Here is a 130,473-nt window from a genome sequence, read left to right as displayed (position 1 = left end):
CCGAGGATTCCACAAGGTCACTACGTGGGTCTAATGATTAAATTATCCAAGGGTCTTATGGGAGTGTCTTCTTCAGTGGTGGTAAATAAGCCGAAGTAGACAATCAGTTTATCAGTTAAAACTTCCTGGTCAGATGGCTAACTTTTAACAATTCTGATGAGCCAATTCTGGTGTGTGTGTATGTGTGTGTGTAGGCTACTTTTGGTATGAGGTGTGTTTAAATTACAAATCTAAAACAACTTTGATGTGTAAAAACATTAAGTGTGAATGCACACCTGACAGGTTCCATTGATGTTAGCCAACAATAGTAAAGGTTTTTAGGCCTCTCTTACTTTGTGAATGATCTTGGCCCAAATCATTTATAACCATAGACTGATGTATTTATGGAGACAATCACAAAGACAGGTGAAACAGATCAGGGTGTGACAGTACCCCCCTAGGGCGCATACCTGGTTGCATACCTGGTTGACCGGGGTGTCGGCGTTGGAAATCCAAGATGAGGCCTGGGTCCTGGATGTCCCTGGTGGGGACAGGAGACAAAGGGCTGTGAGCCATGGGTTTAACTCTGGACACATGAAAGGTGGGCTGTATGGAAACGGTACAGGGCAACAGAAGACGAACAGCAGAGGGGCTAATAATTTTGGAGATGGGAAACGGGCCGATAAACCGGCGTGAGAGTTTGCAGGATTCCACCCGGAGGGGCAGATCCCGGTTGGATAGCCATACCTTCTGCCCGAGATGATACCAGGGAGMCGGGGTCCAATGGCGATCCGCTTGTCATCGATACCTGCAGGTGGTCTTGAGGAGGGCTGACCGGGCTCTCTTCCAGGTACGACGACAGYGGCGGACAAACATCTGGGCAGAAGGTATGCCGACCTCTTCTTCCTACTCGGGGAAGAGCGGGGGCTGATACCCCAGGGARYACTCCAATGGYGATAGGCCCGTGGCAGAGCAGAGAAGGGTGTTGCGGGSGTATTCCACCCAGACAAGCTGCTKGCTCCAGGTGGTGGGGTTGGWGRTGACCAGGCAGCACAGAGTAGTCTCGAGGTCCTGGTTGGCTCACTYCGACTGGCCGTTGGACTGGGGGTGGAACCCAGWGRACAGGCTGGCCGATGACCCAATGARGGTGCAGAAYGCCTTCCAGAACTGAGGACCCCGGTCGGAGACCATGTCCACGTGGGCAGTCCAGGGATCCGGAAGACGTCCTGCACCATGAGCTGGGCCGTCTTCTTGGCCAAGGGTAGTTTGGGGAGAAGAATGAAGTGGGCGGCTTTGGAAAACCAGTCGAACACAGTCGGGATGGCAGTGTTGCCCTCAGATGGGGGGAGACCCGTGAAGAAATCCAGGGATATGTGGGACCAGGGACCTGTCTCTTATACACATCTAGATGTGTATAAGAGACAGGCCGTCTTCTTGGCCAAGGGTAGTTTGGGGAGAAGAATTAAGTGGGCGGCTTTGGAAAACCAGTCGAGTGTTGCCCTCAGATGGGGGGAGACCCGTGAAGAAATCCAGGGATATGTGGGACCAGGGACGGTGAGGGACAGGCAGTGGTTAAATAAGACCAGCCGGAGCTTGCCGAGGAGTCTTGTTCTGAGCACAGACCGTGCAAGCGGCGACAAACGCGGCAACATCCAGAACCATGGTAGGGACCAAAAGCGTTGTCGCACGAAGGCCAGAGTCCGACTGGAGCCCGGTTGGCAGGCAAGCCTGGAGGAATGGGCCCACTCCAGGTCCGTGGAGCGGACAGCGTTGTTGTGGAAAATATTGAATGAAATACTTGCATGCATGCAGTTATTGAATTCAAAAGCTCCCAGTATCACTTGGTTCGTTTAGAAATTTGKAGAGACCGACGTGGTGCTCCTATCACCGAGACAGGACTCCCRAAGCAAATCACACAAACATTCAACTATAGTAAGAACAAGCTTACCTGTAATAGTTGGGTGGCCATCCGTTTKTTAGACTGYCCGGAAGGACCGTTGTCAGCTACAAAAGCGTCATYGTCCACTGGTCCCTGTAGCCACTCCTGGCAAGCTCGCCATTTATGTTGTGGAAAATATTGAATCAAATACTTCTCAGATACCGGAGCTTGTGAATTCAAATAGACTTTATTACAGAGAGTAACAAAGCCGAGCAAATCCATGGAATGAACCAACTCTTCATTCTTAGTACTTGGCTTTTATACAGTCTTATCCTTACATAACATCATCACTCCACTTTACGAATCTTGTTGTCTTACATAGTTTCCATTCTCTTATTGGCTCAGACATTGGGGCATAGATTCTATTGGTGGCGTGACATGCATACTTCTACTGTTGTCTATCACTGATTAGATAATGTTCCTGTCCAAAGGTCTTCACAAGTTCAGGCCGATGTTGTCTATGTATGATTTACCCATGTGCGTGTCAGTAGCCTTCACACAAGATCAGACATGGCCCAACCAGACTCGTCTTGTTGGTTTACCTTGCCTAWTCCACACAGATTCTGCTTACGTTCTGTTTTTTACATGTCCAATGGTCAATTCGATGTTGATCCAGCTTTGTACACTCACATGGGCTTCAGCCTTCATTCTGCTTACACATGTCTAATATTTAAACTTATATCGATTATTCTTTCTACTTCAAAGAGAACAGTATAGTTACTGAGAATCAACAGATGACTGGAAAATCCACCCACAGCGTCAGGCACAAACATCCTGCCATCTGGGCCTCCCCCCCAGGGTTCGGCTGGGATGGCTGCATCCCGGACCTGTTTCCCTATACCCCAGCTAAATTCTGTCTCCAGGCACAAGGTGGGAAGGATGGTCTCKGGCTCCAGGGTGGTAACCATGGGGCTATAGCGGCGAGACAGGGCATCCGGTTTGACGTTCTTGGACCCCGGCCGGTAAGAGAGGGAAAAGTTGAACCGGGTAAACAGCAGGACCCATCTCACTTGCCTGGAGTTGAGGCACTTGATGGTGCGGAGATACTCCGCGTTTTTGTGGTCGGTCCACACAACGAATGTGTGTCCAGCCAGTGCCTCCATTCCTCCAACGCCATCTTCACTGTGAGAAGCTCCCGATTCCCCACATCGCCTCCGTGGCGTTGAGGCAGTGGGAGAAGAAGGCACAGGGATGCAGCTTAAGGTCCAGAGCAGAATGTTGGGACAGGACAGCCCCCACTCCGACATTCGAAGCATCAGCTTCCACCACGAACTGACGGGAAGGGTCGGGATGAACCAAGATAGGAGCAGTGGTGAAGCGGTGTTTGATGTCCAGGAATGCCTGGTCAGTGGCAGAAGACCACGTGAACAGAACCTTGGTAGAGGTGAGTGCAGACGGGGGAAGCCAGAGTGCTGTAACCCCGGATAAAGCACCGATAAAAGGCAAACCCCAGGAAACGTTGCAGCTGCACTCTGGACGTAGGCTGGAACACAGCAGGGGCGTTGGTGAGGCCAAAGGGAATTACCAGATACTCATAGTGGCCGCTGGCCATGTTGTAGGCGGCCTTCCACTCATCCCCCTCTCGTATCCGCACCAGGTGGTAGGCGTTCTGTAGATCCAGCTTGGAAAACACAGTGGCCCCATGGAGCGGCTCGAAGGCTGAGGAAATGAGTGGTAGCGGGTAACGGATCTTAACAGTAATGTCATTGAGTCCCCGGTAGTCAGTGCACGGTCTTGTCCTTTTTCTCCACGAAGAAGAACCCTGCGCAGGCGAATAAATCCTGTAGCCAGGGAGTCCCCAATGTAGGTCTCCATAGCCTTGGTCACGACAGAGTACAGATGTCCCCGGGGCAGCGTGGTGCTAGGGAGAAGGTCAATCCCGCAGTCATAGGGTTGTGCGGCGCAAGCAAAGTGGCCGGGCCTTGCTGAACACCTCCCGGAGGTCCTGGTACTCTGCGGGGATGGCGGAGAGGTAAATGACGTAAACCAGTTGATGAGGGGATTGTGGTCGCTGGAGCCAGGAGAATCCCAAAACCACTGGAATCTGAGGAGACTTGATGAGCAGAAATGGAATAGTCTCGCTGTGATTCCCTGACACCCATAGGTTGAGGGGAGTGGTATTATGAGTGACCCACCCTATAGAAGCGCCACCGCCCAGCGCTCTAACATCCATGGGAATGGAGAGGGGCTGAGTGGGGATGTTCAGCTCGGAAGTGACTCGGCTGTTGTCGAGATAATGGAAGATGGGCGACACCTGGAGGGGGTGGAGACATCCACAAAGACCGGTGACAGATCAGGGTGAGGGTGATCGTGTCATCATTGCTGAGACATGTTCAAGTCTTACCATAGATTTTCACGCCGATTTAAATCATAACTGTTACTAGGCCACTCAGGAACATGTAATGTTTAGTGGTAGATTTGGCCTTGTGTTTTAGGTTTTTTGTATGCTGAATGGTGAATTAGTCCCCCCAGTGTCTGTTGGAAAGCAGACTGAACCAGGTTTTCCTCCAGGATTTTGCATGTGCTTAGCTGTATTCCATTTTTTTCAACAACAAAAAAACTCCCTAGTCCTTGCCAATGACAATGACATGATGCACCACCACCATGCTTGAAAATATGAAGAGTGTTACTCAGTGATGTGTTGTGTTGGATTGTTGTGTTGGATTTTCCCTAAACATAACATAACGCTTGTATACAGGACAAAAAGTTAATTTTTTTGACTATTTTTGCAGTATTACTTAAGTGCAAACCTCTTGCAAACAGGATGCATGTTTTGTGAGCCCTTCAGAACAGCCAGAAACAACCATCAAAAAAAGTACTTCATATATTTAATTCCTATCTTGTCACTTAAGATAGGTAATGTCACAACAATCTTGGCCAGCCATCAGTGTTTCTGAGTCATGTTGCAGAGTGGAGATTTAAGATTTTCTACACTTGTAAGAATAGATTGTTACAGCGCAAGCTGATGAGAATTATAGCAATCTGTCACTCTCCTTGATGGAGGGGGATAAACCATGGGAGCTGTTTGCAATGGAGGTGTTAAGGAATTTACCTGCAAAAACACAGCTCCGTTCAGCTAAACCTGCTACTAGTTTTTTACAGGTTACGTAACGAGGTTTCAGACTGGGTTTTTAGTGGTAAAAATGTACTTTTCTTTTTACTTCCTACCCCTTTCAAATATACAAAAAAAGGTGGACCTTGATCCAACACCTGCCGCTTATTCAAACCAACCTTGTAACTGCATGTGCCTTACGCACATTGGCGAGTCAGTGCCACATTCATTTTTGCACCCCAAATAAGTTATCCTGCAAATCTATGCCATCGTGGCATGTTAGAAATGCCSTCTTTCTTTTATTGTGCTCATCATTAATGCAATGTTTGGTGACCTTATCAATGAATGAGCAGGCTGATTTCTTCCACTCCTGTCGATAAAGAAAATGTTATTAATAGGCATACCAATGTCTGAGCTACTTAATAAATGAGGGATGTGTCAAAACACTTGGGTCAAATTGACAGAAAAGTGGTTGTAATGGTTGATGCAGCATGATCATGTTGATGTGAAGTAACATTAGTACAATGTTGACTCAACAAATGTTTGCAAGCAAGATGGAAAGTCCAGAATACATAAATAGCTTTTATATATCCTTGATAAACAGATATGTATGAAAAACCGTTAAAAAAAAGGTGACATTCTGTACTGTCGCCTCGTATTCACAATTTGATCTCAAATCCAAAATGCTGGAGTACAGAGCTTAATGTACAATTTTAGCTTCAGTGTAAGGTAAGGGTTAAGGTGATAAGGTTAAAACAAAACAAATATTACAAAAATTGTCTTACCACTGGGATTGAACCTGCAATCCTCTGACCTGTAGATCCCTGTTTAAGTCCATCATCAACCCCATCCCAATGTCCTAGCTATCGTGAACCTACTAATATAGGCTCTCGCGTTGCCCCTAGTAGATGGTAGGAAATGGCCATGGGAAATAAAATTCCACCACATGCCATAATTTCACATTTCAAATATGCCTAAATTCGCCATAATCCACTAGAGTTTGGCCTGGATACATTATGTTACGAATGGAATAGTCATCATACAATATCATACGAATTGGAGGACTTATAGTATCATATGTCTTGCTCTGAGGCCAGGCTGCTTGCTGTGTTGTGTTAGCATTTGTGGCTAACTATAAGCCTTGCAGGTTATGTGTAGTAACGTAGCAGGTTAGGTGAACTAATGTAGCAGGTTAGATTAACTAGCATAGCAGGTTAGGCTACTATGGTTAAGGTTAGGGTTGGGGAAGGGTTAGCTAACATGCTAAGTATTTGCAAAACACTTGTGGTTAGCTAAAATTGTAACTTGCTAAAATGCTAAAGTTGTCCTCGAAACAATTCAAACATGCATGTTGAAACTGCTGATTGCCCCTTTAAGTAACCAGACATTCGTACATATCATATTTTTGGAGGTCCACAAAAAAACGTAATATCCTTGTATGGCTCTGAGGCCAGCCAGTAATATTTTTTTTACTGACACTAATGACAAAGAAAATAAATATGCCACTTACAAACATAAATGAATCACACCCTTTTGTTTGCAAGGACCAGCTCCTTTGAAGTATAGATACAAATAGGGCAGGTTCCCGGAAACAGATTAGGCATAATCCTGTACACAAAAGCAATTTAAATGGACATGCTTCTTAATCCAGGATAAGCGTAATTGTGTCCTGGAAACCCGCCCATAGGCTTTCAGATAGAACACATCAATTAAACATTTCGTAGGTAGATTAAATTTTTTTATTGTTTATGTTGGTCATACCCAGTGAAAATGTGAGTAAGGAGAAACTTCAGCTTTTTTCTACTTCCTATGCATCATCTCAGCCACCACCCCAACATCAACATATATGAAATGGTGCATTTCTATGTTTTGTTGTTAAAAAGATAAAGTAATGAAGGTTTCCAATGAATCATCGATGTGCACTCGTGTCATTTTGACCAAGTTGTGAGTATGCATTGCCTACTAATTGGCTACTAATTGGCTGATGATGTCATTGGAAACACTTATCTTTCTCAATATTTTCTACTACAAAACATAGAAATGTGCCGTTTTGACATATGTTGACGTTGGGGTGGTGCTGTGTGTAAAAAAGTGTAAAAACAGATCAGAACTTTGATTACATCAGTACATTTGACATACCCTCACCTCCATATGCACAGTATTTGGACAGTGAAGCATTTTTTTTTWAAATGGCTCTATACTCCAGCATTTTGGATTTGAGATCAGTACAGAACATCACATTTTATTTTTATACATATCTGTTGTACCGTTTAGAAATGAAGACACTTTATGTTAGTCTAGGTACCAGTATTTTTAGCTAACACTCCACCGCACATTTGGCAAATCACAGGAGTAGCAAGGAGTGGAATGTATGGCTGAACAGATACGGCAACTGGGCTAACTTTACATATCTAGTCCTCCCATTTGAGGAAGTCATAAATATTTGGACAAATTAACTTAAAGTGTATTAAAGTAGTCAAAAGTTTAGTATTTGGTCCCATATTCCTTTCATTCAATGACTACATCAATCTTTTGACTCTACACACTTGTTGAATGCATTTGCAATTTGTTTTGGGTTATATTTTTCCCAATAGGAACTGAATGATGAATAATGTATTGTGTCATTTTGGAGTCACTTTTACTGTAAGTAGGAATAGAAGATGTTTCGGGAACACTTTTACATGAATGTGGATTTTACCATGATTAYGGATAATCRTAAATTAAYTGTGAATAATGATGTGTGAAAGTTACAGMGGCACAAAGATCATACCCCCAAAATAAATGATATTATTGGTAATGGTGAAAGGTTTTATTGTAGCCTCTGTAATCTTATCACTCATCATTATTCATGATTCATTCATGATTTTTCTTAATCATTACATTATCAGGATTCATTTTGAAGTGTTCAGGAACATCTTATCTACTTACCATTCACCATTCAGTTCCTATTGGGTTAAACATAATCCAAAACACACAAAAATGCATCCAACGAGTTTGTAGTCACAAGCRGGATGTAGTTATTACATGCTAAGAATATGGGACCAAAWACTACACTTTTGAGGGGAGGACAGCTCATGTTTTTCCAAGTGTTTGATACCATTCCATTGACTCCATTCCAGCCATTATTATGAGCCATCCTCCATTCAGTAGCCTCCACTRGTAGGCACTAGCTACASTGCCTTCAGAAAGTTCACACCCCTTGAATTTTTCTACATTTTTTTGTGTTACAGCCCACATTTAAAATGTATTGAATTTAGACTTATCACTGGCCTACACACAATACCCCATAATGTCAAATCAAATCTTATTGGTCACATACACATGGCTAGCAGATGTTAATGGGAGTGTAGCAAAATGCTTGTGCTTCTAGTTCCGGCAGTGCAGTAATATCTAACAAATTCACAACGACTACCTTATACATCGTTCTGCCCCTGAACAAGGCAGTTAACCCACTGTTCCTAGGCCGTCATTGAAAATAAGAATTTGTTCTTAACTGACTTGTCTAGTTAAATAAAGGTTAAAAAAAAATATGTAAACGGATGAATAGAATATGTACATATAAATATATGGATGAGCAATGGCCGTGCAGCATAGGCAGTAGACGGTATAGAATACAATATATACATATGAGATGAGTAAGTATGATATGTCGACATTTTTAAAGTGACTAGTGATACCTTTATTAAAACCATTATTAAATGTATTAAAGTGTCAGGAGATGTGTCTTGTATGTTGGCAGCAGCCACTCTGTCAGTGATGGCGATTTCTGGGCTAACAATGTAAGAAAATTAATACAACAAAAATGACGCAGTTTCCTAAGGACCTGAAGCGAGGCGACCATCTCTGTCGCGCCATCTTACTGTTGATGTCGAAGTGGAATTATGTTTTTACAAATTAATTTAACATTTAAAGCTGAAATGTCTTGAGTCAAGTATTCAATACTTTGTGTTATTGCAAGCCTAAATAAGTTCAGGAGTAAAAATGTGCTTAACAAGTCACATATGACTTACTTCTGTGTGCAATAATAAGTCTGATATTTTAAAAAATCCATCACACCCTTTTAAAGTGAAATAAAAATCTGGAAATGTATTAACAAATTGTATGACTGTATTGAGATAAGACTGTATAGACATCAGTTATTCTGGATCAGTAATCATTACTTATGGACTGTATGAGTTGACTAAGACAGCTAATAGAGCATAGACATCAGTTATATTCTGGATCAGTAATCTATAGTATACCTGTATTGGCATAAAAGACTGGATAGACATCAGTTATTCTGGGATCATAATCAATGCGTTGCATCTGTTTGTAAAAAAATGTTTATTGTATTTTCATTTCTCAAAATAACAAAAATGGCATTACATGCATGTTCAACAAATATAAACTTACAAATCAAGCAAGACTTGAGACATGAGATCCGCATAAAATGATCCGTTAACCGGTGAGTCATGATCCGTTAACCGGTGAGTCTTCATCCATATCATCATCCTCAGACTCATCTTCCTCAGACTCTTGTTCTTTACCCTCCTCCCTCTCTTCTTCCTCCTCCACTTCTTCCTTTTCTACCTCCTCCACCTCCTTGACAGCTACCTCCTCCACCTTTCCCTGTACCGCCTCCACCTTTCCCTGTGCCTCCTCCACCTTTCCCTGTACCTCCACTACATCCTCTTCCATCTCCTCCACTCCATTTCCTTCCTCTGTCTGTATCTCTCGTTGCATATGCACAACCCCGTTCTCCTCCTCTTCCTCTTCCACCTCCACCATTTCCGGGGGGACTGCAACAAGAGAAATAAAGACCGGAAACAGTCAAAGAACCATATATGCAAACCCCTCTGCCCCATAATGCTGTTTACTTTGTCCATCGATGACGCTCATTTAAATACTCAGACAACGCAGGACATGACAGACACACAGTACATGCCTTGGACATGTCGTATGAGAAGATGTATTCGCCTGTACACACCTTGTCTGACCTCCCGTCCGGGGATCTGACCAGCCTGCAGCATCCCCTTCAACCTCTCCACCTCGGCCAAAGACGAGGCGTTAGCTATTGCATTCTGGGTAGGGCACAGAACAAATGTATTAGTTCATACATACAGAACCATTACATTAGATAGGCATTTGGGTTTTGATGAAGAGACTCTTTTTGAAAGGACCATTAGAGTAGATTGCCAGTCCCGTTACATTCATTTGTTTAGCAGACCATAAATTGACCATTAAAATTGTGAAAATTACATTAGGTCAGTGGAATAGTGGTATAGAAACTGAGCTGTCCACGCCATAGTGTGTCACTGTCTGAAAACAATGACGTAGGTCTAATCCATGTGTTGCAATGAGTTTGAACACACAATCTGTGGAATGACAGCTAGCCAAAAGGAACAAACTACACAGCGAGTGTACATTTTCTGGCGCTAAATAAAATGTATAAATAAATTATGAAGTGCCTTGATCGCTTCCACGTCAGCGGGAGATGGTCCCATCTTCTTCTTCTCAGGCTGCTGCACAGCAGCTCCGGGGGTGAACCTGAGAACACACACCAGCAGAGTTAGAGAGAACATGGAGGGGATGGGTGCTTCTCTAGCCTCTCAACCAGTGTAGTATCTCAGGTGTAGTATCTTTTCTTATTGAGTCAAATAAACTGATACGACAGGAAATGCCATTGAGACGGTGCTCCTAAGAAACACTGTTGCATGGGGGTGTTTCAGTAGTTGTGTCAACACATATTTAGATACTCCAGTTGCTACGCAACACCCCATCTACAAGAGTGATCGGTGTGCAGAATGTCCAATTCTAGAGTGTTCCGGTGATTGTCCGACACCCCCACAGCCAGTGTCCAGTGATTCTAAGGAGCTGCCGCCCGACGGGGACTTTCATCTTACGTTTTGGTCCGCTTGGCAATATCCTTTGCAAGCTGAGCACCTCGTTTGCCCTTGAACATTTTCTCCGCCTCCTGACGCTCCTATGGTAATACATCACAGTTAAGTGAGAGCTTTTTCAATCAGACAACGACACCTTCACGAGAAGGACGGACAGCCGTTTGGGAGAAACATACAAATACAGCACTCTCTTAGCATGCCTAGGAAGAGAGCTCTCCTAACATTTCCTTCTATTCTGCAAGCACTGCAAGATTAAAAACTAGGGCCTTCGTAGGCCAAGTCCAACGGTATGTGATTGTTTGCCCTGACTAAAGGCCTACATCATTACAACGTTGTTTCATACAACCTGACCTGTGTTATAGACGACCACCCGTTGGACCTGGTAATGACAACGCTTTTCTATAAAGCTACAACTCTTAGTTCTGAACGATGGCATGCACTTACCTTTAACTTGACCTTCTGGAAGTCAAGCACGTGAATCTGGGGAATTTTGTTGATGACATAGAGCCTGTAGTGCTTTCTTGTTGGTCACTGGATTCCTTAGGAGACTGAGATGTCACAAAATCAGAGATTACGATATTGACTCACAAAACACAGGATTTAGTTGCACAAATATAGCAACTCATCTTGTCCTGCAATTTACAGTGAAATTGATAGCACACTAATGCATGAATCTGACTTTACTAGGTGTTGTAGTAGATGCAAGTATTGATCAAGAGATACCTGAGAAGGGTCAATGTCTTCACTGAGGCTAGCGGATCCAAATCACCCTGGAGGTAAAAGCACATTTAAAAACATGCCAACACATTAAAAACAAATCGATGGTTCAACCGCTGTGACTGAACACAGGAGCACACTCATGTCACAAATATTGTTAAATACAGCACAGGTTCAATATTTTTCAAATCAACAACATGCATAAGTAAAATGCTCCCAATCAGTAATTATTTAAAAAGATCTGATAAGGCCTTGACCCATTCACTGATGGGATGTGTGATAACTCACCAAYTCCTGGATGTTGTTGCTTGTGAGGATCAGCTCCCTCATACTCGGCAATGCCTGTTCAAGGTTTTCACCAACACGACTGTGGGGAGCACACAAAACACAGTGATAGCTAGCTAGCTAGGAAGATAAYCTTAAAACGAATTCTAGCAATCCTAGACAAAACAATTGCTGCGAAAGTTACCATATTCTGTTGTTGTTCATGAGCAACGTTTTGAGCCTCTTGAGCAAAGGGAAGCCGTCCAGTTTTCTGATTTCATTGTCAGAGAAATCGATGGTATCAAACTGGTCAAGTGTAGCCCCAAGGTTTTCAAGTACAGGAATTTTGTAACCTAAATGAGAGCAGAGCATACCAGCATWAGGTTAGCCGGATAGTTTGTGATGTAGCTAGCAGTTAGCAATCACTATCCATCAGTTATTACAGTGCGAAGGCCTAGCCAACCAGAATTAGCTTCTCAAGCTAGCTAGCATGAAAYGCGCAGGTTTATTTACCTCGCAGATCCAGCTCCCTGTCGCGCACGGGGTTTGTGTACTGAGCAGCCTGCTCAATTAGCTCTGCCGATAATTTGACCATATCGACGGCTAACTGTGAAATAAATAACAAATGTTTATAAGCGGGTTTCTTGATTTAAAAAAAATCCAGTCCTTACAATGCTTTTTCAACACGCTGCCGCCCGGAAGTAAGACCACTCCCACAATGCAACTCGGTGTAAAATAATAACTGGTCAAATTYCATCGAGCGCGCTCTAGCGCTGAGATCTTAATAGGTTCAATAAGTGCRTCTGATGATGAMTTGATTATCATTCAAAGATAACTGTCAGGAACTCACGGGGGTGACTATGTATTTGTCTAGAAGCTGCCCAGAACCGTATTCACTTGATAAGGGTTTCACCAGACCGAGATATCTGCACACTTGCCCCTTCTTCTTCAGTCAGTGAGATCTGGAATCCTTGGAACGTCCCTATCCTAAACCCTAACCTTAACCTTAACCCCTACTCAAACATGTAAAATGTCATCATTAATGGGTAGGGATGTCCCAAGGATCCCGGACCCTTCTTCTTGTAACTTTCTGGCGGACTAGATGCTTTCCGGCTTATTGCTGCCACCCACAGGTCAGTTTAGGTATTATCCAATTGGTATTATCAGAGAGGAAGAGGCGATAATTGAGATTGCACGGTCAAACTACATCTCTTCATTTGTTGAATTTTAGTAATTTAGCAGATGCTCTTATCCAGAGCAACTTACAGTAATGAGTAACTACATTTTCATATTGCTTCCCACTGGCCCCCCATGGGAATCAAACCCACAACCCAGGTGTTGCAAGTGCCATGCTCTACCAACTGAGCCACACAAAATATCAATAAGTGAGTGCAGTGATCTTTTTGTTTCTCAGTTAAGGCAACTTCTGAAAGTCACCTAGGCATAAACATGTTTCTGAATTACAATTAGATATCCTTGTTCATGTATAATGATAATCCATTTAGCGTGTTATTTACCCACAGGTAGGTTACTAATAGATCTTTCTCAGCTTCACCTCGCCCAAAACTTCAAAGGACGGAAGCAGGGCAACTCATCCTCATCTTGCTATAATTGTGACGCGTCTCCATTCCTTCCTTCTCTAATCCTCTGATGGTGTGCTCATCCTTTTATGTTATAAACGGACTGGTGCCTTAGCTCTGCAATTGTGTGCTTATTGTCTTTTAAAGGAGTAGTTAAATAATATAACATGGGTTCTGAGGGGAAATCCAGCGACCTGCTAGGTCAGCATCAAAGTGAAATAAATAATTTAATCTTGAAGGGTGGGACCCACATTTAAGGGATTTTGATACTTTTTAAAAAACTGTGTGGAGTGAATTAATTAAGTGTGTGGGACACTGATAGTGTAATATGTTGTGATGCGAAACAGTCATTAAAGATGAACATTAACATGCACATTGCCATAGTCTGTCTCTCTTTTTGTGATGCTGGGAATAACAGCCCCATAACAGTTCAGTTCATCCTAAAAGATTACTCATGCACACAGGATCTACAGTATATGTACATTCAAATAAAATGAAATTGTATTTGTCACATGTGCCGAATACAACAGGTGCAATAGACTTACCGTGAAATCATTGCTGATGATTGTTGTCAACATTTCTGTCTGTCTTGTCTTGCTGGTTACTGACCGAAATGCCGGCAATAAATGTGCAGAGGTAATTGTGCGAATGGATGTAATCTTTTACAAAGATAATGAACATACTAAACTGTATTAGTTTTACTAAACTACCTGCCTTTATTCTCTCTGGGATCTCTCTCTCTCTGTCCCTCAGGTATGAACTCACTCGACCTGGGCTGAAGACAACCATCTAAAACAGGGGTGTCAAACTCATTCCATAGAGGGCCTAGTGTCTGCTGGTTTTTCCTTTCAATTAAGACTTAGACAACCAGGTGAATTCTTAATAATCAGTTACTTTAATTCATCAATCAAGTACAAAGGAAAAATGAAAACCCACAGACACTCTGCCCTCTGTGGAATGAGTTTGACGCGTGATTTAGAGGAAAGACCTTTACTCCCCACCCAACAACAGTAATGACGGCATGACTGTGTGAGACATCCTCATTAAAATAACTGCAGTGGATACAGACACTATGAAGCTTTTCAACCAGACTGGAGGGACAAAGAATCAGTCTCCTCTACAGTATCTATTTCTATGCTCATTCCTCTCAGGGTCTGAAATGTTGACGTGATTCACACCTAAGTTCAAAGGCGCATTACATTCGCCATTGTTGGTTGTAATTTTCCTGAACCAAATATATTCAACTTTTACAAGTGTTGAAATTATTCACTCCCCTTGCCCAGTTTACATTTTCGCCTTAAATCAAATAATTTAAATAATACCAAATCTAAGATGTCTTGATTGCATTAGTATTGCTGTGCCACACCAAAATTATTTCAGGTGCAAACATTTCTTTAAGTTGAATGGAGTCCATCTCTGTACAATAGCAGTAGTTCACATCAGTCCACACTAAATAATCCCTGTATTTCCAGGTCCCTCAACACATTTAAAAAGGGGGGAAAACAGCATGTTAATGCAATATATTTATTTTCACTTTATTTTCACATTTATTGTAGACCAACAGATAGCAAGAAGCATTATCACAAGATTTAGCAGAACAGCCATATTCACTATTCATTAACCGAAAGGCTTTATAATCCAAATATATGCATGTAACAAGGCAAAGACGATGGTTTATGACCCACKTTGCAAGAATTGTGTTCTCTTTCACAAAACCTGATGACTTACTGTTCAAGTGAAAACACTAAGGGCTGGTTTCCCGGATAGAGATTAAGCCTAGTCCTGGACTAAAAAAGCATGCTCAATGGAGAATCTCCATTTAAATAGCCTTTTTGTCACAATCGTCGTAACGATGAGACCAAGGCGCAGAATGATTGGAATACATTCTTTATTAAACGAAGAACACTTAAACAAACTAACAAAATAACAAAACGAATGTGAAGCTATAAACAAATAGTGCTGACATGCAACGACACAGACAACTACCCACAAATACAGGTGGGAAAAGGCAACCTAACTATGGTTCTCAATCAGAGACAACGATAGACAGCTGCCTCTGATTGAGAACCACACCCGGCCAAACACACAGAAATACAAATCATAGAAAAAGGAACATAGAATGCCCACCCAAATCACACACTGACCAAACCAAAATAGAGACATAAAAAGCTCTCTACGGTCAGGGCGTGACACTTTTAGTCCAGGATTTTACTTAATCTGTGCTGTCTGGGAATGTGATTCAATATTTTKGTGAAGTTAGATGTTCTGGTGATGTTTTAGACATTCAAACAAAGTGGACATGGAATCAGTAAAAATCACAAAACCTTCTAGGCTGAAATTGTTACTATCTAAAGATTTTGAGTTTGACTTGACTAAATATTCCAATATAGAGCATGTCACAAGTAAAAAAACAAATTGCATTTGAATTATAAAGCAGATCCCACTGGGCACAGACGTTAGTTCAACTTCTAGTTTTGATTATATTTGGTTGAGTTGCTAACTAACCTTGAAATCAACAACAAATGTCACCATGTCATTGGATTTAGGTGAAAAGTAGGGTGAAAAAAAGGCAAAATGCCCTTACGTTGATCTCTTTTTACAAATTCAATCAGTTTTCCTCATTGGTTCAGACATCTTCACAGATTTTTTTGGTTGAAATGACGTGGAAACAACATTTATTCAACCAGATTTTGCCCAGTGTGATTTTGGTTTTGGATATTACACTTCAGATAAACCTCATGAATTACAGATAACTAATTACATATTGAGATGTCATTTATTATGTATCAGTATGATCAAAAAGTTGTAAAAGATCGATACAATTTATTGGCCACATCGCCCACACCTACTTGAAAGTGATCAAGTACTCAGGATATGCCTGACTGTCATGGAAGATTATGAACATGGATGGTGGAGATACACTATCTGTCACACTGTCATTTCATAAAGCTGAATAGTTGAGTTGATTTTAGGTGGAGTACTATCATCCCCAGTTTTCCTGTTGTGAAATCTCCAGTCAGAACTCGACATAGGTACATGTACTTCTGGCCTTGGGGTTCGGTTTGAGTATGTGTCATTGCAGAGTAATTTGCATTTACAGCAAAGTAGGTGCCGTCTCCATACAATGCAGCTGCAAAAAATATTTTGGAATAGTTATGAAATTCTCTAAACTTTTAAATCATTGCAGACTGTAGAGTAAATGCAGGAGAAAGCTTATTGCATTTGAATAGAAAATGTGCAAAAACATCATGCCAATATATACTAGATCAGAATCATAAAGTTGGATAGAGGGTGCACTTGAACCAAGGCCTGTTTTAGCATAGTCACACCCAGAAGTAGCCAATCAATTACACTCCTGAGAAAATATTTGATAAGTGCAGGTTCCAGACAGTGAATCACCAAACTTGGCTTTTAAGACTTTACTGTCCAGCACAGTGTGTTTATGCACCTTTTTTCAATTTATGTATGAACAGACAATACTTTAAAATGGAATTAGCCCTCAATGGTGCTGCCCATACTGTCACTGAAGAAGCCATTGCCAATATAGGAGATGAGCTCTCTAGTAGATCTCTTTGATCGGAATGCAATAATTCAAACAAAAGAAAGTGTGAGAATTCAAACATTAAAACAGAAAGAAACCTCAAATTGTTGGCTTTTCTCTTTTGGTGTTAGCCATTACTTACCATTTTTCCCAGCGTAGCTCCGATTGAAGCCAAGCTCGTTAATCTTATCTATGGTTGTGTGGCAGGCTCCATGAAGAGCTTCCTCTCATTGTTCTGGTGACCGTTCCTGACCTCCATGTCTTTCTTCTTGATCTGAAAGCCCCCCATAGGCCTGGGTTCTGGATCCTCTCAATCTGAGTGAAGAACAACCTTGCATTACACATTCATTGGCTAACTACACAGTGACAAAGATCTTTCACTACCATTAAGAGGTTCCAGAAGCCCTAATATAATGTTACTAAGCTGTGATGTTTGCACCTATCTAGATCAATTAAATTGAAAAGGCTATTGTACTTTTTCAACCCATTTCTGAGTATGTACAAATCATTCCATTCACCAGATCCAGCCATTATCTCAAGAGACTTGTACAAGATAGTTGTACAATAATAAATATACATGTAACTACTATGGAAAATAGGAGAAGAGAGACCTTTAAACATTCTTCTTGCAAGTATCTTCAAATTGTTTTAGGACGTCAATATGCTCTTGGGTTTCAGGTTGAATGGGGAATGACAGACATGGGGTGTTGGCTGGCATGTCATCCCAGTGCTGGGGACATCTTTAAAAGTCTCTTCGGGCCGGACCTTTTTCAGCATCTCATGGATCTCATTGGAAGCCTTGAGCACGTCTTTGCTGAGACCCTCTATGGTGAGTTTAGCCTCCTCTTGGGAAGATGTGTGAAAACTTATGCTCACGTCCATGGCGGTCTGCATGTCATAGATGTTCTGCAGGTCCAATTCTGATAGCTGAAGAGGGCTTTGCATTGATGAGGTTGAAGTCTTGCTCTTTCACGATCAGGTCCTTGATCACTTGCTTGGCATGATCAACGTGGGCCTGCGACACACCACAGATGTGGAAGCAAGCAGGATCCATGTCCTGGCTCTCAATTTCAATGACTTCATTCTGTTGTGCGTTATCAACTTTCCTTCTGGTAAAGAATGCTGTAAGAATATGAAGATAATTTAGTTACAGATTATTGAGTCCAATAGTCTTACAGGTTTAAATAACAGGAAATATTACTATTAAGTACAATGGTAAACCTGACTTTATTTTCCATAAATTATGTACTGTAGATCAAAGTTTAGAAAATGAAGTATGTCATACATAAAACATTTTGGAAGAAGCCCTCCGTTTCCTGAGCGTCAGTGCCTTCCTTTTTAAGCATACTTGTGTGGAAATCATTAAGCATGGTAGGCTGAAAGATGACCATTCGGACAAGCTTCAGGGAGTTCTGGGACTTCTTGCCCACCACTTCCACAACAGCATCCAACATGACGTCTGCCACTTCACTCGGCTGTATGTTGCCTTGGCCTTGAATGACAGGACACTTTAGTTGGCACACATTGCAAACATGGATTTGAGATTGAACAAGTGTGAACACATCTTAACAGCCTGATGTCTGCTGTTAAGTTAATCATTAACTAATGCATACAGACTAAAATCTCCTTTCAGTACCTCACATTCTCTTTCCCTCCTCTGTTTTTGTAACTTACCCGTGCCAATAGCAGGTAAAGATATGGATGTGAAGTTATTCTTTGTGCACATTTTGAGTGCACCTTCGACAGACTGCTGGATCTTCTTAGTGTCTGTCTGGATTACCAGGTGGATGATCTTCTTACACTGCAGGTTGCCTGGCTTTGTCATTATCATGCCTTCGTGTGGCTGGGCTCCTGAAAATATACATTGTAGATTTCATTGTAAAGAACTGAGCAAATCGATAATTTCTTGCTTATTTCATAATTGTTGAATAGGACAGTGAAAGACTGACAAGAAAACTAGGTACTCGTCCTCATCTAATGACGAGTATGAAAGATCGGACCAATGTGCAGCGTGGTAAGTGTCCATTTTAATGAAAACAACTGAACACCGAATGACAAAACAAAAAGAGAATGACTGAGACTGAAACCGTTCTGTATGGACAGACACAGAAAACAACTACCCACAACCCATAGTGGGAAAACAGGCTACCTAAGTATGATTCTCAATCAGAGACAACGATCGACAGCTGCCTCTGATTGAGAACCATACCAGGCCAAACACAGAAATACAAACATAGAAAAACAACATAGAATGCCCACCCCAACTCACGCCCTGACCAAACCAAAATAAAGACATAAAAAAGGAACTAAGGTCAGAACGTGACACATGATGTAGGTCATGTAACTGTTTGTTARATGCAATATGTTTTGTGGACAAACATTAGACCCAATGACATGTTTCTGCGCATGAGCTTTGCTAGGTTACGTCACCAACATCGCCTACAAGTGTGATTGGGGGATTTCAATTGGAGTGACAGTTCCTGGAACTGTTCATGTTCACTGTCTTTGGTTGTAATGTACAAGTTATCAATCTAGCTAGATTAGCTGTTTATGCCAGTTAGCCATTTTAGTGGTTAATGTTAGCAAGCTTCTCACGATAAACGCCACTGACACTGTATGTAGCATAGTTAAGGTTTCATARTACAAACCATGGTTTTGGTTTGTAGCTGTTGCTAGTCGTTTGTTTGAACGAGAAAGTCCCGCGCACCACCAAAACCACTCTGCCCATGATTCCCTCAAAATGTATCACTGAACTGGGAGAGGGCAGAGGTAAACATTGTGTTTGATTGCCTGATTGTGTAAAGATGGAGCACTAGACAGCTAGCTAGGCCACTCCAGGACATGTGATTCTGCTTTCTAAGTTGATGCATGTTTGTTTACCACTGGTAAACCAGGAGGAGGAAAATACCAGAATGAAAGCGAAGTATAGTGTATAAGTGATTGTCATATCTTGTGTTATGATGTCAGGGGTAGAGGCTCTTACCGAGTCGTTGGCATTCAGTCTCCACAGTCGGACACAGCTGCGTCCAGAATGGCTTTAGACACCCCTGGAGTGGTGTACAGAAGGGATATTTCATTTTGATTTAAAATACCCGCTGAAGCTAGCTCAATGGTTAATACATATTCAGTTGTGCAGACATGTCAGGTTTGATACTCTATCAGTTATATGGCAATAATATTTTTTAATCCAAAACTAAACCATATCTACTTTGTGTTTGCTATTATTTGCTATGTTTCCAAGTGTATGATCTTAAATAGAGGTAAGAGTACCTGACTTGAGGCTGAAGGAGGAGTTGGAAGAGTTGACTATGACATCCGTAGTCTCTTTGGTAATGTCCCTGTGACGGCCTGTACAACCACTCCTGACATCTTTATCTCATACATTGCTGAACTTGAGGAAGAACCTAGCAGTTGAGAATAAAGTCAAGCTATGGAAATCAAAATGATGGAGTGACCTGGCAGTAATAGGAAGTTGCAAAGACAGCATGAAGCACGGAGTATGTAGCAATAACATAAGAAATGATGTTGGCTGAATAACTATCAACTAGATACATTTTTCCTGGTTAGGTCACAAGGTCAAGAAACACTCTGGCCCTAATGTATTATAATTCAGGTCACCATAACTATGAAACACAATAACATTAAAGGATATCTTCACTTTTTTAAACTTACCTCTGTGTGCATTTTACCCTGAAGATAGTCCGTCATCCACAGAGAAACTTCATACACGGTTCGGATTTGTTTAAATAGCCACTGCTAACTTGGGCTAACACTGCTATGCAAAAAGGGGCAAGCTCAAAGTTGATGACCAAATTCAGATTACTATAAATAAATTAATTAATTTGTTGGACACGGTTGTTTTTTGGTTAGCAGTGGCTAATGTTAGCAGTGGCTATTGAAACAAATCCAAAATGCTAATGTCTCTCCTGGACCATGAACTACCCACTGGGCACACTATGCATTTCAATATGACAATTGGGTGATATTTGGTTGAGACGTTGATAAATGAGATTACAACCTAAAATATATTCACCCATTAAAAAGACGGCTAATGTTTGTGGATTCCCAAATGTGCTATTACTGTGCTTTAACCATTTACAAGCACAAAAAGTTAAAAATGGAAAAGAAATGTCAGATGTTTTGTTTATTTATACAACAACTGAATGTGTTATCACTGATAGCCAAATGAACTGAATTGCAGTTGAGGTACATGATGGTCAATGCTGTTTAAGATTCTGCACAGATTATTATAGTAATTGTGAAGATCTCCACAGACCTGCCAGCTTTGCCATGTTGTCCTGAACATACACACTCTCTAAGAACTTTGTAAAGCTATGTGTGAGGGCCTCCGAGTGGCATAGTGGTCTCTAAGGCACTGCAATGCAGTGCTAGAGGCATCACTACAGACCTTATTCGTTTCCAAGGCTATGTCACAACCAGCCGTGATTGGGAGTGCCATAGGGCACGCAGAATTGGCTCAGCATTGTCCGGGTTAGGGGAGGGCTTGCCCGGGGGCGTAGGCCTCATTGTAAATAAGAATTTGTTTAACTTGACTAGTTAAATAGAGGTAAATAAAAAATATAAATAAAAAGATAAAGTAACCCAAAATGAGGCCATGGATATTTTACTCATTTTAAGGTTGATAATATTCAGTCGATACTCATGCATAATAGTCACTATTGAATTGCCTTTGGCTGTCAGGAGCCCAGGTGCCGAGAAACAGTCACTAAGTAATCGTCAGAAACCCAGAAGGGAGGCAAACACAGCAGACTAGAGATGGTGTTTAATTAAAGGAACAAATCTTCAGGCAAAGAACTAAATCACACAATGTTCCCAAAAATAAGTCCAGAGGGACAAAATGGAAATCCTCCAAACATACAATAAGAAACTCCACAGTGGTAAAAATACAGCAGGGAAAAACAAACCTCAAAAAAGACTTACTCAAAGAATACACAAGAACTGTTATAACAGAAGAACCTCTGGAAAATCCAGAACTAGACGAAATATCTATATACAACAAGGCTTGGGCTGGGGCTGGGGCTGGGCTGGGTGGCTTAACTTACAAACACTGAGCAAGGAACTGAGAACACAACAGGGTTTACATACTAACAAGGGAATGACCTAAGGTGCAAACAATAAATTAGAGCAAGAAAAAAACAGAGAGATAGGTACAAAAAAGGTGCAATGGGGACATCTAGTGACCAAAACCCTAAACAGGTCCTTGGGCCAAAACCTGACACAAGGTTGTTACACAAAGAAATATCAACATTTGAAGGAAATGTATCTACTTCTTGGATAGTTTCATCTGGCTTAGTCCTATTCTTTAACTTAGATCTTGTTGAGTTGGAAACGTGAATCCCATATATAATTTGTTAACTGTCAACGAGTTAATAGGCTAGTTACTGTATTACAAAAGTGATATGAATTGTGTACCTACCGCTTGGAGATGTACCTACCGCTTGGATAGTTCCATCTGTGCCACTGGCTTAGTCCTATTCTTTAACTTAGATTTTTGGTTAAGATGGTGACGGGAATCCGAACATATATAAATGATTACCTTTCAGAGAAACTGTATTTAAATGTAAAGTGTCCCAGAGTGGAAAATGAGTAGAGATATTTTCCCTACTCTTATGGTAGATATGAAAGCTATGCATGAAACCTCTTTAGACACAAACCTTTAATTAGACCTCCAGAGCTGTCCTGACCTGTTGACAGTTACCAACAAGTGTCTTCATAATAGACAAAGGAAGGAGTCAGAGGCTCCTCGCCATACTCAGAAAATTGCTTTGAGTGTGAAATCAATTTTTATATTTCTATATGATCAACCATAAATAATTCTAGCCTCCACGCAACAGTATCTCTTGCGCTTTTGAGAATGATTTCACATGAGGCCTAATTCACAAGATATGCCAAAATACTTATAACCACTAGGCTAATACTGTATATAATCACATATTTTATTTCAATTATTTCATTAATGTACATCATGTTATTTGAAGTTATCCCTCTGGAGGGCACTTATTATTATTTTAAATGCCTAAATTGTCTCTATAAGTTGGGCAATTGAAAGCATAGAGCCTATGTTCAATTTATTGTGTTCAGTGAAAATGATAAACCTTTCAAATGTTTTATGCAACATTATCAGCAAGCTACTTGATGCTTAGCCTCTGGGCAAAGCGATTTAGAGTTGTTCAACGGGATTGACGAGTGTGTTGATATAAAGGTAATATTATAAAAATTAACTTTTAACTTTTATCACAATGTATGATTCAATGCAATATACTTGTCACATTATTCAACATTTTAGAATTGGTAAAAAATATATATATGCATGCCAACATATTAGGCAAGAATTAAGAATAGCCAAAGTGATATGTCAGGCAAAAAATTATATAACCGTTTTACAATTCCAAATCAAAGTTATTTGTCACGTGTGCCGAAAACAACATTACGGTGATGCTTACTTACAGGCTCTAACCAATAGTGCAAAAACGGTATTAGGTGAACAATAGGTAGGTAAAGAAATAAAACAACAGTAAAAAGACAGCGCTATATACAGTAGCGAGGCTATACAGACACTGGTTAGTCAGGCTGATTGAGGTAGTATGTACATGTAGATATGGTTAAAGTGACTATGCATATATGATGAACAGAGAGAGCAGAAGCGTAAAGGAGGGGTTGGCGGTTGCGGGTGGTGGGTGGGAACAAATGCAGATAGCCCGTTAGCCAATGTGCGATAGCACTGGTTCGTCGGCCCAATTGAGGTAGTATGTACATGAATGTATAGTTAAAGTGACTATGCATATAGATAAACAGAGAGTAACAGCAGCGTAAAAAGAGGGGTTGGGGGGCACAATAAGTCCGGGTAGCATTTGATTACCTGTTCAGGAGTTTATGGCTTGGGGTAAAAACTGTTGAGAAGCCTTTGTAGCTAGACTTGGCACTCCGGTTCCGATTGCCATGCGGTAGTAGAGAGAACAGTCTATGACTGGGGTGGCTGGGGTCTTTGACAATTTTTAGGGCCTTCCTCTGCACCGCCTGGTGTAGAGGTCCTGGATGTCAGGCAGCTTAGCCCCAGTATGTACTGGGCCGTACGCACTACCCTCTGTAGTGCCTTGCGGTCAGAGGCCGAGCACTTCCGTACCAGGCAGTGATGCAACCAGTCAGGACGCTCTCGATGTTGCAGCTGTGAACCTTTTGAGGATCTCAGGACCATGCCAAATCTTTTAGTTTCCTGAGGGGAATAGGCTTTGTCTGCCCTCTTCACGACTGTCTTGGTTGTTTGAACCATTCTAGTTGTTATTGATGTGACACCAAGGAACTTGAAGCTCTCAACCTGCTCCACTACAGCCCCGTCGATGTGAATGAGGGGGCTCGGTCCTCCTTTTCCTGTGTCACAATCACTCCTTAGTCTTGGTTACGTTGAGAGATAGGTTGTTATTCTGGCACCACCGCCAGGTCTCTGACCTCTCCTATAGGCTGTCTCGTCGTTGTGGTGATCAGGCCTACCACTGTTGTGTCGTCTGCAAATAATGATGGTGTTGGAGTCGTGCTGCCATGCAGTCTGGGTGAACAGGGAGTACAGGAGGGGACTGAGCACACACCCCTGGGGAGCTCCAGTGTTGAGGATCAGCGTGGCAGATGTGTTGCTACCTACCCTCACCACCTGGGGGCGGCCCGTCAGGAAGTCAGGATCCAGTTGCAGAGGGAGGTGTTTAGTCCCAGGATCCTTAGCTTAGTGATGAGCTTTGATGGTACTGTGGTGTGTGAACGCTGAGCTGTAGTCAATGAACAGCATTCTCACATAGTGTTCCTTTTGTCCAGGTGGGGGGGCAGTGTGGAGTGCAATAGAGATTGCATCATCTGTGGATCTGTTTGGGCGGTATGCAAATTGGAGTGGGTCTAGGTTTCTGGGATAATGGTGTTGATGTGAGCCATTACCAACCTTTCTAAGCACTTCATGGCTACGGACGTGAGTGCTACGGGTCTGTAGTCATTTAGGCAGGTTCTTTGTGTTTTGGGTACAGGACTATGGTGGTCTGCTTGAAACATGTTGGTATTACAGACTCAATCAGGGCCATGTTGAAAATGTCAGTGAAGACACCTGCCAGTTGGTCAGCACAGTGCCGGGAGCACACATCCTGGTAATCCGTCTGCCCCGCAGCCTTGTGTATGTGACCTGTTAAAGGTCTTACTCAGGTCGGCTACGGAGAGCGTGATCACACAGTCGTCGGAACAGCTGATGCTCTCATGCATGCCTCAGTGTTGCTTGTCTCGAGCGAGCATAGAAGTGATTTAGCTCGTCTGGTAGGCTCGTGTCACTGGGCAGCTCGCGGCTGTGCTTCCCTTTGTAGTCTGTAATAGTTTGCAAACCCGCCACATAAGATGAGCATCGGAGCGGTGTAGTATGATTCAATCTTAGCCCTGTTTGACGCTTTTCCTGTTTGATGGTCGCGCAGATAGAAGTTGAGCTTGGGTAGCCTTAACGCCTCTACCCTTTAGCTCAGTGCGATGTTGCCTGTAATCCATGCTGTTCTGGTTGGGGTATGTACGTACAGTCACTGTGGGGACGACGTCCTCAATGTGCTTTTTGATAAAACCAGTGACTGATGTGGTGACTCCACAATGCCATCGGAAGAATCCCGGAACATGTTTCCAGTCTGTGATAGCAAACAGTCCTGTAGTTAGCATCTGCTTCATCTTACCACTTTTTTATAGACCGAGTCACTGGTGCTTCCTGCTTTAATTTTTGCTTGTAAGCAGGAATCAGGAGGATAGAGTTGTGGTCGGATTTACCAAATGGAGGGCGAGGGAGAGCTTTGTAGCGTCTCTGTGTGTGGAGTACAGGTGATCTAGAATTTTTTCCCTCTGTTGCACATTTAACATGTTGTGTGGTAGACTGATATAAGTTTCCCTGCATTAAAGTCTCCGGCACTAGGAGCGCCGCCTCTGGGTGAGTGGTTTCCTGTTTGCTTATTTCCTTATACAATTGCAACATTGTGTGACAGTCACATTCCGTGGTTGTCTGAAGCGTGCTAAAGAGTTCAAGCTGGCATGACTCATTGCGATTGGTTGATGAGCGTCATCACTCTCTTTCCTTTCTGGCACCTCAAATTGTTGTGATTACAAGCTGAGAACTTTTATGAGTTGATTTTACTCCTGGAACAGACTTGTCTGAGCAGTATCTTAACATTATCCAAAAAACCTACTCTGAGGTTTGTTTTGTCTTAAACAGATTTTAATAGGATTTTTGGACCTTTTCTGAGATGCTTTGCGGATACAGCCCTGGAGTAATCCCGAAAACCGTCCTTCTCACGAAAACGTCCGTAAAGACCAAATGGTTTGAGCTACAAACTAATATGACCCTACTATGGAAAGTGGACTCTCACGAACACTGACATGCAAATATTGGCACAATGACTTGAATGGGATTTGTGACACAAATGCAAAATTTGAAGGTTTATAGCACAGTGAACCTATTTAGTTTTAATGTGGTGATCCCTCAATTACAATGCATTCAGAAGGTATCAGACCCCTTGACTTTTTCCACATTTTTTACGTTACAGGATTCAGCTTTTTCAGCCAAACCCGTTGCTGACAGGTGTATAAAATCAGGCACACAGCCATGCAATCTCCATAGACAAACATTGCAGTAGAATGGCCTTACTGAAGAGCTCAGTGACTTTCAACATGGCACCGTCATACAGTATATTGGGGGAAACCATCATTTGTTAACAATACCTTTAATCTTCTGAGTAGACACCGCTGCTGAGCCACCTGAAGTTGCAGACTTGGTTGTGAACCTCTTGTTAAATTCATCAGAGAAAGCCTGWAAATAAAATCTAAAGCCTTTAAAAATACTAAACAGAAAATCYTAAATCAATCTGCTAGAACCAARRCGACTCTCCTCCCTAGACAACYTTTACCAGMATATCCTGGCTATCAAWGTTATTCAGTCCTGGTCCTGAGTGAGGKCCCACAGGGGTTTGTTCTTACCCAGCACTAACACACCTGATGCAATTACTCTTTGTGTGTCAGGTGTGTTAATGCTTGGCTAGGACTTCCTAATCAGTTATAATCAGTGATTAATGRCCACCCCCCGRASAAAGCGAATTAGCATAATATSTCTAGCTGTTAAAGCTAGAGATAATGTATATCCGCATCTGAGGTGGAAGGTTGCAGAGCTACAGCGGTGTTTGTCAGACCAGGAGACATCCCGAAAACGAGTCTTCCAACAAAAACATGTCTATGGAAAAATGAGACTCTCATGAACATGATGGTGTTATCAGTTCTGCTGTACGACCCCCACACGTGTCACAGGACCCGTCTGAAGGTAACCCGGTACCGGGCCGGAAAATGAATGGTAGTTAATAGGGCATTTCCACTGTAAAAAAAATATATAATAATTTTCCTGAGCTTTCTTATTTCTATCAGATATGACAGACACTTCAAAACATAATTCCTTCTGATTTACACTGAACAAAACTATAAACGCAACATGTAAAGTGTTGGTCCCATGTTTCAAATCCCCCAAATTTTCCATACGTACAAAAAGCTTATTTCTCTCAAATGTTGTGCACAAATTTGTTTACATCCCTGTTAGTGAGCATTTCTCCTTTGCCAATATAATCAATCTACCTGACAGGTGTGCAGGGTTGGGGAGTAACGGATTACATGTAAAAAGGTAACTGTAGTCCATTACGTTACCAGCAAAAAATAGCATTGAAAAAAGGTGCAAGTTTAAGTTTGTTCCACCTGAGGGAGTCTGACCACAAGTCAGAACCACTATGATGACACACTGTAATAGATGGCTGGGAAAAAGCAGGAATAGGCTTTTGTAGGCTACAGTCCAAGCTATGTCTTCCAATGGTGTGACTGCTGTCGGCATCCAAAGATGAACCAACTATAATAAACGCTTGGAGGATGACAGCAGGATGACAGTGGTGTAGTCTACGATATGGATATCACTTATTATTGATATCTACAGTTGAAGTCGGAAGTTTACATACACTAGGTTGGAGTCATTAAAACTCGTTTTTCAACCACTCCCACAATTTCTTGTTAACAAACTATAGTTTCGGCAAGTCGGTGTGAGACATCTACTTTGTGCTAGACACAAGTAATTTTTACAACAATTTTACAGACAGATTATTCACTTATAATTCACTGTATCACAATTCCAGTGGGTCAGAAGTTTACATACACTAAGTTGACTGTGCCTTTAAACAGCTTGGAAAAATTCCAGAAAATGAGTCAATTGGAGGTGTACTTGTGATTGTATTTCAAGGCCTACCTTCAAACTCAGTGCTTCTTTGCTTGACATCATGAAAATCAAAAGAAATCAGCCAAGACTCAGAAAACAAAATGTCGCCTCCACAAGTCTGGTTCATCCTTGGGAGCAATTTCAAACACCTGAAGGTACCACGTTCATCTGTACGAACAATAGTACACAAGTATAAACACCATGGGACCATGCAGCCGTCATACCGCTCAGGAACGAGACGCCTTCTGTCTCCTAGAGATGAACGTACTTTGGTGCGAAAAGTGAAAATCAATCCCAGAACAACAGCAAAGGACCTTGTGAAGATGCTGGAGGAAACAGGTACAGAAGTATCTATATCCACAGTAAAACGAGTCCTATATCGACATAACCTGAAAAGCCGCTAGCAAGGAAGAAGCAACTGCTCCAAACCGCCAGAAAAAAAGCAGAATACGATTTGCAACTGCACATGGGGACAAAGATTGTACTATTTTTTGTGACAAAAATAGAAGAGTTTGGCTATAATGACCATCATTATGTTTGGAGGAAAAAGAGGGCTTTCAAGCGAAGAACACCATCCAACGTGAAGCACGGGTGGCAGCATCATGCTTGTGCTTTTGCAGGAGGGGCTCATGCACTTCACAAAATAGATGGCATCATGAGGGAGGAAAATTATGTGGATATATTGAAGCAACATCTCAAGACATCAGTCAGGAGTTAAAGCTTGGTCACAAATGGGTCTCCAAATGGACAATGACCCCAAGCATACTTCCAAAGTTGATAAAATATCTTAAGGACAACAAAGTCAAGGTATTGGAGTGGCCATCACAAAGCCCTGACCTCAATCCTATAGAAAATTTGTGGGCAGAACTGAAAAAGCGTGTGCGAGCAAGGAGGCCTACAAACCGGACTCAGTTACACCAGCTCTGTCAGGAGGAATGGGCCAAAATTCACCCAATTATTGTGGGAAGCTTGTGGAAGGCTACCTGAAACATTTGACCCAAGTTAAACAATTTAAAGGCAATGCTATCAAATAGTAGTTGAGTGTATGTAAACTTCTGACCCACTGGGAATGTGATGAAAGAAATAAAAGCTGAAATAAATCCTTCTCTCTACTATTACTCTGACATTTCACATTCTTAAAATAAAGTGGTGATCCTAACTGACCTAAGACAGGGAATTTTTACTAGGATTAAATGTCAGGAATTGTGAAAAACTGAGTTTAAATGTATTGGCTAAGTGTATGTAAACTTCCGACTTCAAGTACATGCACATTATTTGAATACACTGCTGCTCTCTCATTAGCTATTTGATAGTACGGATGTGGTGTTGTGAATGCTGTTCACAAATCTAATGAGTATTTGAACCAATAATGGTTGAATTAGAAGTTTAAGCTGCTTATCAATCATTGTTTTTGAAACCAGTGGACAGACAGTGAAAATGCGCTCTGCAACAGCTGCGTAGTGCGAATCCAAGCCTATGGAATAAAAGTGGGGCTTTAATTGCTCATTTTAATTCATAGGCCTAATGGACACATGCTCAAACCTGTACACTTTTGATAGACTTAAAAGTCAATCTGTAGTTGCTACATCAATTTTTTTAACTTATAAATTATATATACAGTACCAGTCAAAAGTTTGGACACACCTACTCATTCAAGGGTTTTTCTTTATATTTACTATTTCTACATTGTAGAATAATAGTGAAGACATCACACTATGAAATACTACATAATGAATCATGTAGTAACCAAAAAAGTTTTAAACAAATCAAAATATATTTTAGATTTAGATTCTTCAAAGAACCACCCTTTGCCTTGATGAAAGCTTTGCACACTCTTGGCAAAGCATGCCATTCCATGAGTGCAGCATTTATTTTTGAACTGGAATCAATGAGCCCAATCAGTCCTCCATGACAACAAAATCATAATCAACAGAGGACAGCTGGCTAATAAGTCCTTAGTTTTGGGGTCATGCTCAGGTTAAACAATTTGGCTAAACTATACCTCCATATTTCCAAGTCCTATTCTTGAAGATCAAGGGTATAACATTTATTAGAATGACTGGAATTCTGATGGACTTTGGTTTTTAATGAAAATATATAATTGAATCGTATTATTATATGTAGTAAAACGTATGGTTAAAAGAAACCTACATATCAACTCATAAAGTAAAATGTAACATCCATATATGGCCAGCTATGTAAACTTTAACATTGATTTATCCTGCAATGGAGTTTGTTCAATTGGTAACATAGATTTTTGTCTTCTTCTAATGCTTCTTACGTGGAAAGTAATCTAAAAGTAACAGAATGTAATCAGAATACGTTACTGAGTTTGTGTAATCCAAAACTACATTACTGATTACAATTTCGGACTGGTAACTTGTAACTGTAACGGATTACATTTAGAAAGTAACTAACCAACCCTGCAAGTGTGGCATATCAAGAAGCTATTAAACAGCATGATCATTACACAGGTGCACCTTATGCTGGGGACAATAAAAGGCCACTTTAAAATGTGCAGTTTTGTCACACAGCACAAAGCCACATGTCTCACATTTTGAGGGAGCGTACAATTGGCATGCTGACTGCAGTAATGTCCACCAAAGCTGTTGCCAGAGAATGCAATGTTAATTTCTCTACCACAAACTACCTCCAATGTCGTTTTAGAGAATTTGGCAGGACCACTACATGTAAGGTGGTCTGGGATGTTGAGGAGTGTTTCTGTCTGTAATAAAGCCCTTWTGTGGGGAAAAACTCATTCTGATTGGCTGAGCCTGACTCCCCAGTGGATGGGCCTGGCTGCCAAGTGGGTGGGCCTATGCCCTCCTAAGCCCAAATCCATCGACTAGGGCATGATGAATTTATTTAAAATGACTGACTTCATTATATGAACTGTAACTCAGTAAAATCGTTGAAATTGTTGCGTGTTGCGTTTATATTTTCGTTCAGTATATTTTTCCATTTATTAATCTGTTATTTCTATGGGCTAATAGCAGCAAGGCCAAATTCAATGTTTCATAAAATTATTGTTTTATATWTTTTTATACCTACAGGGGTCCTAAAATTCCAAATCAAATAGCTAAATGATCCTTGGTATGACGGTGTCCATTTTAAAACAATTCCACATTAGCTTAGAAACACAGCTCTGGGCGCTTAGACTCTAGGCGGATATTTAGTCTAAGGCATTAAAAGCTTATTTTGACAGTATTGCATGTTTTTCTGCTTTCCATACCTGGATAGTATCTGGATCACCTGGGTGGAGGATAAACACAACCTCCTTCAAGTGTTTGTGCTTCTTCTTACTGCTGAACTTGAGCACTTGATCCAGCATAAGTGAAGCCACCWGATCCTTGGGGAATCCTAGGTTTCCTGTGCCGATGGCAGGGAAGGTCATCGAGACTAGTCTCTGCTGCTCTGCCTCCCCCAGGCATTCCTCCACAATTCCACTCAACAACTGTGGGATGTCAGGCACAAGATGTWTGGTTTATGTTACCTTTATAAAGAAATTGTAGCAAATGTGTTCTAATTGGTAATTATTGGACCAGGCACTGTAGGTTTTTACGATTTTGTCCACCACTAAGCCTTTTAGGACTTCCACGTTTGACCATACTGTGCTGGAAACAGACTGGGTTCCTTTAAAAAATATTGAATTGTACAAATTAAACAATGTACGATACAAATTGATTGAGACAAGAATAGGCTGTTCAAAATGACCCGCTTAACWTGGAAAGGTTATAGCAGCATTTGACAGTATGTTTTATTTGATCTAAGAAGTCAGTGAGATACGTGGACAGCTTTCTACCTTCTGTGCTGCACCTTTCCCTTGATCCCACTTAGGYGCAATGGTGTGAAACACCAGCTTGCTCTTAAGGTTGCAGCCATCAGTGATGATGASTGCTCCTTCAGCAGCACTGCCAGTGGGCCCATGTTCGTTTATCAGGTCTTGAAGTCGGGGTCCGGCAGCTTTTAGGATGGCATTCGAGACCGCTCCGCTATGAAGTAGCAGGTCTAGACCCACTGTGTTCACAACCACCTGAGTCTGTAACAGACAAATACAAATATTCTATAGATCTTTTAGTTGCACTGCTGCACGCATGGTTAATGGCTGGTTTTTAAATGAGTTGTGAATTTAATTCAATGACAATTATTAGTGTGTGTCATTTAAGTGCCCAAGGGTAATCTCTGATACAGTATATCCGGTTTTTATTGAATCTAAATTGAATGAAGAATGAACTAAGACAACTGAGACAAAAGCCAGGAAGAGGGTGCAATAGTGATAGTTTACCGTAGCATCCTGGATGTTCCCTTTCATCAGGATGATTGTCAACCCCTCTTTGGTCTGCACTCTGTCAGAACCATCCCTGCTCTGAATCAGTCTATGCTGGTTCTGTGTCGAGAAAGTTGGATGATTATGCTGCTGAGGATTTTTCCATGGCTCCCAAACCCCTTCTGATCTGTGTCCTCCATAGCCTGGACGGTCTGGTCATCCTTTTCAACCAGATGGACCACACAGCCTGTCTTTCTCAAGACTTCTTCAACACACATGGCCTCCTTTTCCTGGAAGAACTTCTTTCCGCCAGGCTTGGAGACTCTCAAGATATCAAAGGATGTTGAGGATATTAAGTTTTGAAAAAGTCCATGCAGTCCTTGACATAAACCCTGATGCCCTAAGGCAAATGGCCTTATCTTTGAAAGACACTTTTACTGTGTCTTTACCTTATCGGACCAAGCATTTTTGTTGTGTTCCTCGATGAATTTGACAATGGCCTTAGACTTGACCTCAAGAGTTTCATCAACTGGAGTATTCTGACATAAGTAGTCATCAACTTTTTTCCGGACTGAATCAACAGTTTGCTTATAGCCAGATATTCCACTTGTAGACTTGGATATACACCAGGTGTCCTGATGATGCATTTCTTTGATGGAGTGTTGAAAGCTTTCTCAAATCAGTGACAAGGTCTTGCCACTCTGCATCTTCAGGACATTAGAGTCTTCAACATCGATGTATTGTGAAATCAAAAGGGTATCTAGTTGGTTTTCTGCTTCACTCAGAACCTCCTCTGAGACAGCCAGGAGCTGTACTCCCTTTCTTTCTAGTTCTAGTCCTGCATTAATCCCTTGTGAGGTGAAAAGGGAACTGGTGAACTGTTCTCGTCTCCCTCATTGTTCTTCTGCAGAAACTCAAAGACATAGTTGTCTAATTGCACCATCCTCCGTTTCACTGCCATTCCTCTTCCATAAACTTCCTGTTAGCACCCAAAACCTCTTGTGTCAAGCCAAATAAGATTACACTCTGATTCTGATGATTGTACGTCATTTTCAGCTCTGGAAATTCACCTGCAATTTTGTCCTGTAGGCCGTCTTTGCAAAGTATATGGTAGGTAGAGGCGGCAGTGGGAACTCCTCTGTTATGCCCGTCTTCTCCCTCTCAATGCTGTTGGCAATCCTGTCCATGATCCATTTAATGTTTGTTTGAGCCTATCACATCTTCTTCCAATCCCACCACTTTCACAATACCTCTAGGCTTATCAGGAACTACAACCACTGCTTCCCTGACATCTCCTTGTGTATTGCACCTTCATGTGCTTCCCATGCGTTGGCCTGGATCTGGAGCTCCAAGGACTTGAATTTAGACAAGGCTTGAATGAAGACAGCCTTGGCAGTGGCTTTCCACTTGTGATGTGCTTGGCTTCGACATCCTTCTGCTGGAGTAGAGAAGGCAGAGGGCTTAACTGGACGGTAGGTTGTTGAAAGTCTACTTTGCAGAAGTGATCAGCCATATTCTTGTGGATGGTCTCTGCAACTCCTTGCTTGTCAGAAGGTTATCTCCAAATGGCCTGGTCAATGTTCTCAGTGAGGCAGCAGGGATTTCAATGTGGGTCTATCTTTGCCATACAGGGCCATTCCCAGAGATTCATAAATGGGAAAACTTTCATCTCTTTATGTTGCTGTTTTAGGATTCTGTCAACAGCTAAAAGACAATAATATTTGTTAATACATCATTTTCAAATATGCATTTTCCAAGGCATACTGTATTACCAATAATTTACCTTTCGGTCTTGAAAGGTGATGATTGCAGATTGATCCTCTTCAGTCATTACAACGTTTCCACAACCTCATATTTGTCAAAGTGTAAGCTGAGGTGTTCTGAACTAAACTTCGGCGGTATGTTTTCAACTTTCACTTTTGCTGTAACCTCCAGGGGTTTGACTCGTATTGTTTCTGCATGAACTTTCTGTTCCCGGGGCAGCTTGACATGAAGTGCTCAGTCGCTGAAAAAAAAAGTATACTAGTTGAGATCTTTTCTTCATTTCAATCAAGTACTCAAATTCATGTTAATTATGTTCTGGAGATTTTCTCTTTAAAGTTTGACATTACTGTAAATGAAACATTACTGAAACTCAATTAAAAACTGGAACATTTCATGTTAGATAACAGTAAACATAACTTTCCAAATATGTATACTGTTTAAACGGGTTGCTGTGAATTTGACAGTTATTTAAAGGCAGCTCGTGGTAATCTAAATACAGTATCAAAGCAATACTGTGTAATGACCACAGTACAATACCGTAAAATTGACTGTATTATACTGTAAAAGTTATGCTACTGTAATTGTATGAATTATTAAATTCAGAATTCATGAATGCAATTCATGGAGGGGAGAAGGGTTTGTAATTCACGTAGGTTGATGTTAGGTAAGTTTTTTACACGTTACAGCATGTCAATGAATATGTGTTTTTATATCACTTGCACTTCTAGAGGCCTTAACAAAGGCTTCCAAACTGGCAGCGCGACTACAGGAAAACAGACCAAAAGGACATGGCAAAATGCTCAACCATTAAAGCACATATGAGTTAAATTGGAACAACACTCTCACTAACGGGTGTAACAAATATAACCTCTTATAAGGCACTTCTCAAAATAATGAGACGGAAACAACAATACCATGCAATCACTTGTTGGTCAAAAGGTTTTTGCGCTCCAAAAATATGGATTCGTAATTTGAAATACAGAAATTTTTTCGCACCCACAACATCTTCCACAGTGCACCATAATTTACAGTAAGCTGGAGTATGGTGCGTTTTACAGTAATTTACTGTTGATCATACAGGTGAAATACTGTAAAAACACAAACAAAGAATAAAACAACATTTGGAGTTCTGATAGGATTTGAAAGTTTTACTAAGCTCATGAGGCCTTACAGTGCATTCAGAAAGTATTCAGACACCTTCACTCTTTCCACATTTTGTTACGTTACAGCTTATTCTAAAATTGATTATATAGCTTTTTTTCCCCTCATCAATCTACCCAATTTAAACCCATAAGACAAAACAAGAACAGGTTTTTAGATTTTTTTAAAAATAACTGAAATATCAAATGTACATAAGTATTCAGACCTTTGGGCAGCTATTTCAGCCTCTGAGTGTCTTTAGGTATGACGGTACAGCTTGGTACATCTGTATTTGGGGAGTTTCTCATTCTTGTCTGAGATCCTCTCAGCTCTGTCAGGTTGGGGACCTCCACATGTTACAGAAAATGTTTTGGTACGTTCCTCAGATCTGTGGCCTGGACAAATCCTGTTGGATACTGACTCAACTTCCAGCACTTTAATAATGGGAATTGATGAAATTATGTAAAAATGGTCACTAGCCACTTTTCAAACAATGCCACATTAATATATGTTATCATACCTACATTACTCATCTCATTACTGTTATACTTGTACTCATACATCTACTGCATGTTGCATCGGTATGTAATACATGTTCATCTAGCCACTTTAACTTTGCCACTTTATGTTTAAATACACTACCATTACTCCATTCATTGTATATATGACGTCTATTACCCATCTCTGCATTGCCTATGCCGTTCGTACTCACATCATTCATATTATATGCTTATGTCATATTTTTATCCTTTACACTTGTGTGTATAAGGTAGTTAGTGTTGGAATTGTTGGGAGGTTAGGATTGACTGTTGGTATGTATTCTGCAGTTGTCCGGACTAGAAAGCACAAGCATTTGCTACACTCGATTAACATCTGCTAACCATGTGTATGTGACAAATAACTTTGATTTTGATTTTGAGTATGTCTGGAGCTTACGGAACTTATTTTACATCATGGTGGTTTTTTGCTCTTGAAATGCACTGTCAACTGCACTGTGATTCTTATATAGACTGGTGTTGCCTCTCCAAATTCATGTCCAATCAAAATGATTTACCACTGTGGATCCATAAGTTGTAGAAAATTCAGGGATGATCATGGAAAGGATGCACCTGATAGCATAACAAAGGGCTGAATACTTATGTAATAAGGTGATTTCTATTTATTTGTAATAATTTGCAAAAAATCTAAAACTTTGTTTATTTTTTTGGTCATTATTGGGGTATTGTGTGAGATTGATGAGGGGAAAATATTTATATCATTTTAGAATAAGGCTGTAACGTAACATAATGTGGAAGGTGAAGGGGCTCTGACAGTACTATCTGAAGCACTGTGCTGTTGAAGGTGTTTCCCTTTTCTATTCGTTTACCTTTTGCATTTTTGAAAGTGCACAGAACCAAACAGCCAAGGCAAGTGAGCTCCCGCAGGAATTCTCCAGGCTGAAGTTCTCTGGATGCAGAAGTGAGATTGTGCGTTTGGAAAACATAATTGCAGTGCAAGCCAAATCTTGACGACAGAAGNCTCCCACTTCCTCATGGGCCTGCCCTGGATCTGGGGATTCATCCTAGGGTAAACTCTCTCTGTCTGTCGGTCGGTCGTCTAAATTCCACTTATTATTCTGCAGCCTCCCGACGCATTTGTAAAACTAAAGGTCTACCTAACACCACTTGCATTCCATTTAGACCGGTGTAGAATATTTGGCAGCTACTGTAACTCACCATGAACACTTGAAGTATACTTTATACCAGGGCTCTCCAACCCTGTTCCTGGAGAGCTACTGTCCTGTAGGTTTTCACTCCAACCTTAATCTAGCGCACCTGATTCTAATAATGAGCTGGTTGATAAGGTGAACCAGGTTAGTTCCAACTGGGGTTGGAGCGAAAACCTCCAGGAGGGTAGCTCTCCAGGAGTAGGATTGGATACCCAGCCTTTATACATTTTCATTTCATCCTCTGATTCTTAGCCCCTTGCTCTCTCTTTCTCGCTCTCTCCCTCTTTTGCTTTCCATCTCTTGTCTTCTCTATTTCTATCATCCTCTCTCCTCTTGCTCTCTCTCTTGTCCTCTCCACTCTTACTGTCTCTCACTCTGATCTATCCATTGTTCTATTCATCCATCCCTCTAAATACACTACCCTACCCTCCTACATTACCAAAAGTAATTTTGGAACATCTCATTCCAAAATCATGGGCATCAATATGGAGTTTGTCCCCCCTTTGCTGCTATAACAGCCTCCACTCTTCTGGGGAGGCTTTCAACTAGATATTGGAACATTGCTGCCGGGACATGCTTCCATTCAGGCACGAGCATTAGTGAGGTTGGGCACTGATGTTGGGCGATTAGGCCTGGCTCGCAGTCAGTGTTCCAATACGTACCAAAGGTGTTTGAATGTGTTGAGGTCAGGGCTCTGCAGGTCAGTCAAGTTCTTCCACACCGATCTCGACAAACCATTTCTGTATGGACATCGCTTTGTGCACGGGGCATTGTCATGCTGAAACAGGGAAGCACAGAATCATCTAGAATATCATTGTATGCTATAGTGTTAAGATTTCCCTACTGAAACTAAGGGGCCTAGCCCGAACCATGAAAAACAACCCCAGACATTATTCCTCCTCCACCAAACTTTACAGTTGGCACTATTCATTGGGGCAGGTAGCATTCTCCTGGCTTCCGCCAAACCCAGATTTGTCCTTTGGACTGCCAGATGGTGAAGTGTTATTCATCGCTCCAGAGAACGAGTTTCCACTGCTACAGAGTCCAATGGCGGCGAGCTTTACACCACTCCAGCCGACGCTTGGTATTGCTTTAAGGTAATCTTAGGCTTGTGTGCAGCTGCTCGGCCATGGAAACCCTTTTCATGAAGCTGCCGACGAACAGTTCTTGTGCTGATGTTGCTTCCAGAGGCAGTTTGGAACTCGGTAGTGAGGGTTGCAACCGAGGACAGATGATTTTTCCGCACTAAGCGCTTCAGCGGTCCTGTTCTGTGAGCTTGTGTGGTCTACCACTTCACGGCTGAGCCGTTGTTGCTCCTAGACATTTCCACTTCACAATAACAGCACTTACAGTTACCCGGGGCAGCTCTAGCAGTGCAGAAATTTGACGAACTGCCACTTTGAAAGGTTCACTGAGCTCTTCAGTAAGGCCATCTTGCTGCCAATGTTATCTCTATGGGGATTGCATGGCTCTGTTCACTTTTATACAGCATTGATTGTGGCTGAAGTAGACAAATCCACTAATTTGAAGGGATGTCAACATACTTTTGTATGTATAGTGTATATCTCAAACAGATTCCTATTAGTAAAGCTGCATCATTAAACACTTTGTCTATACTAATTGTATTATCCCCCATAACCCCTCCCCTGTCTCTTCATGGTTTGCGATGTCTTCAAATTAATCAATCAAATGCACTATTTTTATTTAACATCAGCAGTTGCTCACAAAGTGCTTTTATAGGCCTTTGAAAGCATCTTCTACAGGGACATATTATATGATGAACTCTCATCGTGTGTCTCCTCTCCTGTAGGTTTGGTTTGTACGGCTATCTGCTAAATGGTCATATGACAATATTATTATCAGTATATTTTGCAGGTTGTTTCTTTCGGGGGTCGCTCTTCAGCCGGGCACACCAAACTGATGAATATGATATTATGATGATTAACCCTCACTTTGGCTCTCCCGTCTCTTGTAGATTTTGTGCTGAGCCGTGTCCCCGGCGTGGTGGTTCCCTCCATGCTGCTGCTGCAGAAGGATGGCTACGGCTTGGAGCAGGGCATCCCTACCTCCTCATGGCTGCCGGCAGCTTCGACGACATCCTGGCCATCACCGGCTTCACCACCTGCATGGGCATGGCCTTCGCCACCGGTAGGAATCCAATCAGTCGGGAGCATGTTGATCTGTTCTTCTGTTTCTTCTGCTTTAAGCCAATCAGGAGAGAGGTTTTGATCTGTGCCTCTGCTCTGAGCGAATGATGAGAGGAGACCACTAGAAAAAAAGAATAGAACGTATCTGTTTTTGTTGCAGCATTAATAGAAATCTTCGTGCAATCTGTCCTGGATCCAATAGATGACACCCTCACACTCGGGAATCGAACCTACGAACCCTGTTGTTGCAAGCGCCATGCTCTACCAACTGAGCCACAGGACCATTAGTAGAGCAAACTGCATGTGTCCTGCTGTTCCTGTGTCTCCCTTGTGTATTGCATGCTTTTTATTATTGACTCCTGCTTGCTTCTGTGTCCTAAATGGTATCCTCTTCCTATATAGTGAACTACTTTTGACCAGGAACCACATAGGACTCTGGTCAAAAGTAACAGGGTGCGATTTGGGACGATCCAGTCTGTTTTGATATTAATTTCATATGTTGTGCTGTGTCTCCCTCTGCAGCTCATGTGGTAACAACCTGCTGAGAGGTATACTGGAGGTGGGAGGGGGAATGTAGCTGGGGTACCTGGGACTTCTGTTGAGCTACTTTCCAGCAAAGACCAGGTACGAATCACCATTGAAAGGACTTAGCTTTCAAATGTCAAATGTTTATTAGTCACATGTGCCAAATACAACAGGTGTAGTAGACCTTACAGTGAAATGCTTACTTATAAGCCTTTAACCAACAATGCAGTTTAAAGAAATACCCTCCAAAATAAAATAAATGAACAAATAATTAAAGAGCAGCAAAAATAACAATAGCAAGGCTATATACAGGGGGTACCGTACAGATTCAATGTGCGGGGTAATATGTAGGTAGAGTCATTAAAGTGACTATGCATAGATAATAAGAGAGTAGCAGCAGTGTAAATGGGGGGGAGGGGCAATGCAAATAGTCTGGGTAGCCTATTTGACTATATGTTCAGGAGTCTTATGGTTTGGGGGTAGAAGCTGTTTAGAAGCCTCTTTGACCTAGACATGGCGCTCCGGTACCGCTTGCCACGTGGTAGCAGAGAGAACAGTCTATGACTAGGGTGACACCGCATGGTATAGAGGTTCTGGATGGCAGAAAGCTTGGACCAAGTGATGTAACTGGGCCGTACGCACTACCTCTGTAGTGCCTTGCGTTCGGAGGCCGAGCAGTTGCCATACCAGCAGTGATGCAACACGTCAGGATGCGCTCGATGGTGCAGCTGAATAACCTTTGAAGATCTGAGGACCCATGCCAAGTCTTTTCAGTCTCCTGAGGGGGAATAGGCTTTGTCATGCCCCTTCATGACGTGTTGGTGTGCTTGGACATGTTTTGTTGTGGTGATGTGGACACCAAGGAACTTGAAACTACAACCTGCTCCACTTCAGTCCCGCCGATGAGAATGGGGGCGTGCTCGGTCCTCCTTTTTCCTGTAGTCCACAATCATCTCCTTTGTCTTGATCACGTTGAGGGAGAGGTTGTTGTCCTGGCACCACATGGCCAGGTCTCTGACCTCCCTATAGGCTGTCTCGTCGTTGTCGGTGATCAGGCCTACCACTGTTGTGTCATCAGCAAATAATGATGGTGTTGCTGGCCGTGCAGTCATGAGTGAACAAGGGAGTACAGGAGGGGACTGAGCACGCACCCCTGAGGGGCACCCTGTTGAGGATCAGCGTGGAGGATGTGTTGTTCCCTACCCTTACCACCTGGGGGTGGCCCGTCAGGAAGTCCAGGATCCAGTTGCAGGGGAGATGTTTAGTCCAGGGTCCTTAGCTTACTGATGAGCTTTGAGTGCACTATGGTGTGAACGCTGAGCTGTAGTCAATGAATAGCATTCTCACATAGCTGTTCCTTTTGTCCAGGTGTGGAAGGGCAATAGAGAGCTTTTAGTCTAGGAGTAGGCGTAGTCCAGGTCTAGAAACTGGCCTGTGGAGTTGACCTATAACGGAGCTCAGTTTTCTCAGTAGCGTTTCCCTTTCTCAGTAATGTTACTCCAGGGACATAGTTATTGTTTGGAAAACGTTTCGTAATACTTCCTTCTCTCTCTCACTATTTCTCCTGTAGGACAACGTAGTGATGAAGCGCTCATTCTGCTGCTGGGCATGTCGGTGTTTGCCGTGTTCGGCAGCAACGTGGCCGGATTCCCCGGCTCGGGGGGCCTCTGCACCCTGGTCCTCGCCTTCCTGCCAGCCTGGGCTGGAGAAGGTCAAAGGTCAGTCACCACACACACACACACACACACACAACGACCCCATCCCGTCCGACCACTCACTCAACCCCCCGTATCGTGCATCTTCTAGCTAGGCACTTACTCTCTCACCCAAATGCCCCCGAGCCTTTACCTCCATCACACTGGGCTAAACTAAAACATTGGATAGCAGCTGGACAACTTTAACGTTCCAGTGCGCAAAACTGCTGTCTTAACACACATTAGGACTTTTCCAGTCAGGATAGAGGCCCCAAATGTACAGTCACAGAGTCACATCTCGTATTGTCTCTATGGGAGGCAGATTCTCCAGTAGAGTAACAGAGTTGTGAAGTCTTGGTGTTTGCTGAACTCTTCTCTGTCGTCTGCTTTGTGTCGTAGGTGGTTTTTAATGTTTCTATCGCTTGTCTTGATGGCGCCGCTCAAACCCCTCCATTTGCTCTACTTTCACAAATTGTATTTGAAAGCGTCAGTAATTTGAGAAACCGTAACGTGTGTGTGTGTGTGTGTGTGTGTGTGTGTGTGTGTGTGTGTCTGTCTCGGTGTGTGTGCAGGTCCCTGTGGAGGACATAGTGGATATTGCCTGGGAGGTGTTCCAGCCACTGCTCTTCGGCTTGATCGGGGCCGAGATCCAAATTTCAGAGCTGGACAAAAACACTGTCGGTGAGAACACAAACACACACACAAACACACAGTCAGTAAGAACACACACTACATATACATTTATACCCCGCTCTTTGGAGATAATCTATTAGGGTCGTTTTTCCATATGTTTTCCTACTTTAACTTGAATAAAGTGTTTATCATTCAACCCCCTTCTCTGTCCCACCAGGCCTGGGCATAGGCTCTCTGGCCATTGGTCTGCTGGTGCGTATTCTCTTCACCTTCGTTTGTGTGCTGTGTGCCGGCTTCAACTTCAAAGAGAAGCTCTTCATCGCTCTGGCCTGGCTACCCAAAGCCACTGTACAGGTACTTAATGTTAAATAGAAACTAAGGTGGCCTGGAGTGGTCTAAACCCCTGCCTCTGGAGCACATGTACCTCTGCCAGCTTACTGCTCTTTCAACATTCTCTCTCCTCTCCATTTTGCCGTATCCAATAAGCATACAAAACAGGATCCAAGGGGTGAAATTTGCTTCACACAAAAAAAGGCTTAACAAGCAAAATAATCATAACATTTGAATATTCTAACTAGTGATTGCGTGACATGCAACACGTATTATTACCTATGTCTGCGTTATTTTAACTTTATGACAGAGTTCCAGCTCTCACAATGTTGAGGGTGACGTGGCCAATGTGTCGATCTCCTCCCCACCTCTTCTCTCCCCAGGCGGCCATCGGCTCCACAGCGCTGGACATGGCCCGCACCAAGGAGGATAAGGAGCTGGAGAAGTACGGCATGGACGTGCTGACAGTGGCTGTGCTCTCCATCCTGCTCACCGCCCCCGTAGGGGCCCTGGTCATAGGACTCACAGGACCTCGCCTGCTGCAGAAACCAAAGAACGCTGCCTGGGGTGAGGACGCACACACAGAATGTGCAAACACACTGTCTGCATAAATGCACAGACAGAAGCACACAGCAACAGGAAGGACTGCCTCTCCATCGCTTTTGAAATAGAAACACCCAAAAAAAAACACACCTACTACTAACCTAGCTTGAGTGACAGCTGTTATCCCCACATGATGTACAGTGGCTTGCGAAAGTATTCACCCCACTTGGCATTTTTCCTATTTTGTTGCCTTACAACCTGGAATTAAAATAGATTTTTAGGGGGTTTGTATCATTTGATTTACACGACATGCCTACCACTTTGAATTTGCTAAATATTTTTTATTGTGAAACAAACAAGAAATAAGACAAAAAAACTGAACTTGAGTGTGCATAACTATTCACCCCCCCCAAAGTCAATACTTTATAGAGCCACCTTTTGCAGCAATTACAGCTGCAAGTCTCTTGGGGGTACGTCTCTATAAGCTTGGCACATCTAGCTACTGGGATTTTTGCCCATTCTTCAAGGCAAAACTGATCCAGCTCCTTCAAGTTGGATGGGTTCTGCTGATGTACAGCAATCTTTAAGTCATACCACAGATTCTCAATTGGATTGAGGTCTGAGCTTTGACCTAGGCCATTTCAAGACATTTAATTGTTTCCCCTAAACCACTTTAGCAGTATGCTTAGGGTCATTGTCCTGCTGGAAGGTGAACCTCTGTCCCAGTCTCAAATCTCTGGAAGACTGAAAYAGGTTTCCCTCAAGAATTTCCCTGTATTTAGCGCCATCCATCATTCCTTCAATTCTGACCAGTTTCCCAGTCCCTGCCAATGAAAAACATCCCCATAGCATGATGCTGCCGCCACCACCATGCTTCACTGTGGGGATGGTGTTCTCAGGGTGATGAGAGGTTTTGGGTTTGCGCTAGACATAGCGTTTTCCATGATGGCCAAAAAGCTCAATTTTAGTCTCGTCTGACTAGAGTACCTTCTTCCATATGTTTGGGGAGTCTCCCCATGCCTTTGGTGAGCACCAAACATGTTTGCTTGGACACTCTTCCGTAAAGCCCAGCTCTGTGGAGTGTATTGCTTAAAGTGGTCCTATGGACAGATACTCCAATCTCTGCTGTGGAGCTTTGCAGCTCCTTCAGGGTTATCTTTGGTCTCTTTTTTACCTCTCTGGTGAATGCCTCCTTGCCTGGTCCGTGAGTTTTGGTGAGCGGCCCTCTCTTGGCAGGTTTGTTGTGGTGCCATATTCTTTCAATTTTTTAAATAATGGATTTAATGGTGCTTCGTGGGATGTTCAAAGTTTCGGATATTTTTTTATAACCCAACACTGATCTGTACTTTTCCACAACTTTGTCCCTGACCTGTTTGGAGAGGTCCTTGGTCTTCATGGTGCTGCTTGCTTAGTGGTATTGCAGACTCTGGGGCTTTTCAGAACAGGTGTGTTGTGTGTGTTATATGTATGTATATATATATATATATATATGATACTTAGATCGCACACATGGACTTTATTTAACTAATTATGTGACATCTGAAGGTAATTGGTTGCACCAGATCTTATTTAGGAGCCTCATAGCAAAGGGGTGAATACATATCCACGTGGCATTTTTCCATACATTTTTTTAGTTTAACTTTTAGATATTTTTTTTCTTAATTTCACTTCACCAATTTGGACTATTTTGTGTGTGTCCATTATATGACGTCCAAATAAAAATCTATTTAAATTACAGGTTGTAATGCAACAAATAGGAAAAACGCGAAGGGGGGTGTGAATACTTTTGCAAGGCACTGTAAACGGTGACCTTATACACCCCATTATGGTTTTAACCTCCACTCCTATTATACTCAATTGTGCTTTTTTAAAACCAGCTTGTCATAGCTTTGTCCACACAGCATAGGGAAGGAAGCGTGTTCATGAAAAGCAGTGTCCCTTTATGACTGAGATGATCTTTATTCAAAAAAGCCTGGATCCAAACTGATATGCTTTGTTTTAACATTGTTGACAGTGGCGAAACAGAGCGTGTCAGTCAGGATCTCAGGCTAATAAAGAGAAGCTGTGGATTGGAGAATGATTTGCATCGTGGCTTCAGGTAGTCTTTGTTTCCTGCCTCGTGTTTCGTCTCAGCCCTGTCACCGCACAATGGTGGTTGCTCTTCAGGTTTGGAGGGAGATCTTTGTCTTTGACTACACTGTGTTCCTGGTACAACGTGTTACCTGCCCATCACTGTGTCTCAGACTGACACTCGCTGAGACATTTTCCTTATTGACCATTTGCCAATCGTCTTATTTAGTTTATACTCACATGGAGGCACTTCAGTTTCTTCGCACACACATGCAAGCATGCACGCACACACACACTGCAAAGGCGATTTTTAAAAAAATCATTATTTTCTACCCTTTTTCCTTGGATATGCAGAGCGGGAGCAAAGCGGAACTATAATCGAGACCCCAATCACCTACGAGAGTACCCTCTGATGGCGGGAACCAGGAAGTACACTTCACCAAGGAGGATATGACATGGATGGATCGTAGGGAAATGGGGGCACTTCAAGCGTGCATCAAAAATGGCACCCTATTCTCTTTAAAGTACTGTTTAGAGAATATGGTTCCTATTTCAGACTGGTGACACCCAGGATATTGCCTTTCGGACAGTGGGGTCTCTCATCTGTGTATCTGTCCTTGGTGTGTTTGACATCCTGCAGTGTTTATTTATATCTCCCCCCCCCGAGGGTAGTTTCCAGGCCTCGAACTACAGCTGCCACTCAACCAACAAGCCACTATATCCAAGCATTATGCACTATACTGTAACGTTAATTTCGCTATACTGAAAATTCAGTAATGCTACTACTAAAATGATACCCTATCATTAAAAGTGGTTCGATGAGCTGAGCCACTAGAAGTAAATGTTTTTGACATGGCATATTGTGTGTTCATTATCATACAGTCATACACTGTATGTACGCCTTCACAGCATTTATTTTTTGTCCTTAGGCCTTACGCATCAATTATTTACCAGCTGCTGATGTTGTATTCTGTGTGAATGTAATGTATTATTAGCGGTGGATGGTTGTTGCTAGCTAGACTCAGGGCGAAGGCAAGACAATTTTATTTATTGTACGTTTCCATTTGAGCAATATTCAAATCATGTTGTGCACTAAATGTGACCGAATGATGTCAAARAACATGAGCAATATGGGCCCCTAGCTAAGATATATTTATGACAGGGGTCTTTCATGCAAAATCAGTCTGGCTCAGATAATAGCATCACACTGTAAAATCTGTTTATAAGAAAAGACTGCCAAACAGTCTGTTTTTTTGTTCTATTCATTTTATGGTGTTTTTTTATTATTCTTATTCAGTATTTATGATTTTGATTCCATAAAGAGTTAATTGTGCAGTTGATTTAGAGATACTTTTGTTACGTTTGTATGGACTCTTGAACGGATCCCTTTAGGTTTTTCAGTAGTAATTTATCATACCATTTAAGAGTCCTGTTTTAACTTTTGAAACTTGAACTGTTAAATTGTAAAAAATGTATTTTCTGAGATCAATGCACATTTTCTGTTAAACTAATTCCATTATAATTTGCTCCAGATTGCGTATATACTGGAGGTCTAGCTCAACTGGAATATTATACCCAGAAATGATTTGATATTGATAGAAACGTCAGCACTGGCCCTTTAACAAAAGTTGTAGTATTTTGACACTAAGAAAACATTAAGGACACCTTCCTAATATTGAGTTGCAGCCCTTTTGCCCTCGGAACAGCCGCAATTTGTCTGGGCATGGACTCTACAGGGTGTCAAAGTGTTCTACAGGGATGCTGGCCCATGTTGACTCCAATACTTCCTACAGTTGTCAAGTTGGCTCGATGTCCTTTGGGTGGTGGACCATTCTTGATACACACGGAGAAACTCTTCAGCATGAAAAACCCAACAGTGTTGCAGTTCTTGACACAAACCGGTGCCATACAATTTTCAAAGGCAATTAAATATTTTGCCTTGCCCATTCACCCTCTGAAGGGCACATACAGTGTATTTGCAAAGTATTCAGACCCTTTGCTATGAGGCTTGAAATTGAGCTAAGGTGCATCCTGTTTCCATTGATCATCCTTGAGGTGTTCTACAACAAGATTGGAGTCCACCTGTGGTAAATACAATTGATTTTACATGATTTGTAAAGGCACTCACTTGTCTATATAAGGTCCCACAGTTGACAGTGCATGTCAGAGCAAAAACCAAGCCATGAGGTTGAAGCGCCAAAACAGGATTGTGTCGAGGCACAGATCTGGGGAACGGTACCAAAAAATGTCTGCAGCATTGAGGGTCCCCAAGAACACAGTGGCCTCCATCATTTTTAAATGGAAGAAGTTTGGATCCACCAAGACTTCCTAAAGCTAGCCGCCTGGCCAAACTGAGCAGTCGGGGGAGAAGGGCCTTGGTCAGGGAAGCGACCAAGAACCTGATGGTGACTCTGACAGAGCTCTGTGGAGATGGGAGAACCTTCCAGAAGGACAACCATCTCTGCAGCACTCCACCAATCAGGCCTTTATGGTGGAGTGGCCAGATGGAAGCCACACCTCAGTAAAAGGCACATGACAGCCCGCTTGGAGTTTGCCAAAAGACACCTAAAGAACTCTCAAACCATGAGAAACAAGATTGTCTGGTCTGATGAAACCAACCTTTTACTATTTGGCCTGAATAACAAGCGTCACATCTGGAGGGAGCCCGGCACCATCCTTACGGTGAAGCATGGTGGTGGCAGCATGTTGTGGGTATGTTTTTCAGCGGCAGGGACTGGGAGACTAGTCAGAATCGAGGGAAAAATGAACAGAGCAAAGTACAGAGATCCTTGATGAAAACCTGCTCCAAGAGCGCTCAGGACCACATTCTGGGGCGACGGTTCACCTTCCAACAGGACAATGACCCCAAGCACACTGCCAAGACAACGCAGGAGTGGCTTCAGGACAAGTCTCTGAATGTTCTTGAGTGGCCCAGCCAGAGCTGTGACTTGAACCCGATCGAACATCTCTGGAGAGACCTGAAAATAGCTGTGAAGGGACGCTCCCCATCCAACCTGACAAGACTTGAGAGGATCTGCAAAGAAGCATGGGAGAAACTCCCCAAATACAGGTGTGCCAAGCTTGTAGCATCATACCCAAGAAGACTTGAGGATGTAATCACTGCCAAAGGTGCTTCAACAAAGTACTGAGTAAAGGATCTGAATACTTATGTAAATGTGAGAATCTAAAAATCTGTTTTTGCTTTGTCACTGTGGGGTATTGTGTGTAGATTGAGGGGGGGTGAACAATTGTATAAATTTAAGGCTGTAACGTAACAAAATGTTACAGGATCTGAATACCTTCTGAATGCACTGTATACACAATCCATGTCAAGGCTTAAAAATCATTTAACTTGTCTTCCCTTTATCTACAGTACACTAATTGAAGTGGATTTAACAAGTGATGTCAATAAGGGATCATAGCTTTCACCTGGTCAGTCTTATGGAAGGGGCAGGTGTCCTTAATGTTTAACACTCAGCGTAGATGCTACTTGTATTGTAATGATGCTTTTGTTTTGTGTTAAGAGGTGAGCAAAGTTCTTATCTTTAACGTGGTGATATTATAATGGGTCAGATGTTTCGATCACCATCAAAAAGCACAGGTCGGGTCCTAGCGTCAAGGTTTTGGAATGGAAAGCAAACAGTAACTGGTCCTGCTGGTGTCCTTAGGTTATGTTGGAATATGAACACCACCCAATAGTTGGCAACATTTTTGTGCAAACAAACTCATGGAAAATGTGTGTCAAATGATTGTAAATCAGTTCCCAAAACTTCAAGGCCTGTTTCTTTCTTTCTTGCCATTTGACAAAAACAAAGTAACTCAGGTCAACTTTTATTTTTTACAAAAGTCCACAGGCGGGCACAGTTTGCCTAAATCCCAGGAAAACTGGATTGGTATTTAACATAAGGATCAGATACCTTCAAATCTCATGTTGATGAATGAATTAAGAAATATTTGCAATACATTCAGTTTTAATGCAAAGTCAGACAGACAACGGACATGTTTGATACTGTAAAGGCAAAAGAATTGAATTGCTTAAATATTTGTAGAAAAACAAGGGTTCATTGTTGAGTGGAGGAGTTTTGTGAAATTGAGATGTCTTAAGATCGTCAGATTGAATACACAACAGTATGAACACAGAATTAAGGCTATGAACAAAGAGAAAACAAATACGTTTGTTTGTATGCAAGTGAACGACTTCAAGCTTACAGTAGTTCGGAGACTGAAAAGGCTAAGTATATATATTTTTTCAACTGAACAAAATATACTACTACCCTAAATAGCAAGTTGCTACCCTGATTGCAATTATGACTTAAGTTCAAATTACCCTCAATGTGATCCCAATAGTTTGAAACCGAGCGGTGCTACCAAGGAGACCAAGGTTAACTGTTTCTAACAAGAGCTACTAGCCAGACTGGAAAATGGCCACTGTACAAAAGGTTCTCAGAAAGAGACAAGAGGGAGTGGTGATAGTTTGAAAGGTTTTATGCTACTCTGTGGTATAACCTCTAATGCCCATTATTGGCAAGTTGAAATAAATAAGATTTACAAAAGTGTTGATGGTAAAATCTTTGAGTTAACGTGCCACCAACATTTCTACAGCATATCACTGCCAAAAGCAAAGTATGCGCCATCTTTTTTTTACCAAAACAAAAGACAATTTGGGAGAGTGCAAAAGGCCATGCCCTAAAATACATTTTCTTTAAAGAACTAAAGACAGGAGGGAGTGAAGATGGCGGCTCCCTCAGTGTTAAAGATGGATTATAATATCTTCTTCTTGAGTATGAGAGGCCCCACGTTGTCTCCAGTCAACTCATTGTGCTTTATGTGTGATTTGTCACAAACAGGAAACTGCAACAGGAAACAACTTAATATTAGATGATACGTACAGTATGAGGCATTGCTTATAGATAGGCTAACTTGAGCCCCCCCATAGTTGACCATTTATTAACAGTCATATGCTTCCCTTTGGCCTCAAGACAGTGAGAATGGAAAAAGAAACTGTTGATATCTGCATAAATTGCTACGGTTAGAAGACCACTAGCTATTGCTATAAGTCTTTGCATCTAAAACCAATCTCAAGCCAACTACCCCCCCATTCCCTTGGCACTGACGCATGAAGGCTGATCAGGGCCTTTATTCAAAAAGCGTCTCAGAGTAGTACTGCGATCTAAGATTAGGTTCCCCCTGTCCAGATAATCTTCTTCATTATGATCTATCAGGCAGTATTGATCCTCAGCACTCCTGAGAGACTTTGAATATGGGCCCTGAAATTACTAAGAAGGTATAGTGTTAGCAATAACCATCCAACTCTCCCTCTAGTCTAATTTACCGTTTTGGAGCGCCAGCAGCGGCAGTAGCAGACATTTGTGCTCTTCAAGTCCTCAATATCTATCTCGTTAACCACTTTGGGGTTCTCCTTCTGGATCTTCAGGTTGATCAGGCTGTCCTTCTGCTTCTTCTTCTTGGGCAGGAAGGGCCGGATGGTGAGGTAGCCCAGCAGGGCCAAGATTCCCAGGAGAGGCAGCAACCGGAGCCAATCAAGGACTGGGAAGAAAACACAATCAGGCACACACACAGGCAGGCACAGGTAAAACACAGAGTGATATTGGATCTCCTCAATTGTTCCACCCCTGCGGTTCCCATAACATGGGGTTATAGCAGAGTCATACAATTACACAACATGTATAGAGTACCACAGTATGAATCATAAAACCTAGCGGTCAAACAAGGAAATGGTTACAATCGTTTTAACACCATTCATTTTTAAAATAAGGGCTGACCATGGCATGAAGTTTTTGGTAACCATGTAAATCTCTTAGACAAGGTGACTTATCAATATTTTTGCCTGTATTTACCCCACAAAAATGAAACGCTAATGTGGCTATCATAAAGAACTACAATTGCCATGATGATCTGGACGAGACTGCTGAATTCAGGCAAAGGTAAAAAAATCTCTGGATTAACTGTCTAATGTTAGCTAAATTGAGTAATTAATAAATTGCCTAAATTTCTTTCAATTCTGTCAACTGTCTTGTGCAATTTATTATTTTACACAATACCTGTTAGCAAAGGTGTAGGCTTGAAATTATGTGCAGGAGCTTGCAGGGATTTGTAGTCTTGCGTGATGTCTACTTTGATGCTAAKTAGCATTTTCAAATCAGTAAATACAGCCGAATATATTGATCAAAGTCGCCTTGTCCGAATKATTTTTTTAGATGGTTATCAAAACGTCACGCCARGGTAAGCCTACACAAAACACAGCACTTATTTTAAGTGTTTTAAATAATTATTTGAMCGCTAGGTTTTATGGGTATTAAGACACCTCCACTGTGGGGCTCTTTAGGCTGTCTCCATTTAGCAGAATACAACTGGCTGGAATGCGGATCACTGTGCACCCCAATGACCCATGATCAGGGCCCATATTAAAAAGTGCTGATCGAGGATAAGGTCCATCCTGTCAATTATCTTATTCATTAAGATCTTAAGGCAAAACTGATTCTATATCAGCTCTCATACTCTCAGATCATCTTAGTATCTGATAGGCTGGCCTACCCATTGATAGTTCAAGAGGCCAATATAACAGTGGATAATGTCCCATGGAGTATTCCATTGACTATGACAACTTTGAGGGCTGTGTATTTAAATCTCATGGCAATTAAATTAAATGGCTTTTGATTAAAAAGAAGGGTGCCTAAAGGGAGAATGTTCATCTCATTATAAGATTTCTCGACTTCAAAAAGGCAAATGTAAAAACACCATCAAATCCGGACAAAATAATTTAATGAGGTGCTCATCCTTGAAGCTGCTAGACTGAATTTGGCTGCGGACGCATCGTTTACACAGGCATCCAATTCTGATCTTTTTTCCACTTATTGGTATTTTGACCAATCACATCAAATCTTTTAACATCAGATTTTTTTCAGAGCTGATCTGATTGCTCAACAATTAGTGAAACAAATACCAGAATTGGTCTGCCTGTGTAAACACAGCCTTGTATTTTTTCCCACTAATTGGTCTTTTGACTAACTAAACACAATCTTTTGATTCCTGCAGGGACTTTTTACTTGACTCCCATCTTTTCCTGAGAGTGAAAACATTAACATGACAAATGTAATATAGGGGTGGAAAAACCTCAGTAGTTATGCTACTGACTGCAGGCTTATAACTTCAAAACTACACCGAACGGCAATGAAATTAACAATTGAGCTTCCAGTGCCATGTCAATAATTCCAGTCGTTTCATGTTTATGCATCTCCTATAGATTTGCTACTGAAGACTTATTAAATCAATGTTTACAATGTCAATGATCCTCAGTATGGAGCATCTCAGGGCAATGGGAGAAACCATAATTTACCACCACTACTTTCCAGACCTGGATTCAAATCCTATTTGAATTAATTTAAAATATTTTACTCTATCTGTGCTTGATTGAGCTTGCCTGGCTTAATGGACAAATAGAATAGTCCCAAAACTGCAAACCCCTCCCATCTGGCAATTCAGACAGAATAGGGGAAAACACTCAAAGTATTTGAAAGATTTTGAAATAGTACCCATGTCTGCTGCTTTCCTTAGAAAAACAGCACGCTTTTATTTAACTAGGCAAGTCAGTTAAGAACAAATTCTTATTTACAATGACGGCCTACCCATGTCATCTGCACACTCAAGGATATCTGCCAGCCACTAGTTTAGGGCTATTTTTAAGTCCCAAATCTGACACTTTCCATAGGGGTGCATTCAGCGTTTCTTCAAGTTGTCAAAGCTTGAAACAACTAAGTGGTCGCCTGAGGTCTCATAGCTCATTTACAGTGGGATTGTCATTGTACTTMAATTCAAGGCATAACTTATCCAATGTTGTACACTGACAGTTACTGTCGTCAGACCTTTTCCCTCTCACAACTACTCATAAAGGCTAGTGTGTGAGCCTGGTTCAGGTGTAAGGAATTTGTTCTCCATTGAGTAAGTGTACCGTCCTAGATTTACRCTGCCCTATGGGAATACTATGAGTGTTTTTCATGTTTTGCAGCTAAGGCAAAGGAAAGGTTTGTAGATGCAATGTTTAATGACATCAACTTATATCAGCAGCTGTTTCAAAAGGAACTTTTAGAAAGTCCTGTCCAGTGAGTCTTATTAGCCTACATGTGACTGGTTGGTAACAATTCACTTGAAGCAGCTTAAAGTGTTATTATAGGCCAATAGTTGGTTCTCTGTTTTTAGGTGAATTTCAGAAGCTCCATACTTTTGCTTCATTGACTGATTGGTCTCAATGTGCCTGCCTGCCATGAGAGCAAGAATCATCACTGCTAATAGCATATACTTTGTTCATGTCAAGTAATGAACTCCATCAATTGAAGCTTGGAGATTGTTGTTCATACACACAGGAGTATGTAAAACACGCATCACTGTAGCCTGTATATCAAAGTATAAGCAGCATCAACTTGGATTGTAATTTGTACATCTATTTTGTTGTAGCCTAATGTTTCATATGCTTGGAATAACATGGTTTAGTTCCCTTCCATAGCCAAGAGAGGAAATGTGCTACATACAAACGAAACACTTGTTTGGCTGTACACTTAATACGTTTCCACTCTGAGTCTGATACATTGTAACAGTAAATGTATCTCAAAGTAGTGCACTGTTAAGTTACCCTTCAATGTTTAATCAACTTGACCTGAGCCAAGTATGGAACTTTATTCAATATTTAGTGGATTAGCACTTTTACAGCCCCACAGAACCCCCTGACAATCTATAAGAAACTTTGAAAAACCGCACTAAAACTGGCGAACTATTGTGGCTAATCTTGTAGGCGTGCATGCATGCATGGGGACAAGATATTTTGTCTTTCCTGTTTTCAACATCGCAAACATTTACCTGTTAACCTCGCAAATCCTCCGATCGTCTCGGGAAGGGGGRACTTCTTGAGGTAGGCTGGAAGCTGGGTTTTTATGATCTTTGAAATAGTTTCTAAAACCATCTTGAATGAAACTATAGACAGGTTTTAGTTTGAGCTGGATATTTCCTGAGGTCCGTTTGCGTCATTACGCTATTTTAGAAGCTCGAGTCTTGACTGTTGCGTACAAATTGTCCGTGCAATAGAAATAAATAGAGAAGACGCGTAGATGTGTTGGTGAATAGAAGCATTTGCGGAAGATGATGCTAAAACATGTAACAATGAACGTTGGTAGAGTTGGTGTCATCTGATTGGACAGTTTCTAATGGCGCAGATAAAGAGAAAGTAGCCAATTTCTTTACTTTGTTTGATACATAGGCCGATGTGATGTTTGTATGGCAAAGTATCTTACCGATGTTTTCAGCGAAAAATTACATTGTATTCCATTCTATTGTATGCTATTGTATTCTATTATATTTGTTATTTATTTGTGCATTGGCTTCAATCATTCATTGATTCATTGATTCATTCAGCCTTCCTAAGCAAACGTGTAAATGTTTGTTGACTCATAATTTCACCCATATAATAATACTTTAAAGTTTGATTAGAACTTCAAGAGGAAATTAAATAGGCTGGGATGTATATATATATATATATATATATATATTACCTTTATTTAACTAGGCAAGCCAGTTAAGAACAAATTCTTATTTTCAATGACGGTCTACCCCGGCCAAACCCGGACGACGCTGGGCCAATTGTGTGGCGCCCTATGGGACTCCCAATCACGGCCGGATGTGATGCAGCCTGGATTCGAACCAGGTACTGCAGTGACGCCTCTTGCACTGAGATGCAGTGTCTTTTGCAAGTCATCGTGTGTGTGTGTGTGTGTGTGTGTGTTGTGTGTGTGTGTGTGTGTGTGTGTGTGTGTGTGTGTGTTGTGTGTGTGTGTGTTGTGGGTGTGTGTGTGTGTGTGTGTGTGTGTGTGGTGTGTGTGTGCGTGTGTGTGTGCAATGTGGGTAGTTGGCTACAAATGGGATCCACCTAAAAGTTTAGGGGCTACATAAATCATATATCTATGTCTCAGACATAGTTCATAATCTGAAACTATTTCACGGTAAAATATTTGTTTCTCTCTCCATGGTACATAATGGCTTGTCCTTGTGTCCTCTGTTCTGCAGTCTGAGCTGATCTGAAAACACAAGGAGAGGTGAAGTCAATGTGGATGATGATTTGCTTACCCCTGTCAAATTATTTCACCTCACTCCTGATGAATGGAAGGACTATTGAAATACACATAGGAAAAGCATGCATCACGTTGTACTTTCCATTTCCAGTTTATATTTACTTCCTTATGAATCCAAATATAGTGAACAAAAATATTAACATAACATGTAAAGACTTGGTCCCAATATCTCAGAAATATTCCAAAACTACAAAAAGCTTATTTCTCCCAAATGTTACATCCCTGTTAGTGAGCATTTATCCTTTGCCAAGCTGATTAAAGAGCATGATCATTGTGCTGGGGATAATAAAAGGCCACTCTAAAATGTGCAGTTTTGTCACACAACACAATGTCACAGATGTCTCAAGTTTTAAGGGAGTGTGCTATTGGCATGTTGACTGCAGGAATGTCCACCAACCACCCAGACAGCTGATGAAACTGTGGGTTTGCACAACCCACAATTTCTGCACAAACAGTCAGAAACTGTCTCAGGGAAGCTCATCTGCGTGCTTGTCGCCCTCACCAGCGTTGTGATCTGACTGCAGTTTGGCGTCGTAACCGACTTCAGTGGGCAAATGCTCACCTTTGATGGCCACTGGCACGCTGGAGAAGTGTGCTCTTAACACAGTTTCAACTGCACCGGGCAGATGGCAGACAGCGTGTATGGCGTCGTGTGGGCGAGCGGTTTGCTGATGTCAACTTTGTGAACAGAGTGCCCCATGGTGGCAGTGGGGTTATGGTATGGGCAGGCTTAACCTACAGACAATGAACACATTTGCATTTTATTGATGGTAATTTGAATGCACGGAGATTCCTTGACGAGATTCTAAGGCCCATTGTTGTGCCATTCATCCACCGCCATCATCTCATGTTTCAGCATGATAATGCACAGCCCCATGTCTCAAGGATCTGTACACAGTTACTGGAAGCTGAAAAAAAATCATATTTCTTCCATGTCCTGTATACTCACCAGACATGTCACCCATTGAGCATGTTGGGGATAGTCTGGATCAACGTGTACGACAGGGTGTTCCAGTTCCCGCCAATTTCCAGCGACTTCGTGCAGCCATTGAAGAGGAGTGGGACACGATTCCACAGACCACAATTAACAGCCTGATCAACTCTTATGCGAAGGAGATGTTTTGCGCTGCATGAGGCAAATGGTGGTAACACCCGATACTGACTGGTTTTCTGATCCACGCCCCTACCTTTTAAAAAAATATATCTGTGACCAACAGATGCTTCTCTGTATTTCCAGTCATGTTGTCCTCTGTAGCTCAGTTGGTAGAGCATGGTGCTTGCTATGCCAGGAGTGTGGGTTTGATTCCCACCCATACTTAAAATGTATGCATACATGACTGTAAGTCGCATTGGATAAAAGTGTCTGCTAAATGGCTTATATTATGTGAAATCCATAGATTAGGGCCTACTGAATTCATTTCAATTGATTTATATGAACTGTAACTCAGTAAAAAATGTAGAAATTGTTTCATGTTTCTTTAATATTTTTGTTCAGTGTAAGAATCACATTTCCATAGCAGGTTTTACCCTTCGGGTTTTCTATGATGGGCATAACACGCACTTTAGTGTTTGAGGCATGCAAGCCTCATCCGAGTTGTTGAGGAAAGTGTGAACTACACTTTCCAGAATTCTTTGCTGTTTAAAGCCAACCTTGAATCTTTGCCAGAAATKTCCATCTCACTGGTTGTACTATTTTTGTCAGTGACTTAAATAATAGGTATAATAACAATATATCGAATTAGTATCTCGGTTGAACAAGTTAAAAAACGTTTGGAGGACGTTTTATTAGTTGGGCATATTTATAGTCAGCCCTTTGCCTTTCACGTGTAGGTCCGTAGCCTCCCGTGTCATTGGTGAATGACCGAAGATGTCGAATTGTAGGTTGTTTGCCCGGCTGCTCTGTAAGTATAACAACACATGTGTTCTCCTCAAAACTCTTTAAACTGTTTAGGTTCTGCTAAATTAAGTGCTTCACGGAGCACGTTTTGCACGGAATTTGGGGTTTCTTGCTCACAGGGTAGCCATGGCAAGCAACGCAAGGGCCTCTATTACTGGCTAACTGTTTTAGCATGTTGATAGATAGCGCATCAATTTCCAGGCCACACAGTCCGAACTACTGAACTTTGACCGTGCTTGTCCTTTAAGCTTTATATTTAGCGTGTCAATTCTATAAATGAGATTAGGACATGTAGTTAGCTTTACTATAACGTAACTGTCATGTAGCTGGCACTTGGTAAGCTAATGCTACCTAACGTTACTCCCCCATTGTATTGTACGTTGCAAACAGCTACCGTTAGTAAAGCTTTCAATTTGTGATTTTATAACGTTATGTCTTTATATGGAAGTAGCTACAGGGTGTTGGTTGCAGTGTTGGGTAAACTATAGTACTAACGTTAGTACTCTGAAAAGAGTTAACCAAGCTACCAATTACTTCACTGAAAGAAGCATAGCTTTAGTGTACCTTCATTTAAGAAATTGTTCACTTAACTAAAGTTACTTGGTATAGAGGTCCTGGACAGCAGGAAGCTTGGCCCCAGTGATGTACTGGGCCGTAGGTACTACCCTCTGTACCGTCTTGCGGTCGGAGGCCGAGCACTTGACATACCAGGCAGTGATGCAACCCGTCAGGATGCTCTCAATGGTGCAGCTGTTGAGGATCTGAGGACCCATGCCAAATCTGTTCAGTCTCCTGAGTGGGAATAGGTTTTGTCATGCCCTCTTCACGACTGTGTTGGTGTGCTTGGACCATGTTAGTTAGTTGGTGATGTGGACACCAAGGAACTTGAAGCTCTCAACCTGCTCCACTATAGCCCCGCGATGTTAATGGGGGCCTGTTTGGCCCGCCTTTTCCTGTAGTCCACGCCCAGCTCCTTTGTCTTGCTCACATTGAGGGAGAGGTTGTTGAYCTGGCACCACAGCCAGGTCTCTGACCTCCTCCCYATAGGCTGTCTCATCATTGTCAGTGATCAGGCCTACCACTGTTGTGTCGTCAGCAAACGTAATGATGGTGTTGGAGTCGTGTTTGGCCATGCAGTCGTGGGTGAACAGGGAGTACAGGAGTGGATTAAGCACACACCCCTGAGTGGCGCCAGTGTTGAGGATCAGCGTAGAAGATGTGTTGTTGCCTACCCTTGATCACTGACAATGATGAGACAGCCTATAGGGAGGAGGTCAGAGACCTGGCTGTGGTGTTGTTGCCTACCCTTACCACCTGGGGGCGGCCCTTCATGAAGCCCAGGATCCAGTTGCAGAGCGAGGTGTTTAGTCCCAGGGTCCTTAGCTTAGTGATGAGCTTCGTGGGCACTATGGTGTTGAACGCTGAGCTGTAGTCAATGAATAGCATTCTCAMATAGGTGTTCCTTTTGTCCAGGTGTGGAAGGGAAGTGTKGAGTGYAWTAGAGATTGCGTCATCTGTGGATCTGTTGGGGCGGTATGCAATTTGGAGTGGGTCTAGGGTATCCGGGAGGATGCTGTTGATGTGAGCCATGACCAGCCTTTCAAAGCACTTCATGGCTACAGACGTGAGTGTTACAGGGCGGTAATCATTTAGGCAGGTTACCTTTGCTTCCTTGGGCACAGGGACTATGGTGGTCTGGTTGAAACTTGTAGGTATTACAGACTCGGTCAAGGAGAGGTTGAAAATGTCAGTGAAGACACTTGAAAGTTGGTCCATGCATGCTTTGAGTACACGTCCTGGTAATCTGTCTGGCCCTGCGGCTTTGTGAATGTTGACCTGTTAAAGGTCTTGCTCACATCGGCTACCGAGAGTGTTTCAACAGAGTCGTCCATCACAGCTGGTGCTCTCATGCATGCTTCAGTGTTGTTTGCCTCGAAGCAAGAATAAAAGGCATGTAGCTCGTCTGGTAGGCGAGGGGCCACTCACTGGGCCACTCGCAGCTGGGTTTCCCTTTGTAGTCTGTAACAGTTTTCAAGCCCTGCCACATCCGATGAGCATCAGAGCCGGTGTAGTAGGATTCAATCTTAATCCTGTATTGACACTTTGTTGCGCTCTGTTCTAGCAAACCTACATGGCCAAATAGCAGAATTTCCATTTGGATTTTTCCCCCCAGTTTTTTTTCAGAATCTCACATGTCTGTAGATTACACATTCATGGTCATTTGTTTCTTCCCCCTTATTTATAACCGGCCTTTTGTGAAATAATAATCTCACCATGACTGCCATATAGAACTGCACATACTAATGCCATTCATAGGCTTATCTTGGCGGGTTGGAGCGTTGGGCCAGTAACCGAAAGGTTGCTGGATCGAGTCCCCGAGCTGACAAGATCAAAAACATCTGTCTTTCTGCCCCAGAGCAAGGCTGTTAACCCAGGCGCCGATGACGTGGATGTCGATTAAGGCAGTCCCCCGCACCTCTCTGATTGAGGGTTAAATGCGGAGGACACGTTTCAGCTGAATGCATTCCGTTGTACTACTGACTAGGTGTCCCCCTTTCCCTTCCTTTCAATTTCAATCATGAGGGAATAGGCACAATGGGTAGCAAAAACTCGTTATCCAAGCGTAGTGGTCTACATAGTGTATGTGTGTTTTACTTCTGACAGTTTCTACCGTGTGCTGTAGGTTTTGGAACATAGCCTCTGGGCCTACCTTCAGGTCCGTTTTAATTGGATTTAAACTAATTAGAGGAACATCATGTGACAACAGCTCAGGCAACAACGCTGGACTATGTCTCCTAGATGGCAATCCTTTCCATCATGATGTGACATTGACAATAGTGTTTTTTTGGAAATGTCACCTGTGTGTGGTCTCACTTTCCTCTCCTTCTGCCTCCATTTGCAGTGCAGCAAAATGGGGTAAGGAACTGTTATACTGCTTCAAGGAAGCACCTCTACATTGACAAAGACACCAAGGTCATTTGCCAAGGCTTCACAGGGAAGCAGGTGTGTATGCTACACAACACCCGGCGGACACTGGCTGCTTTCTGCATTCAACTGGGTTGTATTCATTACGGCACTCAAAGGAAATCTTAACTTTTGCAACTGAAATTATCGAAAATGTGCGTTTCCTATTGGACAAATCCAGGTAGTCCCTCCCTGTCTCAGTCCACGTTCATCCGTTTGGTGCCGAATGAACACAACCCTGATTGGGTTATTGTTTCACTGTCAACAGACATTGTTGACGATCTGCCTGTGCAGAGTCAAAACAGCTCAATAATCTTCCCAAAACATGAATTGACAGTTGCCAGAGGAGCATGTAGGCCTAGAGATGTAAAAATAACCAGCTGTATCCACTAGCTAAGGATTTTAATTTGCGATGTGTTTACATTGAGTTAAAACATTTTTTAAGTAAAATAAAATTAAGCAGCAAACAGTAGCTAGCTATCTGCAACTGAGCACCTTATCCACAGACAACGAGTGGTCATTAAATGACCGCATAATCTTGATCCACAATATTGCTTTGGATGAGGATGGAAGGTCTCTGTAATTGTCTGTCAAAGTCGAAAGAAGAGTATCGGCGTCATTGTCCAACAAGCGAACATCTCTCTCTTCTTTCACCTTGTAGGTTAATACCCGTCCCCCCTCCTTTCCAACAACTCTTCGACTTAATATAGTGTTATTAAATGTAGTTCTTCTAATGAAACACTCATGCTAATTCGAAAGGGCTGAGCAATGACTCAAGTGTCGCTGCTGCTGCACACCGACTTTCCTCTATGGTTTGCTTATCAAGCCATATACTTAGGACTGCCACCACCGGGGGAAAGAGCAGACAGTGCACGTTGCGTTATAAATGAACAGAGGAAGAAAAAGATGAGTCTGGTGAATGGAAGAAATATTGAAATGAAAAGATATCTGCGTTGCGTGGGGGGAAAAATAGCTGGCTCAGTCTTTTCTTTCTCTTTACTGCTGGTAATTATAGTTTTAACATTAGGGTCATTGATTTGGACGTGTCGTAGTTGGCCCTCGTAGCCACTTATCTATAGCGTTTCTTAACAGCCTTTGTAATTATTAACTGAGAAGGCTGATGGAACTTGGCAGGTTGAATATTCATAATATTACAACACATTATTGGACTCAATGCCCCTTGAAAAAGTAAAGGTGGGACTGTGAGTGATTTTATTTTTTTATTGACGACCTTAAGAAATAGAGACATGATGCCATTTGATTATGGTCATTTAGTGTGCCTGGGTTGGATTTATACTGATTGAATGTGATGCCAACCTAAGCCCCTTTCACTTAAGTTGAATTTTCACTTAGTCATGCATTTAGGTCAATGGGAAACTAAGTGACAGACACCGTAAAATACCTGAATATCATATACCAAATCTCCTCTCTGAGACCCCCATTCACATAGTCATTGATTTACCTGCTGATGTACCTAGTCTAAATATGTTGGTGGTGTCTGTGTGTCCTTCCATGTCAGCTTGATTCCCATTCCCCCTCCCTCTGCGGACACCGGACACCATTCTGCCCAGTTGATTAATGGTGGATGGCAGGCCTGTTCTCCTCATTCCACACTACCTGGCTTTAATGATATCTCAATGTTGGCGGTTGGCGCCGCCAGTGACTGGGACAATTCCCCTCTCCATCCATCACACACTGTCAGCTGCTCCCTCCTTCCCCTTTCCCCTTGGCCCTAACCCTTTGAACTGAAGGAACTTCACAATATTGCTTCCATCTTACTGATCTGCAATCAAACATTGAAGCGGGCTAAGGTCAAGAGAAACGACTGGGTGAATTGGTATTGGGACTAGCGGATTCTCTCTGACTCTTCCTCCTTCTCTCCCCCTCTAGGGGACGTTTCACAGTCAGCAGGCAATCGACTATGGCTCCCGGCTAGTCGGTGGCGTGTCCCCCGGCAAGGGGGGGAGGACACACCTCGGCGTGCCCGTCTTCAACTCTGTCAAGGAGGTTAAATGTGTTCCACTATTTCTTGTGTCTCTGGTCAGCCCTTATTCAGCCATAAATGTGAACTGGTTCTGAACTGGTTAAGAAATGGTTAAATACATACATTGATGAATAGCAAGCCCTAAATTCTCCATGTCCCACACCTCCAGGCGAGAGAGGGCACCGGGGCCGAGGCCACAGTGATCTACGTGCCCCCTCCGTTCGCGGGTGCCGCCATCATCGAGGCCATCGACGCTGGCATGCCCCTGGTGGTGTGCATCACAGAGGGCATCCCCCAGCAGGACATGGTCAAGGTCAAACACAAGCTGTTGCGCCAGAGCACCACGCGCCTCATCGGCCCCAACTGCCCCGGCGTTATTAATGTAAGAATACACATACACACTGGTATGCAGTACACACACAAGCTGCTGCGCCAGGGCGCTACCTGCCTCATTGGCCGCAACTGCTTTAGAGTGGTCAACGTAAGAGGCTAGAACACACACACACACACTCTCTTGGTGCTAACTCTGTGTTTTCCTATTTTGCAGCCGGGAGAATGCAAGATCGGGATCATGCCGGGCCACATTCACAAGAAAGGGAGGATTGGTGAGATATTTTTGAATCATTGAATAAAATCTGCTTTTACTTGGCAGCTGTGTCATAATGCTGACAGACCGACATCTTGTTCTGTGTGATGGAAAGTTAACAGTAGGTTAGAGATCCTACAATACTTGCTTCAGTCTCCAAAATTACGTGCGTGCAGTTGAATCGTGAGAGGGAGAAAGGACCTCTGCCTATGTGGCTATCAACCCTAGTCGCTCAGCGAGCGACCAAGCAGTTTCTTTTCTTCACTGTCTCGCACCAGACAATTTGATAAGATGTCAGTGCTACAGCCCTGTAGGCAGCAGAAACGGCCATAGCAAATGTTCCTCCAGGTGCATTGGAGGCTGATGGGAGGAGCTATAGGAGGACGGGCTCATTGTAATGTCTGTCTGGAATGGAATAAATGGAACGGTGTCAACATTCCAGTCATTACAATGAGCCTGTCCTCCTATAGCTCCTCCCACCAACCTCCACTGGTGTAGTGACTGCTGGGGAGCTGCATCGCTGCACAGACATCCTAAACCTCTTGCTTCTCATTGCGAAGGCATACAGTGTATGCGTCCCCAATGGTACCCTATTCACTATAGTCCCTGGGGCTCCAGTCAAAAGTAGGAAATATGGTGCAATTTGGGCTGCACCCATACAGTGTAAATACAGGTCCTTTCCAATACTTAAAAATGCATCCTTCCTTCTTACCTCTCTAGAAGAAGGAAGGATGCATGTTAAGAGAATTGGAACTTGTCCTCAGTCTCTCCTTATCTACTGACAGGAAAGGGAACTGTGTTGCTTAAGGTTGTGAAATATCGTTTTTTCTTCTTTTTTTTCCCTTCAGGCATTGTCTCTAGGTCGGGAACTCTCACATATGAAGCTGTTCACCAGACTTCACAAGTTGGCCTGGGACAGTCTCTCTGCATCGGTACATGGGAATGAACGTTATGATATACACATACTGCAAATGTATAGACCAGGGATGAGCAACTTTGATGGGGGGTGATGGCCACTAAAACCTCTGAACTGATCATGAGAGGCCTCTGATTATGAGGGGCCTCAGTGGCTTTGTGTACCCACCCATGCAGTCAAAGCCAGCCCTAGCCTTTTTGAGAGCCCTAAGGAAAATTTCAAAAAACACAATTTCACTAACTGAAATGGTTTTCTCCCCTCTTGACGGCAGAGAGAAAAATCTGAAGTTTTAGGGTAATTTCATGCAATTCTACACTTTGCCATGGGGCAGAGAGATTTTTCTGTGGGCCTACAAAAAGGGCCGCCAGTTGCCCATCCTTGGTATAGACAAAATACAGTGCCTTCGGAAAGAATTCAGACCCCTTGACTTTTTCCACATTTTGTTACATTACAGCCTAATTCTAAAATGGATTAAATAGTTTTTTTCCCCTTTATCAATCTACACACAATACACCATAATTACACATTTACAAAGAATTCAGACCCTTTACTCAGTACATTGTTACAGAACCTTTGGCAACGATTACAGCATCAACCATAACACTTTCTTAGTCACATATAGAAAACCAATTCAACCTAAAAAATAAGTACATTGTACTCTATGCCKTCGGTCACATCTGACATCCATCTTATGGATATAAGCAGCGTAACAGTGTTTTCTAATGGTTTTTGTTCAGGCATTGGCGGGGACCCCTTCAACGGGACAGACTTCATTGACTGCCTGGAGGTGTTCCTACAGGACCCTAAGACGGAGGGCATCATCTTGATCGGCGAGATCGGAGGCAACGCCGAGGAGAACGCTGCCGATTACCTCAAACAGCACAACTCTGTAAGAGGAGACACACACACGTTTAACATGCTACCAGACTGTTAACACTTTGTCAATGGTCCACCAGTACTTTTGTGACTCATCCAGACCCTTTTTGAAAGATGAGTGTAGTTCTGGCAGGTACTCCCTTTCATCTCTTTGATTCCGACGACCCCCCCGGGAAGTCCCACTCCGAGCCCCCAGGTCCAAAACGTGTGCGTGGGTGGGTGGACACGTTTCACTATACTTGTGAGTACCAGAAGTGCTCACAAGAATGGTAAACTAACTAAAAGACAGAGAAGTGAGGACATTTTGCCGGTCCTTTACTTGTAAAAAGGCAATTTCAAGATTAGAATTAGGGTTGGGGGTTAGGGAAAATAGGATTTTGAATGGGTCATTTGTTGGTCCCCAAAAGTCCTCAAGTATAGTAAGACATACTGTGTGTGTTCTCACCTGCTAATGGATCTTGGGATTCTGGACAGGCTGAGGGTGTGAGCTAGAGTGCATGTACTTCCAGTTAGGGTTCATGGTGCAGAATACAGCACACACCTTTGATTGACACACTCGTTCCAGGCAGGTGTGGGAGAGACTGATCTTTGGAGCATGGATGGTGAATTATGCAAGGCTTGAAAAGTGGTTAAGTGCCTTTCAGCAACAGTTAAAATGACACCATATTTCCTAATAGCGTACATCTTTTGACCAGAGCCCTTTGGGCCCTCTCTCTCTCCCTTCCTCATGTACAAACCGGCTCAACCAATCATCCAAAGTGTCGACAACCAGAAACCAATGGCTCGTGACACCAACATGCATGAAAAGCCAATTTGAAAGCGACGGGTAGTTCTCTGAAAGTCGAGTGTGTGTGTGTCGAGCATTGAACACCAGAGGCAGCAGTTTAACCAAAGCCTGAAATTGTTTTATCTGAGCTGCTGTTCTGTCAACGTTGAGAAACAGAAACACTGAATGCAAAGCCAGACCCAAAATGATGTTCCTCTCTTTAGTTCGACTCAGAATAATTCCATGCTTCAGACATGTTATTTTCTAGGGTTGCAAAATGTCAGTAGCTTTCCCGAAATGTACAGGTTTTTCAGAAAACTATAATGTTATAACTAACTATAAGTTAACTTTATTTTTGCCTAATACATTATCTCTAGCTCAGGGCTACATCTATGCATTTGGTTTGCTAGCTAAGTGGCTAGATGGCAAGAGGACGATTCTTGGTTAGAGACAGTCAATCCCCTTATGGATCAAGATCCATGTTGCCTAAAAAAAATGCATACATTTATTTATTTAGAAATGGCACCCCCTGTGTGTACTTCCAGTAATACCGTATGACGGTATGGAAATATGGATACCGCACAACCCTAACACAAATACTAACTGTATTGAATTTCTGAATCTACAACAGGCACACAAATACATTTATTTTACACTAATTCGTCATAAGATCAGCTAGGCATATTTTCAGACACATAAGGGAATCGTACATGAATAGTACAATACAATGACACTGTAGGGAATAGGGTGCCATTTGGGACACTTGCCGAAAAGTAGAATACAATATCACATTGGTATGCCCTTACCAGTATAGCTAGATATTTCAAAATTATCTCTTTCTCCACAGACTTACAGATCAGTTGGTGTAGCACTTGTGAGGCACAGCTGAGCATACATTTAAATAATGATTTTTTTTTATTTTACTGTTCTGTCACGGTTCTTTTTAAGACAACTGGGGGGGGCGGGGGTCAAATCATGACATCCGTGATCTTCAGATCGGAAAGTCAGAATTCGGGTATCTTTCTAGAGCTCTGGGTTGGGTGACTGTTCAAACCAATTTTGAAAGCACGGAAGTCTGAGATTTCCAAGTTCCCAGTTTTGAACACGGTATTAGTCTCAGCTGGAGGGAGGGAGAAATCAGCAAAGGGTCCTCCTCTCACAGTCCCTGCTCTCTCCTTCCTTTCCTCCGGTGAGACTAATCATCTTCCACCCGATGGTGAAACTCAAGTCGCAATGCATCTGCCTCATGCACAAATTCATGTTGTTCCTATGAACAGAGAAAGTGAAATATTCCTCAATTAAAACAGATGAGATGAGCTGCTAATAATAATACAAATTTAGGGCTATTGATAGACTTGGTTACTCATTCATTGCAGCGTGAGTGGAAGTAGGGAGAAGTGCGTTTTATGTTTTGTAATGGTGTTGAATAGTGTGTTGACAGTGCTGAATAACTTAACTAAAATTCACTCATAATAACAGCAAGCTCTTTGCTGTATTCTTTGACAGTCTCCCTCTGGTCATTGTTTTAAAATTTATGAAATCTCACGTAGGCTAGAATCAAACTTTGCTGTGGCCTAGGTTGTGGAAGCTGTAGGCATGATGATTTGAGACAAGTTAAATGGTTAAAAATGGGAACACTTTGCCTACCCGATGCACAAGGCTTCTGAATGAATGAACGCAAGAAATAAAAGCAAGCCTTTATCATTGGCCTTTCTACAGAAATGTTTGGTGATCGACTAGAAATACCTTGAAGATTGCGATCGACCGGTTGGTGACCACTTGTACACGATTTACGATTAGGGGATGAAGATCAAATTGTCGCGTTTGAGTCAAATCGGTCTTTATTAAAAGTGTTACACTTGACATAAAATATGCCCAACAAAACATGGATGTATAAAAATAGACACTCAACTGATTTACAAAAGAGGGGCCTTGAAAGGGAGATCTTTGCACCAAAAAGTTGCTCTGATGTTTTTAATTTTGCCGGGCTAGAATTAGTACACACTTTAGAGGTCATTGCATAGCCTACATAGTAAAACTATTCCTCTAACTCTGTGGCCTGCTTGCCAACCTGGTCTGTTTTAGTATACTGAACAAAAATATAAAGTCAACATTTGTTTACATCCCTGTTGGTGACTGCTTATCCTTTTCCAGGATAATCCATCCACCTGACAGGGGTGGCATATCAAGACTCTGATTAAATAGCATGATCATTACACAGGTGCACCTTGTGCTAGGGACAATAAAAGGCCACTCTAAAATGTGTGGTAAAAGTTTTTTTTACCCCTTTTTCTCTCCAATTTAGTGATATCCAATTGGTCGTTAGTCTTGTTCCATCGCTGCAACTCCCGTACGGACTTGGGAGAGGCGACGGTCAAGAGCCATGTGTCCTCCAAAATATGACCCTGCCAAGCCGCACTGCTTCTTGACACACTGCTCGCTAAACACGGAAGCCAGCCTCACCAATGTGTCGGAGGAAATAACGTATACCTGGTGACCGTGTCAGCATGCACTGCCCCCTGCCCGCCACAGGAGTCACTAGTCACGCGATTGGACAAGGGCATCCCTGCCGTCCAAACCCTCCCCTAACCCGGACGACGCTGGGCCAATTGTGCGCCGTCTCCCAGTCTCGGCCGGCTGCGACACAGCCCGGGAGGCAGATGTCTCAATTTTTGAGGGATTGTGCTGTTGGCATGCTGACTGTACGAATGTCCACCAGAGCTGTTGCCAGAGAATTGAATGTACATTTTTCTACCATAAGCTGCCTCCAATGTTGTTTTAGAGAATTTGGCAGTACGTCCAACCGGCCACACAACCGCAGACCACGTGGAACCATGCCAGACCTCCACATCTGGCTTCTTCACCTGCAGGATTGTCTGAGACCAGCCACCCGGACAGCTTTTGAGTTTGATGGGTTTGAACAACCGAATAATTTCTGCACAAACTGCTGGAGAAGTGTGCTCTTCACAGATGAATCCCGTTTTCAACTGTACTGGGAAAATGGTGTCGTGTGGGCAAGCGGTTTACTGATGTCAACGTTGTGAACAGAGTGCACCATGGTGGGGTTATGGTATGGGCAGGCATAAACTACAGGTAACGAACACAATTGCATTTTGATGGTAAGTTGAATGCACAGAGATACGGTGATGAGATCCTGAGGCCCATTGTTGTGCCATTCATCTGCCGCCATCACCTCATGTTTCAGCATAATGCACAGCCCCATGTCGCAAAGATCTGTACACAATTTCTGGAAGCTGAAAAATGTCCCATTTCTTCAATGGCCTGCATACTCACTAGACATGTTACCCATTGAGCATGTTTGGGATGCTCTGGATCGACATGTACGACAGTGTGTTCCAGTTCCCGCCAACATCCAGCAACTTCGCTCAGCCATTGAAGAGCAGTGGGACAACATTCCACAGGCCACAATTAACAGCCTGATCAACTCTATGCAAAGGAAATGTGTCGCACTGCATGAGGCATCTGTGACCAACCAATGCAGATCTGTTTTCCCAGTCATGTGAAATCCATAGATTATGGCCTAATTTATTTCAATTGACTGATTTCCTTTATATGAACTGTAACTGTAAAATCTTTTGGAATTGTTGCATTTATATTTTTGTTCAGTGTTAGTCACCTTTTCAGAAGGTCTTAAGTTCTTTTCTTTTTGAGACATCTACTTCTAAATCCCACCTAGTATTCTTCAGCCTCTCCATGCATTTGTAAAACTAAATCGCTACCTAAGACGTAACACCTTTGGGCCCATGCTTTCCAACGAGACAGAGTATTTGGCAGCTAACCCACGTGAACACAATGTATCCTTTTTCCTGTTATCCTCGACTCTTAGCCACTGCTCTCACGCTCTCTCTCCTAGGTGCTTTACGCACAATGCAAAGCCCAAGCACAATGCATTCACTAACACACACCAATTGGGGGCAGGTGAGTGATTTTAGAAAGCGGTGGGGCGTGTGTCGCGCACTCCATTCACATCTGGTGTGCGAATAGGGGGCCTCATCAATTTGTAATTGTCTGTTTGTCGTCTTAATTTGACAAGATTGAGGCTCTACCCCCAAGCATACAGCAAGGCTTCCCCCTTTCGAAACAACCCCTGCCTCCTTCACCCCTCCTCCCGTGGGGGAACAAACTGAAGAAGAAGTAGGGAAACTACCTTCTCCTTCTCTTTAGTTCCATTATTAAAGTAATACATCTCTACGGTTAACAATATAGGACAAAGGCGGTGGGAACTTTCTGAAGGAAGATGAAGAATATTTGACTAATTACAGCCTGACGTGTTTGGGTAGATTTTAAGAGTTGATTCCCACGGGGGTGGTTCGTTTGTCAGAGCTGTGAATTCATTAGGACGGGACAAGCGAGAGCCGGAACTGTAGTGTCTAGGGCCTAGCTAGAAGAACGGCATTGGGCCTGCATTCATAAAGTGTCTGAGTAAGTAGGAGGGCTGATCCAGGATCAGTTTTGCCTTGTGGATCATAATGAATAAGATTGTATGGACAGGGGATGCTTTGTGAATAGAGATTCTAAAACAGACGTGGCCATCCCTCCTCCTGGAGAGCTACTGGGTGTTCAGGCTTTTGCTCCAGCCTTACTTCAGCTAGTCAAGGTCTTGAAAAGCAGCTAAGTAGTAGAATCGGGTGTGGAACCAAAGCCTGCAGGAAGGTCAGTCTTTAGGAAAAGGCATGGCCACCCTCGTTCTGACCCATTTAGAGGAAAAAATGTTGGGCCACCTTACAAGAGAACATTCACCTCGACTAATTAGTATCCTCCCGGTACCTTTTTTTCCCTTGATTGCAGTCATATTCCCCCGTTTAGTGAACATTTTTGTTTCAGAGCCATCTCTTGTTAATACTGTACATTGTTAGTCAGGTAAAAAAAAAAAAAAATTAAATTCATTTTCTTGGCCGAGAGACGAGCGGATTGGCTGCTCCGCTTAAACAATTATCCAGTGTCTTCAAGCATGTTGAAATTAATAGCGGTCGTCGGGCAGTCGTCTTGCTGTACATACCTGCCAGTTTCAGTTGGGTTCCATTTAGAACGCATGTGCTGAAATGGTAGAAGGGAAGTAAAGACTTAAGCAGGAGGACCACCTTTCCTGGCTTGTCGGCCAGTTTGTTCTACACGCCGTGTAAACCCTCAACTGAAGGAGAGGGTATGAGGGAGAGAAAGATGGAGGGAGAGCTTTATCACAAGGCAAGTACCTGAGAAGGAGTGTCTGAAGAGAGGCCTGGATTTTGTTCATTTGGCCAAAAAATTACTGAAGTGGGTTGCTACTACAGTACCTGGGTCTAATAGGAAACTGTTAAGGGAATTAAATGATTCCTCTATGTACTCACTAATTAAAATCAATCTGTCTATTTATAAGAATTTAAGATACTTATTAACATAAAATAGACAGGATACAGTCTTATTAAAATGAGATAATAGTATTTATTTTCGGAGCACGCTCCCATTTAACCATAAACAACAGTTTATGAACAAGATATGACATCATTGGTTACAGAATAAATCTCCTCCTCTTGACCAATATAAAACAGGTTCAAAAGTTCATTCCAACTCCCCAGCGCACACACATGACACAATATCATTTATTCTCCTGAAGGCTCACTATAATTTATTACCACTTTAGCAGACAACTCAAGATAATGGAAGACCTAAGAAGTTACTCACTGCCTTATCTAAACATCTCAGGGCTAAGTTGGGTCAGTTCAACCATAGTTTAATGACCCTTTTTGCTTACTTTTTAACCCACAGCACAAATCTCTCTGACTAAGTTTGAATGGTGTTTATTTTGTTTTAATTTCTCCTTGTACATACTTCATAATCCCTTCCTTATGAATTAACATTATTAATCAGATATACTAATAATACAGGGCAAAGTTTAAATTAGTTATATGTTTTATCTAAATCTAGAAACTGTTTAGTTATTATTCATAAAATTCCTAACAGAAACACACATTTTCGCTACCCAATTCAAAAAGTTTTTCTAAGCATGCCCTAATGAACAAGCCCATCTTTCATCTCCAATACAATGTTATTCCTGAGTGTGAAATATTAGCTCTCTCTCCCCTCCCGCCAGCGTTGGAAGACGATCTCAATTTAGCCATCCATCAGGACGAGCTGAGTGGACAGGGCCAGAGCTAATCAGTGTCCGCGTGACTAATTACCTGCTTCTGCGAGAATGAGATCATATGAAATGGCAGGGAGGGGAGGGGTGGTGGAGGGTGTGTATCTGCCCATGCAATTAAATGGTCTCATTGACTCTTTCACACACATCTGGACAGAGCATGTAATATAGTATTGGCATGAATGTGAATATAACATTTACTATACACTACCATCCTTTATTTTTTTTATAAGATGGTTCTAAGAATACCTATTTAAGAGGGACTGTTAATAGGAAGACGCTGTCTTTGTTTTGGAACGTCTGTTCTGTTATTTGTCTGAGAATACAAGTATGACTGAGGCTGTCTCCTTAATCTCCCCCTCCATCCTTTCCCCCTCAATCCACCCCCCCAGGGAGCGAATGCCAAGCCCGTGGTGTCTTTCATCGCTGGGCTCACTGCCCCGCCGGGCCGAAGGATGGGTCACGCCGGTGCCATCATCGCAGGGGGCAAGGGTGGAGCCAAAGAGAAGATTGCTGCCCTACAGCAGGCGGGCGTTGTGGTCAGCATGTCCCCGGCCCAACTGGGCAGCACCATGTTCAAGGTGAGACTAGAGAGATGTATTAAAGAGCTAAACTATCTTTACCATGGCTCAAGCCCTCTAGCCAACTATGGGTCAGACCCGTAGCGATAGAACATTTGTCTGTCATTCAGTGGCGCGACGGACTATACCATGGCGAAAGGGTTACTTTAGTCGCTTTAGTCCCACATCCCAACTTTGCTTCTTCCCTCAAATATACCAAAAACAATCTCGACCAGGGTTGCAAAGGGTCGGAAACCTTCCCGTAAATTTCTGGAATTCTTCATGACATTTTCCATGGGAAGTTAAGCCTGGGAATTTGGGGGATTTTGCTTAAATTCATCAAAAAAGTTAGCTTATAACAGTGAACCTTTTTAATTGTGTGATACACAAGGCAATTCTAGGTCTTGTGGCATATTTTGGTTAAACTATCCCCAATTCAATGGAATTGCAACCCTCTGCATGCACAGTGCACTCTTCCATCACATGCACAGCTGATTCTTGATCTGATCTTGCACACTGAGATGCTATTGAGCCCACACTACGACACTGTCTGAGCCAAGGACTACATGCTTTCTGGTAACTTTTGATTACAATACTGCGTGGGGTGAATATATTTGATATGACATTTTTTTTGTTGTTAACTAGTAAATAGTAGCCTACACCAAAGTGTTTAAATAATTTCTAACTTGTTAACAATTTCTGCTAGTTTGGTTTTGCTACCATGTGGGTTTTGGCTTGCTTGAGCCTGCTAACTGAGGAGTGTTAATTCACCTGTTTCCATACATGTTTCATTTTTAAACAACTCCTTTGTAAGATAAATAGTTAAGCAGTTAGATAAAACAGTTAGATAAAACGTTTATCTGTACATGAAATTGTATTTGTTTTCATTTTTACAAATGTTTTCCTAATCTTTAATGAAAAATGCCACAGGCACTATCTGATGTGTGGAGACATTTCACTGCAGCTAATGTAGAAGGAAAAGCTGTGTACATTTGCAAATACTGTACCAAATCCGATGTGAAGAATGCAACAAAGATGCAGAATCATCAGGCCAAGTGCATAAAGTTCCCTCAGCGTTCACAACAAGCAACCTCTGACAAAAGTCCCTCTACTTCTATTTGAGGTGAAAATGATGAATCAGACACCTTATCAATAGCAACAACTCATGGTCCTGCTGGAATCAGAAGTTTTTATTTGACTCAATGGAGGAACATAGTCAGAGAAATGCTTATGAATGTCTTACTCGAGCTGTGTATGCAGCTGGTTCACCTCTGATGCTCACAGGCAATGTGTATTGGAAGAGATTTCTGAATGTTCTTTGCCCAGCATACACCCCTCCAACCAGACATGCTTTATCTACTAATTTGCTGGAGTTCAAGTGAAGGTCAAGCAAGTCATAGAGAAAGCAGTCTGTATTTCAATCATCTCTGATGGGTGGTCGAATGTTCGTGGGCATGGAATAATTAACTACATAATCTCCACCCCTCAACCAGTATTCTACAAGAGCACAGACACGAGGGACAACGGTCTCTACATTGCAGATGAGCTGAAGGCAGTCATCAATGACCTTGGACCACAGAAGGTATTTGCACTGGTGACAGACAATGCTGCGAACATGAAGGCTGCTTGTTCTAAAGTGGAGGAGGCCTACCCTCACATCATACACATTGGCTGTGCTGCTCATGCTTTGAATATGCTCCTCAAGGACATCATGGCACTGAAAACAATGGATACACTCTACAAGAGAGCCAAGGAAATGGTTAGGTATGTGAAGGTATATTGCAGCAATCTACCTCACCAAGCAAAGTGAGAAGAATAAGAGCACCACATTGAAGCTGCCCAGCAACACCCGTTGAGGTGGTGTTGTCATCATGTTTGATAGTCTCCTGGAGGGGAAGGAGTCTCTCCAAGAAATGGCCATATCACAGTCTGCCAATATGGAGGATCTGGATGATGTATTTTGGGAGAGAGTGATAAGCAGCCTGAAACTCCTGAAACCTATTGCAGTAGCCATTGCACAGATTGAGGGAGACAATGCCATCCTGTCTGATGTTCAGACTCTGCTTGCAGATGGAAGAGAAGAAATCCATACTGCCCACTTCACTGTTGCTCCAAACAGAGGAAACTGCAGTTCTAAAATACATCAAAAAGCGTGAAGACTTCTGCCTGAAGCCCATACACTTCGCAGCGTACATATTGGACCCCAAGTATGCTGGCAAGAGCATCCTGTCTGGTGCAGAGATCAACGAGGCCTATGGTGTCATCACTACCGTGTCTCGCCACCTTGGCCTGGATGAGGGCAAGTTTCTTGGCAGTCTGGCGAAGTACACTTCCAAGCAAGGGCTTTGGGATGGAGATGCAATATGGTAGTCGTGCCAACATATCTCATCAGCCACCTGGTGGAAGGGACTTTGTGGATCTGAGGCTCTTTCCCCTGTTGCTTCCATCCTCCTCCAAATCCCACCAACATCAGCCACCTCAGAGCGCAGCTGGTCCTTGTTTGGGAACACACACACCAAAGCACGCAACAGGCTGACCAATACAATGGTTGAAAAATTGGTGGCCATCCGGGCAAATGTTATGCTTTTTGAGCCTGACAACGAGCCATCCTCAACAAGGTTGGAAAGTGAAAGTGAAGATGAGGCCTCAGAGTCTGATGTTCAAGAGGTGGACATTGAGGAGGTCCAGGGAGAAGACATGGAAGCCTGAGAGGAAGACAACCAGAGTTTTAGTTTCTAGACTATCATTTTACAGATGTATGTTGAAAACATTTTTGGGAGATGCGATGGATCATTGGGGATCATTCAATATTCCCTTTCTTTTGTTGATTCCTGAACTCATTTAATTAAAGTTCAATTCATAACTAAATTATTTTATTTCTATTGGAAGGATTTAATCATTTGCAATGATGTCTACTCATGATAAGGTAAAAGGTTTCTGTCTCCATGTGATATGGTGTGTGTATATATATATATATATATATATATATATATATATATATCAAATGCAAAAAAAAACATCTACATTTAAATGGTATTAATTTGTATATATTCCATGTTAATTCCTACAAAGTTTCCTCTGAATATTCCCCAAAATGTGCAACCCTAATCTCGACATACAAAAGTAAAAAAAAAAAAACTATGAACTTAGAGTAAATCTTTTTTCTACTTGAGTGTATGTTGATGTTTTCAGTGTTTGGGTTCGTTAACAAGTAAGGTTGTGGGACTTGAGATTGCACTTTTTTAATCGGTAATAAACAAAAGGCAACAGTGAGGGGAAATTAATAACCATGGCTGTTGATGCCGGGGCGGGCAACTTTGCTACGCTGCTGCTGCCTATAATCCAATTTATCACCGGAGGAAGCCGGTTTTAACAAGACGTATAAAAAGTTCAAGCGTGTATTACACCCATTCATCTTATTCTTTCATTACGGGCGAGCGCAGGATGCCAAACCCAAACACCCAGGTATTGATTTGCGCGGTGGTGGCACTGTTTTGCTTTAATTCATAATCATTGCGCGTAATGAAGAACTATTTCCCGGCCTGTTAATTTCCCAGCCATTTTGTGTTCATACGTCTCTGTTAACCTCATTGGCGGCTGCTGTAATCGGCGTGATAATACACACGACACAACAGAGCAAACAAGCAAAGTAGTGCCCGACGGGGGTGTTAATTTGGTTTGGTTTAACATGCTCAGCTCTCAGTACAGTACAATGCCCAACTCTCTAGTGTTTTGTTTGTGCTTGTCAGTGAAGCTCTCCTTGTGTCCACACCTAGATTCAAGTATTTGTTTTCTTTCAAATACTGTAAATGCGATAGATTAAACTTGCATGTCACCGATAGAATAGTCCCAAAAGTGCAAACTGTGTCAAGCACACATAAACCTCTATAGTCACCTATGTGTGCTGCTCTCTCCGTTTTTCACTCTTTCTCATGGCCTCCCTTGACAAAATGTCCCTGTCGCACACCAGCACTCTTCATCCCTCCCTCTCTCCTCTCCATCCTCCTGAGCTCATCTCTCTTCATCTTGCTCCACCTCTCCCCTTCTTTCGGTCTTGAGCACCTTTGACACTCCCCTCCTGGCTGTTTGTCACACACAAGGACGATCGCATCTCTCGCTCTCTTTCTCTCTCTCCTGTTCCTCTTACTCTACAACACCTTTCATTTACAGGCTGTATCACAACCGGCTGTGATGTGGAGTCCCATAGGGCGGCGCACAATTGGCCCAGCGTCATATTGTAAATAAGAATTTGTTCTTAACTGACTTGCCTCGTTAAAGGTTCAATATAAAATAATTTTTTWAAGTAGTTTCCTCTGCCTTTCCTCTGCCCTCTTCAAATCAAATTGTCACATGCTTCGTAAACAACCGGTTTAGACTAACATTGAAACACTTACTTACACATCCTTCCCAACAATGCATTAAAATATATATATATAATAAAATAATAACACGAGGAATAAATACACAATGAGTAACGATAACTTGGCTATATACTGAGTTGAGGAATGAGGTAATTGAGGTAGATATGTACATATAGGTACGGATTAATTGATTAGGCAACAGGATAGGTAATAAACAACAGCAGCGTATGTGATGAGTCAAAAGCATTTAGTGCAAAAAGGGTCAATACAGATAGTCCGGGTAGCTATTGGTAAACTATTTAGCAGTCTTATGGCTTGGGGGTAGAAGCTGGTCAGGGTCCTATTGGTTCCAGACCTGGTGCATCGGTACCGCTTGCCGTGCGGTAGCAGAGAGAATAGTCTCGATCATTCTCCCTCTGGACTATGAGTGGACCTTGTGCCACCTTCCACCCTTTTCCCTCCTTTCATCCATCAGAGTGCCTGAAGCCTCGTGGCCACCATGTCAGCACTCCTGTCAGAAGCCCTAGCACAGCCCCGCTCATCCCCTGGTCTCTTTCTCCTTCCCCCTCTTCCCTCTCCTCTATCTTTCCCTTTCTCAGAAAGTCAAGGGCCCGGTCTTGATCGGCGCGTACAGATACACTTAATCCACCCCGCTTGAGACTGAAGGGTGTCTTCACGTAACACTCCTGAGTATTACATTAGATAACACAAGAACACCCTGGCGGGTTGGTCTAGCACTTTGTCAAAGTTGAGGCGTTGAGCCGAAGTAGACATTTTCAACCACTTGGTGGCAGTAGACATTCAGGTATTTTGGAAGTAAGGCATTTTCCAGTGGGCAACGTCATGCATTTGTGTTGCAGACCTGATAAATGACATATGCATAAAGGAAGCTTTTTCCTCTGTGGCATGGGGTAATTGTAGGAGGAAGGGAAGGAGAGTGTTTTATCATCCTTCCTCTGCTGATATTTAATAAATGGTGTATGTAAATGGCGACATCCCACCCGTAATGTTCTCCGTGCTTTTACATCTTATTATTTTCACTGTCGTATAATATGACTGGATTTTGATGCTTTGGTGTGAAAATACATGTTTTCTGTGTTTGGACTATTCCACACTGAACATGAACCTTGCATAGCCTTATTCGGTTTGTACGGTATTTATCTTTGCATCCAAAATAACGATTTTGAGTGTTATTCGTCTGTGTCTCCTTCATGAATCCCTGACTAGATAAATGTATTGTCTACATCCCAAATGGGACTCATAGTGCACAACTTTTGACCAGAGTCCTGTGTAGGGATTGGGGGTGCCATTTGGGACGAAGACACCCACCTCCCCAGGAAGAAAGTGCCTTGTCAGGGTCTACTAGCACCCCTCCATCCCATACCCCCTGTAACTTCCAGATGTAAACAAACTGTGAATCCACATGAATAAATAATTATTTCCTCACCTTCCCCCTGTTTCCCCCTCCTGTTTGTTCTGTCCCCCTCTCCGCAGGAGTTTGAGAAGAGGAAGATGTTGTAAACGGGGAAAGGCAACAMCCCCCCCCCCCCCCCTGMCYGAAGCCCCTACTACCATACACACACTCACTACGCAGTGTTAAGATGTTTTTGATTTTAGCTATGAATTCATACCTTTACACGAGAGTAAATATATCAGTATATCTTGATGGCGTCTTTTAAATATGTGATACCATGCTTGTTATAGACTTAAGTAAAAGTGTCTTTTAGAAGACAGTTATTGGCATCCGTTATGGTAGATTCTGATGTGTTTAGTTTGACTAGAGGGATGCCAAGGTAACCGAGGTGATCTGGTTCCTGTGTTGTCTTTCTACTACCACACTATCCTACTGTAACCAAGTATTCCATCAAAATGTCTGTTCTCACTGGCTATACACCTGAATAAGAAAATATCTCAAACACTGTTGGTTGTGGGCTCATTTTTATGTTTTTGTCTCGCTCTCTTTTGCACGCACACACAGGTTGGCATGACGGTGTGAAAGCGTTATCACGCGGTGGTATTATTGGGTGCATATGAGGTATGGTTCTGTTAAGTTTTACAGTGTAATAGCATTAAAAACAATCTGTTTGGAAATGGTATGTAATACTAGACTTTATTTGGAAGATGTGTTTTTCTTTTCCAATTTGAAAAGGTCTCCACTGAACTAAATTCATCCAATCACACTCCCCCGTCATGCAGTGTCACTTCCTGGCGAGGCCAATTAGGAGGCAGGATATACAATCCAGGGATTTAATTAGCTATAATCGAGCTAACATGTCACCCATTAAGGGATTTGCATTTGCACGCACACACATTTTCTCTTTGCCTCATTGGAAGAGAAGGTGTGTAGGAGGCCCTTTCTTGGTCCTACAGTATAATTGCATTGCTTAATTTACATAATGACAAATGTAGAAACTGTATACCAGATAAATGCTAATTCCTTCTCAATTCACACTTCTTTTCATAACTGCTCTTGAAGCTGTGGTTTAAGGGATTAATACTAAGGTTGTGTTAACGAAAGCAGCCCAAATGTGATATGTTTTTCCCCCCCACTAACTGGTCTTTTGACTAATCAGATCATCTCTGAAAAAAGATCTGATATGATTGGTTAAAAGACTAATCAGTGGAGGGGTTTATTGGCTTGTTCGACAGTGCAGGTGACAACCGACCTACAAATCCCCTTGCATCATAACTACTAATTATTATTCGAAGATCAGACAGTCGGTCACCATTTACTCACAATATAGGACCAAACAGTTGTATGGTACTGAGCTGGCCTAGTTAAGCATTCACCATAGTAGCATAGTGTGAATCAGGCATTACATTTTGATCATCACAGCCTCAGTCAATTGGCCCACTTGTAGGTTACATTCAATGAATTCATTGTTTACCTTGTCCAGGCTAGTAGAGAGCATAGTGCCTTCAGAAAGTATTCATACCCCTTGACTTATTTTTGACAATTTGTGTTACAGCCTGAATTTAAAATAGATTAAATCATTTTATTTTTACCCATCTGCATACAATATCCCATAATGACAGAGTGAAAACACATTTTTAGAAACTTTAGCAAATTTATTGGAAGTTAAATGCAGAAATATCTAATTTACATAAGTATTCCCACCCCTTTGCTATGACACTTCAAATTGAGCTTAGGTGCGACCAATTTCTTTTGATCATCCCTAAGATGTCACTACAACTTGATTGGCGTCCACCTGTGTCCAATTCAGCCCAAACCCATTGCATGAGAAGGAAGGCTAATGAAGAGGTATTAGCTAGCTATTTTGGGAAGATGCTCTCAAAATGTTGGCACCTGGAGAATACATGTTTCGGAGGTGGGCAGGATGATTATGAGATGGAGTTACATCGTGATGCCACCGGGCTGCGAGTAAAGTCCGGAGAAGATTAATATTGGGACAGGGTCACAAAAGGGTGGATTTCTGAGGAGGAATGGGGGGAGAAGASAATGAGGAAAGCAGAGGTTGAATTTGAGAAAGATGGAGTTGGGGTGTTGAAGCAGATTGGTGTTGAGTGCAAACTGAGTGAGCTGTGTGCCAGACCAGGTTCTGGAGGTGAAATGGAAGTGAAGGAGTGTGAGTTAAGTGAGGAGGAAGGTGTGGTGAAGAGCTCGGAATCAGAGCTTGGCATCAATGGACATGATAAAGAAGAATCTGGTCCCGTAGGAGTGATACTTTGAGAGAAAGTGGATCCTTACCTTTTTTGGCAGATCCGTTTATGGTTTCAGGGTGGGTGAGAAAGGAGTTGGGTGCACTTGAGTCAGTGAAGGTAACCTGTAGTGGACTTGTGATATTTGTTTGTTTGTGTTTCTTCTGACCAGAGGGAGCAGGGTACTCTGTTTCTTGCTTTGCTCTTAGGAAGAGGGCACCATTGAAAGGTGTGTTTTCTGGGGTAGCGTTGTGTGTGTGTGGAGCTGGAGCAATTGAAGTTGAAGATTCCTGGTGTTTGTGATGCTTGCCGTTTGGTGCGACGCAGATCCGGTGGTGAAACAGTCACTGCCAGTCCTTTTTTGAGTCAGTCTTTACCCGACAAGTCATGTTAGGATATATCGGTTATCCTGTTAGAGCTTTTGTGCCACATCCACTGTGCTGTCTCATGTGCAACGTTTATGGTCATGTCACAGCATTGCAGGAGAGAGATTCCAAGATGTGGAAAGTGTGCAGGAGGACATGGGATAGAGGATTGTATAGTTTCTGTGGATAAAGTTGTCAACTGTAGGGGTGCATATGTTGCTGGGGATTGGAAGTGTCTGGTGTGAGAGAGACAGGTTGAAGTGACCAGAGTCAGAGTAGTGCAGGTTTCATATGCCGAGGCAGTAAAGAAAGTAGAGGAGGATGGGTCAAAGGTGAGGGATCCTGAGAGGACACCTGTGAGTGGTAGATCTGTGCCAGCACAGAGGGATAGGCCAACGAATGATATATGCTTCAGTAAGTTTGGGAGAAGTTTTTTGGGTATATGAGGTTTGAAGAGTTACAGGGTGTGTTGAGTGGTGGTGTCCCATCCTCCCAGGCCGACTGTATGGTGCAGGAACAGATAGGGACAAATGGCGTATTGGGTTTTTAATGTGTAGGGTTAGTTGGTAGGGTAATAAAACATGTATTTGTATTTATTTTTCCCATTTTGTATACAAAGTGTATTGGATTTATACTATAGTTGGGGGCGATAATGTAACATATTGGATGCCAACCGCCATTAAATGCATTTCAGACTGGTCTCGACCGGGCACCGAGGTAGATTGGCTGACCGAATTTGAAGTGGAGGTAGTACAGGGCTTAGCATGTTTTTCTCTGAGGCTAGGAAGAGATTTTCGCTTGGAAAAGTTGAATATTTTCAGAAGCAGTCGGGTAATTGGTTAAGGGAGGAGGATTGGAGGGAAAGAGAGGTTGAAACGACTGAGGGAGGCAGAGGATGGGTGTGAATCCGTTGAAGCTAGCCGTAACAAGGTATAGGGTATGTCGAGGAAGATTGGTGTCAAGTTCAAACAGAGTGAGCCGGACACCAGTTCGAGTTCTGGAGGTGAAATGGAAGGGGTAGAGGGTGTTGTGAGGATATATGAGTTATGCTGTTAGAGCTTTTGTGCTGAATCCACTGCGGTGTTATAGGTGTCACCTTCATGGGCATGTCACAGCAGTGTGTAGGAGGGAGATTCCAAGATGTGGGAAGTGTGCAGGAGAATATGGGAAAGAGGAATGTGTTTGTTTCAGTGGGAAAAGCTGTGTCAACTGTAGGGTTGCTGTGGACCAGACGTGTCCGGTGCGAGAGAGGCATGTTGAGGTGGCCAGGGTCAGAGTAGGTCAGGAAGGTTTTGTATCCTTAGGCTTTGAAGAAAGTAGAGGGTGGATCAAGGGTGAAGGATTCTGAGAGGATCCCTGTGAATAGCAGATCTGTGCCAGAACAGAGGGATAGGTCAATGAGTGATATATATATATATATATACGTTTTAGTAAGGTTGGCCTCTTAGCATTCATAGCAATGGTTATCAACTGTACCGCAGAGATGGAACGTACAGTCACAGAAAATAGATGTTGTGGTGGCAGCTGCAGAGAAGTACTTGGGGTACGAGATTTGACTTCAGAGTTACAGCGTGTGTTAAGTGGTAGTGTCCCGTCCTATCAGGCCGTTGGCCTGGGATAGGAACAGATAGGGTTAAGTAGTGGAGTAAGGTGATGGGTTTTAATGAGTATAGGGTTAGTTGGTAGGGTACTTAAGCATAGATGTGTGTTTATATATACAGTATATATTTTTTCCCTGGTTCCCCTTTCCCATTATGTATCATAAAGTGTAATGGATCTATACTATAGTTCAGGTGGGGGCGGGGTAATGCAACATATTGGATGCCAACCACCATTAAACCTCACCGAAGAAGTGCATGTCAGAGCAGACACTATTCCATGAAGTCCAAGGAAATGTCCGTAGAACTCCTAAATAGATTTGTGATGAGGCCTTCAGAAAGTATCAATTGTAGTGTCCGAACCGTTTGGGCTACAAACTAATGCGACCCCATTGTGGAAAGGGGAGATTCTCATGATTTTTTTTTACAGAAATACATTATTTACATAAGTATTCTGACCCTTTGCTATGAGACTCGAACTTGAGCTCAGGTGTATCTTGTTTCCACTGATCATCCTTGAGACGTTTCTACTACTTGATTGGAGGTCACCTGTGTAAAATTCTATTGAAAGGACATGATTTGTAAAGGCACAAACTTGTCTATATAAGGTTCCACAGTTGACAGGGCATGTCAGAGCAAAGACCAAGCTGTGAGGTTGAAGGAATTGTCCTAGAGCTCCGAGACAGGATTCTGTCAAGGCACAGATCTGGGGAAGTGTCAATGTCTGCAGCATTGAAGGTACCCAAGAACACAGTGGGCTTCCATCATTCTTAAATGGAATAAGTTTGGAACCACCAAGACTCTTCCTAGAGCTGGCCTCCGGCTCTTCTCTGGGCCTTGGTCAGAGAAGAATGGGAGAAACTCTCCAAATACAGGTGTACCAAGTTTGTAGCGTCATTCCCAAGAAGACTCGAGGCTGTAATCGCTGCCAAAGATGCTTCACAGTGTACTGAGTAAAGAGTCTTAATATAATATGTAAATTTGATATTTCTGTATTTAATTTAAGAAATGTGCTAAAATGTATAAACATGTTCTCACTTTATATGTTATTATGGGGTATTGTGTGTAGATGGCTTAGGGAAAAAATGCAGTTTAATCCATTTTGAATTCAGACTGCAACACAACAAAATGTGGAATAAGTCAAAGAGTATGAATACTTTCTGAAGACACTGTATATTTTAGTGAAGATAGAATCAACCAGCGATCCCACTTTCAGCCCGAGATTCATTCCTCTCGCATTTAGGCATATTAACCTTGGAAAGAAGTGGCACAATAGGTAATAAAGACACAGTATAGAAAGACTTGTAGATTAGGCCACTTAAGCCAAGGTCTACACATATAGACTAGAAAATGTAAGTCTGCCGTTGGAAAATGAAGAACAACGTTACAGATGGACAACTCCTCTGGAATATGTGGCCAAGATTTATTATTATGTGTACACATTGTTAGCAATTACTTTCTAATCTGCATTAGAGAAATTACCATACTACCAGTGGAATTTGAATCTTATTTGTTTTGGGGCTCAGGCGTTTCTACCTGTTATTCTCCTTCAACTAACTGTTGCCAAGTGAGCACACAGCCAACGGCAAGCTTTTGTCTCGCTGCGCATATCTAATGAGACGGGCGAGAGGAACTCGCTGCATGAGTCCTGGCCGTCACCCTCCGAGCGACAGCTTCGATCTCGGAGATCAAAAGGAGTAATGCCCCATGTTCACGAGCACATGGTGCTGCGCGGTGAAACATCGCTTCCCATTCATTTTCAATGGAAGGGAAGCAGAGAAGGCGGGGGACCTTTGGGCTGTGCGAAGGTGGCGTGGGAGGCGATGAATAAGAAACTTTTCCGAACTTTATGCCGGAGTGACAGGCGATGAGGCAAAAATAAGCCGATGTTTCATCCTCACTGACCCTTTCCTATTTTGTTGAAGTATTCTCTCTTCTCTTTTGAGATTGCCAACTTTAAAGAAATAAATTGTACATTCTCTGCATGCATGCACACTTACACCCAGGGCCGGCTTTATAGGGGCCCTGGCCCGCCCTGCTGTACCCCCTTACCTGTCCAAATAAAAAAAATATTGAAATATCGATCATTTATTTGACTGAGAGGCACGTCGACAGAAAGAGGCGTCTTGCTCAGATAAACCATCTGATAAAGCATCTGAGCGAGTGAAACAGCGCCCCTCTGTCTCAGTCTGTGCAGACCATGTATATGATGCTGTATGGATAAAAATAGCATGGTATGTCATGCTATTTATGTCCAGACAGCATCGGATACATGGCCTACATGTAGTAACCCAGAGGGGCTCTGTTTTGGTCTGTTTTAGTCCTCGGATGTTTTTTCCAGTGGGATATTTTTTGATATCATTTTGGCGAAACATACATTTAGGAAGAGGCGGAGGCGGAAGCCAGAGTGCTCACATGTCAAAATCTGTCCAGAATAAACCCAATATGTTTCTTCCCGCCTTTAGGACAACGACTCCCAGGGCAGTGACATGAGGGCAGTGACATGAGCATCTCGTAATTACATTTAAGTCGTTTAGCAGATACTCTTATCCATAGCGACTTACAATTATTGCATTCATCTTAAGATAGCTGGGTGAGACAACACATTACAATTGTATCAAGTATATTTTCCCCCAACAAACGATGTATCAGCAAAGTCAGTGCGCGTGGGAAAAGAGGAGTGCCTTTTAAAAATAAAACAATTGGGGGGAGGTGGTCGTTGGGGGCAACAGATCTCTGGTTTCAGCCACTTTGGAAAGGAAAGTTGTCAAGTGCACAGTGCACTGTTCGCATGCTGCCTTCCCCTAAAGTAAATGTATGTTTCGCCAAAATTATATCATTACTCCTGTCTAAGTAAAATAATTCAAAATACTTAAAAATGTTGAGACAAGAAGGGGAGGGGTGTGTGGCAAAGATATGTTGCATCAACGCTCCAGAATGCACTCAGCTCTCCAGAATGCATGCACTCAGCTCTCCAGAATGCATGCACTCAGCTCTCCAGAATGCATGCACTCAGCTCTCCAGAAGATGCACTCAGCTCCCAGAATGCATGCACTCAGCATCGCAGAATGCATGCACTCCAGACTCCAGAATGCATGCACTCAGCACTCCAGAATGCCAGCACTCAGCACTCCAGAACTGCATGCACTCAGCTCTCCAGAATGCATGCACGCAGCTCTCCAGAATGCATGCACTTAGCTCTCCAGAATGCATGCACCTTAGCTCTCCAGAATGCATGCACTCAGCTCCCCAGAATGCATGCACCCAGCTTCCAGAATGCACTCAGCACTCCAGAATGCATGCACTCAGCTCTCCAGAATGCACTCAGCTCTCCCAGAATGCATGCACTCAGCTCTCCAGAATGCAATGCACTCAGCTCTCCAGAATGCATGCACTCAGCTCTCCAGAATGCATGCACTCAGCTCTCCAGAATGCACTCAGCTCTCCAGAATGCATGCACTCATCTCTCCAGAAATGCATGCACTCAGCTCTCCAGAATGCATGCACTCAGCTCTCCAGAATGCACTCAGCTCTCCAAATGCACTCAGAATCTCGCAGAATGCATCAGCTCTCCAGAATGCATGCACTCAGCTCTCCAGAATGCAGCACTCAGCTCTCCAGAATGCATGACCTCAGCTCTCCCAGAATGCACTCAGCTCTCAGAATGCAACTCAGCTCTCCAGAATGCACTCAGCTCTCCAGAATGCACTCAGCTCTCCAGAATGCACTCAGCTCTCCAGAATGCATGCACTCAGCTCTCCAGAATGCACTCAGCTCTGCATAATGCACTCATCTCTCCAGAATGCACTCAGCTCTCCAGAATGGACTCAGCTCTCCAGAATGCATGCACTCAGCTCTCCAGAATGCATGCACTCAGCTCTCCAGAATGCACTCAGCTGTCTCCGGCCAATTCTTGGCTTTCATTGTGTGAATTGTTTGCCCTTTGTATTGTTTATTTGTATAAATTCCCCAATACATGTCACCAGTAGGCCTAGTAAATGTTACATCATTTGGTTACATAAATTCTGTTAATGCATGTATTAATTAGGCTACACTCATTTGCCATTCTCAGTCTCGGAGTGGAAACATTGTTTGCAGAGTTCACAACCTGCTTCGCTTGTGAGAAATACGTTTTGTTTCATTTCATAACCAGCATTTACGAATGTATTAATTTGTCTTTGGAGTGCTCTTTGTAAGCAATGAGCATGTGTCTGGATTCTCTCTCCTGATAATGTTGAGGGAGCGAGAATGCTCCTGTCTGCCTGAGCTCGCATAGAAGTAGGCCTACCTGGCCTGCCCTGTGCAAATGAAGGAAAGTGCCCGTTTGGGGATATTTGATTTCTGATTATTTTAACTCACAACTAATAAGCTGAGCCTCTCAGTAAGTCAACGTTGTGAATGCTAAAAGTTCCTCAGTGTTAGAAAAATGACCCAGTTGACTGATTTGATACAATGTTGCACTTCACTAGTGGTAGAGAGATGAATGCGATTGAAAGAATCTGCATTTTCCTCAGGATATTTTCTACTGTTTTTATTTTGTCGGCTTTAGGCCTATGTGTTCTATTTAGTTGAGGATGGATGTTATAGGCCTACTGCTGGGTTGGCCTATAGGCGCTTGTTTCTTTAACCGCCAATTGTTCACTGTATCAATGTGTCCATATCGCAGAGGCTGGTTCTCTCACATTAGTTGAATTTTATTTTTATCATTTTAATTTAGATTATGATTAACCACGTGACGATGATTTTGAGAAACAAAAACGTTTTTGTTCAAAATTCCTCCCTGATTTCACCATGCACCAGCCATCACTGGATCCTGCACTCAAGCTATTTGCACACACCTGTTTGTTTGAAAGGACCTGAATGGACCTGCTAAACTGCAAACAAATTATTAGAATTTTGAAAATGGTGGATTGGAGGAGGAGAGACACGTTCTCGGTTGAACTGTGTAACGAGGTGACTAGAAACTAATGAGACCGATTGTTTGACAGCAAGTGAGAGTTGTTTGATATCGTTGAATCTTGTTTTGCTGTTGTAGAAATGTGGTAAGAGGTTAATGGGAAATGGTGGCGAGTAGTGAGGATGAAATGGAGAAGAAGTTGGTGAAGCAACGTCTGTGCTGGAGTGAGAACAATATGGGTGTCAGTTTTGATAGTATGGAGCGGTCGGATGAGGGTCAAGGGCCAGAATGGTCGGTAGTGGAAAGACATAGGAAGAAAACATAAAGAGTGCCAAGGTAGGAAGCAAGAGTAGTGATGTGTTGGAGTGGAAAGTGCTGATAGTGTTTAATGAGACCACAGGGCCTCATTTACACCCTCTCCGACTAACTAATGCCATAGAGAAAGAGGCAGGTGAAGTGGAATTAGCATGGTTCATTGGAAATGGTAAATTTTTTATATTGTGTGTTTGCCAGGCTCAGCAAGGGAAGATTTAGAAAATGTAGAAACTTAATGGGATGAAGATTAAATTCATCACTGGGGTCCCAATATCTATGCCCACATATGATATTAAAGAAAATGTGAAGGGAGGCAGAGGGATTTGAAGCCAAAATATTGATCAGTAGGAAAAGAGGGTGAAAGAAGTGAAAGGTTATCAGTGATACTGAGGTTTGAGAAAGTCTTGCTGGGAAAAGTACAGCTAGGATTCCTTAGTTTCAATGTTGGAGATTTTGTCCCATATGCACTGCAGTGTTTTAAATGCCAACGAATGGTACACGTAGCTGCTCAGTGTAAAGGAAAGAAAAGATGTGCCAAGTGTGGAGGAGCACATGATTACGGTGAATGTGGAAGCAATGGTTAAGTGCTGTTGTTGTGGGGAGAACACAGTGCAGCATTTGATGGATGCCAGGTACAGAGAGAGGCTCAGAGATATAGGATCAGTCATGATGTATCGTATGCAGAGGCCATAAAGTAGATTGGTGGAACTACAGTGCGGACTGATGGAGCTTACATGGATGTACACCTGCGTTGCATTGTGCACGTGCTTCTACACCTGCATTGCAGGTGGCCACCCCTCATAGCCTGGTTCCTCTCTAGGTTTCTTCCTAGGTTTTGGCTTTTCTAGGGAGTTTTTCCTAGCCACCGTGCTTCTACACCGGCATTGCTTGCTGTTTGGGGTTTTAGGTTGGGTTTCTGTACAGCACTTTGAGATGTCAGCTGATGTAAGAAGGGCTTTATAAATACATTTGATTTGATGTACCTACTGTCGGGGCTGGTGCTTCTGATAGTCCTGGCATGGTTTCGAGGCCTGTTCAGAAATCTTGTGCTCATGAATGTGCGGTGTCATAGGACACTTTGATAATGAATCAAGTTGACTTCATAGCTTTTATTGGTAATGTTATCAATACGACTCGGGTTGTGGAAAGCAGAAATGCCAGGTTGAAGGTTATTGTAGCGAAGGCAAAAGAGATATTGGGGGTAACATGTTACTGTTGAAATGGTTGTTGACATGCTGAACAATCCTAAGGGTGGAGTGTTTCAGAATAATATAGGATAAAGTTGAATGGGGTAGGGGAGGAGGTTTTAGGGGAGGGTGTGGTAGAAGTCTAGGTATTTATTTTGGTTTAGAATTTTATTTTCATGGCAGTACAGAATTGGGCAGATCATGATTGGTCGTACATTCCAGCACAGAAGGTGGCGCCATGCACTTAAACGATTGTTTGCAGACCGCCATGACATCATTGAATAATTTTGAAAACAAATTGAAAGTAAAAACAACTATGCATACTTTACTTTTCTTGCATAACATAAACATAGTTTATTGCAATTGTATATTATTTGGGGGTAAATTGCAACTGATGTGAACATTGAAAATCTTTTAAGTAGCATTGCCTCCTCTGTCATATGAATGCAATTGGAGAGTTAAACAACTGCTATTTTTCGACCATTTAGTTCAAACCTAGGCAAATAAGAACACTTTAAATTGCAGTTATGTCTAAAAATGAGCCTTAAGTTAATTCAGCCATTTATCTATGGCAATTGCTGTTTTTATTACTTGAAAGTATAAGTGCTAATGTCTTGCTGATGTTATGGATAAGATGATGGAATATGGAGAACAGTCATTTGTAGGCTAGGCAAAGTATTTGTTTGGTGCTTCATGGGCATTTTTTTTGTAAACACAATGTGGATGAACAAAAATACTTATGTGCTGTATATTATGACGCAAGAAGGCTGCAAGAGACAGTTCACCAACAGGTAGGCCTAGGTTTCACACCTGGGGTTTTCTTCCAATTCTCTTTTGTTCCAATTTTAATTGGACTGCACTCAGGCAACCACTTTGTCAGTTGGTATCTCAACGTAGTCTTTTCAGTCTTCTTACAGCCGCTGTCGGCATGCAGGGCGCTTTGAGTATGGCGAGAGATCATTTCCAACGTGACTTTTGAACCATAAATGAATTAAATTACATTTGAGTTGTTAAGTGCAGTTGAATTAAGTGCAGCCTGGAAGTTATTTCATTCAAATGGATGCTGTTTCAAAAAAGGAGTCATCAATTGTATTTTGAACATTTTAGTGATGAATTATAGTGTGAAGTTATTCTTTCTAACAAACCTGATAGCAAAAATATATATATGTTCAGAGTGAGTTGGGATCACTACTTAGGTACTGTTGTTGTTGAAGTTCTATAAGGGACTTTTCAGACGTTCTGCTGTTTGAAGGTTCTGCAGCCAGTCAGAGCAGCAGAATGTGTTCCATTCAATACATCCAGGTGAATTCCTGAAAGTTGTGCCATCTCTATGGCAACAGGGGCAGCAGTATACTCGACAGGCGAATGACCAAGGCCCCTCTTTAGGCCACAGGGGCCTGTCCGTCTTTATGAATACAGTCATCGTGATTGAGACCCACCCACGGACCAACCCCGAGGCAAGGACCTCATTACCTGTCGAGTGCACATCTTCGACTCCATCGGAGAGACACGCACCGAGCGGTAGTATTTAGAAAAATGTATACCCCCCCCTCCCCCCAAATTCCTTCAGGCAGACGACCCCCAATGAACTCGGTGGATTGCCCTCGCAAGTGCTCTCCACACACAATACTACACCTAAATAAAGGTGAAATAAAATGAATAATGAGTAATGTATGCAAAGAATACGCAGTCGGAATGTTCCAGGAAGTGCCTTGCATTCAAATGAGGTCCCAGCTCGTTCATTAATTGCCTCAGCTATTAAAACCGGTCTGATTCGCTTTCTCTCCTATTGTTCCGCGAGCCGCAGGCTGGCGGTATTTAGCTAAATTCCCGAAGTGTATTCCAGGGCATCTTGTAAAATGAGGAGAATGTTGACGGGATACAAGGTGGGTGGTTAACTCTGACGGTTTGCCACTCAAACATAACAGTAACAATAGCGCAGAGGTGCCATGCCAATCAGTGATACAAGACCTTCATTTGGGTCTTCCTGGACACATACAGGTGGTGTTTTAGTTAAGTGTCATCCCTGACCCCTAGATGGTAATTAGCTGGATGTAAAAGAATCCATGCAATTACCAGACTGTTTATCTGATTGCTCTATGTATGACCCAAAGTGGCAGAGATTACTCTAAATTGCTTTATTGACAGTCTTGACTCTACAACAAGGTATGATTGTCACATGCTCCATGAATGAATACATATGAGAGAGGCCAAGAGGTGTTGAGAGGGGTAATGCAAGGGAGGTGTATTTCTTTTTAAATTTAACTAGACAAGTCGGTTAAGAACAAATTCTTATTTTCAATGACGGCCTAGGAACAGTGCCTTGTTCAGTGGCAGAATGACAGATTTTTACCTTGTCAGCTCAGGGATTCGATCTTGCAACCTTTCGTTACTGACCCAACGCTCTAACCACTAGGCTACCCTGCCACCCCAAGAGAATGCGAGATGAAACAGAGGCCTTGACAATTTGCAATTTGCATGAGCTAGTATTGTTTTAATTGAACCGCTGGCTTTGAAAATTGCTCTGGGAATGGGAAAAAGAGTGGGAAATACTAGGGAAGCTCGGCTATCCTTTTTCAAGATGGTTTAAGATTATTTCTTTTTGCGATGGGGGAAAGATTTTCACCCTTGCTCGGGTGTTGGTGTTGATTACAGAGCAAGACTTCCTCAGAGAACAAGCTATTGTTTTTCTTGTCGGTGACACCTTGCTGGAACAAATGTTCAGCACCGTTTAAAATAATCTAGCACTTATGCACCTATAATTGGTGGTTTGAAATGCATTTGTTTCCTTTTCCTACACTAGTAAAAGCTTGTAGGCCTATGATGTATTTGGACACTGACAACCGTAAGTGCAGTCCAGTGGCGGTCAGTGCCTTTTCAGATGAGGGAGGACAATGTTTTTTTTTTTATGAACATGGCCTTATTTCTATTACAGCATATACCGCCTTGCACACTCTTGCCTGCATCTAGCTTATAGTGGGTGTAATCATTAGTCCATTAGTTATTTGCTAAAGTAATGTCCTAGTCATTTGTTAGTCAACCTGCTACAATAATGCAGTAACGTTAGTGTACAGTCAGTAAGCAGTTACACTGGCAGGCCCCGGCGGCAATAAATTAGTAAAACCAAAAGCTTACCTTGACTTGGAAGAGTTCCAGTGTTCTGTTAGATAGGCATAGCCAGTTAACTAACATAGCATCCATCTGTTTGAGCAGGGTGTTTCAGTAGGCTAAACTAGCTAGCTGCATTTACTAGCTAAGTAAATTAAACGGAAAGTGGAAAAAAAAGACTTTCTATCTTCATTTAGGAAGAAATTTAATTTGTTCAAAACTGTTCAACTATTTTCTTTCTTTCTCCTTGAGTCAACTACTCACCACATATTATGCACTGCAGTGCTAGCTAGCCGTAGCTTACGCTTTCAGTACTAGATTCATTCTCTGATCCTTTGATTGGTTGGACAACATGTCAGTTCATGCTGCAAGAGCTCTGGTAGGTTGGAGGACGTCCTCCGGAGGTTCTCATAATTATTGTGAGAATCATGAGCCTCCTAGGATTTGTTTTGAAGTTAATGTACTCAGAGGAAGACCAAAGCATAGTTTTACATTACACCACCTCAGTCATCGGCTTCATCAATAAGTGCATCGATGACTTCATCCCCACAGTGACTGTACGTACATATCCCAACCAGAAGCCATGGATTACAGGCAACATCCGCATCGAGCTAAAGGCTAGACCTGCCGCTTTCAAGGAGCGGGAGACTAATCCGGACGCTTATAAGAAATCCTGCTATGCCCTCAGACGAACCATCAAACAAGCAAAGCATCAATACAGGATTAAGATTGAATCCTACTACACCGGCTCTGATGCTCGTCGGATGTGGTAGGGCTTGAAAACTATTACAGACTACAAAGGGAAACCCAGACATGAGCTGCCCAGTGACGTGAGCCTACCAGATGAGCTACATGCCTTTTAAGCTCGCTTTGAGGCAAGCAACACTGAAGCATGCACAAGAGCACCAGCTGCTCTGGATGACTGTGATAATGCTCTCGGTAGCCGATGTGAGCAAAACCCTTAAACAGGTCAACATTCACAAAGCCGCTGGGCCAGACCGATTAGCAGGACATGTACTCAAAGCATGCGTGGACCAACTGTCAAGTGTCTTCACTGACATTTTCAACCTCTCCCTGTCTGAGTCTGTAATACCTACATGTTTCAAGCAGACCACCATATAGTCCCTGTGCCCAAGGAAGCGAAGGTAACCTGCCTAAATGATTACCGCCCCGTGGCACTCACATCAGTAGCCATGAAGTGCTTTGAATGGCTGGTCATGGCTCACATCAACAGCATCCTCCCGGACACCCTAGACCCACTCCAATTCGCATTCTTCCCCAACAGATCTACAGATGACGCAATCTCAATCGCACTCCACACTGCCCTTTCTCACCTGGACAAAAGGAACACCTATGTGAGAATGCTGTTCATTGACTACAGCTCAGCGTTCAACACCATAGTGCCCACGAAGCTCATCACTAAGCTAAGGACTCTGGGACTAAACACCTCCCTCTGCAACTGGATCCTGGACTTCCTGACGGGCCGCCCCCAGGTGGTAAGAGTAGACAACAACACGTCCATGCTGATCCTTAACACTGGGGCCTCTCAGGGGTGTGTACTTAGTCACTCCTGTACTCGTTGTTCACCCACGACTGCGTGGCCAAACACGACTCCAACACCATCATTAAGTTTGCTGACGACACAACAGTGGTAGGCCTGATCACCGACAACGAGGAGACGGCCTATAGGGAGGAGGTCAGAGAACTGGCAGTGTGGTGTCAGGACAACAACCTCTCCCTCAATGTGAGCAAGACAAAGGAGCTGATTGTGGACTACAGGAAAAGGCTGGCCAAACAGGCCCCCGTTAACGTCGACGGGGCTGTAGTGGAGCGGGTTGAGAGTTTCAAGTGCCTTGGTGTCCACATCACCAACTAACTATCATGGTCCAAATATACCAAGACAGTCGTATATTACACTGTTGCTACTCGCTGTTTGTTACCTATGCATAGTCACTTAACCCCCGTCTACATGTACAGATTACCTCAACTAGCCTGTACCCCTGCACACTGATTCGGCACCGGTGTATATAGTCTCGTTATTTTTATTCTTATTGTTACTTTTTAGTATTACTTTTTATTTTAGCCTACTTGGTAAATATTTTCTTCTTGAACTGCACTGTTGGTTAAGGGCTTCCAAGTAAGCATTTCACAGTAAAGTCTACACTTGTAATCGGCGCATGTGGCAGAAAGTTTGATTTGATATTAAAAGGATCACTTTATAAATGTTTAAATATTATAATTTGTATGAAATTTAATGAGGGGGGGGGGTCCTCCCCTTCCTCCTCGGAGTAGCCGCCACTGGTGTAGTCACTGTTTGTTTTGGGTTTCACCGTTTGGATTTCACAGAATCGGATGAGAGATGTGCATAGTTCCCCCACATTCTACCATTTCTCTTTTTTAAAATGTTTTGGGTAATTATTTATTAACATTATGTAACATTAAAACAAATGTGTGTTTCTGTAGCATGAGGCAGCTTGATGTACAAGTACACGAGATGCTATTCCCATGCCATTACTAAAAGGAAAGGAAAGTTACATGAAAGTTACGTATGTGCCATGTCTCATTATCGTCTAATCATTAGACCCTTCTCTCTAAACGCTACGCGGGGAGTTGTTTCCCAACACTTCTCCATAGTAGAATGTTTAATGATGGCTGGGGAATGGCTCTCCCGCTGTGCAATGGTGTCCCAACCACCTGTTGATGAGTGCATTCCTTGGAACCTCTCCCAGTGTGTGTGTGTATATGCGTGTGCATCATTCTGTTGTGTGTGAAATTGTGGGGATTCTGACACTGACATTCTCAGGAAYGGGTTGCCATAGAAATTCATTTKTAGCAGTTGATACTGCACAAATAGGTATTAGGCTGAAACTAAGGGTACAATTTAATGCAATCGTTTGTAAATATTTATTCAGCTCAAGGTTGAATAACTTTTTACATGTGTGTATATATTTTCCTAAGGTTAGACAAAAACATACCTTTTCACCTCAGCAAAGTGGTACTGTCTCACTACTGGCTGAACTAAGCCCCTCTCCCAAAAATAACATTTCCATCTTAATATCAAACCAAGCGGTCTGATTTTCAAATTCATGAGTAGGTCTTTAACCTGTCTAGCCCCGGCGTACCGCTAGCGGAACTCCTCCCACATTCCACTGAAAAGGCAGAGCGCGAAATTCAAAAAATATTTTTTAGAAATATTTAACTTTCACACATTAACAAGTCCAATACAGCAAATGAAAGATACACATCTTGTGAATCCAGTCAACATGTCCGATTTTTAAAATGTTTTACAGCGAAAACACCACATATATTTATGTTAGCTCACCACCAAATACAAAAAAGGACAGACATTTTTCACAGCACAGGTAGCATGCACGAAACCAACCAAACTAACCAAGAACCAACCAAACTAACCAAGAAACAACGTCATCAGATGACAGTCCTATAACATGTTACACAATAAATCTTGGTTTTGTTCGAAAAATGTGCATATTTGAGGTATAAATCAGTTTTACATTGCTGCTACCATCACAGCTACCGTCAGAAATAGCACCGAAGCAGCCAGAGTAATTATAGAGACCAACGTGAAATGCCTAAATACTCATCATAAAACATTTCTGAAAAATCGATGGTGTACAGCAAATTAAAGACAAACATCTTGTGAATCCAGCCAATATTTCTGATTTTTTTAAAGTGTTTTACAGCGAAAACACAATATAGCATTATATTAGCTTACTACAATAGCCTACCACACAACCGCATTCATTCATCAAGGCACGTTAGCGATAGCAATAGGCACGTTAGCGTTAGCGAATAAACCAGCAAAAGATATAAATTTTCACTAACCTTCATAAACCTTCCTCAGATGACAGTCCTATAACATCAGGTTATACATACACTTATGTTTTGTTCGAAAATGTGCATATTTAGAGCTGAAATCAGTGGTTATCCATTATGCTAACGTAGCATCTTTTCCCAGAATGTGCGGATATTTCTATTAGACTCTCACCTATTCTGACCAAATAGCTATTCATAAACATTACAAAAAAATACATGTTGTATAGGAAACGATAGATTCATTAGTTCTTAATGCAATCGCAGTGTTAGAATTCTAAAAATATCTTCATTACGACATAAGGCTTACGTTATGGCGAGAGATGCCCAAAACCTGGGCGCAAAACTACTAGTACACAGTTCGACAGATATATGTAATAGCATCACGAAATGGGTCCTACTTTTGGTGATCTTCCATCAGAATGTTGTACAAGGGGTCCTTTGTCCAGAACCGTCTTTGTTTGGTATTAGAACGTCGTTTTTCCCTCTTGAATTAGCAAGCACACTGGCCAAGTGGCGCGAAGCTATCCTTCCTGAACATATGCAGACAAAGCAACACGCCTAACGTCCCGAAAAAATGTAAATAATCTAATAAAACTATATTGAAAAAACATACTTTACGATGATATTGTGACATGTATCAAATAAAATCAAAGCCGGAGATAGTATTCGCCTATAACGACAGCTTTTCAGAAGGCAATTACAGGTCCCTCCACGCGCCTTCCAGAAAACCGAAAATGGGGGACACGTCATTCCAAGAGGATTCATTCCATCTCAGACCAAGATAATCACCTAATTTCTCCTCTCACTTCCTCTTGACATCTAGGGGAAGGTGTATGACGTGCAAGTATATTCATACGTATCATGCCCATTTATAGGCATGCCCTTGAACACAGCATCGATTTCAGACTTTCCACTTCCTGGTCAGAAAGTGTGCTGCCAAATGAGTTCTGTTTTACTCACAGACAAAATTCAAACGGTTTTAGAAACTAGAGAGTGTTTTCTATCCAATAGTAATAATAATATGCATATTGTACGAGCAAGAATTGAGTACGAGGCCGTTTAAATTGGGCACGAATTTCCCCCAAAGTGAAAACAGCGCCCTCTGTCCTCATCAGGTTTTAACCTAGAGTATGTTGACATATTGGTCTTCATTGCTCTAGTAGATGGTCTTATTGGCAAAGTTGAGGCTCATACAGGAAGTGCCATAATCCATATTTTGTTCACCAAGGCCGAGTGCTGTCAAAGACTTTGGAATGGCCATGAAGCTCCTCTTTGCAGCAGGTGCCTAGCTCTCACTTTGTTCCCACCACTCAAACTCAGTGGGTCTGCCACTCTACTCAAAAGTGACCCCGGAAAGATAAGGATCCTTTTGAGAGTTCATGGAGGATCATCTTCTGAGAAGATGCCTGATCTGCCCAATTTATTAAAGGGTTCATAGAACAAGGTACTGCACCTGCTGTCTGTAGCTCGATCCAACCTGTGATTCATACTATACCCCCCATGTGGAGACTAGGTGATTCACATCGGCTCTGTCCCAAATGGCACCCTATTCCTGTATGAGGATGTTGAATGATGATCAGGGCTCTGGTCAAAAGTAGTGCACTATATAGGGAATAGGAAGTCCATTTGGGATGCACCCCATGTGACTCACCTGCTCTTTGATGGTGAGAAAGGGGGGAGGAGCGTCTTCGATTCCCCTCGTAGGCCCTTCCAGGCTCCCCTGCAGTTTTGGTATATCTCATCAGAAGACCAATGATCTCAGCCGTTGGATCCCTCAACATGTATTCACCTTCCAGTGCATGTGGTCTAATGAGTAGCTTTCGCAGGCCTGTAAGAACCACCTCAGTGCCTCGGTGTGTTAGTTTTCACTGCAGTTTGTGATGGTTGAGAACATTTTCTAAACTGGACTTTTGTGATGGTTTTTGCGATGATCATGGATCCACAGAGATCAACTATTTTATTTCATGGTTACCATGCCTTGTGAAAGCAGTTTATGGTCTTGACTTTTTGTCACCAGCAGAGCGAAGGAGCAGATGAAATTCGACACTGGCGAATCTCTGGCTGATGCAATCGCATGCAAATTACATGTCCGTCTCCCCTCGTAAGTGCGTCTGACTTTCCCATTCGAGAAAGCAAGTGGCTCAGGCACTGCTAAACGTGTTACAAGGTGGAATGATGTCGCACCAGCAGCAGCGTGAACACCATGAGACAAGCCAGTCAGAGTAAACCTCAACTCCCCCCTCAAGGAGAGCGTCCATCTTTACTCCTCCCCCTCTGTCTCCTCTCCTCCCCCTTGTCTGACTGCTCTAATATCGTCCCAGAGTTTTGAGCCAGCACAGTTGTTGATTTAAAAGCAACTCCATTTATCAGTGCCGTGGCAACTCGTGAGAGCAGGAGAGGGAGGGAGGGAGAAGAGGAGTGAGGGGAGAGCGAAGGGAGGGGAGCAAGGGGGGAGAGAAAGAGACCGTCTGGGATGGGAGTCTCTGAGCCTTTTTATTATAGAGAGTAAACAGTTTATCAGTCATTCATCCATGTTATGAGCGCATCACTCATTCTCACTTGGTGATCTCCCGATCGCATCAGGAATGGAATAGAGATGGACGCGTTTTTCTGCTCATAATAATCAAATACCCACTGTCAAAATGTATTTATTCCAACACCGTCTCTCTTTTGTGTGGACAAAGGGAGAAACACCATATATTTCAATTGAATCGAAACACACTTGTTTGCCAAGGATACTAAAGTTGTAAGACTGTTTTGGATGCGTTTCGGTTATGTTCTTACCAGTATAAAGATTGTTGTCCCCGGAGTAATAATAAACGCTGTATTCATCTTTACGGCTGTAGCTGTTACACGGTAGTTGTATTGGTTTATATAGTGAAGGAGTCATAATTGTAAGGGTAATTGGTACACTGTAGTCTTATTGCTGTATAGTGATTGAGTCACAACTTTATGGTTTTGTAGTGATAGTTGTTACACTATAGGCATATTGGATTTATAGTTGTGCAGTGATCGTTGGTACACTGTAGTCATATTGGTGTATGGTCACAGCTCTTCTTTGAATAACCCAAGCACCCGTTCAATGCATTTTGTCCTCTCAGCTGAAAAGCCATTTATTAATACACCAGTGGTGCTCATTGAGGTGTCTTCCAATTCTTTCCCTCAAACTTCTTCTTCCTCAGAGGTTTGTTTACCCTCAAGGCTTTCTTTCAAATGTTTTCTTTTTTACATTCCTCAACTTTTGTTTTTTATGTTGCTTCTCAGAATGTATTGGCACCGCTTGCATATGAAAGGCATTCTCGTTTGCTTCCAGTGTTTGATTCTGATCTGTTCAGACAGTACACAGAGTTGTGATGCTTGTTGGTTTGGCATCTAAATTGTCATTGTGGGATTCATTCAAATACTCTTTGGGTGTGTCAGTTTAAGAGAAGACTTTTAGTGCAGTTCGGTTTATTTGGGTAACTGGCTACCTTAAAGGCCCAATAAAATTCTTGGTTGTCCCTTGTGCAAAAATGGAATCGACCGAACAACTTTGGCGGCGGCGTTCTTTAGATTCTCATCAGAATCATCGATTGTCCGATCCAATCTTTCTCATCTTTTGTGATCTTTCTCGTCAGACGTGGCTTTCTTTTGTCTATACCTGCACTCTATCTCCACCAACTCTCGCTCTCCTCTAATCACAGTCATTCTGCAGTGTGGGCCCAGTACCCACCTTGATGCATGGAATTCCTTAGCCACGGGAGCATGACAACTCTGCCCACGATTCTCTGAGAAATTGAAACTTTATTTGAGTCGGTCCCTGATTGGTTTACTTTGGAATTAATCAAAATATGAAGGCTGCCACGGTGAATTTTCACCGCTTTCAAATTGACGAGAGTCTAAGGGTAGAGAAGACAGAGCGTCAGGTGAGAATAACCTCCGTCTACAGGCTTACGTTTGTGTTTTTTTCAAATGCCGTGCCATGGTGACTTTACAATAGTTCCAAAGTTCACTTCAAAATAAGGTCCATATGGATATGCCATTATGTCTCACTAGTTGATGAGTTGGTAGGGAAGAAAGCTAGCGTTCATCCCAGTTTTAAGAATATCAAATTGTGTGCTAATACCGAGGACGATATTGAAAATAAGTGTCATCCTCTGGGGTTCTGTGTACTTTTAAATTGATTTTAACTGTGAAATGTTTTTTACCCCAAAATAAATACAAGTTCGTTTTTATTATTTATACTCAATCTGGATCCCATGTTATATGTGTGTGTGTGTGTGTGTGTGTGTGTGTGTATATATATATTAACACAACATGCAACAATTTTAAAGATTTTACTGAGTAACAGTTCACATAAAGAAATCAGTCAATTGAAATAAATTCAGTAAGCCCTAATCTATGGATTTCACATGACTGAGAATACAGATCTGCATCTGTTGATCACAGATACATAAAAAAAGGTAGGGGTTGTGATCAGAAAACCAGTAAGTATGTGGTGTGACCACAATTTACCTCATGAAGCGTGACACATCTTGTTGATCAGGCTGTTGATTGTGACCTGTGGAATGTTGTCCCATTGCTCTTTAATGGCTGTGCGAAGTTGCTGGATATTGGTGGGAACTGGAACGAGCTGTCGTACACGTCGATCCAGAGCATTCCAAACATGCTCAATAGGTGTTGACATGTCTAGTGAGTATGCAGGCCATAGAAGAACTGGGACATGTTCAGCTTCCAGGAATTGGGTACAGATCCTTGAGACATGGGGCCATGCATTATCATGCGGATGAATGGCATGACAATGGGCCTCAGGATCTCGTCACAGTATCTCTGTGTATTCAAATTGCCATTGATAAAATTATATTCTGTTTGTTATGTTTGCCCATACCATAACCCCACTGCCACCATGGGGCACTCTGCACGCCCACTGCCTGGTACAGTTGAAACTGGATTCATCTGCGAAGAGCACACTTCTCCTGCATGCCAGTGGACATCGAAGGTGAGCATTTGCCTACTGAAGTTGGTTACGACGCCGGACTGCAGTCAGGTCAAGACCCTGGTGAGGATGACGAGCATGCAGATGAGCTTCTCTGAGAGTTTGTGTCAAAATTTGGGCAGTTGTGCAAACCCACAGTTTCATCAGCTGTCCGGGTGGCTGGTCCCGCAGGTGAAGAAGCCGGATGTGGAGTTCCTGGGCTGGTGTAGTTACTGGGCTGGTGTTGTCTGCGGTTGTGAGGCCAGTTGGAGGTACTGCCGTTGGAGGTGGCTTATGGATGAGAAATGAATATTCTGGAAACAGCTCTGGTGGACATTCCTGCAGTCAGCATGCCAATTGCACAATCCCTCAACTTGAGACATCCTGTGGCATTGTGATGTGTGTCAAAACGGCACATTTTAGACTGGCCTTTTATTGTCCCCAGCACAAGGTGCACCTGTGTAATGATCATGCTGTTTAATCAGCTTCTTGATATGCCACACCTTTCAGGGGGATGGATTATCTTTACCCCTTTTTTTCTCCCCAATTGGTAGTAGTTAGTCTTGTCTCATCGCTGCAACTCCCGTACGGACTCGGGAGAGGCGAAGGTCAAGAGCCATGCGTCTTCCGAAACATAACCCAACCTAGCCGCACTGCTTCTTGACACAATGCACATCCAACCCGGAAGCCAGCCGCACCAATGTGTCGGAGGAAACACCGTACACCTGCACTGCGCCCGGCCCGCCACAGGAGTCACGAGTGCGCGATGAGACATATCCCTGCCGGCCAAACCCTCCCCTAACCCGGACGACATTGGGCCAATTGTGCGTCGCCCCATGGGCCTCCCGGTCGCGGCCTGCTGCGACAGAGCCTGGGCTCGAACCCAGAATCTCTGGTGGCACAGCTAGCCTTAGACCACTGCGCCACCCGGGAGGCCACGGGATGTATTATCTTGGCAAAGGAGAAATGCTCACTAACAGGGATGTAAACTAATTTGTGCATAACATTTGAGAAAAATAGTTTTTGTGCGTATGAAAAATGTTGATCTTTTATTACAGCTCATGAAACGTAGAACCAACACTTTGCATTCATATTTTTGTTCAGTATTGTCACGGTGTGATCTGTGTGGGCATTCTATGTTGTATGTCTGGTTTGTATATTTCTATGTGTTTGGCCTGATATGGTTCTCAATCAGAGGCAGGTGTTTTGCGTTGTCTCTGATTGGGAACCATATTTAGGTAGCTTGTTTTGTATTGTGGGTTGTGGGTTATTGTCTATGTTATGTTGCATGTTAGCACATTGTTTATATAGCGGTCACGTTCGTCTTATTCGTTTTGTTTTGTAAGTTTGTTTAAGTGTTCTTCATTAAATATTGAAGAATGTATTCAAACCACGCTGCGCTTTGGTCCGCTTCTTACGACGATCATGACAAGTATAGTTTGTATTTTAGTTCTCAGATCATTTTCAATGTTTTAGGAACCGTTTAACAATAACAATGCTATCTAGACTCCCACAACGGATGATTTAGTTTTCTTTACTTCTGAACATTGACTTTAAAAGACCAACTTGGATTCCCGTTACATTTCTGTTATGGATGGTGCCTTTACCTGTTTGTTTTTAGTCTCTCCTCTGTTTTTAGTCTCTCCTCTGAGATGTCTAATATTACTGACCCAGCAGCACGATGAGTCTATCGTTTAAATGGAATGCCACCGGTATCCCCCTGTGAGCTTGTCGAGATTAAAAACAAAAGAGATGGATATCATTTCGAGGCAAGGTTACAGAAGTACTTGCTTGTGCAAAGAAATCATTATTTGGAAAGCCCAACGTCTTTGTGCCTTTTGATTGCTGTTTGTTAGCCGTCATGCTGTTTTGAGTCTTGTCTTCCTCGCAGACTCTTAGTATTTGCTGATTTGAGTCTCTTTGGCGACGTTTACACAAGCAGCCCAATTCTGTGTATTTTTTTTTTTTAAATCACGAATTGGACATTTGACAACTCTGAAGATCTGGTATTAAAATAGCTGATTGGTCATAAGACCAATTAGTGGAAAAAATATCAGAATTGGGCTGCCTGTGTTAACGCAGCTTATGTGGTAAGGTGCTTGTAAGCTATGCAGCCAAACGTGTAACAATCATCTAGCTATATATACGGTACCAGTCAAAAGTTTGGATTCTTCATAGTAGCCACGCTTTGCCTTGATGACAGCCTTGCACACTCTTGGCATTCTCTCAACCAGCTTAACCTTTTCCAACAGTCTTGAAGGAGTTCCCACATATGCTGAGCACTTGTTGGCTGCTTTTCTTTCACTCTGCAGTCCAACTCATCCCAAACCATCTGAATTGGGTTGAGGTCAGGTGATTGTGGAGGTTCAGGTCATCTGATGCAGCACTGCATCACTCTCCTTCTTGGTCAAATAGCCCTTACACAGCCTGGAGGTGTGTTGGGTCATTGTCCTGTTGAAAACAAATGATAGTCCCACTAAGCGCAAACCAGATGGGATGAAGTATCGCTGCAGAATGCTGTGGTAGCCATGCTGGTTAAGTGTGCCTTGAAATCTAAATGAATCACAGACAGCGTCACCAGCACAGCACCCCCACACATCACACCACCTCCTTGCTTCACGGTGGGAACCACACATGCGGAGATCATCCGTTCACCTACTCTGCGTCTCACAAAGACACGGCAGTAGGAACCAAAAATCTCAAATTTGGACTCGTCAGTTAAAGGACATATTTCCACCAGTCTAATGTCCATTGCTTGTGTTTCTTGGCCCAAGCAATTCCCTTCTTATTGGTGTCCTTTAGTAGTGGTTTCTTTGCAGCAATTTGACCAAAAAGGCCTGATTCACACAGTCTCCTCTGAACAGTTGATGTTTAGGATGTGTCTATTACTTGAACTCTGTGAAGCATTTATTTGGCCTGCAATTTCTGAGGCTGGTATCTCTAATGAACTACAGCAGAGGTAACTCTGGGTCTTCTGTTCCTGTGGCTGTCCTCATGAGAGCCAGTTTCATTGATGGTTTTTGCAACTGCACTTGAAGAAACTTGCAAAGTTCTTGTCTTAAAGTAATGATGGACTGTTGTTTCTCTTTGCTCATTTGAGCTGTTCTTGCCATAATATGGAGTTGGTCTTTTACCAAATAGGGCTATCTTCTGTATACCCCTACCTTGTCACAACACAACTGATTGGCTCAAATGCAATAAGAAGGAAAGAAATTCCACAAATGAACTTTTAACAAAGCACACCAGTTAGTTGAAATGCATTCCAGGTGCCTATCTCATGAAGCTGGTTGAGAGAATGCCAAGAGTGTGCAAAGCTTTCATCAAGGCAAAGGGTGGCTTCTTTGAAGAATCTCAAATAGAAAATATATTTGGATTTTGCTTAACACTTTGTTTTGGTTACTACATGAGTCCATATGTGTTATTTCATAGTTTTGATTTCTTCACTATTATTCTGCAATGTAGAAAATAGTGAAAATAAAGAAAAACCCTGGAATGAGTAGGTGTCCAAACCTTTTGACTGGTACTGTAAAAATCCGCTAGAAATGGATTAGTACGCCAGCCGAGCATTTCGTGTTGTCAGCTAATTAAACTACCTTCTGCCCACTCATTGACTGACATGGTGTCAGTGTAGAATGGAAGACGACTATCATTATCGGAGCTGCATCAAGATGGCGGCCCCCATGTACTTGTTTGCGGAGTTCTGTGTATTGTATGTTGCTCTCCTTTACTCTTTAAAAAATAACTTTCATCATTAGCACAGTACACGATCCCAATTCTAGCGCCAAGACGCCAGCAATTTGAAAAAACAAAAATGTAGATTGTACGGATTTTATTGGCATGTTGAACCAATATGTTGCACACCGTAATTAAAAAATTCAGTGGCTAGTGGTGAAACGATGACGTCATATCTGAATTCCAACATCTTAATGCACCTTCGCCATTGGTCTGCCAGAGGGAGTGTTTACTACTAGGAACAGCTGTCGTTCAATGTGAGCATGAAGAAAGAACACCTGTGCCCATATCCACAAAGCATCTCAGAAACGGTCCTAGGAAACCTGTTAACTTGTTTTTAAGACTTAAAAAGCTCCCAGCTCAGAGTAGGTTTTGGATGATAAACACTGCCCAGATAAACTGGGGCCGGGTTAAAATCAACTTATACAATCTCAACTGGTAATCATAACAGTTTGAGGTACTGCAAAGGAAAGATGGTGTTGACGCTCATTGACATTGTTGCAAATGAGGATTAACCAATCGCGATGAGGCATCACCAGTTTTGAACTCTATAGGACACGTCAGACAACCATGGTGAATGTGATTGTACATCAAATGTTGCAATGGTCAAATGTTTTATATAGTTTCTGACAATCACTTTGCCTACTCTTAATTATTGCCTGATATGTTGGCATGCTTAACCTTTTTTTCCCAACCAATTCTGATGGTTGTTGAAAGCGGAATTTGACAATATTACCATTATATCAACACACGGCACTTCCCATAGTTGTTAAACAACTCTAAATCACTTTGGCACAGTAGGCATCAAGTAACATGCCGATAATGTTGCGTACGGTGTTTTGAAAGCTCTATCATTTTCATCGAACACAAAGTTACCGTAAGCCCTAGATGCTTTGCCCAACATATAGGCATACCCAATTTTGACCTGCTGCATTTTTCTATGATCAAGMTACATGCTGCTAACTCTTAACTGRTTAGGACAACTCATGAGGTCTCCTAAATATGTCTATGTCGACTAGGTGGGACTCTTAGGACTAAAGATTTTATTTTKACCCATAAGAGTAGGGTAAAATGTATCTTCTCGGCACCAATTTTCTACTCTTAGGTGCTTTGTGGATACGGCCCCAGTGCCCTGTYTGTACTCTTAAAGTGCATCCTTTTCCTCTTTTTTGAAGTAGCCTTATCACTGACTGATCATCTGTTGTGACTGGATTGGTGTAAGAAATCTTCCCATTTGTGTTTGCTTTCACCTCTTAAAACGTCAGATGGTCCGTTCAAGGAAGGGAGTGCAAGGAAGGATGCATTTTGAGAGTATTTGAACCGGGCCCTTGCCTCTTAGGTAAGGATGAGTTACTTAAGCTTGTATCCATACTGTATGTGCTGCAGAGAATTTTAGTCTTCTATGTATGACATGGCAGCGATAGAAGACTAGAGTTGGCTACATTACACACAGTATGGAGACRAGGGTAAGACAGTGGCAGTACAGCCTTTCCTCTGATGAATAAAGAACAGGCCTTCCCTGGAAGTGGCTGCTACTGCGAAGCTTCAAAACTTGCCGGGAGGCATAACCCTTAGCGCTGGGGCGAGGCAGTGCGAATCGGCAAGATGAAGACAGTTGTTTTATTTAAAAATGTTTTTACTTCAGACTCTAACCTAAAGGAAAGAAAAGGGTTGGAAGAGGGGAAAGGACATGAATTGTGAATGAGAGATTTGGCAGAGAAGAAAAGTCTTGCGTGGCAACTTTTTTTGACCGCAATATTCCTCCGTAGTCAGGTTGGGGAGTACGCAGCTAGGGATGTTATGAAGACAACTTGTCAGAACAAAACTTGCATGTACTGTAAGGCTGACTGTTCCTCAGTGGAATTATTCTGAAACTTAGGCTATACCAACATAGTATAACTTGTTGAATAGTGCTGTGACTGGGATTGCCCATGAAATGAAATGAAAATTCAGGCATCTGGCACATTTTATGCTAAAATGCTGATCAATGTGCATTGTGCCTGTCAAATAAACCATTACATTACCTTGGACTGTGAGAGGGATGGTGAGAAGGTAGTGAATTGAATTTCAAACCCACAGTACGTTTTCTGCTGCCAAGTAGTCTCTCACCATATTAGCTTCGTAGCTTTCAGTTTTCCATACACAGCACAGTGCTGTAGTTTCGAGCGTTATCGCTTTCAAACACGTAGACGTGAGCATCTTGCGACATTTTATTGTGTAGTCTATTTGACGTTGAGCCTTACTTATTTATATGCAGATCACACAAAGTTGGATTCGGGAACTGCAAATGAGAACTATATTAAATCTCTGGTCTGTTCCCGAGCGAAGACTGGCGGCTACATAAATATGGTGGGTTAAACTACCCTGGCAACATTTTGGGAGCTATTAATCTGAAGAATGCTGAATTTATATAAGTTAATTACTGCTCCTGAGCAATCAGAAAGCAAATGCAGTTCAAGACGGGGCCTCACTGTACTGTATATCTACAAGGACTACTAAGTGCCGTTGGAGAACTGCCTGGATCTGAAATAATTTTGCTGCCTTTTTTCGGATCAATAACTCCCAACTTTGGAAGGCTGGAGCTCGGTGAATATTGGATTGATGCTTCTTCCCAGGGCAGGCGAACCACCTCAGTAAATACATCTGCATTCATGCAGCTCTCTGTTCAATCACAGAGCTCTGTCTCCAGCATTACACGATAGCCTCGCTTGGAACACCCACAGGAGGATATTGGCATATCCTGCAAAGGGAGAGTCCTACAGACTGCTCGAGAGCCTTCATCGCAAATTGGCAAGGGCTGGGAGTCTATTGGTGTATAGACGTTTCATGTCATAATAAGGATAATATTTAAAGAGGGCTTTTTTGTTGTTGTCCCCATCGACCTCATTAAGAGTAATTACGCCGCCCCAGAATTTGCAACAAAACTCAAATTAATTAATTGACACTCCCCTCCACTCTAGAATGATTGCTTAGCGTTACACAGTAGCATTCCATAGGTATYWGTAGGTATCACAGCTCTATGCATGTGTAATAATTTGTACCTATGCTGTAGTACAAAATATTCATACCTGACTTGATGTAACTACCCTATAAATACATATTTTACTATAAAATGGGACTCTTGAGTGTTAACATTCCAAGTCATCTTCATAAATTTCACAGTGTGGTTGTTTGCACAATATTGTCGGAGTTGTCGACTGCATGCATTGTCATGATGTAGGCCTGGCATTTTCTTTATATGTGTGGATGTTGAGACCAGAGACTTTACATTGACCTTCTGTACTCACGACTCTGATTAGGACTATCGGATGCAGAAAATGTCATTTCCATGTCTATGTAGCCTCTTATAGCTTTGTCCCAAATAGATTATATTAGCCCTAACTCATAAACCCTGATCCCTATTATTTAGAGACCTGTGCCACTTCGCCGGCAGGGCCTTTTCTTGGCTAGTTAAGCTTATATCCCTCCAGATAGTCCCCTGCTCTTTCACCCGGGCAGACAACTAATCAATGGATTTCTATCAAAATATAAACAGACTGCTGTCAAATGAGTAATATCACGTTCATATCCTCAGCTTGTTTTATGACCACACTCGCTGGGTCCGGGCTCGTCCGCCCTCAATCTTGCCAAAAAAAAGAAGTTACACTGTCGTTTGCCTGAAATGATATTGGCAGCGCTTTAAAAAGAGGAATATTAAAAAGCGTGTTTTAATCAATGGCTGGGATGGGGAAAGGATGGGGACGGTGTTATGATTGAGTCATGAATCATCCTCCCTTCCTTCCACGTAACTAATTGAGGGGTTCGCCACGTCGTGTTTGTCTTCATTTTGTCCGTGTCGTCCTAATGGTCATCGGTCAGGCCACCCCCCCCCCCACACACACACCCTTGAAATGTGTACCTCCAGCATCGCAGCCCCCCTAAACTGTGTAATTATCGGGTCATCCACGCCGTAACGCCACCTCTCTACATCGCCATTAAACACCACCAAAAAAAMCGTTGCATTTCTTTGATGGTTTGAATTACTGTATATAATGGCAATCTAAAAAGTGGCTTTACATGTACTCAAAATAATGTTTCTCATCTCTCCCTCAATCATCCTCCATTCAAAGCCATAATAACATATTCCAGTCATATTTCTCCCGTAAAAGCGGACCCTCTGACATTGAATTATACTGTGACAACGCCAATGAATGATAGTGTCCTTGAGGTGACAAGTTGCGTGTGGTCCTGCCTATTCAGAGTGTCTTTAAAGACCCTCCTCCACTCAGGCTTCTGCACATTTGCTGTGAGGTGATTGGCAGTTCTATAGCTGCTCTTTCAAATCAAATGTTATTGGTCACATACACATGGTGAGCCGATGTTATTGCGAGTGAAGTGAAATGCTTATGCTTCTAGTTCCGACAGTGCAGCAATCAGTGTAATCTAACAATTCCCCAACAACTACCTAATACACACATCTAAGTAAAGGAATGGAATAAGAATATATATACAGTTGAAGTCAGAAGTTTACATACACTTAGGTTGGAGTCATTAAAACTYGTTTTTCAACCACTCCACAAATTTCTTGTTAACAACCTATGGTTTTGGCAAGTCAGTTTGGACATCTACTTTGTGCATGACACAGAATTTTTCCAACAATTGTTTACAGACAGATTATTTCACTTATAATTCACTGTATCACAATTCCAGTGGGTCAGAAGTTTATATACACGAAGTTGACTGTGCCTTTAAACGGCTTAGAAAATTCCAGAAAATGATGTCCTGGCTTTAGAAGCTTCTGATAGGCTAATTTGAGTCAATTRGTGGTATACCTGTGGATGTATTTCAAGGCCTACCTTCAAACTCGGTGCCTCTTTGCTTGACATCATGGGRAAATCAAAAGAAATAAGCCAAGACCTCAGAAAAAAATTGTAGACCTCCACAAGTCTGGTTCATCCTTGGGAGCAATTTCCAAACGCCTGAAGGTACCACGTTCATCTATACAAACAATAGTACGCAAGTATAAACACCATGGGACCACACAGCCATCAAACCGCTCAGGAAGGAGACGCGTTCTGTCTCCTAGAGATGAACGTATTTTGGTGCGAAAAGTGCAAATCAATCCCCGGAACAACAGCAAAGGACATTGTGAAGATGCTGGAGGAAACGGGTACAAAAGTATCTATGTCCACAGTAAAACGAGTCCTATATCGACATAACCTGAAAGGCCGCTCAGCAAGGAAGAAGCCACTGCCCCAAAACCGGCATAAAAAAACAAACTACGGTTTGCAACTGCACATGGGGACAAAGAAATGTCCTCTGGTCTGATGAAACAGGAATAGAACTGTTTGGCCATAATGACCATCGTTATGTTTTGAGGAAAARGGGGGATGCTTGCAAGCCGAAGAACACCATCCCAATCGTGAAGCACGGGGGTGGCAGCATCATGTTGTGGGGCTGCTTTGCTGCAGGAGGGACTGGTGCACTTCACAAAATAGATGGCATCATGAGGCAGGAAAATTATGTGGATAATATGGATATATTGAAGCAACATCTCAAGACATCATTCAGGAAGTTAAAGCTTGGTTCCAAATGGGTCTTCCAAATGGACAATGACCCCAAGCATACTTCCAAAGTTCCAAAGTCAAGGTATTGGAGTGGCCATCACAAAGCCCTGACCTCAATCCTGTAGAAAATTTGTGGGCAGAACTGAAAAAGCGTGTACGAGCAGGGAGGCCTACAAACCTGACTCAGTTACACCAGCTCTGTCAGGAGGAATGTGCCAAAATTTACCCAACTTATATTGTGGGAAGCTTTAAAGGCTACCCAAAATGTTTGACCCAAGTTATATAATTTGAAGGCAATGCTACCAAATACTAATTGAGTGTATGTAAACTTCTGACCCACTGGGAATGTGATGAAATAAATCAATGCTGAAATAAATCATTCTCTGTACTATTATTCTGACATTTCACATTCTTACAATAAAGTTGGGATCCTAACTGACCTAAGACAGGGAATYTTTACAAGGATTAAATGTCAGGAATTGTGAAACTGAGTTTAAATGTATTTGGCAAAGGTGTGTGTGTATGTAAACTTCCGACTTCAAATATTTAGATTGATGGATGAGCAATGACAGAGCGGCATAGGCAAGATGCAGTAGAGTACAGTATATACATATGAGATGAGTAATGTAGGGTATGTAAACATATGAAGTGACATTGTTTAAAGTGGCAAATGATACATTTTTCATACATTTTTACATTATTAAAGTGGCTGGAGTTGAGTCAGTATGTTGGCAGCAGCCCTCTCAATGTTAGTGGTGGCTGTTTAACAGTCTGATGGCCTTGAGATAGAAGCTGTTTTTCAGTCTCTCGGTCCCTGCTTTGATGCACCTGTACTGACCTCGCCTTCTGGATGATAGCGGGGTGAACAGGCAGTGGCTCGGGTGGTTGTTGTCCTTGAAGATCTTTATGGCCTTCCTGTGACATCGGGTGGTGTAGGTGTCCTGGAGGGCAGGTAGTTTGCCCCGGTGATGTGTTTGTGTAGACCGCACTACCGTCTGGAGGAGAGCCTTACTGTTGAGGGCGGAGCAGTTGCCGTACCAGGCGGTGATACAGCCCGACAGGATGCTCTCGATTGTGTATCTGTAAAAGTTTGTGAGTGCTTTTGGTGACAAGCCAAATTTCTTCAGCCTCCTGAGGTTGAAGAGGCACTGCTGCGCCTTCTTCACCGCGCTGTCTGTGTGGGTGGGCCAATTCAGTTTGTCCGTGATGTGTACGCCGAGGAACTAAACTTACTACCCTCTCCACTACTGTCCCGTCGAAGTGGATAGGGRGGTGCTCCCTCTGCTGTTTCCTGAAGTCCACGATCATCTCCTTTGTTTTGTTGACRTTGAGTGTGAGGTTATTTTCCTGACACCACACTCCGAGGGCCCTCACCTCCTCCCTGTAGGCCGTCTCGTCGTTGTTGGTAATCAAGCCTACCACTGTAGTGTCGTCTGCAAACTTGATGATTGAGTTGGAGGCGGGCATGGCCACGCAGTCGTGGGTGAACAGGGAGTACAGGAGAGGGCTGAGAATGCATCCTTGTGGGGCCCCAGCGGGGTGGAGATGTTGTTACCTACCCTCACCACCTGGGGGCKGCCCGTCAGGAAGTCCAGTACCCAGTTGCACAGGGCGGGGTCGAGACCCAGGGTCTCGAGCTTGATGACGAGTTTGGAGGGTACTATGGTGTTAAATGCTGAGCTGTAGTCGATGAACAGCATTCTCACATAGGTATTCCTCTTGTCCAGATGGGTTAGGGCAGTGTGCTTGTGTTTTTTTGTTGAGAGCATTGAGTGCGTTTTGGGGTGTCTGTGTGGTTAGCTGCATGCATTGATTAAGCAGGCCCTGGACTAATTTGCGATAGGGCTGGAGCAGATGTTTGTGTATTAAACTCGGGTGCTCGAAGGCACTCTGGCATGGCACGCCACGCTGCTACTCTAAGTACTGGCAGATTAAAGCATTCATGATAAATACATCTCACAAGCTCTCTTCCAGAYCTAGGATATGTCCCAAATGGCATCCTATTCCCTATATAATGCACTACTTTTKACCAGGGCACAATTAGMCCGATTGRCCATTGTAGGCCARGTGGTGTAGTGTGTGTGATATAACAGGAGTATACTGCACCCTCAGGCTTGAGCTAGTGTGTGTCTCAAATAAATAAATATATATATGGGCCCTGGTCAAAAGTATTGCACTCTATCGGGAATAGGGTGCCATTTGGGACGCAGAAGCCTAGCCCTACAGGTTGGTGCATATGGGGATAARCTCACAACATCCTCAAAGACTTTATTTGCAAAACCTCAGACTCCCGGCCACCCCATTTTTACAGCAGAACCTTTAATACGATGAGAAGCACATTTATAATATCACAGCATAATCGAGGATAGTTTAAGCCTTCAGTTCTTTCTGTAAGACATACAGTATAAGCCCATTAAGGCAACCTTGAGGCACCCCTGCGGTGCGAGTGATGGAGAGCCCCTAGGAAGGAACCCYGCAGAATATTWGGGTGAGTTTTATTTAGTTGYGAGATTGATCAGCTTGAACTTTTGCCTGACAGTAATGATGGCTGCTCTCGCTCTCTCTCTGTTCCTCCCTCTCTTCTCGCCCTCTCTCTGAGCCCGATCTGAAATTATAGCTGGGCCACATTTCCGCCTCTACGGATGGCAGGGCTCACTGAGGTGATTCTTCTCTGGGCGCCCCGGCTCTCACCTTCTCTGTGCCCTCGAAAACCAAATACTATTTGAACACTGCTTTTGTCCACTCAGTTCTGAGTTCCCCTGTGTCATCCCTGGCCTATATAGGCAACCCAGGGTCCCAGGGATGTGTGTGACCCTTCGTCACCACCCGTCCTCTTCTCTTTCCCACCGTGTGTGTGTGTGTAGTTTTAGCACCTCGCCCCACCCCCTCTGGGCAAGCATACTTCCAAAGTTGTGACAAAATGGCTTAAGGACAACAATGTCAAGGTATTGGAGTGACCATCACAAAGCCCTGACCTCAATCCTATCGAAAATGTGGGGTCAGAACTGAAAAAGCGTGTGCGAGCAAGGAGGCCTACAAACCTGACTCAGTTACACCAGCTCTGTCAGGAGGAATGGGCCAAAATTACCCAACTTATTGTGGGAAGCTTGAGGAAGGCTACCAWAAACATTTRACCCAARTTAAACAATTTAAAGAAAATGCTACCAAATACTAATTGAGTGTATGTAAACTTCTGACCCACTGGGAATGTGATGAAAGAAATGAAAGCTGAAATAAATCATTCTCTCTTCTATTATTCTGACATTTCACATTCTTAAAATATAGTGGTGATCCTAACTGACCCAAGAYRGGGAATTTKTACTAGGATTAAATGTCAGGAATTGTGAAAAACKGAGTTTAAATACATTTAAACTAAGGTGTACGTAAACTTCCGACTTCAACTGTAACTGTTCAGACCCTTTGCTATGACACTCGAAATTGAGCTCAGGTAAATCCTGTTTCCATTGATCATCCTTGAGATGTTTCTACAACTTGATTGGAGTCCACCTGTGGTAAATTCAATTGATTGGACATGATTTGGAAAGGCACACASCTGTCTATAAAAGGTTCCAAGGTTGACAGTGCATGTCAGAGCAAAAACCAAGCCATGAGGTTGAAGGACTTGTCCGTTCAGCTCCGAGACAGGATTGTGTCGAGGCACAGATCTGGGGAAGGGTACCAAAATATTTCTGCAGCATTGAAGGTCCCCAAGAACACAGTGGCCTCCATCATTCTTAAATGGAAGAAGTTTGGAACCATCTAGACGACTCCTAGAGCTGACAACCCGGCTAAACGGAGCAATCAGGAGAAGGGCCTTGGTCAGGGAGGTGACCAAGAACCTGATGGTCACTCGGACAGAGCTCCAGAGTTCCTCTGTAGAGATGGGAGAACCTACCAGAAGGACAACCATCTCTGCAGCACAACATCAACCAGGCCTTTATGCTAGAGTGGCCAAATGGAAGACACTCCTAAAAGGCACATGAGTAAAAGGCACATGAGCCCACTTGGAGTTTGCCAAAAGGCACCTAAAGGACTCTCAGACCATGAGAAACAAGACCCAACTCTTTGGCCTGAATGCCAAGCGTCACGTCTGGAGGAAACCTGGCACCATCCCTACGGTGAAGCATGGTGGTGGTGGCAGCATGTATGCTACGGGGATGTTTTTCAGTGGCATGGACTGGGAGACTAGTYAGGATCGAGGGAAAGATGAACGGAGCAAAGTACAGAGAGATCCTTGATGAAAACCTGCTCCAGAGCACGCAGGACCTCAGACTGGGGTGAAGGTTCAACTTCCATCAGGACAACAACCCTAAGCACACAGCCAGTACAACACAGGAGTGGCTTCGGGAYAAGTCTCAATGTCCTTGAGRCCCAGMCAGAGCTCAACTTGAACCAGATCGTACATCTCTGGAGAGACCTGAAAATAGCTGTGCAGCGACRCTCCCCATCCAAACTGACAGAGCTTGAGAGGATCTGCAGAGAAGAATGGGAGAAACTCTCCAAATACAGTTTTGCCAAGCTTGTAGCGTCATACCCAAGAAGACTTGCGGTTGTAATCGCTGCCAAAGGTGCTTCAACAAAGTTCTGAGTAAAGGGTCTGAATACTTATGTAAATTTGATATTTCAGAGTTTTATTTGTAATACATTTGCAAAAATTTCTAAACTGATTTTTGCTTTGTCATTATGGGGTATTGTGTGTAGATTGAGGGGGGGGGAAACTATTTCATTCCCTTTAGAATAAGGCTGTAATGTAAAAAAAAATTCAAAGGGTCTGAATCCTTTCCGAATGAACTGTCCACTGAGTGTACAAAACATTAAGAACACCTTCCTAATATTTAGTTACCCTTTCCTGCTTATAATTTATTAACCATTTATTCACATTAATAAAATATTTGTTTTATTTGAGGACTTTATTTAATTCCAAATGACCATCTCATCGCTATAGAGCTGCTGCCCATGTCTGACAAAATCGCTTTTAGTAGTTCTTCAAAGTAAATAAGGCATACTTTTATGACTGCTGAATGCCAACYATCAATCACTAAGATCATGTATTTTCAGCTAGATATCTCGCAAAGCAACTGTTCTCCATCCCTCTCGATCATGCATTCTTCTTTTCTTTCTCTCCCCCACACTAACCTAACACACCGTAGCTGGCGAATTTTCAGGCTCGCGAAGCAACTGCTTTCTATCCCTCTTGATCATGTGTTCTCTTCTGTCCCCGTGTCTGCTCAGCACAGACTCAAAGTTTAAGTGGACGCGCATTGGATTAAGGTTATTGTAGTTAATTACCACAGTTTCTGCGCGAAACAAGAATACTGGCCTGTTGGAAACTACAACTCCCTACTACGTCACACCATTCAGGTTTCATCTGATTTATCTCTAGAGAAACTGAACATCGACCTCAGAGGAAGAAAAAAACGAACTAAATGGAATTCAAATAATTGAACCTACCTCGGTCAACATTCCGGTTAATTGCTCAGTGCTAGTAGGATAACAAGAAGTTGTTTCTATTTTTGGATATACACACGGTATATGTGGGAGTCAAAAAATAATGTAACAGTCTGACAGGGAAACACTGTATTGGTCAAATGAGGACCTTCCTTATTGATAGCATATGGGTGAGGTTAAAGGTAAATCTGTTCATTAGCTAGTACCAGGAAATGAGATGCTGTGTTGTACAGCATCAAACCCCCTAGAAGAATGTCCCTTTCCTTTGTCCCCCCCCCACACGCACACAAACACACTCTCATCGCCTTTACATTAAATAACCTGACATTTTATGTCTATTAGAAAATCTAGAAGAGGGGGAAATAAGAATTAATATTAATGATTGTGATGTCCTGCCTGTTCCACCTCTCCCTGGTAATTCATTTAATTCTATTTGTTCGGGAATGAGGGTTGTGGCGAGAGACTGGAGAGAGACTGAAGACGTGGCACTTTGAAGAGACAACTCCTTCCGACGAGGAGTCCTTTGATGCCGCTCGCGCCCTTTTGAAATAATTATGAATCTGAAAAGAGAGAGAGAGAGTGGAAAAAAGAGAAGAGCGAGCAAGGGGACACARCAGCAGTGTTCTTTTTCAAAGACGAGGACAGCAGAGACATAGAAAATGGAGATCTGAGGTTCATCACTATCAGAAAGAAGAGAATGAAGGGGGACGGCGCGGTTGGGTTTACTTCCAACTATACCCTCGATAGTTTGACAGCGGAGAGAGGCAAAAGTCAAACTATAGTCAGAGAAAACGGCAATCCTTTTAAAACAGAAAAACACAATGTCATAATTAGATGTACATATGGGAATCTTATGCTAATATTTCTCCATGTAACCCAATCTCTACATACTATATGTGTCCCAAATGTCACCCTGTTCCCTATATAGTGCACTACTTTTGACTAGGGCCCATAGGGTTCCATTAGGTATGCAGACTTGGTTTTCAAAGGCGAGAGATCCTATACCTTGAAAAGGGATCCAATCAATTGGATTAGCAGCTAAAGCTTTATGGTCACCTCAAATGTTGTTATTTTGAGTGGCTATGAAACGCTGGATCTCCACGTCAATATGTGACATACAACAGATGGCAGTGGCAAATGACCCCTTTGGGCCCTGGTCAAAAGTAGTGCACAATGTAGGGAATAGTGTGTAATTTGGGATCAAACCAAATATCACTCTGACTCTCCCCATAGAAAATAATCAGTATTTCCCTTTTCATCCAGACTACACTTTCCACAAACAGGTAATTTTGTCTAAGAATTATGTACCATTAAGTACAGTACATGCAGCAGCTGTTGCAGCCAGGTCTGAAATAATCGAAGGTATGAAATTGCAATTATCTGCTAAGAAGAATGAAGGTATGAAATTGCAATTATCTGCTAAGAAGAATGATCAGGGACCATCTATCTTGTGCTCTTTATCAATCCAATCCTTTTTCAAGCCTGTTATTTTTCTCTCCCAAAGCTCTGGCTCTGTTTATCCAACAGCTGTTTTGTTGCGATCCCAATATACAAATGACAATAATAGCTTTTTCCTCTATCCTGTGCAGATTAAGTCCCGTTGCGTCGGAGCGCAGGTGCCACCTTTCTTGCTGATTTATAAACTGTGTATTTGTAGAGTTTAACTCATCACCAAAAATATTAGTTTTTTTGGTTCATTACTGTTGCCTGGCTACCCAGACTCCTTGTACCAGTCAAACGCWACGCCACGCCCACGGACGTTAGTTTCTTCGTCTCAAGGAATCTGGATCGGAGTACAAAGCCCGACTCTTCACCGACTGCGAACACATTCGGGGTCATCTAATTGGTCCAGAAACCAATGGGTTGAGCCAGAACACACCTGGGTTGTGTCATTGTCTTTTGATACTCTGATTGGTTAGAGATGATCCAATCGATGATTACTTTGTTTTGTACAAAGCCTCTCGTGCCCCACTTTGCAATCATTGAAGTCATTTGTGGTGGTCTCAGACTAAAGTATGTAGCAAATGACAAAGAATCAAAATAATTTAGTGTGAGTCGTCAGGATACTATTACTGCTAATGGGAATGCAATTATAAAAGGACCCCCCCCTGTTTCTAGAATAAACAGCAGCTCCAAACACCGATGTATTAACAAGTTCTTTACTATTGTTATCTGCTTATTGCATATTGTACACATCTTCCTCTCCTTTAGCTAGGAACCTCTTATTTGTTATGAGGCAACATTGCATTACACTGACTTGTGTGAGCTGTATCCCATTACGGCAGAATGGCTTTTTGGACCTTGGGGTGAAGTTTGATTACTGAGTGATCATTACTGCTGTGCTGTGAGGGGGCTCAGTCAAGACAGATTCAGAGGAAATGGCTCCCTTTTCCAATGTTAGATACCTGGATATAGTCCTTTAGAACATTTTAAGTCCTGGGGCCGGTTGTACCTGTGGGTCGTAACTCTCCGTCCCACGTGAAATGCACTCCATGGCGGACCTATAAATTATACCTCTTGCACAACGTGGGTGTAAGCCTTCAATGAGCCACGCCTAGGCGTAGATTCTATGCCTTGTCGGGAACAGGTGTAGGGCGTTAGTCCCAATTCATCTTGATCATACCGATAGAAAATTAATCAACCTCTGCAGGCTTTTGGAGTTGTCTATGTGCAAGTCATTAGCAACATAATACTATTGATTTAAGCAACATTATAGYCTGCAAAATGTTTCTGATCAGTGATGGCTCATCTATTCGTTTGCACATCAATCACCTCCACTTATTTGCCCAGCCAGAGATCAATTAACCAAATATACAGACAGAGATCCAGTGAAACAAAAGTTCACCTATTCTGTGAGATATAAATATTCCAAACATAGTCTGGGACAGTTGTGGGATGTGATAGATCCCAAATTAATACAACCACTAGCATAAAAATTAAATGTACCTTCCGGTAACCCGCCTCACCCAATGTGATACGGATCTGCTATTTTTAAACCTTATAGCCAGAACCTCCATCAGCAGCTAGCCAWCAGAAACTAACCAGCTAATTAGCTACTAGCTATTTAGTCATTGTCAGCCACTGCTAGCGGCCTTTACCTTCTGCACAGACACCAGCCGTTTTTATCCTGGATAATACTTTCCAGCCTGCCAGTATTGGACTGTTTTCTCCACTACAACACTGGATTCCTGCCGTAAGCAATTCCTGCCCACCTCCTGGCCTGCTCAGTGATCACTCGGCTACACAGCTGATGCMTCCCGGACTCTACCCCAACATGGCTAGAATCCACTACTCCACCGGATCCTTGCCTTAAGCTCTGGACCTTTGCATCGGATCATCGCTGCTAGCTAGCTAGCTGCTACCAAGTGGCTATAGTGGCTAACGCCCCTGTCCCGAAGCTAGYACCAGTTAGCCGCGAGCCAGGAGCATCTCCCGGCCAGCAAACRAAATTACTACAACTACAATACCTCTTTTGCCAACTGGCCTAGACCCTTTGTCGACACGGCGCCCCGCCGTACCACCACGACTGGTCTGCCGAMGTAACTCCATCCGCTGTGCCCTCAACCGGCCTTTCCCGGTCGTCGGAGCAGACGCTTCTACTAGCCCCGGCCTGCTAACTTTAAACGCTTTGTCTCCCGCTTGCTAGCGTAGTAACGACTACCCCGCGGCTTCCCTCTTTCATCTATTGCTGTTCACTGGACCCTATGATCACCTGGCTACATGCCTGCTGGACTGTTCATTAATCACGGTACTCCATTTTGTGATTTTTGTTTTTTTGTTTATATGTGTGCCCCAGCCTCGAATTCTGTGTGTTGTTAACCGACCCTCTGCCCATTCATCACCATTTTAGCTGTTGTTGTCTTAGCTGATTAGCTGTGGTTTTCTTACCCGTTGTGTCATAGCTAGCTCTCCCAATCAACACCTGTGATTGCTTTATGCCTCGCTTTATGTCTCTCTCAAATGTCAATATGCCTTTTATACTGTTGTTTAGGATAGTTATMATTGTTTTAGTTTACTGTCGAGCCCCTAGTCCCACTCARCATGCCTCAGATACCTCTTTTGTCCCACCTCCCACACAGGCGGTGACCTCACCCAGCATAACTAGCGTGTCCAGAGATACAACCTCTCTTATCATCACTCAATGCCTGGGTTTACTTCCACTGTACCCACACCCCACCATACCCATCTATACATTATGCCCCGAATCTATTCTACCACTCCCAGAGATCTGCTCTTTTTATTCTCTGTCCCCAACGCACTAGACGATCAGTTTTGATAGCCTTTAGCCGTACCCTCATTCCTGTTCCCGGTGACGTGGAGGTTAAACCAGCTCTGCGTGTCCAGGCATTCTCATTTGTTGACTTCTGTACAACGAAAAAGCCTTGGTTTCATGCATGTTAACATCAGAAGCCTCCTCCCTAAGTTTGTTTTACTCACTGCTTTAGCACACTCCGCAACCTGATGTCTCTGCCGTGTCTGAATCCTGGTTTAGGAAGCCACAAATTCGGAGATTTTCATCCCCAATGTAACGATGTTCATCTGAGGAAGAAGGAGGGACAAAACGCAGCGTGGGAAGTGTTCATGTTAATTTAATAAAAACTGAACACTGAAATAACAAAACACAAAGAGAGTAACGAAACGAAACAGTCCTGTCTGGTGCAGACACAAAACAGAAACAAACTACCACAACACATAGGTGGAAAAGCTACCTAAGTATGGTTCTCAATCAGAGACAACGATAGACAGCTGCCTCTGATTGAGAACCACACCGGCAAACACATAGAATAGACAACATAGAACAAAACAATAGAATGCCCACCCATCACGCCCTGACCAAACAATAGAGACATAAAAGGATCTCTAAGGTCAGTTTGTGACACCCAACGTCAACATTATCCGTCAAGATAGAACTGCCAAAGGGGGGAGAGTTGCAATTCTACTGCAGGATATGCCTGCACTTCTTCATCCTTTCCAGGTCTATGCCCAACAGTTCAAGCTTCTAATTTTAAAAATGAATCTCTCCAGAAATAAGTCGCTCACTGTTGCCGCCTGTTAGAGACCCCCCTCAGCTCCCAGCTGTGCTCTGGACACCATATGTGAATTGATTGCCCCCCATCTATCTTCAGATTTCGTTCTGTTAGGTGACCTAAACTGGGATATGCTTAACACCCCRGCAGTCCTACAATCTAAGCTAGATGCCCTCAATCTCACACAAATTATCAAGGAACCCACCAGGTACAACCCTAAATCTGTAAACATGGGCACCCTCATAGATATTATYCTGACCAACTTGCCCTCCAAATACACCTCTGCTGTTTTCAATCAGGATCTCAGCAATCACTCATTGCCTTCATCCGTTACGGGTCCGTGGTCAAACGACCACCCCTCATCACTGTCAAATGCTCCCTGAAACACTTCTGCGAGCAGGCCTTTCTAATTGACCTGGCCCAGGTATCCTGGAAGGATATCATCCCGTCAGTCGAAGATGCCTGGTCGTTCTTTAAAAGTAATTTCCTCACCATCTTAAATAAGCATGCCCCTTTCAAAAAATGTAGAACCAAGAACAGATGTAGCCCTTGGTTCACTCCAGACCTGACTGCCCTCGACCAGCACAAAAACATCCTATGGCGGAGTGCACTAGCATCAAATAGTCACCGCGATATGCAACTTTTCAGGGAAGTCAGGAACCAATGCACGCAGTCAGGAAAGCAAAGACTAGCTTTTTCAATTTCAAACAGAAATTTGCATCCTGTAGCTCTAACTCCAAAAGGTTTTGGGACTGTAAAGTCCATGGAGAATAAGAGCACCTTCTCCCAGATAACCACTGCACTGAAGATAGGTAATACTGTCACCACCGATAAATCCACGATAATCGAGAATTTCAATAAGCATTTCTCTACGGCTGGCCATGCTTTCCTCCTGGCTACCCCAACCCCGGTCAACAGCTCCGCACTCCCCGCAGCTACTTGACCAAGCCTCCCCAGCTTCTCCTTCACCCAAATCCAGATGGCAGATCTTCTGAAAGAGCTGCAAAACCTGGACCCGTACAAATCAGCTGGGCTAGACAATCTGGACCCTCTCTTTCTAAAATTATCCGCCGCCGTTGTTGCAAGATCCCCGAAGATTGGAAAGCTGCCTCGGTCATCCCCCTCTTCAAAGGGGGCGACACTCTAGACCCAAACTGTTATAGTCCTATATCCATCCTGCCCTGCCTTTCTAAAGTCTTCGAAAGCTAAGTTAATAAACAAATCACTGACCATTTTGAATCCCACCGTATCTTCTCCGCTGTGCAATCCGGGTTCCGAGCTGGTCACGGGTGCACCTCAGCCACGCTCAAGGTACTCTACAATATCATAACCGCCATCGATAAAAGACAGTACTGTGCAGCCGTCTTCATCGACCTGGCCAATGCTTTCGACTCTGTCAATCACTGTATTCTTATCGGCAGACTCAACAGCCTTGTTTTCTCAAATGACTGCCTCGCCTACTTCGCAGACAGAGTTCAGTGTGTCAAATCAGAGGGCCTGTTGTCCAGACCTCTGGCAGTCTCCATGGGGGTACCGCAGGGTTCAATTCTTGGGCCGACTCTTTTCTCTGTATTATATCAAATGAGTCTCTCTTGCTGCGGGTGATTCCTTGATTACTCTACGCAGACAACACATTCTGTATACATCTGGACTTCTTTTGGACACTGTGTTAACAAACCTCCAAACGAGCTCAATGCCATACAACATCCTTCCGTGGCCTCAACTGTCTTAACGCTAGTAAAACTAAATGCATGCTTTTCAACGTTTCGCTGCCGACCGCCGACTCAGCATAACTATCTGGAGTGGTTCTGACTTAGAATATGTGGACAACTACACATATCTAGGTGTCTGGCTAGACTGTAAACTCTCCTTCCAGACTCATATTAAACATCTCCAATCCAAAATTAAATCTAGAATCGGCTTCCTATTTTGCAACAAAGCCTCCTTCACTCACGCCGTCAAACATACTCTCGTAAAACTGACTATCCTACCGATCCTGGACTTCTGCGATGTCATTTACAAAATAGCCTCCAACACTACTCAGCAAACTGGATGCGGTCTATCACAATGCCATCCGTTTTGTCACCAAAGCCCCATATACCACCCACCACTGCAACCTGTATGCTCTCGTCGGCTGGCCCTCGCTACATATTCGTCTCCAGACCCACTGGCTCCAGGGCATCTATAAGTCTATGCTAGGTAAAGCTCYGCCTTATCTCAGCTCACTGGTCACAATAACAACACCCATCCGTAGCACGCGCTCCTGCAGGTATATCTCACTGGTCATCCCCAAAGCCAACACCTCCTTTGGCTGCCTTTCCTTTCCAGTTCTCTGCTGCCGATGACTGGAACAAATTGCAAAAATCACTGAGCTGGAAACTTATTTCCCTCACTAACTTTAAACATCAGCTATCTGAGCAGCTAACCAATCGCTTCAGCTGTACATAGCCCATCCAATCTAGCCCATCCAAGCTCTTTTGCATACCAGTATTTCTACTTGCACATCATCATCTGCACATCTATCACTCCAGTGTTAATTGCTAAATTGTAATTACTTCGCTACTATGGCGTATTTATTGCCTTACTTCCTCACGCCATTTGCACACACTGTATATAGACTTTCTTTTTTTCTATTGTGTTATTGACTGTACGCTTGTTTACTCCATGTGTAACTCTGTTTCGCACTGCTTTGCTTTATCTTGGCCAGGTCGCAGTTGTAAATGAGAACTTGTTCTCAAAAGCCTACCTGGTTAAATAAAGGTTAAATAAATAAAAAAATCTGCACCATCTGACTACTTCCGTATTGAGCGAGTCATTGGTGCTTCCTGCTTTAGTTTTCACTTGTAAGCAGGAATCAGGAGGATAGAGTTATGGTCAGATTTGCCAAATGGAGGGAGAACWTTGTATGTGTCTCTGTGTGTGGAGTAAAGGTGGTCTAGATTTTTCTTCTCCTCTGGTTGCACATGTAACATGCTGGTAGAAATGAGGTAAAACMGATTTAGGTTTCCCTGCATTAAAGTCCCAGGCCAGTAGGAGCGCCGCCTCTGGATGAGCATTTTTTGGTTTGCTAATGGCTTTCACTACTTTAATCTGATGGTTTTTGCGACTGCACTTGAAGAAACCTTCCGGATTGACTAAACTTCATGTCTTAAAGTAATGGACTGTGGTTTCTCTTTGCTTTTTTGAGCTATTCTTGCCATAATATGGACTTGGTCTTTTACCATATAGGGCTATCTTCTCTATACCATCCCTACYTTGTCACAGCACAACTGATTGGCTCAAACGCATTAAGATGGAAAGAAATTCCACAAATTAACTTTTAACAAGGCACACCTGTTTAAAAACCTCTTAAGGATCAGACCCTTTACATTTTTTTTGCCTAAAATGACACCCAAATTGAACTGCCTGTAGCTCAGTACATGAAGCAAGTATATGCATATTCTTGATACCATTGGAAAGGAAACACTTTGAAGTTTGTGGAAATGTGAAATTAATGTAGGAGAATATAACACATTAGATCTGATAAAAGATAATACAAAGAAAAAAACATGCATATATTTTTTTTCATCTTTGAAATGCAAGAGAAAGGCCACACTGTATTATTCCAGTTTAAGTGCCATTTAGATTTTGGCCACTAGATGGCAGCAGTGTATGTGTAAAGTTTTAGACTGATCCAATGAACCATTGTATTTCTGTTCAAAATGTTGTCAATTCTGCCCAAATGTGTCTAATTGGCTTATTAATACATTTTCAAGTACATAACTGTGCACTCTCCTCAAACAATAGCATGGTTTCTTKCGCTGTAATAGCTACTATGAATTGGACAGTGCAGTTAGATTAACAAGAATTTAAGCTTTCTGACCATATCAGATATGTCTATGTCCTGGGAAATGTACTTGTTACTTACAACCTCATGCTAATCACATTAGTGCACGTTAGCTCAACCGTCCTGCRGGGGGGACAACGATCCYGTATAGTTTAATTGAAATACATTCCAGATGACTACCTCATGAAACTGGTTGAGAGAATGCCAAGTGTGCGCAAAGCTGTCATCAAGGCAAAGGGTGTCTATTTGAAGATTCTCAAATGTAAAATATATTTTGATTTGTTTAACACTTTTTTTTTGGTTACTAAATTATTTCATATGTGTTATTTCATAGTTTTGATATCTTCACTATTATTCTACAGTGTAGAAAATAGTACAAATAAAGATACCCTGGARTGAGTAGGTGTGTCCAAACTTTTGACTGGTACTGTATACAGTGCTATTTATATTGTACAGTGTTGGTAATAAAAACATGTGACTATTAAACAATCTGATCTGAATCTGAAGTCAGAACCTCTGGATAACATCAAGTCTTCATTCAAAGACTCTATCATGGACACTCTTACTGACAGTTGTGGCTGCTTCGCATGGTGTATTGTTGTCTCTACCCTCTTGCCCTTTGTGCTGTTTGTGCCCAATCATGTTTGTACTGTGTTTTGTGCTGCTACCATGTTGTGCTTTTGTCATGTAGTTGTTGTGTTGCTACCATGCTATGTTGTTGTTTTAGGTCTCTCTTTATGTAGTGTTGTRGTGTCTCYTGTTGTGATGTGCATTTTGTCCTAWATTTTTAATTCTGGTAGGCCGTCATTGTAAATAAGAATTTGTTCTTAACTGACTTGCCTAGTTAAATTAAGGTATACATTTTATTTAARTGRTGTTGACCTTCCATGGRTGTTTATGACAAGTTGTCGAACCTGGTTCATGTCTCGCACAGTGCACACTCTCACACGCTACGCTGAAGACATTGGTAGCTAGCTAGATAGTAATTTGKCTAAAAACAATGTATTACCGTTCTGATCATCRCTGCTCGGTGTCATCTTGGCTTCAAATATCGCTGTCCGAACCACTTTTGTTGTTGTGGTCTTATCTTTTTATATTCTTTGAGTTTCTTAATTCTTTCCCTGCGCCATTTTACTGACCKGTGGATTCCAATTTCAGGTAATGTATCAAATTTTCATTCCTGGTGAAAGAATCCAGTTGCCTCTGGATGCTGGAGTCTGCCMAGATATTCAAAAGCGCTTGGACATTATTTGTTTTTTGGCTTTACAGTTAAACGGTAAAGACCCGAGGTCTATTTGTTGCTTTACTGTTCGTGGTCAGGTTTACCTTCTCTTATAAAAATAGTGCTAGTGACTCATGCATGAGTGAGACCAATCAACATGCGTGAGACCAATCATTGAGTATGGCCATTTGTAACCCCACTCACCGGTCTACTTGGTTCGAGGTTAGTGCCAGATATCAAACGAGGCTGAATATTCCACTTCGTTCCAGGAWTCAAACGGGCCATGGGCAAATGGAAATTAAATAGGAACCGTGACATTCACGGCACAACACGGCCCTGCAGTGAAAAAAGCGCCATAAGGTGACAACAATGCCTGCCATGGAAGTTTTCCAGTTAGTTCGAAATCATAGTGTAAGTACACTTTTAAAAGCCCCAAAGGATAATAAGATGATCCGACTTTTCAAAACCAAGTTCTTTTTGGCTAGCCACAACAGTCAACAAACTAGCTAGATTTTTAGCTTGCAAGCAGACTCGCTAATATGTTTGTAGTTTAGCTACCACATGTTCTTGTCAATGTGGATGTGTCCGAGTACATACTGGCATTCTAAATTAGTAGCCGTTTGGGTATGSAAAAATATAAATGATGATAGTATGCGAAATTTCATGAAATTCGTATGCTTTAAATGCCAGGATGTCATACTCATTTTGGCTTTTCATCTAGTAGAAATCCCTACACACTATTGAGGAAGAGGATAGTCTTTTGAGACCCACGTGTTTTTGACAACAGCTGATTAATCAGATAAGGGGACACGAATGGCGAGATTCAACGCAATTGCTCATTAGATGATGCCTTTGCAATATGGATGAGCCTAGTATGTTGATATTTGCGTGTACTGCATATATATWTTTTTTTACTAAACACACAGCAAGCAGTTTAAGTAAGTACTAGTCAAACCAGATTTCAGTAGTCAAGCCAGTGTCTCTCCATACAACTTTTGCATTTCCAAAAGCTCAAGCCGAGACAACCTGCTGYYACACCACCAGTATATTAGTGGTTGTTTTTAACTCTAAGCTAATCAAATGAAGTATGGTTGGTTAGCGCTTGCAATGTTGATATTGGAAGGGACACTCGCACTCTAAAAATGGGAAATGCCCATTTAGCTATAACAGAAATATAATATGCAGTTATAGCTAGGCGGGTGACTGGTGTTCTTCACGCACTCTCTCTTTATCTATCAAACAAATTGACTTCATTTTTCTCTCTCTACCCAAGTAATGAGGAAGGCAAATCGTAATTATTACTTTTTCATATGACAATTTCAATAAATATCTATTTTGCAACGATGGGACCGCCCTAAACATTTTCATTYGTGTAAAACCCACGGTTTGAAAGACGGTGATGCAATTTATTTTATTTATTTTATGAGGAAATGGGAGGAGAGGAGGAAAGGCAGCGTAATTGACAAAAGCTATTTATTTAGTTGATTTAAAGTTTCACAGTGCATTTAATTATGTCTCAGTGAATAATTCCTTTTAAGTTTATCCACCCATTTCCCCCCCCACACAACCAAGAGGATGTAATTCCCAATCTTAAACACAGGAATCACACATTCATTTTTTTCCACTTCTCCACCCCCTCATCTTCTCCACCCCCTCATCTTCTCTACCCCCTCGTCTTCTCCACCCTTTTCTCTCTTTTTCACTTTATTTCCCCGCTCCACAACTCATTCTGTTCACTTGCTAGCAGCCAAATTAACAGCCAGCTTAATCCTACAGAGAATACTGTTGCTGTTGCCACGGCGCCTGCCTGTTGATTGACGCGCAGTTAGATCTAAGTGAATGCGCCCCAGTTAGCGTTGATTGACACCTCTCAGGTGTGCTTTACCGCACAATCGGCGGAGGTGTCGGGCCAGGGTGTGAAAAACTGGGATTTTACTATTGACGGGCGTACGTGCGCCAGTGGGAAGATTAGAGATGGGTGTCAGAGCTCCACAACACCCAGAGAACTGCTTCTTGATTACACTTGAAATCAGCTTGCAAATCATGGGATCATTGTTTTTTTTCTYCATCCTCTTGTCTTTTATCATAGGCCTTTTCTCAGTCGGATTTGCTCAATTCCTGCGTCCTCTCTCCTTTTGAAAAAGATCAAAGGTAAATTGAGRAGAGGCGGTGAGGAGAGGAAAAGTGGACAAAAATGCACYGTATGAAATGAGACTTCTCCAATTGCTCGTCATCAGGCAATATATGTTTACAGGGTGGTATACCAAAATAATTGTATAAAGTGATAAAAACTAATTTTAGTAAGATGTGCAAGACATTGAAAAGCGATATGTTACTTATCCTTTTATCTATACAATGTTTGAGTGCTTTTCTTCGAGAAAACAATAGCTGATTCAAAGGGGTTGTGGCAGATTTCAAAACTGATTTCCTTGAAGGACTCAGGTAGGATACACTTGTGCTTCCTCGCCAAAAGGAGGCTATCAAGGAGGGGAGGACCGTCTTCCCTTTGCCTACTAACGAATTGACACTCTCCTCGACTACTTATTGGTTTCCGGGTCATGGAGGAGAGWGGGGGAGGACGGACTTTTGCCCAAATGAGGAGGGTGTCCGCATCAACAGGCTAGGTGCGGCAGTGGCTAAGTACACGGAGAGGGAGATGCAGACGGGTGGTGGTGMGGAGGGATACATTGGGAGATGTTGCTCCACTTCACAGACGGTCGATGTGGCTAATGTGTTTCTTGTGTCACTTTGTCGGAGATGAGTTGCGCCATTCAAGAGTGCTCAGCTGTCAGAACAGCAGTACATTTTGCTGCGAGTCTGTAACTGTGCCATTGAAACCAAGAGGCCAACATTTTTTGTGGGGTTCCGACACCTTTGTCTTGACTTCATATCAATATCAGAATTCCAGTCATTGTTTTCAAGTACTTATTTCTTCATGCCATGTTGTTTTAACTCCTTTGCCTTTGTGCTGACTTTGCTCTTTCTCTCTCTTTCCCTGAACGTGATTACCGACTGTTCCTTGAGAGCCCATCACCGTTGACCCCGCCATCCATCTTGACGTGTGATCCATTAACGACATACGCTACACTTATAATTGTCCCTGGGAATGGAGTCTTTTATAATAYCAGACAGAGCTTTGCTGAAGTCGTCACCATCCTATTTCAAATCAACATTCTGGAGTGTTGAGAGAGAGACAAGCAGCAGCAGGAAGAGTTACATGGATTAGAGTTTTCTTTTGTGTCCCTTTTCTTTGTCTGTCAGGAGCAGGCGGCAGGCAGATGGACGTGTTATCTCACTGACTGTCTGTCTGGTTGATCCACCACTTGCTGCTTGTGACCTGTCACTGTGCATGCTGATCTGAATGACAAAACTATACTTGTTACAGTCTTCAGTACAGAGAGTCAGTGTGAGACCCCCCCCCCATTCTGGCACTTCAGGCACGCAGGCTTGAGCAAATGCTCGATGAGGCGGTGACTTTGCTGTCTGTGAATGTGKGGTGATTACACGTYCTCTGCTCATCTTYAACGGCRCTGCTAGAAGTTAACTTTAATGTGTGTTGCTGGTACACACTCATAAAAGGTTGACTGGAGGTGGATCAGATCAGAGGAAAGACWACCACCTTGTCGMTCAACTTGCTGGTGGCATCAGCGCCTGCCTCCCATCAAAAGGGGATTACCAATGTAAATCTGGCTAATTGAATCTGCATGTGGACGCCGGCCGTGATTTAAGGCGCCCCCTTTGTCGGACGACGCTCCCCGCTCAATGAACGCYACATTAACTGTTAGTGCTTCCTTAACTCAGTCCGAACGTCAAAAGTTTCTAACGCCAGGTAGTCACGCAGCACTTGTCTGTCGGACRGAAAATAGGGCGGGTGAAATACGCCGGGAATTTTGGGTAACCTTGTGCACGGAGGAGGTGTWAAAGTCTCAAAAGCTGTTGGCGGGCCGGAGTTCTTTGCGCTGCGTCGGGTTGTCTCACTGTCAACATCTCTGATTGATAATGGCTGAATATCTGTGAGTCTTGTAATGACACTGCAGTGTTATAGTCCCCCATCTTGGCACAACAATGACTTGGGTGTATATCATATTCCAGGTAAAAGAGTCCGGCTCCGTTCTTGTTTGCAAACTGATGGTGGTGGGTCTAGTATGTAACATTTCAAGACCTTGGCTTCTGTGATATTGAGCTTTAAAGTTTTCACATATCAGAACTTTTTTGTAGTACATTTTTCTTTCATAACCCAGGTCTTCACCTTAAAGGTACCTAAAGTGCACAATGTAAGGGGATGGAATAAGAATATGTACATRTAAATATATGGAAGAGCGATGACCGTGCGGCATAGGCAAGATGCAATGGATGGTATAAAATACAGTATATACATATGAGATGAGTAGTGTAGGTTATGTAAACATTATATAAAGTGGCATTATTTAACGTACCATTATTAAAGTGGCCTGTGATTTGAGACWATGTTAGTGATGGCTGTTCAACAGCCATCACTAACATAGATAGAAGCTGTWTTTCAGCCTCTCTGTCCCAGCTTTGATGCACCTGTACTGACCTCGCCTTCTGGATGATAGCGGGGTGAACAGGCGGAGGCTTGGGTGGTTGTTGTCCTTGATGATCTTTTTGGCCTTCCTGTGAAATTGGGTGCTGTAGGTGTCCTGGASGGCAGGTAGTTTGCCCCCGGTGATGGGTTGTTCAGACCGCACTACCCTCTGGAGAGCCTTTCGGTTGAGGGCGATGTAGTTGAAGTACCAGGCGGTGATACAGCCCGACAGGATGCTCTCAATTGTGCAGCTGTAGAAGTTTTAGGTGACAAGCCAAATTTATTCAGCCTCCTGAGGTTGAAGAGGTGCTGTTGCGCATTCTTCACCCCACTGTCTGTGTGGGTTAACTATTTTCAGTTTGTCCGTGATGTGTACGCTGAGGAACTTAACTTTCCACCTTCTCCACTACTGTCCCATCGATGTGGTTAGGGGGGCRCTCCCTCTGCTGTTTCCTGAAGTCCACGATCATCTCCTCTGTTTTGTTTACGTTGAGTGAGAGGTTATTTTCCTGACACCACACTCCGAGGGCCCTCACCTCCTCCCTGTAGACTGTCTCGTTATTGGTAATCAAGCCTACCACTGTAGTGTCGTCTGCAAACTTGATGATTGAGTTGGAGTGCATGGCCACGCAGTCATGGGTGAACAGGGAGTACAGGAGAGGGCTGAGAACGCAACCTTGTGGGGCCCCAGTGTTGAGGATCAGCGGGGTGGAGAAGTTGGTACCTACCCTCACCACCTGGGGGCGGCCCGTCAGGAAGTCCAGGAGCCAGTTGCACAGAGCGGGATCGAAACGCAGGGTCTCGAGCTTAATGACGAGTTTGGAGGGTACTATGGTGTTAAATGCTGAGCTGTAGTCGATGAACAGCATTCTTACATAGGTATTCCTCTTGTCCAGATGGGTTAGGGCAGTGTGCAGTGTGATTGCGATTGCATTGTCTGTGGACCTATTGGGGCGGTAAGCAAATTGGAGTGGGTCTAGAGCACAGG

General features: G+C 42.7%; 4 protein-coding genes and 1 pseudogene across 4 annotated transcripts; 2 read left to right on the top strand and 3 right to left on the bottom strand.

The window, feature by feature from the left end:
• Positions 1–9,278: 9,278 nt before the first annotated feature.
• On the bottom strand, positions 9,279–12,671 carry snrpa1 (small nuclear ribonucleoprotein polypeptide A'). The gene is given in 10 exon segments (XM_024146502.2): positions 9,279–9,748; positions 9,937–10,030; positions 10,418–10,496; positions 10,853–10,932; positions 11,294–11,368; positions 11,370–11,397; positions 11,573–11,619; positions 11,855–11,933; positions 12,036–12,183; positions 12,344–12,671. Coding segments are annotated over 10 exon segments (1,041 nt in total). The 5' UTR covers positions 12,426–12,671; the 3' UTR covers positions 9,279–9,419.
• A 2,249-nt stretch (positions 12,672–14,920) lies between these two features.
• On the bottom strand, positions 14,921–34,154 carry LOC112080655 (protein mono-ADP-ribosyltransferase PARP14-like; annotated as a pseudogene).
• Positions 34,155–36,916: 2,762 nt separating this feature from the next.
• LOC112080659 (sodium/hydrogen exchanger 9B2-like) lies at positions 36,917–48,810 on the top strand. The gene is given in 10 exon segments (XM_070442654.1): positions 36,917–36,951; positions 38,904–38,908; positions 39,069–39,158; positions 39,161–39,241; positions 41,336–41,452; positions 41,455–41,483; positions 42,032–42,140; positions 42,310–42,446; positions 42,806–42,989; positions 45,390–48,810. Coding segments are annotated over 10 exon segments (846 nt in total). The 3' UTR covers positions 45,449–48,810.
• A 44-nt stretch (positions 48,811–48,854) lies between these two features.
• LOC112080657 (CDGSH iron-sulfur domain-containing protein 2B) lies at positions 48,855–54,161 on the bottom strand. The gene is made up of 3 exons (XM_024146501.2): positions 53,907–54,161; positions 50,368–50,582; positions 48,855–49,886 (listed from the first exon to the last, which is right to left on the bottom strand). The coding sequence occupies exons 1-3, from the start codon at positions 54,007–54,009 to the stop codon at positions 49,797–49,799; spliced, it is 408 nt and encodes a 135-aa protein (XP_024002269.1). The 5' UTR covers positions 54,010–54,161; the 3' UTR covers positions 48,855–49,796.
• Positions 54,162–56,962: 2,801 nt separating this feature from the next.
• Positions 56,963–78,140, top strand: LOC112080656 (succinate--CoA ligase [ADP/GDP-forming] subunit alpha, mitochondrial). Its single transcript, XM_024146500.2, has 9 exons — positions 56,963–57,072; positions 59,971–60,071; positions 61,923–62,039; positions 62,186–62,398; positions 62,564–62,621; positions 63,451–63,534; positions 64,256–64,407; positions 71,692–71,880; positions 77,715–78,140. The coding sequence occupies exons 1-9, from the start codon at positions 57,039–57,041 to the stop codon at positions 77,739–77,741; spliced, it is 975 nt and encodes a 324-aa protein (XP_024002268.1). The 5' UTR covers positions 56,963–57,038; the 3' UTR covers positions 77,742–78,140.
• The last annotated feature ends 52,333 nt before the right edge of the window (positions 78,141–130,473 follow it).

This window comes from Salvelinus sp. IW2-2015, unplaced genomic scaffold (genome assembly GCF_002910315.2).
Source record: "Salvelinus sp. IW2-2015 unplaced genomic scaffold, ASM291031v2 Un_scaffold16414, whole genome shotgun sequence".
NCBI lineage: Eukaryota > Metazoa > Chordata > Actinopteri > Salmoniformes > Salmonidae > Salvelinus > Salvelinus sp. IW2-2015.
The sequence above is the reverse complement of the archived record's forward strand: the minus strand, read 5'-3'. Positions and strand labels throughout refer to the sequence as shown.

Excerpts from the sequence above, each read along its gene's own strand:
- LOC112080656 (XM_024146500.2), top strand. The coding sequence starts at position 57,039 with ATGTCGAATTGTAGGTTGTTTGCCCGGCTGCTCT. Across the intron at positions 60,072-61,922 it reads AAGGCTTCACAGGGAAGCAG|GGGACGTTTCACAGTCAGCA; the intron begins GTGTGTATGCTA and ends CTCCCCCTCTAG. Across the intron at positions 63,535-64,255 it reads GGGACAGTCTCTCTGCATCG|GCATTGGCGGGGACCCCTTC; the intron begins GTACATGGGAAT and ends GTTTTTGTTCAG.